Source organism: Urocitellus parryii, chromosome 14 (assembly GCF_045843805.1).
Source record: "Urocitellus parryii isolate mUroPar1 chromosome 14, mUroPar1.hap1, whole genome shotgun sequence".
NCBI lineage: Eukaryota > Metazoa > Chordata > Mammalia > Rodentia > Sciuridae > Urocitellus > Urocitellus parryii.
Genome location: NC_135544.1, coordinates 11,574,591 through 11,718,769, shown reverse-complemented (window position 1 = coordinate 11,718,769; position 144,179 = coordinate 11,574,591). Strand labels below are relative to the sequence as shown.

The 144,179-nt window shown below is 45.8% G+C and overlaps 2 protein-coding genes and 1 pseudogene across 3 annotated transcripts; 2 read left to right on the top strand and 1 right to left on the bottom strand.

Moving 5' to 3' along the window:
• Positions 1–78,128: 78,128 nt before the first annotated feature.
• LOC144250136 (neuronal acetylcholine receptor subunit beta-3) lies at positions 78,129–94,161 on the top strand. The gene is made up of 4 exons (XM_077792607.1): positions 78,129–78,168; positions 88,235–88,344; positions 88,709–89,591; positions 92,987–94,161. The coding sequence occupies exons 1-4, from the start codon at positions 78,142–78,144 to the stop codon at positions 93,119–93,121; spliced, it is 1,155 nt and encodes a 384-aa protein (XP_077648733.1). The 5' UTR covers positions 78,129–78,141; the 3' UTR covers positions 93,122–94,161.
• An 11,734-nt stretch (positions 94,162–105,895) lies between these two features.
• Positions 105,896–115,097, bottom strand: LOC144250158 (neuronal acetylcholine receptor subunit alpha-6-like). 2 transcript variants are annotated; one of them, XM_077792662.1, is made up of 6 exons: positions 115,019–115,097; positions 113,177–113,316; positions 109,467–109,511; positions 108,658–108,767; positions 107,582–108,560; positions 105,896–106,027 (listed from the first exon to the last, which is right to left on the bottom strand). In XM_077792662.1, exons 1-6 carry the CDS (start codon positions 115,095–115,097, stop codon positions 105,896–105,898), a joined length of 1,485 nt encoding a protein of 494 aa, XP_077648788.1. The 2 variants fall into 2 exon arrangements, with proteins under 2 accessions (XP_077648788.1, XP_077648789.1); XM_077792663.1 differs by lacking the exon at positions 109,467–109,511.
• An 8,992-nt stretch (positions 115,098–124,089) lies between these two features.
• On the top strand, positions 124,090–124,872 carry LOC144250239 (ras-related protein Rab-33B pseudogene; annotated as a pseudogene).
• Positions 124,873–144,179: the final 19,307 nt, after the last annotated feature.

Below are 144,179 nucleotides of genomic sequence, written 5' to 3'. Positions count from 1 at the left end.
AATTTGTATATCTGTTTCCTTTTTTATTTCTGGAAAGTTTTCTATAATTATTTCATTCATCAGGTTGCTCATTCCCTTGGTTTGAACCTCTATACCTTCCTCTATCTTGATGACTCTTAAGTTTGTTTTTTTTTTTTTATGTTATCCCATATCTCTTGGATGTTTTTCTCATGATTTTTTACCAGTCTTTCTGAGTTGGCTAGACTCTTTTCAAGATGATGTATTTTGTCTTCATTATCTGACGTTCTGGTTTCTACTTGTTCCACTCTGTTAGTGATACTCTCATTTGAGTTTTTAATTTGGTTTATAGTTTCCTTCATTTCTAGAATTATTGTTTGATTTTTTTACAATCTCTATCTCCTGATAAAGATGCTTATTTGCTTCTTTTATCTGTTTATGTAATTCATTTTCAATGTGTTCTTTCACTGTTTGAATTAGCTGTGTCATATCTTCTTTAAGATTCCATTCCAATTGTATAAGGTATTCCTTGAGTTCTTTATTTGACCATTTTTCTGATGCCTCTATGTCCTCCTGAATATTTAGACTGTCCTGCATTGTTTGAACTCCTTTTCTTCCTTGCTTTTTCATGCTGCTCATGTTACTTTTTGTTCTGTTTGACTGCTGAGTTACTGTTTACTCCTATAAATTTATTTGATGCTTGGGAGGAAAGGCATTATAAGGGAAGGGAAGAAGTCACTAAAGAGAATGAGAGTAAGCAGGTAGAATTCAAGGAAGGGGGAAATAAGGAAATTGAAAAGAAATTAAAAGACAAAAGAAAAAAATAGAAAGTAAAAAAAAGAAATAAAATTAGAAAAAATAATCAAAAAGTTAAAATTAAAAAAAACAATAATAAAATATTTTTAAAAATTAAAAACTAAAAAGAAAAAGAAAATGAAAAGAACTGAAATTAAAAAAAAATTAATAAATGCAGTCTTAGACTTTGATTAACTTCTTTTCCAGTAGGTTGAGCTGTGCCCACCAGGTCAAGCTTCTCCTCTCAGTTTTCGAGAACAAATCACCGTGAAGCAGCTCCTTCTACCAGACTGGGCATGTCTCCAATCCTGAGTGCCTAGGGCATTCTCTTGTGTCTAGTCACTTCCCCAATTTTCCTCAAGCCAGGCCCCGCTCACTAGTGACACTCACCACAATACTGGCTACACGACAGGTCTGCTGCTCCCGGGAGCCCTATTTTCTTGAATGACTGGGCACACTCTCCCTGTTTGCCATTCCCTCAGACTCTAAGTTTGTGGAGCTTGGGGCTAAGAACCCTCAGCGAATTTTGCTTGCCCTCCGGTATCCATGCCCCTGGTAGCTGCTGCAAGAGACCTCAGTTGTCAGCAATGGTGGGAGAGGTAGCTGGGGGTTCCTCGCCGCAGGTCTTGAGCCACTCCTGATTCCCTCAGTCTGACTATGGCGCTCATGGGAGAGCTGGGAGGGGCCCTTAAGGTTTCCCTGCTGTGTGGAGAGGGAAGGCTAGGGGGTTACACACCTGTCGCCACTGGTTTCAATGTAGTTATCTCCTCCACTGCATTCTGGTGACGTCAGTTCTCTGCCATGGTGGTATCCCGTGCAAATGGCGACAGTTCGTTCCCTTTGCCAGGTGACCAATGCAATGGGTGGGTCCTGACTGGCTCCCCCAAGCCCCATCTCAAACTTGTGGCCACTGCCTATAAAAGCTGGGATGGTATTAACCTCTGCAGGTTCAGAAGGGCTGACCAGTTGTTTCAGTGGGATCGTTTAGTGCTGAGTCACAGCAGTTTGCTGCGAGATGCAGGACAATGGGAACTTGAATTCAGCCGATCCGGGCTCGGTGTGTGTTCTGAGAGGCCCAGACTGTTTGCCCCAGATCCACGTCAGCTCAGCATTGCTTAGTGATCCTGAGCAAACATCATTTAGATGGTTTACAACTCCCTATGCCCGCGCAGATGAAGAGGTCAGAGACTTGATCTCTCTGCACCAGCAGCCATGTTGGATCCCCTAAATTTTAAAATTTAACAGTAAAAAAAATTATCAACCTCTAATGATTTTAGTGCATCTTCATACTTTTTTAAGCCTTGTGGTTTTTTGAGTCCAAGTTACTATTGTATATGTTACTGAGATAATTCTGCAACATTGGCAAATGAACTCTTATAATCCCCAAATTTAATTTTAAATATAAATATGTCTCCTCTAACAACATTTTACAGATATCAAAAAGCAAAGGCAATTTTTGTGTGTGTTTTGTTTCCTTTTCCTGAATCTTCCTCAAAAGCACACAAACTGTAAATTACTAGAACAATATCCAAAAGGCAGTACTCTGAATGAACAAAAAGAAGGTATGTAAACAAGAAAACAACAGAAGATAATTTAATTCTTATGAAATTGAAAATCAAATCATAAAATGTAATGAGCCTTGGAAAATAGAAACTCTTGTTATGATGAGTATTATTACTGATATATACAGTGTCTTTATAATTTACTGCTACCTAAATATCCCTACTCTAATGTGTTATGAAACAGGGTATTCTTAGGCATGGGATTATTAGTCCCTGCCAAAAATTATTTGATGGTTTTGACTTAATTTAATAGGTCAGGTTAATCAAAACAAACAAGCTTCTATAGCAACTTAGTCTAATTATACTGTCAAAATTTAGAGATTTTGTAATGATAAACGTGTCAATTTTTCCCTGCAAAGAGTTTAAGGTCCTTGGCTGCCCTCTAGCAATTAAAATGTTGTTAACTTTAGTGAATATGTAAAGAAATAATTGGATTAAATTTTGAGCAAAGCAATTTATTTCCTTACTTAAAGTAAGACTAGTCCTAGTAATTCTTGTAATGATTGCCATAAAGATGATTCATATTTTTATGTGGCTTTATGAATGCATCCTCTAGCATAAGAGAGACTATTCTACTTTAATTCCTACCATTTATCTTTTTGGGTCTCATTTCCCCTTGTAGTAACATTTGTAGAAATGACAAAAAATAAATCATTACTTAAAATATTGAGTTTTAAAAATGGATTTCAAAGTTATTATATAAATGTTTTGTAAGGGATAGTGCTAGATGTATCATAGTTTATGTAACTGTATGTCTAATAGATATAATTGAAAATTTAATGGTTTTATATCAGCTTTTGGAAGTCAAAGGTTCATTTAAATAATAAGCACTTGTAATTTGCTGTGTTTTCAACATAGGATAAGTAACTTTTTTGATCATTCTTCTCTTGTTCTCTGTCTCATCATCCATCCCACATTCATAATGTACTAAATAGTGACAGATATATTACTGTACAATGACTATATCAAGGCAAAACCAGCAATTTAGGATCAAGTCCAAATATCTAGTTGAGAAGTTTTGAATTCAAGGGGTCATATCCAGCGAGCAGAAATAGAGGTTGTATTAAATGACTCAAATAAGTAAATAGTCAACATATTACAGTTCACTGTGATGCTTTAAGCATGTTCTTACAAGGAAAAAAACAATATATGGGGCAGAAAAGAGGCATGGGAGGATAAAAGAAGAGGGAGGCACAATCTGTGGTTTCAGCTTTCAAAGAGGGTGAACTCATGATACACAATAACCAAGTCACTTCAACTATGACTGTGGACATTTGCAGGATCATAATGGCCTGACCAAACAGGGTAGACCTTGTCAAAAATATTAACTTAATAGTTCAGTGACCTCTTTCTTTTTCTTTTCTTTCTTTTCTTTTTTTTTCCTTCTTTTTTTTTTGAGTAGGAGAATATCATAGAATGAAAATGGTATCTAGGGAGAGTAATTTCAGAGAGCCAACTTGTTGAATAATTGAATGAGAGTTGTCCAGCATATGAAAGGTTTATTTCTGACATGGGCAAAAGAAGGGCAGTGGATTTGTTTGCTGAACATTAATGCAAAGAGTAAAGAGCAGAATTAAATGAATCTGTGAGATTTTAAATTTCTTTCTAATGAAGATATGTAGACTTTTGTTTTATGCAGCCAATGGTGGGGCACTTACCACCTCAAACATGATTGGCCAAACCAGATATTTGAAAGTATATTCTTACATTGGACCTAATACTGATACTCTGAAAAATATATTTAGTGACTCTAATTTTAATATGAACAGATATTCAATATAAACATCTGCATATACTGATTAGGATTAAAAATCAACTGGGCTGAGGATATAGCTCAGTGGTAGAGTGCCGGCCTAGCATGCATGAGGCCTTGGGTTCAGTTTTCCATGATGAAAAAAAGAAATTGCAAAACTATCATTTCACAGGTCATCATAGTCACAATGCAGATATAAGAATATTTTATAAGATCTAGGATATTTTATTTAAAATGATTCCTACTGTTGTCCTAGTGCAAACAATGAGAACAGGTCTCAACAGACTGTCTTTTATAAGGCTGGTTTTCATTGATTCTCAGGATGCTATGTCAGGACTTTTATCCTCCTGCAATATCATTTTAAATATGGTGTCCCATCTTGGGAAACAATGTCATTAGGAGATGATATACTTGGGAGCTAACAGATTGCCTTTACAATAGTTACTAGTCTTCATAACATGCAGTCTTTGTTTTCTTTTTTTTATATATTAAAACTGCATAATGAAGCCTTATTATATTTTTACTAGTTCATGTGCCAGAAGGGGAACTTCACTCATGGATGAAAACATAAAGGATTTCTCAGAAAAGGAAACTGACTCATTTGAAGAATTAATTTACCATCCAATTCCTAATTCCTTTGATTCATCAATATTTCCTAAGTTTTAATAGCCGTTTCCCTCCAGAATTCCAAGTCTTATTTTCATATTATTCTCAGTAACGAATATAATGATAGCTAAAGTTACTAAATTAGCTATAAGGGTAACTAACACTTGTTAAGTGTGTCTAGTGCTATTCTGGATTCTTTGTAAGTATGAAGTTATGTAATCATATTACTAGAACTTTGAATGAACTAGTAATATAAGCCATATTTTAAGGAAGCCCAAGGGTTGAATAAAACTAGGCAGTTCAGTTCAGGACCCTGTGCTCATTGCCACAATTCTAGGACAGAAAAATTTCCACCGATTTCCATGGTTTCATATCTGCAAGACTTTATTTAACTGTATGTACAGACAAGCTGAAACAAATGTCTCATAGTAAAAACCTTTGAGGAAAGAGGAAGACATAATAAATACAAAAAAATGAATCACAATTATCTTGGAGTCCAGAGAAATATAGCTAATTAAAATTAATCAGCTAATTAAAATTATCAAAGTCTCACTATGTCTTCATTGTCTTAAAGTTTAACTTATAAAATATTCACTTGGAGTGTATCCGTTGACAGCTTAATGTCTTAGAACAGTAGTTCTTAAACTTTGTGAGCTTCCTTCTGCTTTTAAAAGTTATTCAGCACTCAAATGTTTGCTTATGTGAAGATTATCTATATATATTTATGTTATTAGAAATTAAAATTCAGAAGTCATTAAATATGAAAATAATTTGTTAATTGTTAGTTCATTTAAAAAATAATAATATATTCATTATATGGTTATCAACTAATACTTTTTAAATACAAGTACATTTTCTGGGGCTAAAGGTAAAACTCAGTGTTGGAGCACATACTGTACATGGGTGAGGCTCTGGGTTCAATTAATAGAGTGCATGCTACACAAACTCCACCCAAACTACATTTCCAAGACAAAACTATTCAGTGAGAAGAGTGATATTGTTTTTCATATTTGCAAATATCTCTAACGTTTGGCTGAATAGAAGATAGCTCCATTTTCATATCTGCTTCTACATTTAACCTGTTGCACTACCACAAACCAGGTAGCCTCTGGTGAATGCAAGTATAAACTTGTGTCAAAAATAATGAAAGAAGTAAACAAGACTTTGGTGATATCATGAAATTACCATGGCAATCTTATGGACTCCCTGAAAAGTTTCAGGATGCTCAGTGGTCATAGATCATCCTTTTGAGAAATAATATGTTAGAATGATGGGCTAGGAGAAGCACAGACCTGAGGGTTTCCATTATATCATTACATAAACCCTGGGTTGTCCTATTTTCAGTTGTCCAACCCCGTCCCCTTGCCAAACACAGCTTTGTAGGACACTTCAAAATTTCTAAGGGATTTAAGTGCATTAAGTCCATTTCTATTCAAGAGATAATCAATAACTTTCACATATTCACAAATTAATTTTCTATTTAAAAGCTTTTTATGAAGGTAAAAAGCATAGAAATAAGTAATGACAAATTGAAAGTATTATCAAAGCATTTTGAGGTTCATAGTGAAACCCCTGGATTTTTTATTGTGAAAGAGCAAGGGTCTCCTTCAGGAACTGGCTTTTCCCCATTTGTGTATTTCTCACATTAAGCAATCTGTAATAACCTATATTCACTTGTTTCCTCAAAGAGGATTCTATAAAACCTGGACCTAGGGGCTAGAGCTATGTGCTGTCTCAGTTTCCCAGAAACACCTTGCACTGTTGGCAAGACTCCTTTGCTTGATTGTCTTTGCACAGAGGCTGAATTCTTCCTGCAGGAGCAAAATCATTCATGTGGGGACAGAGAAACAGTCTTTCTTTTATGAATCAGCTGCTTGTGCTGAAGAAGACTGAAAATGAACAAAGATATAATCTAATGTTAGATACTAATAAGTCCTCTAAAAATAGTTAACCAAGGTATGGACAAAGAGAGAGACAGGGCATTTGATAAGGTGGTCAGTGCCATTGCGGAGAACTCAGGTGACATTTGTCACAAGACCTAAAAAGATTGAGGGAGAAGTTCATTTCTGAAGTAAGAGCAATCTGAATGGAAGCCATAGAAAATGTTAATTCTCTGAGGACAGAAGTAACTTGACTTATTTGCAGTTGAGGAAACAGCAGGACAAAGTTTTCTGGAGCCAAATAAATGGTCAAGATTAAGAAACAGGGGGTGCTAATAGTTCCAGGACAGCTCATAAAGTATCATGAGAAGACCATGATAGGTTATCACCCTGCGTTACAAGAGTGCACAAAGCTATTGGGAGGTGGTCAGTAGGAGAGTCTTATTCAAAGGAGCTCATTCCTAATACAATGGGGATGTTGCCTGGAAGCAGGTAGCCCAGTGGGGAAAGATGTACTGGAGGCTTTCCCTAGGATACTTACCATGAGGGAAGAGTGATGTTTCCTAAGCACAGCATATTTAATTTCTTTTAAAAATTCCTGAAAAACACTGTTTTCCTATGCAAGAAGTTTAAATTTGTAAAATTCTTCATTCATATCAAAAAGTGGTGAGAAAAGCTGTGGGACTCAATATGCCATCCTAATATAATCTGGGAATTTAACTGAAGAGTTGAAACAAAACAATCACAGGATTTAGGTTGTCACTAATTCTATGTGACAACTTAGGTAGCAGAGGCTTGATTCTTTGATCTCTATCATGAATTCTATAGTTTGAAAATAAAACCTTTACTCTCAAAGACATTTTCACTTACATGCAATTTGGCCTCTAACAGGGTCTTTCCAGTAGCTTCCATAGCAACTTTCAGGGAGTAGACATGGAATGAAGCCTCTTTTCCATCCCCAGATTCCTTGATATATTTGTTTAACATGGTTTATTGACTACCTCCTATATGAAAGGATTTTGAAATATTTTCCAAACCAATGTATATAAACCTCCAAAATTTGGGAAGCACACTTGGAGGCTGGCCAATAATATATTGTCCTGACAGTATTAAGAGTGGAGTATTTTCTTCTGTTGGGAAAAGTGTAAATAAGGAAAAGGCAAGATAAAGTACATGTGGCAAAATGTGAAAAGTCTGTGACTCCTCCTAGAAATTCCAAATAACTCTCATGGAGAGACAGGAAATAAAGTTCGACCAGAAAGTTTCAGTGGTCTTCCCTCCCCTACTAGGAAGAAAAGTTTGGCATTCATTTTCAAATACACTGACTTCAATAATTCACATGTATAGATGAATTTTCCAACTATTATAATATAGACCTGACTCCCTCATTAATGATATATTAAAATCTTTAAAAGCTGTTGCTCAACAAGATTGGTTCAATAAGATTGGTTAGATCAATTAGGAAAGGCCTTATAAAAATTCTCTTAACAGTCTTATGTAATTCTAAAGTTTGAAAATCATGCAGAATGAAAAGAAAACATCTAAAATGACTATAAAGCGTAAATCGAAGTGGATTGGAACTAATGTAAGAAAGAGTGCATGTTGTGTATACATAGAAAGCAGAATTGGGCTTTACAGGAGGAAATGTGACCAGGCCAGAAACAGGGCAGCAATGAAGTTATATAAGTTGTCAACAGTTTGATAGCACCATGACTTTGAACATGAAACTGTTCCATGATGTGTGCCCTCATGAGAACCCTGAGGTGCCTGTTTCCATGACTCTGTACTCTATGCTTTGCTTTGCTTCACATTCTCTATATTGAAGAAGCTGGAATAGAGCAGCTTTCTATTTCTCAAAAACATTCCATTTCATCTCAATTAGAGGAAGACCTTTCTAACCTGTGGGACATGAGGAGTCACATTGGGTCTGGCCTTGTGATCCTCAGGTGGGGTGTTTGTCATCAAATATAGCAGTTGTCCTTGGCAAGGATCAATACCAAGCATCAGAGAACTCAGTCCATCACAGGTTGAAAGCAGAGCACTGCAGCACCAAGGGAATGAGGTTCTTGACTCAGCTAACCATTGGTGAATTAGGCTAAGGCTTGTTGAATATTTGTTGATACTTGCCCTCAACTAGCTTTGAACTGTGAATAAATATACCTGAGCAGCTATCTCTGACAGAGGGCAAGATGGAAGCACCCAGTAGAGAATATTATGAACAAAATATTCTTTTCCTTGGAAGTGTCTTTCTTACTCTGATTTTTCTACTCCTTCTCATTACCAGGCCCCACCTCCTTTGCCACAGAAATGAACTCACCACCTGGACAGGCCCATCAGGGAACTCAAACTTCCTCAAAGTAACAAAGGATTCATGGTGGAGACATGCTCTATATGGAGACCACCCAAGTCCTGCAGTGGCTGACTGCTGTGAAAGAGAATCTATCTGCATCTGAGATCAAGAACTAAACAAGCCAGATATATGTGCCGCGCTGTGTGGCTTCTGTGAATGGGAAAATGAGGACACAACATGGCTGCATTTTCCTCTCATGGTGGTGCTAGTCACCTACTAGACTGTTGAGAGCCACAGTTTAGTCAGAATGATGCCTGGCATTTTTGCCAGAGGGAATGGTTGAAAGGTGACCCTGCTCTGGGATTAGGGTGGCTCTGGGATTAGGGCAGATTCAGCTGGGATTAGGGCGGATCCTGCTGCCTCACGTGCCTGCTACTTTGGAGTTCCTGCAGGGTTCTGGGAGAATTGTCACATGGAGCCCAGTGGAGGCAGTGTGTTCCTGGGAAGTGTGGGTAGAGTGCTGGTGAGAGTTTGGGAATAAAGGTTTCTGTTTGAACCTACAAGGCTGTGTGGCAGCTTGGTTATTTTGTGTCCAGCCATACTGTGGCACTAGACTGCTGTTAGTAAGGCCAGGCAATCTCTCCATCTCAGCTGCTTCCTTCTTGTCCAATAAATAAAGACCATCCCTGTTCAGGGAATGGAGGGCAGGTTTGGAGTTTTCACTCTGATCCAACCCTTGGGACAGTCTCCATTTCCACAGCCAAGAAGGTGACTGAACATTCTACAGCCAGACTGGATTTCCACACAACCTTGTTCTGACTTTTGTTCTATCACGCACTGATGCACGAGTTAGTTCCATGTCACAAAGTTGGATGACATGTACCATTAAGCATTAATTTTGAAAGACAAAACATGTCAGTTGGGCAAGGGTTTCCTATAATACCATTGGTAGGCCAGATGTTCTCTTACTTGATGGAATACACCCACCGCTTAGAATCTCTCTCCCAATTCCTAAAATTGAGTACCCTCATAAGAAAATATTTCTCCTTTACTTAACTTTTTTAAGCAGACAAAAATATTTCAATTGTTAACTAGTCATAGGAATTCTTTTGGTTTCTCCCTCATAATTATTTTAAATTTCTACAACAAGTGCTTCTGTCAACTCAGTGACAGTGCCATCATTGCTTTTAAACCAGATTACCCTGTAGATGAATGGGCTACACCTTCAAGTTGCAGATGCACAAAGTAGACTGAGGACAAGAAAACTGCAGGTACTGAACCCAAATGTCCTCAGAGTTCAACCGACAGTCACTGCTCATTTGAGATTAAGAGCTGTCCTGCACTGCAGATTCACGCTACACACTCTGCCAGCTCCGTAATGGAGGAGTCAAGGTTTCTAGCACCTACGATGCTGGGCAAACTCTGTACAAGACAGCCAGAGTTGCGTGCTATTGTATGTTACAGGGAGAACAGCACAGATCATCAGACTGAGCAGCACAATTTCATGGGCCTCAGTTTTCTGCACAGAGGTGGTCGACCATCATTCACTCTTAATGTGTCATATGTGAGGAACTAACAAACAGAGGAGACAATCACAGGGATCTTTGGACAATGACAAGAGTTGAACATGCTCATGGAATGGTTTTATTTTGCATTACTACTAGTCCACGTTGGCAATTACATTTTTCACTTTCGGACAGCTTCTCAATGTGTTAGGGATGATGTTCAGATAAAGGTGTACCCTACCTGCTTTTCATTGGCATGAACCTCAGTTATAGGTTTACGACTCTATTTAGCTCAACTGTCTGGTATCAAAGTTCTTCAGGCACATTCCCACAGTGCAAATATCACACCACCCAACACTCACGACTTTTTATGGCTACTCTATTTTCTTCCAGTGACATGATGCTTCTCCCAGGAGGTGGTGATCAACTGTACTTAGAGTTCTGTGGACTTGCACACAGGTCAAGCCTTTATTATCCACTAAAGATATAATTGAATAATTCACATGGACTTTCTTCATTGAATTTAACTGACCTCATCATGTTCTACTCAGGAGTAGGGGCAATTACTATTAGTTTACATACTGAGCCAAGACCTGATATGAGTTTTAGAAAAAAGTATCCACAAACAAATTGGAAAATTTAAATAGGATTAAGTAAAACATTTGTCTACAAGAAAAAAAAATGACTGGATATTAATGAAGCATTTGAAACCGAAAGAAGTGAATAATTTCTGACAGACTAAACCAGAAAGAATGGTCACAATGCTGCATTGTTTTATGCATTGTGAAGACTCTCCTTTTTTTGCAAGAAAGTTTTGAGGTGAAAAGATAGAGTTATAGGAGCTTTAATGCATGCATAGGATTAAACGAGAGACAAGCGTAGGCTGGTAGGTATTGGCTAGAAGAAGTAGTTCTATGTGAATGTGCCCAGGGGTTTCCATTTTGTGCCTGGTGAGTTGCCTCCTCTGTGCTTCCAAGTGGCCATGCCTGAGCTGCTTTCTTAAACAACACTCTTCTGATATGATGTTTGGCCTCATCTTGGGCCCAGAGTTAGGAACATAGCTGACTATGAACTACCTCTGAATCCAAGAAAGATAAATTTTTCCTCCTCTAATTATTATAGTCATCTCTTTCATACAGACAAAAAAGCCACCTAGAAGAGAAATAGGTGTCAACAGGTGAGTTGTTTGCAGTGACTTGCCTGAATATTTGGTTCAGGAACTTGTGGAGACTTTGATAATTGGCATAGATACTTTGAATAGTTTAGAGATGTAAGCTGGAAAAGCTCTGAACATTGTTAGTGAACTCATCATGTGATTCTGGTGGAAGCTTTAAAGAACAAAATGTTGATAGGATTGTTGCTAGGAAACACTGTGCTCATGAGTTTGCACAGGAGGAGGATTCTGCTGGTGCTCATGAGTTTGCACAGGAGGAGGATTCTGCTGGAAAAGGGAGCAGAAGACATTTATGTTACATTCTGGCAAAGATATTGTCTATATGTCCTATCACATTCCTGTGGCTAAATTTGGAGGTGATATACTCAGTACTCTGATGGAGGAAATGTCAAGGAAGCACAGCATTCAAGCAGTGATATGGATGTTTCTAGCAGCTTTTATTCATGTTTACTGGGAGAAGGTGGAGCACAAGGAAGAGTGTAAGCTTGCATTTTGGTCAGAAAAGGGGGAGTAATTCTGGGCCTCCGGAATTGTGGTTGTTAATGCATTACAGACACCAAAGAGATTCTAAAAAATTGCACAGACACAGTAGAGAAGTAGCTTAAGGTCATTTCAGGAATTGGCCAGATTCACAAATCATGTTCACAAGATATGAATATACAAATTCCACTGAGAAGAGAAACTACTAGGAAGTTTGTTATCCGTGCTCACTCAGCCACACAAAACTTGCCCCTTCCATGGTCCTCAGAGGCTTGGCTACTGCTTGAGATGGGGGCAGACACTGGCTTCAAGCATGTGGTGCTGGTTCTGCAGGAATGCAGGATCCTGGAGTTAGATAGTCATAAAGGCTTCCACAAGATTGCAAAGGTCGGCCTGGAAGGTCAAAGTGTAACAAAGTGAGAATTCATGTAAGTAGGCCCTGAGAGGGTCATGTGTGTAGTTGTAGAAGGAAGTTGAAGCTTCAGTAGTGACCCCTGGGACTAAGAGATGCTGGCAATATGGACTATATGTCAGGAGATTTCTGTCTAAGGATACAGTTAGCCTATGTGAGAGGACATGGGTCAGGGCTGCCCAAGTCCTTTGGAGCCCACTGTCCACAACATGTACCCAGATGCTGAGCATGGGGAAAGAGGAGTTGTTAGCCCAACTACATTTAGGTTTTTATCATAGCCAGCTTTACTTTCTGTGTGCCTATTTCTCCATTTGGAATGGAAATACCTACTCTGTGCCACTGTACCTTAGTTATACATGAGTTCATTTTGATTCCTACAAGGTCTAAAAACCAAAAGTCTAATTTGAGTCCCAGAAGAGACTCTGAACTTGCAGTTTGGGGCAATGTTAAAACTATTTAGATTTGGACATCTACTGGAAATATACTGCACACATTTTCCAGGGTGAGATGTTAATAGCTTTGGGGGATCATGGGTGGCATGTAAAATTTTGGAGTTCAGTGTACCTCAAAAGCTGAAGTGAGTCAATGTGGGAATAATCAGAGGTGAAATTATCACATTATGAGTTTGGTGCCATAATCCATGAATAAATCCATTGGGTGGATTCATAATTTGGAAGAAGTGCTGCATTGGTTGGTAAATGGAGAATGTGCGTCTCTGGGAGAAGGAGGTCACTGCGGGCATGTCCTTGGAAATTATATTTTGTCACTTGGTTCTCCTTTCTTTCTGCTTCATAGAAGCCATGAGTTTAGAGGCTTCTTGCAAACTACCCGTCTTCCATGATAGTTTTTCTCACCTCATGACCAGAGCAATATAGCTGGCTTCCCATAGGCTGAGACCTCTGAAACTCAAACTTTCTGCATCAACATGGGTCAGAGCAGAGCAGACAGCCTAACACAGACAAAGAGATCTCTGAGAAATGTTGTCCTCGGCAATAGCAAGTATATACTATCTACAACCATGCAGCAAACTCAATGCAAACTCAATGCAAAGTGGATCAAAGTCCACCCCAAAGAAATGTTAATGGAACCGAGGAAACAGCCCCCAACAGATTTGGAGATAGCCCATCCCAAAGAAGTGATAATGAAGTCCTTCCTGCCCAGATTACTTATTTGGCCCACCTGTGTCCCAACCCTTCCCCCTTACATTCCATCACCAAAACTATAAAAAGGGGAGACAACCGGACTTCCACGGATTCCACCTCTTGGGTCCCCTTCTTCCTCCTGGAGAAGTCTTTTCTGCTGTCCTTTAATAAACTTCTAATTTCTACTCTGACCTTGCTTCGGCGTGCTCTCTGGTGTTATTCTTCAACATTGGGGAAGCAAGGACTCGTCACTGGTCAACAGTGGTAACAATGGCACCATCTCATTGCTCTGGGGCTGGAAATAGGGCTGGGGGCAGCAGGCCCACTCCCTGAAACCGTGGGAAGGATATTGCCAGACCTGCTCCAGCTTCTTGAGGTTTAAGCCGTCACATATCCTGTGGGGTCAGATCCTGAGCCTGGTCTTTGCATGACCACTGCACTCTGTGCACGCCTGTATCCAGTTTCACTTCTGTGGGGACAGCAGCCATATGGGCAGGAGCCAGCCAATGGCCTCCTTTCAGCTTGACCTCTCCTGCTAGAGGCTCAGATGAGGCCACCTTCACAGGGCTCCAGGTTAGGACTCCATTGTCCTTTCTGGGAGACAAATTCAACCCGTAACAGCAGGATGTGTAGGGCACACAGACCCAGCTAGAGTTCAGTGAGGCCCCGTCCTGATCAGGAGACAGGAAGGTCCTGTCCCACAGCCTGGGAGGAAGAAGGCCCAGATGAAGAGGCGCTGGACTGGCAGGCCTGCCCAGGCCTCCCGTCACTCCGCCACTCATTTTCTACTCATGTCCATTTATTTATGAAAATGGTTTCTCCCTCTCCTTTCTTTGGCTTTATCTTGTTCTTTTCCTAATTTTTTGAAGAGGACATCTCAGTCATTAATTTTACCATTTTTCCCCTTGTCAGAAACAGTCACTCTGAAGGTATCAATTTTCTCTCAAGTGCTACTTTAACAGCATCACATTCACTTTCATAAGTAGCATTTTCATTACATTTTTAGTTTCAAATATGTTCTCTTTCCCATTCACATATCTCCATTTGCCCACAAATCATTTGGAAATGAATTTTTATTGAGTTGCAGTCAGAGAACATGATCTGTACTTTATTGATTTTTTTTAGTACTCCTGAGACTTCTTGGGGACTTGGAAGGTGGTCAAGTTTGCAGGTGTCGCTTGTGCTCGGGGCACTCTCCCAAGCCACAAGGGAGGTCCTGCCCATGCCTCCTGGTGCAGCAGGCTCACAACGCTCGGGGTCTTCTGCATCAGAGGCTGTGAGCTTCTTCTGCAAGGAGTCAATGACACCCCTGGTGATTTACTTTACAGGCCATGTGACCTGTTAGGAAGATTCTGCTCTCCAGTGCCCCTTGAGGGCTGCCATAGCCATGGTGAACTAGTTGGTGTGGCTGAGTCCCGCAGAGTATGTGTACTGGGCCTTCAGTCAGCTCCGTGAGTCACCTGGTGGCACGGGGCAGTTGGCCATGATGGGTTCATGGCGTCTTGAGGTGCCATTTGGATCTGCTGTGTCTACCTCAAGGGTACCTAGCATTAGGGGGCCTAGCACTAGGGGGTATTGCTCAGTGCTGCTGCTCTGTCCTCCAGGGCCAGCAGTGCCATTGTGCTAAACCACCCTCTTGGCTCACAGTGGTGTCTGCGCCAGAGGCTGCTCTGTGCGGTGTGGGTGGTTCGTGCTGCAGAACCTGAGCTTTCTGTTTGGTTTTGTCCTGGTGGAGATGCACTCTCCCCCCGCTGCCCGAGTGGCCACATCCCAGGTTCCCCGGTACTCCTGGACGGCACACAGGGCACACCTGCTTTGGGGAGGACTCCCTTGTGTTTTATTCGAGGTGGAGACCAACTGTGTCCACCAGAAGGCCCCATCCCTTTGCATGTGTCTAGGGTGTGGAATCCGGGGTTCACGCCCCCATTCCATTCTCGTGGGCCATGTTGTTGTTTGTTTTCTTTTTCCTTACATTGGTTTAACCAACTTGTCTTTATTTTCCTCCTTTTTGCTTACCATTTGGATGTTGTTTGTAACGATCTTAATCCTTTTAGTTTTCCTTAGTTTTTTTCTCATATTTTAACTTGGCAAATCCTAGGTTGGCACCCACCTCCTGGTCAGATCATGGTGTGAAAGCCACAGCTTGGATCCCCAGACTCCCAGGCATTGGAGCCCATGTCTCTCTCACACCTGGCTGGATCTCCTGCTCTCACTTCTTTTCAGGGTTCCCAGGGACAGGGCTGTGCACCAACCCTGGCTCCTTCCCACTCTCCTCCAGGTCTGCAGCACTCCTGTGGGGAGCAAACTGGTGGTGAATGGCTCTTGCCACTCTTGGTTCAAAATGCCAAAGCCAGCACTGCCCCTTCTCAAACTTGTCACTGGACCTCAGAGGGCAAAAGGCACAGAGCAGATGGGAACCCCTGGAAGACCCCAGGCCCCTGCCACTCTTTCCCCTCTTTCTGTGTTCTTTTCTCATGAGTATTTGCCATGAAAACATTGCCTATTTTTTTCATTATTTTCTTTCACTGAATCACTTTCAAAAGTAAATTCTTAGCCATTCTCCTTGCAGAAATCCCCACCTCTTTTGTTTTTAGGTATCCATCATTGTTCCCTGGTGGAACAATAAAGGATAGGATGGATGGATGGATGGATGGATGAAAGGATGGATGGATGGATGGATGGATGGATGGATGGATGGATGGATAGAAGGATGAATGGATGGATAGATGGATAGAATGATAAATGGATGGATGGATGGATGGATGGATGGATGAATGGATGGAAGGAAGGATATATGGATGGATGGATAGAAGGATAAATGGATGGATGGATAGAAGGATAGATGTGTGGATGAATGGATAAAAGAATGGATGGATGGATGGATGCATGGATAGAAGGATAAATGTGTGGATGAATGGATAATAGAATGGATGGATGGATGGATGGATGGATGGATAGGTTGTTGGATAGATGTATGTATGTATGTATGTATGGATGGATGGATGGATAGGTTGTTGGATAGATATATGTATGTAGTATGTATGTATGTATGTATGTATGGATGGATAGAAGGATAGTTGGATGCATGTATGGATGGGTGAATGGTTTGTGGTTGGATGCATGGGTGGATAAAAGGATAGGTGGATAGATGGATGGATGGATGGATGGATGGATAAATGAATTGATGGATGGATGGATGGATAAATGAATGGATGGATGGATGGATGGATGGATGGATAAATGAATGGATGGATGGATGGATGGATGGACAGATGTATGGATGGATAGGTTGTTGGACAGATGTATGTATGTATGTATGTATGTATGGATAGAAGGATGGTTGGATGTATGTATGGATGGGTGAATGGGTTCATGGTTGGATGCATGGGTGAATAGAAGGATAGATGGATAGATGAATGGATGGATGGATGATGGATGCTTAAAAACGACCTTTTCCAGCAAGTGTGTTATGGGCTTGTTGTGTGTTCCATGACTAGGACAGCACATAGTGAGCACTGTAGCAGGAGTGTGACCTCTAGATAGTACTGGACACTTAAGTCCAAAATTCCAGTCATCCTTCCACTTCCAGCCTGCTCTGACACTATCTCTTTAACTGAGGAACAGGATCCCACCCTGCCCAGAGCTCAGGAGCGGTCACTGCCCTCCTTGCTTTCCTAAGCTTTAATTTCTTTCCTTTCTAGTATTGGCCACTGGCTATCTCCTCAAATCCTGTGCAGTCCCTCAGCCCCTCCATGGACCTACGCCATTATTGCCTCTATTAAAACCACCATGACCCCATCCCTGGCACTCTCTAACTCCATTTCATTTCTTTTATTCTCTAGCAGGGTGTGTGTGTGTGTGTGTGTGTGTGTGTGTGTGTGTGTGTGTTTCATTTAAAATCTTTATGTTGTACTTATTTCTTTATTTCTTCTATCTCCACATTGGAAATTCAGTTGTTTGCTCTGTTGTCACCTAACTGCTAAAAATGATGGATGATGGAAGGATGATGGGTGGATGATGGGTGGATGATGGATGGATGATGGATAGATGATGGGTGGATGATGGGTGGATGATGGATGGATGGTGAATGTATGATGAATGGATTATGGATGGATGACAGATGGATAGATGGATGGGTGGGTATATGATGGGTGGATGATGGGTGGATGGAAGATGGATGAATAGATGGAGGATGGGTGGGTGAATGGATGAATGATGAATAAGTGGATAGATGGATGTGTGAATATGGAGTTTTTCACTATCCAGTGTCTTTTTCTCTGTTAGATCAAACTCTTATGATACATGAAAACCTGTAGCCTCCAGTCCAGCTCTGCTTTCCATAGTCTTTATTTTTAGACTTCTGCCTCATTGTGGAGGCCTCTTGCAGAATGATTTGCTGGGATCCCTATCCCTCCATGGTGTTCTCAGGAAATGTCAGGATTGAGGGAAATGGGAACAGGATCTGCCCTCCTGCCCACCTCAGAAAGCACAGCCTAAGTGAAAGGGCCAGTCCCAAGGTGCCTTCTCTATATCAGAACACAAGTCAGATCTAGGAAAGGAATCTAGGAGAGGGAGGACATTGGTCCTCCCTGGCCATACAGTTGAGGTCACTCTTTTTCCAGGGTAAGGCATGCAAAAGCCATGAGTCATTTGCCTAAGCATAATCTTGTCTCCAGTTGCTGTGGTTGATGGGATTCTTCCAGATCTAGCAAGAGTGTAGCCACTTGCTTATCCTCAGTGTGTCTGAGTCCCTGACCTTCCCTTCTCTGATGCCCTCACACACATTTCAGTGGGTGGTAGAGGAGTCACCAAATGCTGGTGCAGGATGATTTGGCTCAGGAGAGGTGAGAATGCCATTTTCACAGGGTGCTCTCCTGGCCCCCAGATCTCCAGCTCTGGACACCAGCCCTTAGACTCTCTCATCCTTAGGGCACACACTGTGAAAGCCACATGTCCAGGATTCACTCAGTGTCAGTGGCCAGAGACCTTCCAGGGCCTTTTGTGGGGATGTGGTGGGCAGAGCATATACTGAGAACCTCATCCCCAAGGTGGGTTCCTTCAAGGCCCAAGCGATCTCTCTGGGTAGATGGTAAGGGGGGTGGAGAGCTGCTTCCACCAAAAGTCAGATGTGGGCCCGGACCCAAATGACTGCTAGGGGAGGGACCCGCTGGAAGGGGATCACAGGGTGGATTCCTTCTAATGGGAGTAATGTCCTTATCAAACGGACTTCAGAGAGTCAACGAGAAGGAGACTTTGTGTTCTGGAAGAGGGCTCTCCCAGTGTCCAGCCATCCTGGCACCCCAGTAAGACTTCCCGCCCCAGAGCTTCATCACTGTGAGAAACACACTCTGCTGTTCACAGGACAGTCCTGGATGGTGAAGAAGGTCCAATGGACTAAGATGATGATGTTGTTGCCCTCAGAACAGTTCTACCATTGGGCCACCACTGTCCCCAGATAAGAAGGAGGCACCTGTGGGAGCCCAGGCTGGGAGCAGGCTCAGCACTCCTGGCCATTTGACTCAACTCTCAGGTCTTGGTGGAGTCCTCTACATGAGGGGATTAATGAAGCCAGGCCTGCGGGACACTTGTTTTTAAGCAAAGGCCACAATCACCAATTGAAGCAGGGGCAGGGCTCAACAAGTGCCACCTCCCCTTTCTCTCCCTTCCCGGGTGTTCGACTGGGATCTGTCCCAGAGTCGGCGGAAGGCCACATACATGTCCACGAGGCTCCAGGATGGATGTCCAGGTGCACACTGACCCTTCTTCTGTCTCAACAAGTGGCACAGCGTGAACAGCCCCATGCTGCTGTCCGGAAGCCCTGACAGCTGATGGGGTGTGTGGACTCGATGCCAATCACCAGCTCGCTGAGCCTTCCGCTCCTTTGAATCTGCTGGAAGGCAGCCCACTCCGTTCCCCCAGGAGCAGGTGGGAGGAGACAGGCCTGTTTGCTTTCAGGCCAGGCAAGCCTCACATTCAGCTCCCCTAATTAGATGTGAAGGAGAACTGTGATATGACATTTTCCATTTGAACCCCACAGGAGAGATGGTGAGCCTGGAACTTTGATGTGTGGGGATGAAACACACCATAGAAATGCAAATGAGGGAAAGGGAGTGATTTCAGGCTGCCTTTGCCCTGGCAGAGGGGCCTCTGCAGACAACTGCTCCTCCTGCCCCCTCCTCTGTTCCGCCCAGTGCTAATCTCTCTCCCCAGGGAGACTGTTACTACTTTGTGCTTTGTTGTGCTGGGGGAGGACCCTGGCCTTGCAGGAGCAGACCCCTGGGCTCAGGCCTCCACCCAAGCTGGGCATACCCCAGAGTGAGCAGTCCCCTTGACACAGGTGACAAGACTAGATGCTATAGCAACCCCTAAATAGCTAGGGACTCCTGGCAGGTGGGCAAATGGACCTCCATTCTGTCCTCACCCTGTATGTATGTCCTCCTCATGGGTTTGCCACTTCTTCCTGCAGTGGGTGGGACTGACCCCCACACTCTGGGCTCAGCCAGGTGAAAGGCTTTGGCCTTGGTCCTTGTACCTGTGACCCTGGTCATGAGGACGCGTCTGTGGGAACTGCCCGCAGCTCCCCTGCCTCTGCCTGACAGGCAGCCACCCAGGGCTAGGTCCCGGGGTAGGTAGACATGAGAGTGTGGAGCAGGACACGCCAAGGCCAAAAGCCCACAGACTGGGGAGATTGCCACCTGTGCTGGATCTGCTGTGATCACGGGGCTTGGGGGACTGGGCTCCAGGACTTCCATGATCACCCTCGTGGTGGTGTGGGAACCTGAGTGGCTTTGTGTGGCCTCCGTGTCCTGACCTTGGGCTTCTCTTGCCTCCACTAGGGCACATGACGCCTCCATTATAGCACATGACCTCTCTTAACTGCTTGATGCCCACAGACAGGGACAGTGGGAAGGGGCATTCACTACCCAGCTCCGGATCTTGGGAATCTGCACCCCAAGTCTTTTGCCCATGGGGAGGCGGTGGCTGGGGGAGGCAGCCACAGAACAGTCTGGAGCCCAGAGCCATTGCCAAGCTCAGGATAGCGTTGAATACTTTTTAGCAGTATCCACTTGAGCTGAGTGGTGGCTCCCAAGGATGGTGCATCCCCGCCCAGAGACACATGGCCATTCCACCATGAGTTACACACACTTCCAGGCAGCACTTGGCACGGACATAAGGGCCTGTGAACCTCTCAGAGTCCCACTGACAGTGGAATCAGAACACCTCGATGTGAACCCTCAGGACACGGGAGGCAGCAGCCCGTGGCCAAGCAAAGAAACCAACCCGCGTCTCCACAAATGACCAGGCAAAGCCAGGCTGGCCCAGGGCACGTCAGGTGACAGGCTCTACGAAGCCTGAGTCAGGAGACACAGGGCCAGAGTCAGGGCAGCGAGCACTGCCTGGGTGCCTGGAAAGGCCCTGCCAACGATGAGTCCCCAGGTGGACTGTGAGCGAGAGCTGGGAGGGGTGGCTCCCGCATACTCCTGTGTATATGTCACATGTGGACTGGAGTTAAAACAAGAGGCACCCCTCCCCTGCTGGCCTTTCTCTCCTGGCAAGTGTGAGCAGGGGTCTCTGCATCCTAAGACCCAGAGGAGCGCTCTCATCTGAGGAGGGCGAGAGGGGCAGGTACACTGCTGGTCAGGGAGGAGCAGTTACATCCTCATTATTTGCAGGAGCCTCAGGCAGGAAGCTGACCTGTGCCTCCCAAGCAAGCGGAGCAGCTCCTAGAACACTCCCAGAGGCCTGCTGTCTGGGATGGAAGGATGGGTCAGGACTGGCCACTGTGAGCTGAATGCTTCTTTCAGGGGGAGTCAGAGCCCTTGACCTTGGGAGCAGGGCCCAGGAGCACAAGCATCCTCAGGGAGCATGCAGAGTCCTGAGATGGCTGGTGATTGAGGGGCCCTGGAGAGCCATAGCAGTGGAGTTCCCAAGTCACTAAATGTCTCCTCCTTGCAGCCACTTAATCTGAGAAGAGGCTGAACTTGGACCTGGGAGGAAGTCCTCACTGCAGTTACATGAGTTACATGGTGCAGTGCCTGCCGGGCTGTGCTGCAGTCGGGTGATAAGTCACAGTGTCCACAGCAGGGGCAGCGCCAGGACTGAGCGGGGGAGTCTGACTTGAATGGGCACCTCTGGGGACAGAGACATCCGTTACCGCCCGCATGTTTAGAAGGTCCAGGGGACTGGGCTCATAAATTAGCCACAAAGACCAAACTGGGTGCTCCACTTTTAATTTAATCTCCTATTTATCTGCCTTTATGGCAGAACATGGTGCTTTCTCAGGAATATGGCTATTTCTACCATAAAATGTCAGCAGAGGAGTGAAATGTGGCAAGGAGTCAGGACTGCAGGCAGCAGTGATGGAGCACTGGCCTGCCCCCACCCCCGGGTGTCCGCAGACGCCAGTTACCAGGGAAATGCACTTTCTAGAACGTCATCCTGCAGACAGGTAGGATGCAGGGTGTGAGGCTGCTGCACAGGCACATGGTGGGGATTCTTTTTATTTTAAACGACAGATTTAGGAGGTGGGGATGGCGGTCCTGAGGTTTGTTGCTGGACTCTGCTTGTTTGGTGTTTGTGAGAATAGTTAAAGTCCAACAATGTATCTCTTAAACCTGACTTGGACAAACCATCCCCGGGCCTTCTTTCTTTCTTTCTTTCCTCTTTTTCTTTTCTTTCTTTCTTTTTTTGTGGGGGTGCTGGGGATTGAACCCATGGTGTTCTACCCCTGAGCTACACGCAGCCCTTTTGTACTTGTTGAGACAGGTCTCTCTAAGTTGCCAGTCTGGCTCTGAGCTTGGATGCTCCTGCCTGGGCCTCCCAAGGCTCTGGGATTTCGGGGTGCACCCCTGTGCCTGGTGACGGCCACCTCCCTGCACCTCCAGCGGGGATCGCCCTCAGCTCCAGCTGCCTTCCCTGTCTCCCATCCACGGCGGCCTTCGCCAGAGGCCCTGAGCCTCCACAGCCCCTTCTGCAGATGCTCCTCCTCTGGCTGACGCCAGGAGTCTCCCACTGCACTCCTGTTGGGGGGGGGGGACCCCTCCTGTTGGCATTTGTCCTGTGTTGACATGGATGGGTCCTCGCTTGTGCTGCTCCATCCCCACCCTGCCTCTGAGACTGTCCGCGCCCCATTGTCCTGTTCCCACTTGGCAGTGTCCCTGTCCATGGAGTCCCTGAAGCAGGAGTGCTGACAACCTTGAGGGACGCTCTCCTCCTGTTGCCCAGTCCCACCCTCCTGCACACCCTGCCTCCTGTTTGCCTGCTCTGGCCTCCCTGCTCTCCAGTCCCAGGGCCTTTGTCACTAGGAGTTCTGTCCCTGCCTGCTCTCTCTGCCCCAGTGTCCCTCCTAGAAGGTCGGAGGTCTGATTTCCTGGGTCCTCTGGGCAGGATCTCACCCTAGGCATGTTGAAGCTCCTTGGTGCAATACCAGGACCCTGAGATGTGGCCTGGCCTCCCTCGCCAGCCTCCAGGTCCGCCTGCCCTTACCTGCTGATGGGTTATTGCACTGTGCAGAATCCCCAGGGGCCTGTGACTCCAGCCCTCCCTCTCGTGAGACTCCTAGGACATCACTGCATCCCCAGTGGCTGTGTGCACCAAGGGCCTGTGGCCGGTGCTGCAGCTGCTCTGAGGCCTCCCAGCTCCAGCTTCCTGGGCTCCCACAGTGGTGGGAGTGGGTGTTTCCTGTGCCAGCATCAGTCACAGCAGGGCCACGAGGCACCTCGGAGGGACGGAAAAATGGATAAGCGATGGATGAAAGGACAAGTGGAAGGACCCACGGGGAGGCTGCAGGGAAGGCACGAGCTCCTAGGGAGCAAATGGAACTGAATCTGCACAACTGCAAGAGGGGCCTCCTGACCCATTTTGGGAGAGACAACGGGACAGAGGACACCCACGAAGTCATGCAGGAAGAGGAGCCATGGGGCAGGGCTCCAAGGGCAGTGGAACCCAAGCAAGAGGAACCCAACCCTGTGCTGGCAGGTGGACAATGTGCAGCCTGCAGTCCCGCCGGCACCCACACTCCCTCCTGGCTGAGGCAGGAGAGACACTGTGTGGACAGCCACCTGCTCCTCATGCACTGGGCTCCCCATGGCCAGAAAGCCACACCATGGGAAGAGTCCTGGTCAGAGCAGGCAGCAGAGGGCTTGAAACTGACTCCCAGGCCCTGGCTTCCTGTCCCCAGCTTGGTCCACTGCACCAGTGGCTGCCAAGGGACCTCCAGGAGGCCTGCTGGATGGGAGCACCCCAGACACCTCTGTCAGCATCTGGATCTCAGGCCAGGCCCTGGGCAGGAGGTCTGGGACTGCAACGGAGGCCAGCCTCCAACCTGGCTGGCTACACTCCTGTCCGATGGATCAATCAATCTATCAATCGATCCATCATCTCTACCCCTTATCTGTCAGTCTATGACCTATCCATATCTATCATTCCTCTCTATCATGAGTCTTTATCTGTCTATACCATCTGTCACCTCTGTCCTCTACCTGTGTATCATTTATCAGTCTGTCATTGACTACCTGCCACTTCCATCATCCCTCTGTACTTTTATTACCTATCCCTCTATCACCTCTCTCATTCTGTCTTGTCCATCTATCATTCCTCTATCACCTATTTCTACAATCTTACCTGTCTCTCTATCATCCCAGTCACTTCTTTCTGCCAGTTGTCTTTATTGGCCGTCATCGGGTCACTTCCATCCACCAGCCTATCAGTTCTGCCGTCTCTCTACCTGCCATGCTTCTCTCTCATCTGCACCATCTCTGTCTCACTTCCTGTATCATCTCCACCTATCTCAGCCTCTACCGAACCTGTGTCGATACCTATGCGTGTCTATCTCTATGTCTCTCATCTCTGTTGACCATTATGAAACATCCATCATCCACTTATCTATTTATGTGGCTATCTTTCCATTCGTCACTCCATTTTAAAAGAACAATAATATTCTTACTTGTCAAAATGACGCAGGACTATTATGAGAGTCACGTGACTCAGAGCTGATGGAAAAGTAAGGGCTCTGCAGTTCTCAGACCCCAGGAGGAAACACAATCACCATTTGGACGTTCCCCTGACTCTTGGCTGCACAGATTGGAGGCACCTTGGCCGACTGATAGGAACATGTGTGAGCCAGGTCCCCCGGCTCCTGGGACAGAGAGGGCCGTGGCCATCTGGTTTCAGTATGAGAGCTACACATGACCTGATGGGGCAAGAGGTGCAGGAACCCGCAGGAAGGGCACAGCGGGGGGCACTATGGCGCTGAGGGCTCACCCAGCAGCCACGTGGCCCTGGGCCAGCAGCTTGACCCACTGTCTCAGTTCCTCCCTGTGGTGGGTCAGTAACGTGTGCTTCACACTCGTGGGAAGAAAGTAACCCATGTGAGCAGCAGCGAGGCCAGGCAGGAGGTGACGGGCACCATGTGTCAGATGCCATGGGTGGAGGGCGGCTGTGCTGGCAAAACCTGTGAGTTTCAGGCAGGTTTTCTCCTGGGAGGCCTTTGTTTAAGACTGCGCAGAAACAACCTTGCTCTTGCTGACCTACTCTGTGCTCTGTGATGACCCCAAGAGGTAGAAGGGCCACAGCGTAAACCACTCCTCTGAAACACACAACCCAAAGCAGGGTTACCGTCCTTGAGAACGTCAGTTCTGAAGTGACCTGAGCTGGGAGCTCTGCCCTCCCCACCCAGCCTTGTCTCCTCCATCTGGACACCTCGTGGGGTGAGATCTTCCCAACATGTGGGACTTCCTGACAACAATTTGCGTGCGTGATGCATTTGGCTATGGCTTGTGTCCGCAGGTGGCTTGTGCACAGGGCTTGAGCCAATGTCCTCCCTTTACTGCCAATAGCCTTTCACCCTGCAGAGGTCACACTTCACTCATCCGCTCACCGCTGGGGCCCTTGTGGGTCTTTTCCACTGTGTCCTCAGGGCCCTGAGCCTGCTCCTGCAGACAGGCTCGTCCTTCTTGGAGGACAGTGCAGGACAGCGTGGTGGTTCTACTTCACACTGCGGAGCACGCAGACAGTCCTCGCAGTCACTGAGGACGTCCCTCCTGCAAGACCCGCAGCTTCCTCTCTCCATGCTCCCCAGCGCGGGCCATCCTGAGCCATCCTGAGCCATCGGCTCTCCAGCTGTGCCCTGGGTGGATTTCTCTGGAGCCCTCTGACGTCTGGCACCCTCTCCTGGTTCACTGGCTGCCTGCACCTCTTCCTCAAAGAGCATCCGCTCCATCCTTTAAGGTTTAAATAGTGGGATTCGTCTTTTTATAAGGAAGCCCTAAGGGTTCTTGCCGCATCTGGAACACAAGCCTCTCACCACAGAGACAACTTGCAGGTCATTTGCCCCCATTCTCTGGGTCCTTTCACTTTGTAGATGGCATCGTTGAAACACAAGTTTTTAATTCTTATTGAGGCCACTTTATCTGATTTTCCTTTTTTTGCTGTTCTGCAGGTGTCAGGGATACATGAGAAGGCCCTGCCTGAGTCAAGGTCACAAAGACGATTCTGTTCTCTTCCAAGAATGTTAGTGTTCTGGGTTCTCCACTTAGATCTTGATCCATTTGCAGCTAGGGTTTGTGGGGTGGATTTGGGGTTCAATTTTGTTCTTGAGTGTCTCCAGTTGTTTCGGGTCCCTTGGTTGAGAGCATGTCCCCTCCTTGCGGAGCCATGATGCTCCTGGTTGGGAGCAACCTTCCTGCATCCTGACAGAGATCAACGTCACGTCCAGGAGTAACCACTGTGCTGCAACCAGGGGACAGCAGTGCCACCTTGGTCTGCCGCGCTTTCCTGCTGCTGTCACTGTGTCCTTTGTACCGATGGCTCTTCCTCTGCCTGGAGTCCCACCAGCCCACAGCCTCCCCGGTTACTTAAATTTAACTTGGTATTTAATAGTCTCAGTGCTCATTCCCTGTTTTCTGGTCATGGATTCTCCATTTGTATTTATTTAGATTCATTTCTCTGGGAGAGAGAATTTTCTCTTTCCCAGGAAGCGCTGGTGGGAACTCCTGTCTCGGGCCTTCCTGTGGGAAAGGGCCTCTTACCCGAACACTGCTGTCCATGTTGTGCTGCTGTCTTGGCTGTTTTCCTGACTGTGGCTGGGAGATTTCTGGGCTTGCCCCTCCCTGGACACGGCCTCTTCCTGTCCTCCCAGGAGCCCTGAGGCTGTCCCCATCCCTCCCTCCTGTCTTGGTTTGCAGATTCCAGTGCTACTTTTTTTTTTAGGCAGCTGCAGCTGCATGTTTGTTTAGTTCTTGAAAACGCCCACCCCATGTGGCATTTCCTTTCTTTGTCCAAGGTGCTTGACCCCCTGAGACCAGCCAGCACCTGCAGAGCCTGCTGCCTGTGACACAGCTCTTATTTCTAGAAGGGCTTGTTTTCCTTTGTGTCTCCTAATGTTTCTTTTAAATTGTTTTCTCCCATCTGTTCAGGTAGATGAGGCTCCCCCGGGTACCTCTGAGACAGGGGTTTCTGCTGGGTTTGGGGGTCATGCCACCTCTGCAGGGCACCCTGGGAGGCAGGTCTGGGGACAACAGTGGGATGGGAGACCTTGGCCTGGGCTGGCTTCTTTTCCTCCCAGGATCTCACAGTTGGTGGCAGAACAGGACACTTGAAGAGCACTCTGGACCCACTCTGGTGAGTGCTAATGGTTTAATGCCCCGACCCTGAGGTGGCCCAGGAGGGGCCAACGGCCAGCCTGGGTGGGCACCTGAGGTCAGCCCCAGCCCAGAAAGGCAGGTGGCTCAAAGGGAGCTGTGGGCTCGGGCAGGAAGCACAGGGCACCTTATGTGTATCAAGTGCCCCTTCTACCATCTGTGTTCCACTGACAGCTAGAGGCTCAGTTTAGTAAATCCTACTTTTGTTTTTCAAAATTGTGCATTTAGAAGTCCATTTGTATTCATCCCTGTTCACTGAGGATGTCTTTGCTGACAGCGCAGATGGTCCCTGACTTACCACTGATTCACTTCACTGTGTTTGAAAGTGGCACACATTTAGGGGACGTTACTCTGAGTCTAGATTAGTGAAATGCACATGAGACTGGGCTGTAGCAGTGACCTTAGCTCCCAGGCAGCAGGGTGACCACAAGGGAAGTGCAATGTTCCATAGTGAACTCTGTTGACCTGCAAGGGTACTCAGCAGGTCAGGGGTATTCAGTGGGTCCCCCGACTCACAATGTCTCCCATGTACAATGCGTTTTGGGGATGTGACCCCACCCTAAGCCAGGAGCATCTATGTCTGCCTTCACGGGCAGGATCCAATTATTCAGAGAGAGCAGAGACCATAGAACATCCACCTACACAAGAATGAGCCTTCAGCAGGGCCGTGCACCGTCTTCTTCAGGGAACAGCTTGGCCAAGGAAGAGGCTCAGCCCAGATTCTCACAGGTCCTTACCCCCCACCCCCAGTCTAGCTGCCCTGCCTCAGGTAGTGACTAGGTCCTGGAGAGGAGTGTAGTGGAACTGTGTCCATGTGTTTCTCAGGTGGAGGACATGACTGAGCACTGTCCCAAAGAGAATCTATTTAGCTATTTAGCAGCCCCTGAATAGTTTCCCAGGCCCATCCCCACATTGTCCCCAAAACCAACCCAACCACCATCTTCCCCAGTATCAACCCCATTACCATCCTTCCAGCACCACCTCACCACCATCTTCCCCAGGACCACCCAGCCACCATCTTCCCCAGGACCACCCAGCCATCTTCCCCAGGACCACCCAGCCACCATCTTCCCCAGGACCACCCAACCATTTTCTCCTGGCTTGTCTCTATCATCATCTTCCCCAGAACCACCCAACAATCTTTCACAAGTCCATTCTCCCTATCATATTCCCTAGGACAATCCCCAAACCTTCTACCCCAAGACTATCCCACCCCCTTGTTTCCTGGGACTATTGTACCACCATCTTCCTCAAGGGTTTACCTCACTGCCTTTCCAAGACCCATCCCAGCTTCCCCATATCTCTCTTTACCATCTTCCCCAGGAACCATCCCTTGCCCTCCTCCTGTATCCATTCCCTATCATCTTCCCCAGAATCACCCAGCCACCATCTTCCCCAGGACCACCCAACCACTGTCTTCCCCAGGACCATCCAACCACTGTCTTCCCCAGGACCACCCAGCCACCATCTTACCCAGGACCACCCAGCCACCATCTTCCCCAGGACCACCCAACCACTGTCTTCCCCAGGACCACCCAGCCACCATCTTTCCCAGGACCACCCAGCCACTGTCTTCCCCAGGACCACCCAGCCACCGTCTTCCCCAGGACCACCCAACCACTGTCTTCCCCAGGACCACCCAGCCACCATCTTCCCCAGGACCACCCAGCCACCATCTTCCCCAGGACCACCCAGCCACCATCTTCCCCAGGACCACCCAACCACTGTCTTCCCCAGGACCACCCAGCCACGGTCTTCCCCAGGACCACCCAACCACTGTCTTCTTCAGGACCACCCAGCACCGTCTTCCCCAGGACCACCCAGCCATCATCTTCCCCAGAACCACCCAGCCACCATCTTCCCCAGGATCACCCAGCCAACATCTTCCCCAAGACCCATCCCAGATATTCCCCAGATCTCTCTTTACCATCTTCCCCAGGAACCATCCCTTGCCCTCCTCCTGCATCCATTCCCTATAATCTTCCCCAGGACCACCCAGCCACCATCTTCCCCAGGACCACCCAGCACCATCTTCCCCAGGACCACCCAACCACTGTCTTCCCCAGGACCACCCAGCACCATATTCCCCAGGACCACCCAACCACTGTCTTCCCCAGGACCACCCAGCACCATCTTCCCCAGAACCACCCAGCCACCATCTTCCCCAAGACCCATCCCAGATCTTCCCCAGAGCTCTCTTTACCATCTTCCCCAGGAACCATCCCTTGCCCTCCTCCTGCATCTATTCCCTACTGTCTTCCCCAGCACCAACCAATCACCTTCTTCCCCAGCATCAACCTCATCATCATCTTTTCATCCCCATGCTCCCAAGGACCACCTGCCCTCTCCTCAGGGCCATCCCTCTCTGTTCATTCTCTCCATCTACATAACTGTGGCCCCAGAAGTTCCAACTCACTTAGACATCTGCTCCTTTCCATGTTCTTGTGACCTCTACCTCTACACTCATGCTTCTGTCTGCCTGGAATCCTTTCTGTGCCCAAAGCCTCCTCCTCACTCCTCCTGTAGAAGCACCGGTTTCACCTTCTGTCTGGAGTTTTCTAGAGCTCCTGAATGCCCCAGCCCTGTACCTGGGACTCCGATCCCAGTGCACACACACCCACAAGGAACAGCTTTGGTATAATGTTTGAAGGGACCTGCTGTGGCACAGCTGACAGTTGTTCAAGAAAGTCCAGTCTGCTTTTTCCTGAGCACTCAGCCTGACCCCATGTCCCAGTGTGACACCTGACCACATCCCACTGAACACATGGTGCTTGCCCTGACCCATGAAACACCCGACATGCCCCTTCTTGGTCTTCTCCTCCCTTATCAAGCACAGAGCACCCTGAGAAGCCAGAGGATAAAAGAAGAGGGCCATGGCCTCCTGCCTGCATTGGGAGGACACTCTGGGCCAGAACTGGGTTAGAGGTGACATGGTACTGTGGCCACAACTAGATACGTGCTGGCTGAGAAAGAAATTGCTGTCTTGCTTTTGCAAGTAATTAAAAATTGTGGGCCCACTTCTCTCTTCCTAGAATGCCCCGATTGTTACATGTATTGAGATGGGGGGCAAGCATCAGAAATCTCAAGTCTGTGCCCAGGGCATGGCATTCAGTTGTGAGTGCAGGAAATGGGCTCATGCTAGAGAGCAAAGACCCAGGAGGAGCAGTCAGGTTGGGCAAGGCCCAAGAGAGCTCTGCCTGGTGGGGACAGGCCAAGGCTGGGACTTGCCATAAGTGCAGCAACCGCCCCTGTCACTTATGGCAAGGATTTATAGGAAAGAGACGAGCACAGGCAATAATTAAATAGTCAGCAAATGAAAATTAAACAGAATAGAGAGAATCCAAAAATTTGGGTTGGGGAAGTACTCATGGAGGTCAAGCAGCAGGAAACAAGATTGAAAAGGCATTGGGCTTCAAATCCCATTAAGACTTCTCAATTAAACGACAGAATTTAACCAGGCAGCAAGGAAGAGATTAAGGATGCTGTCTATTTACCAAACTCTCTCACCCCTGCACCCTTAACCTTGAGAACCTGCCATTAAATGACAGAGAGAGAGGAATGGGGGCAGAGAAAGTAACAGCTAATGGAGATTTATAAGTGACATCTAAGGAAAACACATTCAATATGGTCACTGGCTAATGGAAATGATCTGCTTTGCTCCCACTAAGTCTAGCAAGTTCTATTTCTAGACAAGCCTCACACATGGCCACAAAGGGCATTTCTTGATATATCAGCAAAGAATCAATGGGACACCTGGTCCTGTACCTGTGGGAAAAGGCAGGAAAACTGAGTGACCCCGAGGGGGCAATGCTTCCTGTGCCCAGGGTAGATGTGGTCATGGGTGGGGGTGGACAATGGGAACCCCCCAGAAGGTGAGCAGAGCCATGGAGCTCAGTGGACACGGGGCCTCTCTTCCCAGGGAGCACCCTGGAGCCACTTCCCAGCATGGGAGGAGCTGGCACCCTCCTCGGTCATTGCCGTGGACAGGGCCCACTGTGTGCAGATTCCCTCACCCAGCCTTTGTGTTATGCTTGGCACATGTAGTGCACAGCAAGGGAGAGGCTGGTACGTGTCTTCTTGCTTTCCAGATCCTAGACCAAGAGGAGCCATATTTTGACCTGGAGGAGAGGGCTGAGCTGTTTCTAGGACACCTGGGCTGTGAGCTGGTGCAGTCACTTCAGAGGACCTGGTTTGTCATACCCAGTAGGAGGGGGAGAGTTTGTGCATAATAAGAGAGATAAGTGGATCTCTGGTGACCACAAAGTCAAACTAGGACAGTGATGTCCACCAAACTCCATTTGTTCCTCCTCCTGGGCACACAGTGGCACTGCATGTCCAGATGCCTGTGAAATTAGAGTGGCCACCCGACTGAGTTGCAGTCAGAGGGACAGTTCTGGCCCAGAGAGCCCTTCCAAGTCAACACACCACCACTTTTCCTACCTGGCTACAGGTGATTTTTGTACTAAACATGGTGGAGTGGCCATCACCCAGGAGCCCTGAGGAGCTCCCTGTGGAAGCTGCGTGAGTTCAAGACTCTAATTTAGTAGATCTCTTTATCTCCCCAAGCTACTGGTACCCAGAGCTCTGCTGTTACCAGAGCAGCCTACTCTGATCACCAGGTCTTCCCAATGGGCTGATAGTCCTGGAGGATTTGTCTCCATCTCATCTTATAACTGTTGTCAACAGGTTTTCATGCTTAGTTTTTCTATTTTTTTATTTCATTGACCCTTCTACCATGATGACTATGGCTTTGGAAGTTGGTCATAAAAGAAATGGAGAATCTATTTGACTTTTTCCTCCCCCCAGTAAATTCTTGAAATATACAACAGATATGTCAATCTGGAATGCCATCTACAAATGAGCAGGAGATTAATGTTAGTTAAGGAAAGGCATGCAGAGTCCAAAGAATAAGCATCTAAATCTCCAGCACAAGTGTGCCCTATAAACTGGAGCTGACCAGGGTCTGTGGATGAGCCCGTCCCTAGGTGGTGACACCCAACCACAGGGCAGGCACCATCATGGGTTCCTGAGGTGAGGTGAGGAGAGTCCGAGGCCCCCTGTGGAAGTTCCAGGCAGAGAGGACATTTTGCCTTAGTGAAGCCCTGCAGGAGCCAGATCTCACCAAGGAGAACACTCGTGGGAGATGCAGACGGCTCCAGGGGTGAGCTGTGGCCACACGCATCCAGGCAGAGGGCTCCCAGGCAAAGCGTGAGATGGAGAGATGAAAGTTGTGCTCAGGGTGGAGGAGAGAGGGTCAACGTGGATGTCAGGACCAGTGAAAGTCCTGTGTGCTGGGGACACCAGGTGTCCAGGGAACACTTGACTAATGAGCCAATGAAGCCAATCCTTAGGCCCCATTCACCTTCCCTCTGCTTTTTAGAAACCACTACAAATTAGAGCGTGGGTCCCTCCCTTTGTGAACATTGCCCTCCTGGGCCGGGTGTAGGTGTTGAGCCACATCACACCTGTGTGGGAAAACACCTGTGGGGTGTGGTGGGCACTGACCTGGGAGGAGACGCTGGCATCAGAACCTCAGCATGCTGGGAAGTGATTCTTAAATGCCCAGCTTCACTCAGCGGGTCCTGAACGATGCTGAGGTTGGAGCCGAGCTTGGGCAGGGATGTGGGCTCTGAGCCCCTGGGGGTTGGACGTGATCAGCACTGACCATCCCGCTCCTTTAAGCCCCGAGTGTGGGGGCACCTCCTGGCCCCGGGTCCCCTGACCCTCAGCAAGGTGGCACTTCAAAAGCAGGCATGCAGGAGTCTGACACTCCCCTCTTGCTCTCAGGATTTGGCGAGGTGAGTCGGTGAGAGGAGGTGAGTCCTGGCTAGCTCTGATCTAGGGTGCAGCAGGAGAGCTCGCTAGGGCACCCCCCTCCGCTGGGTGTGTTTCCACCTGGATTCAGCTGGAGACGTGAGGTCAGGCACACGGGGCTGCAGTCTAACTCTGGCAGTACGAGGATGCAGTTTGTGGAGGTCCCATGAGCCACCCCAGGGAGGAGTGGGTTCTTGATTCCTCTCAATGATCCTCACAGATGTTAGTCTTTCTGCCAGGCTTGACTGAAGCTGCAGCTTTGATGGTAGTGTGCGCGCGTGTGTGTGTGTGTGTGTGTGTGTGTGTGTGTGTACCATTCCACAGCTCCACAGAGCAACAGGACAAGTAGAAGCCAAGCGTGGCAGTCCTAGTTTCAGACGGATCAGAGTGAGCACACTCTGTGTCCCATGGAAGGAATTAAATGTCCTAGTTAGGACACCAGTAGAAGTGAACAATCAGGGAGGGATGGTCAGAATCCAGAGAAACACCTATTGGCACTGAGGTGTCCTCTGGACTCCTCAGCCTCAATTTGGTGCAGTGTGGAACCCAGGAGTGGCCACCTGAGACAGGCACAGAAGGCTCCAGAACTCTCCAGCTTTGGCTAAAAGACAAGGTGCCTATGACAGCTCAGAGGGAGTGCAGAATGGCCCACTTTACTTTTCCTTTTTCTCTGATCTTCCATATTCCATCCCCTGAACAATCCCTGACAATAGTTCAGCAGCCTCAGAGCGAGCCCATAGCAGCCACAGCCTCAGGAGGGAGACCCCCACAAGAGGGTCTGGGATCTCACCAGTGTGGGGAAGCCCCTTCACTCTGCTTCTTCCCATGCCCTCCTCCAGCTTGGCTCCATACACAGCTGCAGTTGCAAATTGTGTGCAGAGGGGCAGCTGGCCAGGGAGCCAGAGGGAATGGAAAAGCTCCAAGGTGCTTGTGGAGAGGGAGGCTGCACCAGAGCCCCGGAATCATGCCTGGGATGTGTGCAAGTGCACCTCATCCCAGACAGTCTCTGCGACATTGAGAACTTATCTACACAGTAGCCTGCCCACCTTCCAGACACAGACTTGCCCCTGGGTACAGCAAGCATGATGAATCAATTGGCCCTGCGAGGTTTAACACATGTCCTGATTCCCCAGCCACAACCAAGTCTTGTTGGAAATGCAGGCCTGAAGTCCGCTGGCTTACTGCTAACTGAAACAAAGACATCAACACTTTGTAGGATTTCAGCAAGACCCCCCCACCATATCATAAAGAAATATGGAAAACACCCAGGATAGAATCCAAATATGCAAAGACCCAAGGAATCCCAATCTGCAGAGGAATAACCACCAAGGGCAACACTGCATGAAGCAGATGAACCTCTAACAAAGATGGTGGAGCAGCTCCTGTAAATATGCTCCAACAAGGAAAGGCAAACATTCTAAAACAAACGGGGAGGGGGGAACCTCCGGAAAGAACTGGAAGCTATAAAGCAGAACCAGGTACTAACTTTGTTAAAAATATAACAATCAAAGTTAAATAGTGACTAAATAGGCTTAATGGCAGACTGGGATTGACAGAAAAATAATACAAATTATCCAACGTGAACAACATAGAGGAATAAGATTTTTAAAAAATGAAATATGCAACCTAACACATCAAAATAAAACTGATGAGGTGTAGAGACAAGAAAGAGTCTTGATGGCATCAAGAAAAATTGCCTGTGTTACTTGTAGTGACACAATTTTATTAAGTGCAGACTTCTCATTGTACCCTGTGGAAGCCAGCAAGAAGTGAAATGACATTTTAAAACTGATGAAAGAAGAAAGGATCACACAAAATTTAAATACAGTGAAAATCCCTTCAAGAATAAGGTGAAGTTTTGCTCTGCTCAAATGAAGGAAAGCTGAGAATCCACTCTCAGGTCTGCTGTGAAACTGTTCATAAAGGAAGTAATTCTGACAGAAAGGAAATAATGCCTGCAGGAATCATGGAGAAAATCAGGAAGGAGGAAGGATCACTGGGAACGGTAGATAATCGAAAAAATGCAATAGACTACTGTCCCATTGAATTCTTTAAATTATTCTTGACAATTGAAAGCAAAATTATCCCATTGCCTGATGGGCTTTCAATGGATGTAGATGCAATGATAAGACGCCTACGACTTGGAGTAGTGAGAGGGGAGGCTTCATCTCTGCACTGTGTGTTGATCTAACATCAGATAAATCAGACCACAACAGAGAGAATCACCAGAGACAAAGAACATGACAATTGAATTCCGACTCACCAGGAAGACCCAGCATCCTAGACGTGAATGCACCCAGCAACAGCACTTAGAGAAGCTGAGGCAAAGGCCACACAGTCAGAATGAGAAACAAGCCCCTGTGCACTTTGGTCAAAGGCTTTAATACCCCTCCCAGGAGTGGACAGAAGAAGTAGACAGAGAGCAGATTTCTCTGGGATGGAAAACACATCAGCCATGGGGTCCCTTGTCTTGAGAGCAACACCACTACCAGAACTGGGATGCACACACTTTCCAAGGGCACATGGTACCAAAGAAGCCATATCCTATGTCAGAGGTCAAAGGGCCGAAATCTCACCACGTATGTGCATAATGGAGTTAGATAAGAAAAAAATAACAGAAAATCAAGAAGAAATTCACCAAAGGATTGACAAGTAAACCATATACCATTGGATGGATCAAGGGTCACAAAGCAAGACTCAAGAGAGATTACTGAGAAATTAGAATGTAGCCTATGACAATTTGTGGGAAGCAGCTAAAGCCTTTCTTAGAGTAAAATTAACAGCATTAACATCTTACCTCGAAGAGAATAAAGATATAAGCCAATCTCTAACTTCTGCCTTCAAATCCAGACTGAGGAAAAGGAGAGAAATAATAGATGGCAGAAATTAATAAAGTTGAAAACACAAAAATAGGAAAAATGTATACAAAACAGAAAAAAAGAAAGAAGACCAGGGATGATCAGGACTGAAACAGGAGCCAACGCTACAGACCTCACCAACGTGAAAAAACCCATGGGCGGACCTGCAAATGCCCTCACACAGCGGTGACAATCAGGTGAATACACCACTTCCTGGGAAGTCACAAGCCCCCAGCACAGACAACCCACAGGGACAGAAGACCACAAACCATGCTGTGGTGGATGAGGCCATTGCCTTCCCATCCACTGCTTTAGGAGGCCAGTGTCCTGGTGGAACAGCTTTAGGGACAGATTCTCTGACCTGTGTGTGTGTGTGTGTGTGTGTGTGTGTGTGAGAGAGAGAGAGAGTATGAGTGTGAAAGTGAGTGTGAGTGTGTGTGAGTTGTTTGTGTATGTGTGTGTGAGTGTGAGAGTGAGTGTGTTGTGAGAGTGTGAGTGTGTGTGAATGTGAGTGTGAATGTGAGAGTGTGAGAGTATGAAAGTGAGTGTGACAGTGTATGTGGTTCTCTCACTGGGAGTTTTACACAGTCATTTTGGGTGCTCTTCTCCTTCAGGAGATGTAATCAACTGATTTCCCTCATTAAACTGGTGACCTCATACAATCAGCTGACTGATGTTTCAGCCCCCCAAGCCTTTGCCCCCCTCGTCAGCCCACTGTATTGGGGTGCACACACTCCCACGGGTGCTGGGTGTGTGGGCTGCCCCGTGGCTTACTGCCCATCGAGGGTCTCCTTCTGGGCATTTAGTGTTTTGCTTTGCTCCCCTGTCCTTGTCTGAGCTGGGGTCGGAGATGCAGGCCTCCTCCTGGGGGTGAGGAGGTGTCCCCTACTCCACGGGAGGCTGCAATTCTCTCCCTTCCGTTAATTTACTTATTTGTGGTACTGAGGGTGGCACCCGGGGCCTTGCACTTCCCAGGCAAGTCCTCTGCCCCTGAGCTGCTCCCAGCCCCCACTCAGAAGAGAAGCTGGGACCCATGGACGGCAGTGGCCACAGCCAGGATGCCTCAAGGGCAGCCCAGAGTCACGGCTCTCTCCACATACACATGCACAGACACAGACACACACACATACACACAGACATAAAGACACACAGACATGCACACATAGATGCACACACAGACACACTATGCACAGAAACACATAAAGACACACATACATAAAGACACACAGACACACACATACCCATTGCAGCTTCTATGGGACACACACAGGGGGCTCCCCTGCCACAGCCTGCCCCTGCATGGGAGCCAAGTGTGCTGACTCCCCTGCAGGGACGGTGAGAGAGGAACTGCATCCCACCTGGTGTCCCCAGGGATGAATCAGTGATGGAAGTTGGAGCTGGCAGGCACTGCACACTCCCTGCTGTCAGCAAGGCTCAGTGGACAGTCGGCTTCTGCCCTACTGGCTCCCACAGGAGGCTGTGGGTGGGCCCTCTGCTCCTCCCTGCATGGTGTCCAGGGGTCCATCTGGGCACAGCAGAGGGGGCAGGTACACCTGAGGGAGACAGGTGGGTGGACGGCAGAGAGCGCCACCCTGCACAGTAGCAGCACAGCGGGTGCCCCGCCCTGGCTGAGAGCTGGGCAGGGCCCAACAGGAGCTGTACAGTGCATACCCTCCCAGCCATTCTGGGCACAGGCTGCTCTCCTGGGTATGGCTGGCAGGTGACTTCCCAGGCCTTGGCTGGACTCTCCACCCTCACAGCAGCTCTGGTCACAGAAGAGAGTCTCTGACTGATGGGCGGAGGGGAAGCACTCTTCCTTCAGGGCACCTGCTCTCCGTGTCGAGTCTGGGAAGGTGGCTTCCCCCAGATCCCATGGGCTTCCTGGCATGTGTCTTCTGAGGCTCTGCACCAGTGCACGACCTGAGCACCCTGCGCTGGTCAACCACATCAGGAGGATGGCTGTGACCCTCTGCATCCTGCAGAAGGCCTGTTTCTTGGGATGTGTCCCGAGGCTTGTCATGGGCCAAGGTTGAGGCCAACACCAGCGGCCTGTGTGAAAGGGTCCAAGGCTGAGCCCACAGACTTTTTGCTGGGCATCTCTCCAAGGTGCTGAAGTGTGAAGGTGCAGGTGAAGAGAGACTCCGGGACAGGGCAGGCAGAGAGCTGGCAGAGGGCCACAGTGGGGTCCCCTGGGCCAGGGCAGGAGCTTGGTGGCTTTTCCCCCTGGTGGGTGAATTTACAGTGGAGATGGGCATCTGCAGGCAGGACAGAGAACACGAGACAGAAACCAGAGGCCTGTGGGGAAGGCCGGGCCTTCCTGACTCCACATACCCAAGGCGGCCATTCGCCGTGCCCACCAGAGCCACTGCCCAGCAGTGGTCCTGGTGGCCCATGGACTCTGCAAACGAGAGGCAGAGACACATTGGGATAAGTAGGTCGATGTCTTCAGAAGTCCAGGGCTGGTTGGAGCACTCCACACTTGTCTGTCTGCCTCCCTGGAGCCCACCTGTGGCCACTGAGTGGATGGCTCTGGAGGAGCCCCAAAGCACAAGGATTTGGGCACCTGTGTGAAGTTCTTGTCATAAAAGCTGGGGGCTTCCATTCCATCAAAGTTCCAGAAGAGGGGACCATGGCTGGTGGAAGACAGGGCCTCAAAGGAGACACAGGAGAGATGGGCAGGGCCACAGCTGTGGGCATCCTGATCCAGACTGCCAGATCTGGAGCTTTCTGAACATGAATGTGATGTCACTCGTGAAAAATTCCACACCATGAAAACTCATATCCTACCCCAAATTATCAATGTGTGTAAAATGGCCACCAGGCTTCGTGCACCAGGTACACCTGTGCGTGGTCAGTCTCGGGGGCCTTGTCCTCTAGCACCTTGCTGTGCATATGCACAGGTTCCAAAATCTGAAAACACCTCAGACCCGCCACACTCCTGGCCCTGAGCATTTTTCATAAAGGACACTCCACCCCATTAAACAGCGACTACTCTAGACCCGGGAATGAGGCAAGGGCTGGTGGAGCTCAGCAAGGAGCCTCTTGGAGATGAAGGAGAAGGTAGAAGCTGGTAGCTCTGCTCCCAAGAGACTTTGATGTCCAAACGCACGTCGTCTGTGCAGCTCCCTTTGAAATGGCAACTCCGATTGCTCATTTTCAAATCAACTCTATAATTACTGATGCTACACAACATCTCCCAAATAATTAGGGAGCAGTCTGGGAATCACCGGTTATGAGATGTGACCAGAGTTCCATGAGGCTCTGAATCTGCGTGGAGTTATAAATAATGTTAAAGGCCCAGGAGCTTCAATTAAAAGATGTTTACTTGTGTAAAATGAAAAACGAGGTGGGGGGAGTATTTCTCGAACCAGAAACTGGGACAAACACCGGGGTACCTAAACCCACCTTCAATTGCGTCCTCACCTCCTTTGAAAGTTTCAAGCACAGAGGCCTCTTCTCCCTGCACCCAGCCCAGGGCTGTGTCACCTGGGCCAGACCCAGGTCAGAGGGTTTTGAGCTTTGTCTGGCTGGTCCTCGCCTGGAGGGCCTTCTGCTCCCTCTTTTCCTAATGATGCCTGGTGCCCTCTGGGCCAGGACAGGACTGGACTAAACTGTGCAGTAAGCTGAGAATCATCCCTCCCCTGTCTCCTAGGACTGAGCAGGGTACAGCTAGGAATGGCACCTCCTGGAGTTGCAGGAAGCCACAGTGTGGTACTTCCAGGGGAGTCGTGGCTCATGATGTGTTAAACATTCCCTCCAAGGAAACGGCCATGCCGCTGCCTCTGGTCACTCCAGACACTAAGAGGCTCTGATGGGGAGGAGGTTTTGGGGGCAGACCATGCACCTTTGGGCACTGGGCTCAGGCCTCTGTGGAGGGGTCAATTTTGAGTGGAGTCAGGACAGGACAAGGCACTTTGGCAAGTGGCAGGACCATGCCTACTGCTCTGCCACTTGGACGTGAGAAGCTGCAGGTCGGAGTGGCCACAGCAGACCAGAGGGCAGCTGCATAACCCTAGGAGTGCCGCAGCTCAGAACCCCAGCATTGCAGAGCAGAGCCTGGGCCTCTCTTCTTTGAGGGCCACTCCCAGGTCCTCCTGGGCCCAGGTACAGATTGAAGCACCACGTCAGTCAGTGGCCTGTGGCTGCTGTAGCAAGTGACCACAGATTTTGTGGCTTGGAAACCACCCAAGTTCATTGTCTTCACAGTTCTTGAGGTGAAATGGGCACACCAGGCCTCACCGGGGCAAGGTGTGGGCAGGCGGCTCCTTCTGGAGGTGCTGGGGGGTGTCCTGGCGGATCTCACTCTGGGGTCACCTATGCTCCATGGCCCATGGTCCTCCTCCCTCCAAGACTTGTGTCCATGGCCACATTCCCATCTTCTCTGTTTCCTGTCTCCTCTTCCCCTCATAAGAACCCTGGAGCAGTGACTTTGGGACCGGCCACTCACCTGGTGGCAGGGGTTGGGTCAGGCCACTTCCATCCCAGGAGAAGCAGTGGGCTGTTCTGTGGCCTGCTCACAGTGCTCATGGGCCCCCGGGAGGCCCCAGGACCTCAGAGTCGGTCTGTATTTCAGAGGTGGTGCTGAGGGTCTGGGGGATCCACTGCGGAGGGGAGGTCAGGATTAGATTGATTTCCTTGCTGACCTCCAATCAAAGAGCCCCAGGGAAGAGGCTGGGTCAGGCACACCCCTCAGGATGCCACTGCAGCGACCCCGGGGACTTATGAACAACCAGCAGAGGCCGGGCTGTGAGCTTCCAGAGGTGGAGGAGGCAGATGGACCCTCAGCGGCCACGCAGGGGGATGGCAGGAGGAGCTGCCCCCTCCCAGGCCTGTGTGTTTTGTTGGACTTTCATCTCTGAAGCTCTTCACAGGACAGAGCACTCCTACCTTCCCGGGAGGCTCCCGTCTTCTCTAAAGGCTGCTCGTGCTCTCTCTGGATGGAATGATGATGGATAATGGGCTGGGAAAGCTGCCGCGGACACCGAGCAGTGAAGAAGTGGATGTCACAATCAGAAGCACCGGCAATTCAGACAGAAACACGCCCACTTAATACGTCAGGCCCACTTTTTTTTTTTTAATTGTTGGTTGTTCAAAACATTACATAGTTCTTGATATATCATATTTCACATTTTGATTCAAGCGGGTTATGAACTCCCATTTTACCCCGTATACAGCTTGTAGAATCACATCAGTTACACTTCCATTGATTTACATATTGACATACTCATGTCTGTTGTATTCTGCTGCCTTTCCTATCCTCTACTATCCCCCCTCCCCTCCCCTCCCCTCTTCTCTCTCTACCCCCTCTACTGTAATTCATTCCTCCCCCTTGTATTATTTTTCCCTTTCCCCTCACTTCCTCTTGTATGTAAATTTGTATAACCCTGAGGGTCTCCTTCCATTTCCATGCAATTTCCCTTCTCTCTCCCTTTCCCTCCCACCTCTCATCCCTGTTTAATGTTAATCTTCTTCTCATGCTCTTCGTCCCTACTCTGTTCTTAGTTACTCTCCTTATATCAAAGAAGACATTTGGCATTTGTTTTTTAGGGCTTGGCTAGCTTCGCTTAGCATAATCTGCTCTAATGCCATCCATTTCCCACCAAATTCTATGTTCGATTCTCAGCACCACATAGAAATAAATAAACGTCAGGCCCACTTAATACGTCAACGCGTCTCCGTGGCGCGCGGGCGGGCGCTGCTACTCCAGCGGCTCAGTGCGCTGCTACTCCAGTGGCTTGGCCTGCTGCTGGCAGTTGGCTGGCCTCTGGCCTGCCCCCTGACGGCACGGCCTGGAAACCAGAGAGCTCAGCTCTGCCTATTTTGCTCTGTAGTTATTTTCTTCCCTGGTTTAAGAAATAACTCTGAGTAAAAATCACAAGTTACATAAGGTATCGCAGTTGAGGACCACAGAGACTCAGGCTGGAAAGAAATGTGACTACTCCTCAGTCCTGGTCACTTGTTCTCCAGGAGGGAACTGAGGCCCCAAAGAGGGACTAAGCCCTCCATCACCTAATCTGCTCCTGGGTTTTGACCCAGTGGTTTGCAGGTTCTGCTGCTGCTTGGAGTTATTTAGGGAAATTTAAACATCCTGCTGCTCAGGCCACCTCCAAGGTCTCTCAGCCCAGAGCCTCCCAGGTGGGACCGGGTGTCAGCATTTTTCGGGTTTTCATAGGATGTTGCTGAGCAACTGAGGTGCTGACCCGTTTGGGCCCAGCCTCACCTCCGCACTTGTGGCTCCCGGGGTGCCTGGGCTGGGGCTCCGGCCAGGCACCAGCTGTCTTTCTGTTTGGGATTGGACCTGGCACCCTGTTTGTCCCCAGAGGTGTCTCTGCACTGCGCCTCACCCATCGAGCACCACATGGCTCCTTGTGTTTCTCCTGCTTCTGGGCGATGGAGCGCAGTTATAAATAGCCACAGAGCTGGGAGGGCAGGTCTCCGAGGCTGTCAGGACCAGGCTTGTCAAAGGCCTCCTGTTGACAGCCGCATGCATTCTGCTGCTCACCTGGGGCAAGGTGTGGGCAGGCGGCTCCTCCTGGAGGTGCTGGGGGTGTCCCGGCCCGTTTTCAACAGGCCCCAGAGCTGGGCCCCAAGGCAGGGGCTCCCTCCTTGGCCTGGGAAGCCTTGGATTCCTGGGGCCCCAGGCCAGTCCTCCTCAATGTCCCACTTGCTTCCTGGCCCTGTGAGCTGTGTCTGTCCCCTCTCTCCTGGGCTGGGGGGCTATGCAGTTCGGTTGTGAGCCTCTCCTATGTGTGCATGAGGTGGCTTTGGTGAGCAGGTGCTGATACTGAGGAGGCTTTCTCTGGACCTCAGCTCTGGAGGCTCAGGGGAAGCAGGAGGAGGCAGGAGTCGTCTCTCCCCACCATAGCCAATGGCAGCCATACACCTGCTCGTCAGGCCACCGTCACTGCCCTGGAGTCTGTGGACAGGCACCGGGAGTCGGGTCCAGATGTCACTTGTTTATGGTCTGATGCTGAACAATGGACTGAGCCCTGGGGACCTCAGTTTCCTCAGGTGCAAAGTGGGATTAAGAAGGGCACCACTCTCTGACCCTCGGGCGGCTGGCGTGAGAACCGTGAGTAGAATCTCTGACACTATTTGGAAGAGAGAATGTGGTGTGTGTGCTAAGAGGAAAAATGGGGGGGCTGGGGATGTGGCTAAAGCGGTAGCGCTAGCCTGGCATGTGTGCGGCCCGGGTTCGATCCTCAGCACCACATACAAACAAAGAGGTTGTGTCCACTGAGAACTAAAAAATAAATAAATATTAAAAAATTTATCTCTCTCTCTCCCTCTCTCTCTTTAAAAAAAAAATGGGGGCTGGGGGACTCAGCAGTGGAGTGGGTGCCAGGTGGGCGCCAGGTGGGCACAAAGCCTGCGGTCACCCAGCCTTGCAGTCAACGCATCAGCGAGTCGATGGTGATCCACTCAGGAACCTTGCAGTGCTGCCCCCCTCCACGCCCTCCCCATGTGGCTGTGCTGCCTGTTCTGCTGCCTCCCAGGGGTTACACCACACCACCCCGTCAAACTGCTAACCCTGCCTGGCAGAGGGAGGGCCTGTGCCATCTCTGCCCGCATGGAGTCCTGGGAGTCAATGGGACCAGGGCTTCTGTGGACAGGCCGCCGGGCAGCAGTTGTATTCAGTGTGTTGGAACCGGTGGATTGCGGAGGCTGGTTCTCTGGAAACCCAACTCTAGGTTAGAACTCTCCGATCAGAGCAATACAAGTGGAAACTGGGAAACTGGGTCTCCACGCTGCTGGACATGTTGCCTCATACCTACCAGGGAGAGGGACAATGACACTGCTTCTGAATATCACGTGCCCTCAGGTGTTAGGGTGGCATCTCCTCCTCGAGTTCAGGCCGCTGGATTTGTGTTAAAGTTGGCCACAGATTCGTTGTGGGCCCAGACAAGGCCACCAACTCACAGAGCCTCAGAGTCCGCACCGAGGAGGAGGAACACCCCTCTCTGTAAGTCACAGGGATGTGCCGAGGCCACTGGTGGAGGGAGTCCCCGCAGCCATGCAGAACCCTGGCGGAAGAGGATGTGAGCCGTCAGGTCTGGAGGAAAGATGGCGTTATTTAAATGTCAACAGAGAGACACGCGTATTCCCACACAGCGACCTGGGTCCTACCTAGAAGAGGGCGCCTGGCCTCGGGGAGGCTGGCCCTGTGTGAGGAGCTGGTCCAGGTGTGGGGGACAGGGCCAACCGCTCTCACCTGGAAGCCAGGGAAGGAGGAAGCACGGGGGTCTGGTGTGGCAGAGGGGCCCAGGGCATTGTTCTCCCTGTGGTGGGGCAGGAGACCAGGCCTGGCCAGGAGACCACCACCGAGTGGAAAATCCTGGGGGTGCAGGCAGAGGCACGGCGAGCGGGGGCCAGGGTCCCCAAGGGCGGGAGTCCTTTCCGGACCAGGAGTCTGGCCTGCTGCTGCTCTCCCTGGGAGCCTTGGTGGGGTCCCTGACCAGGCGCCTTTTCCTCAGTGCTGGCCACGGGGTGACTCACCGGCCTCAGCACAGCAGCTCTTCCCCTGCACCCCACACAGCAACACTGAGATCCTCCCATCTGATTTCTGAGTAAAAAGTTATTCCAGGAAGAAAGCGCTAGACATGCTGCAGCTCAGGAGAGACTCTGGCATCCAGCAAATCAGAAAATGCATATACAGCCTTCGGGGCATAGACAGTCCCAGCGAAAGCGTCTCAGGGCAGGTGAACGCAGGGGCACCCAGAGCATGGGTCAAGGCGGGGTTGATGAGGGGTTCCGGCTGGTTGGCGGGCACCTGGTAAAGCGTGTGCTCCACAGGGTGAGACTGCCATGGAAGTGGGTGTCCATGGGAGGGGAAGGATTCGGAGGATGCCAGCTCCTGCCCGAGCCTGATGGGCTGCCATGTGTGGTGCAGAGCAGGTCGATTTCGAATGGCCACAGGGACTACAGGGCAGATGGGCGGAGGTTGCAGGCAACAGATGGACATCCAGAAATAGGACAAATTATCAGAGCATACCTAACATTTGTTGAGCCAGACCGTGGTGCCAGGCACTGGGTTACATAATGTGCAGCGCAAGTCCCTGTCTTTAGGAAGCCTCCGGAGGCAGATGTTGCTGTTGTTGCAGGCACAGGGGCTCAGAAAACTTCTGCAACTCATCTAAGGTCCCACAAGTGGTGAGTTCAGAATCCAAATCAGGCCTGGTTTGGCCAATGCACCTTCCTGGCAACTGCTGCTGACCTGTGCGCCTCTGAGGGACATCTTAGGCAAAGAGCTGGGGACAGACAGATGAAGTATTCGACCCCTGCCCCGCATGGTGCATTGGTCCGAATGACCTTCAGATTTTATGCTCCACCCTGACATGACACACATTAGGGGAAGAATCAGTGATGCAGATACCCTACCCGTGAACAGATTGATTAGAATAGAGGGAGCCTGATTTTGGAACCAGTGTGTTGTGTTAGGAGGGGGCTGGCCGGTAGCTGCCAGGTGTGGCTGCCTTCCTACAGGATGAGAGGATACACCTGAAACTTGATCTGGACCACATGGGGCCTGGTAGTGGTGTGGAGCAGAGCCGAGAGCCCCGCCTCACGGTGCTCCCTGAGCCCCGCCCCACTGTGCTCCCAGAGCCCCGCCCCACCACACTCTTTGTCCCGAGTATTCGTCCACTCTACAGACAGCGTCTGCGTCCCCGCATGGGCAGAGATCTCCGCTGGGCGTGGGGAGGCCAGGGTGTAGCCATGCTCCTGCACCTGGACAGCTCACAGCATCAGGTGGAATCAATATCAAAGAAATAATTATGTCAATTAATCATGACTTATGCACAGAAATACAAGCTCATAAAGCAGAAGTTTGGTTCAGTGAGGGATGTCGGAATCACTTCGGAGAGCCCCAGGGAGGGCCTTCCATGGCGAGGACCCTAGGGATGACACCCAGACGATGGCAGAGGGGGCGTGGGGGCTGGAGGTCTGAAGCTGTTGCAGGCCTGGGTGGGTGTGTGAGGGTTCTGGGAGAGGAGACTGGCTCCTGGGCACTGAGGAGAGGGGATGGAGGGTGTCAATGGTGACAAGGGAGGAGGGTGATATCCTGGCATAATATGGATAAACGCTGGCATTTTTCAAAGAAAAGCAAGGAGACAGAGAGAGGGAGTCCCTGCATGTGGGCACTGTGTGCATGAACACAGACCAGATCTGCGTCTGGAGCTGGGCTGGACTGCAGTGAGGGGGCTGCAGGGAGACCAGGAGGCAGGCAGTCCTCTAACCCAGGCAGCAGAGCCAGGTCAGAAGCGTGACCTTGGAGTCTCTGCAGACCCAGGGCCAGTCTGGTCCTCGCTGAGACCTAGACCTGCCTGGTGCCCCGTGCTCTTGCTCCACCCTGCAGCCCAGCTCAGCACCCCACGCCCTGCAGGAAGGAGCTGCTGGGACGCACTGGTCACCTCTGCTCGGAGCAAACACACCACCGTGCTCTCAGAGCATTGGCCAGAGTGGTGTGTGACCTCGGCTAACTGCAAGGGAGGCTGGGCAGCCCATCCCACCACACTGGGGAGCCCATGCGTACTTCCGCCTGTGGGAGACGGTGGGAGAGAGATGGTGACAATCCCACACCCACAAAGAAGTAGAAGGAGGCTGCATGTGAGAGCCAAGGACAGGGAGGGAGCTCTCAGAGGTGGCTTCCTCAGCCTGGGTGCTAATGTTTGGACTTGGCGCAGAATCAGGAGGCACTCACACTTTGTAGATTCAAACAGCAATTCTTTATTCCCGAAATCACACCGGCCTCCAACAAACACGTTCTGGTGAAATCTCCAATATGCTGCCGCCCCCAAATCCTACTCCACGAGGCTTTTTCCAAATCCCATTTGAATCTCACAAGAACTCAACGGGAACAACCTCCAACTTCCCTAAAACCCCTATTGTCTTAAACTGGGAACGCCTTAAACTCAAGGAGCTGGAAACTTCCTCAAACCTGATCAGCTCTAAACCCGGATCCGCCTTGGTCTTTGAGCAAGGTCACCTTACTAAAGCATACATGCAATGTCCCATCGAATGTCCTCTAAGCAGCATGGGGTACGCTGGCAAGGAGATTTTGATGCGTCATTCCTACTTGGCAATGGCCCTCAGCACCTGGGAAGTGGCCAGGTGGTGGTGCTCACTGAATGGCCCTAGGGTCAGGCTGGGTGAGGACAGGGGCCATTACATCACCAGAGTTCCAGGGTCAGCTCACATTTCTTTGAGAAGCCCCAGGGAAAATGTTCAGGTGGACACATGGGTCTGAGGTCCAGGGGGAACCTCAGGGAGGATCCAGGCCCCATGTGACGCTCCTGGTCCTGGTGCTTGGCCGCTCCCGGCAGCCTCTCTGACCACTGCAGTCTCCCTCCTCAGCCTGCCCATCCTCTGGGCTGACTTGCACCTTTCATTCTTAAAGCGTAGCCTCTGGCTTCCTGTCCTTCCTGGTCTCCCCTCCTCCTTTCTGTCCTCTTGTTCTGTCCACAGTTTCACAGGACCCAGCAGGACTCAGAACTCCTGTGACCCTGGGCTGGCAGGTTTGGTGCTGATGTGCCTCAGTCGGCCCAGAGGGGCCCCTGGTCTGCAGAGCTTAGAGCTAAACAGGGAGGACAAAGAGCACAAAGCACTCTGGACGCAGCCCACATGTGGCCACACGTTTGGCCACGGTCCCGCCTACATACCTCAGGGTGATGCAGGAGGAGCAGCCGCCCTGTGGGGGCAGCCTCATGCTGAGGACGTCCCGTGCCAAGCTGTTTAACACCCCGTAGAGTGTCTTTATCACTGTCACTTCCCGTCTTTGGAGTCATCAGGCCACACCTAGAGAAGTCAATGGTGATCGTCTCCGACTCTTGTTGTTACAGGGTAATCCGTCCCTCGGTGCCTTCTAGGGACACCAGTGGGATATGACGCTACTCGGGATCTCGTCTGCAGGGGCGCCCTGCCCAGCATGCCTCGTGTGGACCATCGAAGGAGCAGGGCAGCCTGGGCTCCATGGGGGCGACTCAGGGCCTCTCAGCGTCGGAGACATTGATGGGCTGTCTCCTCAGGAGGACGTGCATTTGCAGGTGGCCGTGCTAGCAGCTTTGTTGCAGTGACAAAGTCCCCAGATAATCCACTTACAGGAGGAAGGCTTTATTTTGGCTCTTGGTCTCAGTTGTCTCAGTCCTGTGTCACCACCCATTGCTTTCAGCCTATGGTGGAGCAGGACTTCAGGGTGGGAGGGGGCGTGCCACCAGGAAGCAAAGAGGAGAAGGGGCTGGTGTCACCGCACTCCCTCAGGGACACTCCTGCAGGACCCACTTCCTCCCACAAGACCCCACATCCCAAAGGCTCCAGCACATCCTGATAGCACCTCAGGTGGGGACCAACCCTTCAAAACGAGGGTCTTCAGGTCATTCAAGGCCCAAACCCTGATGCTACCTAAAGTTATTTTTCTTTTTTAAAGTAATTGAAAAAACTATTTTTTGATGTTGTGTAATTGCTTATTTTGGGATGGAAAAAGAGAGGCATGAAACCCAGAAGCTATGTAGACTTTAAGCGTGTGTCCTGCAGGCACATCCAGAGGAGGCCTCAGTGGTCACTACTGGCTTCTTCTTTTCCCAATGTTTTGCTTGCCATTCTGAGCTCTCGCAGTGCCCCCTGCTGTTGACGCTCATGCAGGGTCCTGGGTTAGGAACTTGTCCCTGGGAGCTAAAGCAGTACACACTTCTGGGTGTTTTCTCAGGGTCATTGCTCCTGCTTGGGGGCAGCGATCACACCCAACCCAGCAAAGGGTTAACATCTGGGGAAATCGTGGAGTATGCAGCGGGAACCTGAGGCAGATCTGCTGGGCAACTGTGCACGGCTGCGGGAGTGACTCTATCTCTGGGTTACTTTTAATCCCCATTATTAAAAATCAGAAATAGTTTGCTAACCTTGGCCTGAGTGGAGCAGACTTGGAACCTTTGCTCCTGTTTCCTGAGTCAGGACCTTCCTGTCACCCCAGCCCACATTTGCTACAGGGACATCCCCACGGAGGTGTTTCCTGGCTGCCCCTTATCCTTGTTTTGCTGCATACCTAGAGTTAGGAGGCGGGGTCCCTGTCCCCCATAGCCTCCTATGGCCCATGGTTGCACCCCACCCCCTCAAAAGAGCCAGGAGCTCTCCCTGTTTTGGCCACCTCAGCCCAGGCTCTGGGGACCCTCACCCCAGTGTTCTCCGGGCAGGCAGACAGCCTGGCTCTTCTGGCTTTAGGTTCAGCATCCTTGGACGGAGGGATGGACCACCAAACCCCACCTGCTGTAACTGTGGAGACTCTCCAAGTCTAAATCAGGGACAGCACAGGCCAACAGCAGCAAGGGGCTTCCACAGCCATCGAAGCACAAGGGAGAAGACCAGCCTCAGGGCCTGGCTCCCCCGGGCACAGCAGGCCGGGGAGTCAGGGAGCAGGCAGGCTGGACAGTGGCCTCCCTGAAGCGGTGGACGTGGGAACCTGATGTGTCTGTGATTATTTATTCAGCTCTGACACCACATTAAGCAGCCTCCCAGGGGGAGCACAATTGGATTCCTGTGAATTAAGGCACACAGTGATGAAACCACAGCGGCAGCAATTTAATTTAAAATGACAGCGTTGCTTCCGAAGGAAACAACAAACAGACTTACTGAGAGAAGCCGGGAACCTCGCCTCCAGACAAGGCAGCCTCAGCACACACCTCCTGTGTCACACAGGGGAGTAGAGGGCTCGTGCTGCGTCATGCGAGGCTCCAGGGTCCACTGTCCACCGCTGAGGCCAGCACCCCGGGCTCTGCAAGTCCAGGCCTATCTGGGCCCCACACAATGTCCCTCAGGCCCTCTGCTGTGTCCAGAGGTTGGCTTTGCCCATCTTGTGGGATTTCACTGGACAGAGGGTAAGAGGTGGCCCAGCCCCTGGCCAACCCCTGGCTCATAGTAGATGTCTGTGTGTTGCACCCAGGGGCTTTGCCGACTACGCCCGGTGGTTTACTCATGCGTGGGGTTTAGGACCCACATGTGCATCAAGGGGAAGGATGTACAACAGGGCCATTGTAGGCATTTCCAGTCCTTGACCTGAGATCTGGAGGTGGGCAACTGAGTGGCCTGCCCCTCACAGCCCGGTGACCTGACCCTCCTGCCCCACTTCCTGTGTAGCTCCCTTCCCTGACCCTCCGGCCAGGCCACACAGGCATCCTGGTCCTGACCCCACCCACATTTCCCCCGTGCACTGATTTACGACCTGCTGCCACATTCTGAAAGGTCGTATTTTTTATTTTGTCATTTAATACAGGAACTCTATCTGCAGACAGAGATTAAACTTTGAGAACAGTTGGAGAAGAAATGTATCTATGTACAAGGGGCGATTTCTGGTGGGTTGGGATCAGTGGCTTTTGAGGGCTTGGGGAGAGAAGATGTGAAGGCAGAGACTGGCCTCAGCTCTGTTTTGAAGAGCGCTAAGACCTGCTTGTGCTTTGAGGGACTCAGTGTGGAGACAGGTAAGGCTTGCTCAAGTCACAGGGCAAAGCCCAAGGGCGCAGGAAACACATGTCCAGGCAGGGGCGTAGCTGGCTGTGGCAGAAACTGGGATCAAGGCCAAGAGCACAAACTAATGGAACCAACCCCCGGAGCCCCCACTCTTGGCCAGAAGCTGTGCTAGGGTTTGGGGGATAGAGAATAGAGAAATAAAAGACATCACTCAAGCTGAATGGAGACTGATCTTGGGTGAGCCATCTCTAGGGGACCGTCAGACGGTTATTACAGCCGCTTAGCAGGAAGCCGAGTGCCATCTTTTCACTGTAGAGGCCAGGGATCAACTCTAAACGATCCCTAAAGCCCAGGAAGATTAGATGATTGACTCAATCACTGAGTATTGATTTAGTGCTGCAGTAATTAAGGTGAGTGAGATTAACTGAAGGTTGCTGTGGTGAGGAAAGAGGCCTTGCTGAACAGGAGGACTCCTAATGAAGAGGACAGAGTAGGGTGCTGGGGTTCCTACAGGCACACAGGGCGGGCAGTGCAGGCCCTTGGCCTCTCCAGGCAGCTGAGCACGTGTGAATGCCCCCAGAGAGCCCAGCGCTGCCACTGCCCACAGCCTCACAAAGGCCTGCCGTGGGCTTCTGGGACACACACTGACCTCCTCTAGGATATGGAGGCTGTTTGGGGTGGCCTCAGGCCACATGGCTGATCTGATCACCTGTGTTGACACTGCTGTAGGCCTTGACCAGGGCCCTAGGCCTGTGCCCAAACCTCATGAGACTTGGCTCAGGAGCAGCCATGCATCAGGCCCAACTTGAAGCGCTGGCCGCAGAATAAATTATTTGTAGAGGAGAGAGCCAGGGACACATGCTTCCCATTTCATCCCTGCAAATTCCCAGGCAGGGTGGAAGTGTGCCTGGATTCTGATAAATAAAAGAAGGGAGAGGAGGGACAGGTGGGAGAAGTATTCATGGGTGACTTGAGGGGTGGACAGAGGGGTGGACAGAGGGATGGACAGAGGGTGGGTAGAAGATGGATGAGTGGGTAGATGGAGAATGGATGGATGGGGGAATGGGTCCTGATCGATGAGTGGATGAGGACAGATGGATTGATCTGTGGGTGGATGAATGGGTGGGTAGATGGAAAGATTGATTAGTGGATGAATGAGTGTGTGGGTGGGAGAATGGAGGGAGGGAAGAACAGGTGAGTGGGTGGAGGCAGGGAGGGGTCAGCAGCTGCCTGAAGAGATGGATGGATGGATCAATTGATGGATGAGTAGATGAATGGATGGATGGATGGGTAGGTGAATGAGTAGATGGGTGGACAAATGGATGAGTAGATGGATGAGTGTGTGGGTGGGTGGAAGTATGGCTGGATGAATGGGTGTAGGGTGGGTGGGTGGAGGTATGGGTGGTTGGGTGGATGGATGGATGAGTGTGTGGGTGAGTGGATGAGTAGATGGGTGGATGAATGGATGGATGGATGGATGAATGTGCGGGTGGGTGGAGGGATGGATGGATGGATGGATGGGTGAGTGTGTGGGTGGGTGGAAGTATGGATGGATGGATGGGTGTAGGGTGGGTGGAAGTATGGATGGATGGATGGGTGTAGGGTGGGTGGGTGGAGGTATGGATGGATGGGTGGGTGGATGGATGAGTGTGTGGGTGAGTGAATGAGTAGATGGGTGGATGAATGGATGGATGGATGGATGGATGAGTGTGTGGGTGGGTAGAGGTATGGATGGATGGATGGATGGATGGATGGATGGATGGATGGATGGGAGTAAGGACGAAGGTAAGAATAGTTGGTAGCTGGAGGCAGGGAAGGTACACTGGCTGGCTGGATCAATGGCCCAATGGATGGATGAACAGATGGATAGATAGGCTGGAGATGGGTGGACTAGAGGAGCCGAAGGCCACACTTGTTACTCTCCAGTAGTGGCAGTGAGAAGGAATAAACCCAAGAGCAGAGCACAGAGCGGAGGGGTTGTGGAGGCGTCACCGGATCTTAGATGTGGAAGAGGCTTCAAGGGCGTGTTGGTTCTCACTTTCCATTTTACAAGTTAGAAATAAATGTTCCCTCTCACTTAGATCAAACTGCATGTGAATTCTATGCCAGAGTGGATTTCAGAGCAGAGCAGAGCAGAGCAACTGGCTGTCCACCACAGCAGCGCCAGCATGACCCCATGGCTGGAGACCCACCCATCTCCCAGAAGACCCAGTTCCAGGGATGTTTGCCTGGGGGCTTTCTTTACCTGTCTGTGTGATCCTAACAAGCACTGTGTCCCCTGATGCAATGCCTGCAGCTTTGCAACAGTGACCATGATCGACGCCCCTGCCAAGCTGACCTGTCCCTCACAACATGCCCCTTGTGTAACCACATGGGCTGCATTGCTGAGTCCACCCCATTTTTCAAATACTCCAGGATCATGGAGAGGACAGAAAATCATGGCATAGGGTAAACAGGGGGTGGGGACACTCAATCCCTCAGGAACTTCTTTCCCACTGACCCCAGCTCATTCCCTGCTCAGCCCTACGTGAGCCAACCTGATGGCATTTACTTTTCAGTCATTTGAAGAAGGACAGTCCCCTGGAGACAGGAGGGGCACAGCTTCAGGGCTCTGGCAGAGGGCCTGAGTGCAGAGGCGGTGGAACCACGCCCTCCCTCCCCCCATTGCCGTCCCCTCCTGCCTCTTGCTCTGTCTCTGTTTCCTGAGTGAGCTCATTCTCCAGCAGCCCCAGGGACCCCTTGGCAGCACAGCAAACAGACCTCGGGCAGAATTCCACGGCATTGTAAAAAGGATCATAAACAGCACAGATCGTGTGACCCACAGTCTCTGCTCAGCGAGTGTGTGCATGTGTGTGCCTGAGGGCAACATGGTGTGCAAGTGTCCCAGCACGTGAGGGCTCACACGGGCCACGCAGCCTTACAGTCCACCCTGCTGCAGACCATGAAGCGCAGCATCGGGGCTGTTTCTGCAGGTGGCCGCAGCCGGGGGAACGGGTGCAGTGTGTGCGCGGTGAGCACAGAACCACTCTCTTCTGCCACTTGGTGCCTTTCTCCCTGGTGTCACCCTCAGGCCACCTTCCCATTCAAAAACCTGGCCTGCAGAGCTGCCACTGTGGAGCCATCAAACTAGGGTCAAGGGTCAGCCTCAGGACAAGCCTCTGCCCCAGAGACCTCCAGGTACCCTCAGTCTCTGCCCCCAGCAGAGACTGTGTCCCCCAGCTGTCCTGTGTCCCCCAGATGCATAATGACTGGGATTTGCTATAAAACGGCTCCTCAGGAAGGCTAGGGAAGGGGCAGCGCATCTCACTTTAATACCCGAGGCCATGCCATGAGGAATGAGAGACTTTGGGGAACAGGAAACATTTTCCCTGAGACAAACTAACAAATGACAGCATCCTCCTGGCGTTCCAAGGATCGTGTACTCAGGGAGGGGATGGCTGGTCTGGATTCAAAGCCCAGCTCCTTGGCTCGGGTGGCTCTCCTGGGCTGGAAATCCTCACTGGTTCCTCAGACTCAGCTGGAGAAAACACTAATGTATGCTCTGCCACGGTTAAATATGTGGTGTCCCCAGAAGCTCACATGTGCAAACTGGAGGAAGAGACAAGCCTTCCCTGGTTATGAGTGTCTTAACCTAATTAGTGCATCAGTCCCCTGATGTGATTCTCTGGGTGTCAGTGGGGTGTGGCTGGAGGAAGTGGGTTCCTGAGGGCGTGCGTGCCTTTGGGGATTACAGTTTGTCATTGGTGACAGAGCTCTCTCTCTGCTTCCTGGGTGCCAAGTCCTGAGCTGCTTTCCTCCTCCACAATCTTCTGCCTGATGTTCTACCTCACCTTGGACCTGCAGCAATGAAATTGGCCAACCACGAACTGAGACCTCTGAAACTGTGAGACAACTTTTCTCCTCTAAAATTGCTCTTGTCAGGGCTTTTGGTTACAGCAATGCAAAAGCTGACTCAAAAAGCCTCTTGAAAAGAGGGCTTGAAAGCAGGGCTTTCCCTCAACCCACTTAAACCAGTGCATGTAAGTGACTCTCTAAGGGCTGTTGGGGCAGGAAGACTGACAGAGGAGGTTGCCAGGGAGCCAGGGAGTCATCTGAAGCCCCAGCACTGAGGTGTGGACATCACACTGGTCCCCACTGGCCCACCAAGGTGCCCCCAGGGAGCAGAGAGGCAAGCAGTGGTGTTGAAGGACTTTAGGTGGCTGATAGTGGGCATCTTCCCTGGGAAATAACAGCATCTTCTCTGCACAGCTCTGTGATAGTCCCTGAACCTGGATCACCACCCTGGAATTCTCATGAGTGGGACTCCAGTTCCAGGGTGTTTTGAGTACACGGAGAAGCCAGGCACTGTGCTAGTCGAGATCTAAGATGCCAGAATGAAATATGCCTCACAGAGAGTTAGGGAAGTCAGCATATTCCCAAAATCAAACCAGAGAAGGATGAACTTACTGAATGTTGGAGAGATAAGGCTGGGCCAGAGGCTTATAACTTTGACCAAGAAAATATCGAGGACTTAATATACAGGGCTTGATAAATCCAGCCTCTGTCAGAACTGCTCTGTCTTAGAACACCGGGTTAATAGGAAGAGATGACAAGGGCTAGACTTGGTGTTTTTTGGAACTCTCTGGTCTCCCGCTGTGGCAGGCACGTCAGCACCCTGGAGAGCTCCACAGACACCTCCCACTTGATTTAGCAGGTCCTGCCACCCAGAAATACAATACAGACATTCTCAATATTCCAGAGAGAACAGGGGGTTCCAGGACTTAGCTACATAACAGAAACTCCCAGCAGGAATGAATCCTTGAAACCAACAGGGAAACGAGCATTTCCAGACAGTGCCTCAAACTTGAGAACGAGATCTGAATATTGAGGATGGGAGGCCCAGCTGGATGTACTGCAAAATCTCCATCATGAAGCCCTTGCAACAGATGCCTGATTCACTGGGCAGTGGTCCTCCCCCTTCACGGGTCACTTGCTAACAAACCAATGGCCCCAGACCCAATCCCAACCCTATGTGTGCCTGCTTGTGTGTGCCTGCATGTGTGTGCCTGCATGCACGTTTGTGTATGGAGATGTGTGTCCGTGATTTGCAGCTCATTTTTAGACCCTTCCTTTCTTGGCTCTTTCTCTGGCTGGGAATTTCAAATGACTTGTGTTTGAGAAAACCTATATGGTGGAACATGTGGATTTTGTAGGGTGAGAACAAATAATGAATACTGATATATTTGGTTTATTATTTTGACAGTTTCAAATTCCCATAGCATCCTTAAAGCCAAATCTTGCAAAAGTGTTTCTTCTATTGTACTGGCCGGAATGAACACAAGCCTGAGAAGCGCTTTTGCCTTGTACATTCTGTATTCCTCTGCTCAGGCTCTTGGGCCACCAAGAGCTGTCTTGAGCCATTCTGTGCCTGGCTGTCCTTAGTACCTGGAGGTTATTTGGGGTGTACGGGATGGAGCCTCTGAACACTGAAGAGGGGTTTGTTCTCCCATAACGTTGTGATGAGCTGGATTTTCTCATCATTTGAGCAGGTATGAGAATAATATTGAACAATTAATATTTTGTGAAAGCCCAGGTGATGAATGGATCCTGGTTGTTGTGCTACCCTGGCACTAGGCAGCCCTTGATGGGTGCTGTGGTCATTTTCACCCTTATCAAGGGGTGGTAGAGAAAGTCTGGGATCTTTACGAGGGGCTTCATGAACTGCCGTGTGCATGGGCTTCTGTACATGTGTCAGTGAGAAGGAAGGACAAAGGATGACATTGTGGCTGTAAATCATGGCTGGGAGAGAGTGATAGGGACAGAGAATCATCATGTGCACACACAGGAGGAAAATGGAGGAAATCTGTCCACCAGTTGATAAAAATGTGTCACAAGGCAAGAAGTTGCCAAATCACTCAGTGTCTCAGGTCTCAGAACTGCCTGACGGATTACTGGTTGGAAAATTTAGGTCAGGCAGGGCTCCGTTCATCACCCACAGCCACAGCAACGAAGGGGCAGAACCAAACACGGATCCCTCCTGGATGGGACAGTGTCCCTTGATCCCACCTGACCCCACACTGCCTCGGCAGGCACACCCAGGGGCAGTGCCTGCTGCCTTTTCAGCTGGCCACCATTTTGCCCATGAAGTCTGATGCTGTAACTCCCAGAGTCCCCTGGGCATCTGTGTTGGTCAGCTGTCCATCGCTGTAAAAAAAAAGACCAGAGAGAAAATACTTAGGGGGAAAGGTTTACCTGGGCTCGGATTTCAGATTTCAGAGGTTCTGGTCATGGTGGGCTGTGCCCATTGCTTCTGGGCTGTGGCTCGGCAGACAGCCGTGGCAGGGAGGGTGTGTTGGAGCAGAGCTGCTCCCCTCATGGTGGCCAGCAAGCCAAAGAGAAGGGAAAGGGGCTGGGAAAAATGTCCCCTTCCAGGGCACACCCCCAGGCTCTGCTTCCCTAATGAGGTCCTAAACCTCCACTGCCCCCGAAGCACCAGCAGCTGGGGACCACACCTGCACATGGGGGCCTGGGGGGGACATTCCAGGTCCTCAATGGCCTCTGACTGAGTGAGGACTGGACAAGCAGCCTGCGAGAACCACAGAGGCCATGAGTGTCATCCCCCCGAGGCTGAGGGTCAGAGAGGTGAACTACAGCAGTGTGGAGCCCCTGGGTCAGCTGCTGGCCAGCCAAGTGTGCCCGCCACTGACATCTCCTTGCCTCAAAAGGTGGCTGTGAGTCTCAGTTGGAATATTGAGAAGAACAGGCCACACTTGTCCTCCCCACTCATTTATTAAAACATGGTCCCTCTGTTCCAGGCATTGGCCTCAGCTTCATGCATACAGTCCCCAGCACCCAGCCACCTCCTCCAATGGTATGACATTGACATTGACATGCAAAATATACAGCATGTCAGAGGCTGGTAAAATTACAGATAAAAATAAAGCTGAGGCATGGTGCTGCCCTCTCCAAGGTCGAGGCTGGATTGCGGCTTTAAACAGGACCATCAGGGAAGGTCTGACTGAGGAGGTGAAATTGAGTAGAGACCTGAGGAGATGAGGAGTGCAGTTGCCAGCCCTCTGATCAAAGTCGTTGGGTATGATGGTCCATTTTAAACCCCTGCACTGCTCGTCAAATTTTATCCTTGCAGAAACATTTCAGGAAGTTTCCAAGAACTTTTCCTCCAAAGGAGAACACAGTAGCCACTCTGTGTTAAAAGCAGTGAGGAATGAGCAGATCGGGCTGTAAACCCTGCAATTTATTATGCACCAGCTCAGGTGGGGACATAAATACGCCCTGTTGCCTGCACACAGACGAAGCTCTGTGCACCAAAGTGTAGCGTGCGGAAGCCCGGGTCTCAGGAAGAAAGTCAAGGTGTCCGCAAGGTGCCTAGGAGCTGTGTGATCACAGCAGTCACTTAGAATGCCAGAGTCTCAGGCTCTCAGCCTCAGAACCTCTTCAGCTATGTTCCGCCTGCAGAGCAGCTACGGGCAAAGGAAGAGGACAGGCTCATACTCTGAAATCAGGCCCCCGAGGGGGTCCCGCTGGGCACAGGAGGCTCTGGGCTGGGAAAGCTCTGGTCTCTGCACTTCAGTAGCATGTGAGAGGATCCCAGCAATGGAGTGAGTGATGCCAAGAGGGACTTCCGGCTTGGACAGTGGTGGGTAACTCCACTGGAAGCCTCCTGCATGCCAACAGGAGGGGCTGGACTTCACGTCTGCCTTCCCAGAGTCCCATGAAGCCTTAAGAAGAGGACAGGAGAGCCTCATAGCACAAGGCCAGTGAGCAGAAGTGGAGGACCCTCTGGTCTCCAAGGTGTGCTATGTCCCAGGAGCTCTAGAGACTGGACCATAAGGGCTGCAGGTGACCTGTCACTTGAACCCTTGTGAAATTGGTACCCCTCAGGGAACAGTGAGCTAGGAGAGAAAATCCCACCCACCTCCAACCTCAGGGAACCAGGAAGTTGTCCTCCCAGGTCCTGGGAATAAAATGGCAGGAGCCATGGAGAATGGGAAGCCTTTGGCCAAGTCGGGGTCACCGCCGGGCACACTGTGGGCAAACACAGATCCCCCAGGGACTCAGTCCTCCCCAGCCGCCCCCTGTGACCTCCACAGGTTCTAAGAAACCCAAGGAATCCTGGAAGTAGTGAAGTCAAATAAAACACAGCAAGGGGGAGAGGAGCCAGCAAACAACCAGCAGACAGAAGCAGCCCAGGCCTGGACCCTGCCTGTGAAGGGACACGGCCCATGTTCCTGTCTGTGGAAGCCGCTGCCTGTGTAGAACAGGAAGGAGGTGACTCCAGCAGAAGACGGGCGGCCCTCACTCAGCAGACCAGACCTCGCTGTCAATGGGTGCCTTGAGTGGAAGTCGTCAATGAGGATTGGGGCCAGCAAGAGTGGACGAGAGGTCCCAGTTAATGGTCCACAGTATGCAGTGTGACTCAGACATGGGAAATAGGAAGAGAAGATTCAGAGGAGCAGGGGAGTGACATGAAGAGTCGCTGTGGTGACTTCTAGGAGAGCATGGAGGAGGGGAGGAGGGAGAGTGGAGACAGAACACAGGCAGGATGGCCGAGGAGGGCGTCTTGGAGCTCAGGACCCCCAGGAGTTACCAGACATGGAGGCCATGAATCCCAATCAAGATAAATAAAAACAAGTATCAAGGTGCCACAGGGAAGAGCCCTAAAATTCAAGGGAAGAGAAGATTGTAAACGCATCCAGATTACTTAGGAGAAAATGTCTCACAGCAGCAGAGTGTGAACATGGCGAGAATGGAAACCAGAGGAAAGTGGTTCTGTCTTCAAAGAGACACACACGGTGACTCCAACTGTGGCGCATCCTTCAGATCAGAGGGTCACACCTGGCAGGACTTACTTCCTGAGAAAGCTGCACCCCCCCCCAGATATAGCTACCTGTTCCAGGAGGGAGGGGAACCACAGTACAGAGACATCCTGGGCTGGCCAGTGACCCTCAGCAAAGCGTTGTCCACACAAAATAGCAAGGAACATTTAGTTCCAGAGCTCAGACATCTACAATGCTCTTAATTAATCACCACACAGGTGTTAAGAATGAAAGGACAATTCCAGGCAGCTGTGTCAGGTCAAGAGCAGGTGGTGGGGACAGCCTTGGGCCAGGCACAGGGCTTTGAAGGTGAGGGATACCAGCCCCTTCCCTGGAGGACCCGGCCACAGATGGCTGCAGGGGTGCAGCCCTCGCAGCCTCTGTGCGCATGACCCCAGCCCTCATCCAGCCCCAGTCTGCTCTCCAGCGCACCCAGGGACCGCCCTCCTGGCTTCCCGCCTGCACACCTCCACATCCCACCACAGTCTCCTAATATCACCTGCAGCAAGGACTGCCACCTTCAAGGCCAACCCCCAGCTCCTCTGTCTGGCCTGTCGGTGGCTCTTCTATTCCCACATCCTCTTTCCAACCCCAACTTCAGCTTGTAGGGTTGGTCCCCAGCTGAGCGCCCCTCCCTACCTGTGCCTGAGCACACACAAGCACACGCATGCCCACACCTGCACACTCCACATCCACATGCACACACGTGCTGCTGCTGTCCAGTGTCCTCCGTCACGACCTCTCCCTGCCACCCAGACCTTACGGGATGTTCATGTTGCCCCATGAAGCTGGGTCCTCCGGGAAGCCTCCCTGCCCACCTTTCCCCTCTGCCTGTCTGGTTTGCTATGGACTGAAGAACTATGTTCCCAAGTCCCTGTGTCAAACCCTTTTTCTGGCTTCAAGAGATGTACTTGGCCGATTTGGCCCGTCACCCGCATTAGGAGTTCTCATGAAGACATCCTGGGTGGTCCTCTCAGTGACCACACATAATTGAGAAATTGACTTTTTTTGTAACTTGCAGAGGAAAGGAACTCGCATTCCAGGAGGATTTTTAAATATATAGAAACAACTTTGGAAGCATGTTCCATTCCCTTACAGTAGAATGGCGGGTGGGGTATGTACCTAGTAGGTATTTGAAGCCCAGGTTCTGTGGTGATTTTCAAGTTCGGAGTTGGGTTGTTCTGCTCTCATTAATGAAGTTCCCCAGCCCCGGGCTCTGCAGTGGCTGCTGTGCCCCATTAGGACAGATGCACCTGCTCCTGACTAAGGCATGGTCTGCCAGCCTCCTTCACTCAGGCAAGTCGATTAATGTGGCAGTGATGATTAAGACCACAGTGGCTCCAGTCACTGTCCCCTGCTCCCAGAGCGAAGCAAGCTGGGGAAGGAGGCGGGGAGGGAGTGACATTCGACTGTCCCTGTAACTCAGGGGACTAGGTAGCCAGTCCCTCCAGAACCCCAATTCACATTCTATATCACAATCTACCCTTTTCCAAGTAAGCCCCCATCTGGGGTGGAAAAGTAAGGTCCAAATCATTTCTCCTGCGCACAGGGGCTGGGATCCTCATCAGAGTACATGGATGGTGGCCCAGAAATTGTTATGGCTGTGTCCTGCGTCCAGGTGCTTCATGGAAAATTCCTTCTGCAGAGTGAAGACTCCGGAGCAGCCCTCCTCCTGTCTGGAGACACCGGCTCCCGGGGCAGGCACCAGGCACCAAGTGCACATTCCAGGCTGGGGCTCTGGAGAGGCCTCTCTGTGCTCAGCGATCTGCCTAGTCCCTCGGGTCTCCTCAGGGAGTCCAGGGGTGATGGTGGAACTGAAGTCCTCTCTGGCCACAAACTCCACTGCTGCCAGCCTGGCTGGCTCTGTGGCCTCTCCCTGTTACCTCCATGGCCTCTCCCTGCTGCCTCCTGTAGCACGCCCCTCCCTCCCCGTGGCCATGGCTTGAAGACCCCACCACTCCTCCCCCAAGCCCCCCAGCCCTGCACCTGGGCACCTGCTAGTGAACATCCAGACCCAGCTGGTGCCCCCAGAGCCCCCAGGAGAGCTGGCCTCTTAGCATGGGTGGCCTCCAGGATGCCCACACTGAGGGGCTATGGTCCACAGCTCTGCCTCCAGGGCCCTCTTCCTTCACCCTTTCTGATCAGCTTGCAGGTCCCTTTCCAGAAAGCTGTCAATACTCACATCCATGAGACTGGCCACCGCCTTGGGGCCTCCTGTCTCATACTCTGGAGGCTGAAGTATATGGTCAGGCCAGCAGGGTGGCCCCGGCAAGGCCCCGTCCTGGCTTTCAGAGGGTACCTTTCTTCTGTGTCCCACAGGAAGGGGAGGGAGCGAGCTGCTGGAGTCTTTTCCTAGGAAGGCTGATCTCGCCACATGGGCCCCACCCCCATGGCCTCGGCTAACCCCCATCTCCTCCAGAAGCCTATCTCCTAGGAGCTCAACATGGGGGGCCAGGGCTCCTGCAAAGGACATGAAAGGACACAGATGAAAGTCTGCAGCACCCTGGGCACCCGGTGGCCCCTGGGGACAGATGCCACCCTCCCAGGACTTTCCTGTTCTGACTCTGCAGCCCTGTCCTGCTGACATAGCTCACAGCCCTCCCCTCTGCCTCTGTTGTCTACTGTAACCTTAGCCACAGATGGTGGCATCCGAGGGCCCACCACTCATGCTGAGGTCTGTAGTGAGCAGCAACATCTTGAGCTGTGACAGGGAAGGGGCCACATAGTCCATTCATGTCCCCACTTGGACCTGGTGACTCTCACATCCAAGTGAGGACAACCCAGGCTGGCTGTTGTAGGCAGCCTGTGTGACTCCAGCCTGAGCCCTGTGCCCTTCTCCTGGGGAGGAGCCCTTTGCCCCTGTCATCAGGGTGCCTGAGCACGCCCCGTGGTGGCCACAGCACAGGGTGCACAGAGCAGCCCTGCACCACCATCAGCCCCAGTGACACCAGCATCCTTGGCGAGAAACCTAAACACCCAGTAGGGAAGTTCCTGTGACTGAAGGGCATCCTGGCCTGGGCTGGGGGCACAATCCAGCTGCCTGCCCATGCCCTCTTGGAGGACACACTGTCCCTCATGGCAACTCCTGTCAGGACACAGAAACTCAAGTTCACAGATGCAAAGACCAGGGCTGGGGTGGCTGCTGGGGCCTGGTCTGTCCACATCCAGCAGGGCCACTGCACTGCGTGCTGTGAGGGGACTCACTGTGGCTGAAGCACACATCTGTGTGTCTGCAATGGAAGAGGTCTTCACTCCAGCCCTGCTTGATCCCCTCACTGGAACCCCTAATGCACCTGCGGCTCCCTCTCTCCTGGACACGTGGGCTTTCCTATGAGGGCTTCCATTCATTTAAAATCTAGGAAGTGGTTCAGGGAGGGGGGGTTGGCTTTTCAAGCCTGAGAGCCTTTCACTGCAGCCCAGTGACCAGGAGCAATGGCAGGAGGGCCACCAAGGCCTCAGGTAGAGCCCATGGATGCTGCCTGAAGCTCTGCTCTGGTGCCAGCTCACGCGCCCTCCCCTCCTGCCTTTCTGGGGGTGGGAGGCATTTTAGGCTGGCTTTCTACCCCTGTCCTTCTGTGACCTTGGTGGGGAGGTGGCTTCTGAATGACATGCTCCCTGGGAGGACATGCCACCTTCAGTCTGAGATAGGGGCTTCAGTTGTCCTGTGAGAGAAGAAGAATGCAGAGGGTTCATCTGACTCAGTGTCTTTGAAACTCGGAGCCCAGCAGCAACATCCACTCTGAATAATGCAGGGCTTCTAATTAATGCTGTTAATCTCGGAAATTCATGTGGCACCTTCCCAAGGAGACTGCTCAGTGTCCCACCTGGGGCTCAGATGGCCCGAATCTGCATTCTGGCTCTGCTATGCCCTGGTTGCATGACCAGCTAGCCACTTGAACTGTCAGATTCCAGCATCCCTGGCTGGCACTGCCTGGTACTGATGAGGTAAAGGTCACCGGGAAACTCTGGTCCTCCCAGGTGTCCAGGGAGCCCTGGTCTGGCCTGCCGTCTTACAGCTCCTTCCTGGGTGGCTCGGAGCCCATAGAGCAAGGGTGTGTGGTGGCCTCAGCCTGGCCCCTCCTGCACTCGTCTGTTCCCAGTTAGGAGAGACCACGGGCATTGAGAAAGGAGCTGGGTCCCCAGTGTCCCCTTCCAGTGCCTCATCCCAATAAGCAGGTGGGGTGGAGAGGGGACAAGGTTCCCACGGCCTGTCCCACTCCATCACTGTCTGGGTCTGAGCCATGTGTCCAGTGGCCCCACTCTTCCCTCTCCTTGCTGAGCTGGTCTGTCTGGGAGACTCGGGTGGCGTGCCTGGGGCCTTCAAGCCCTCTTCCCCAACGTGCAGTGTCCTCCCTCATACTCAGAGCTCAGAAGCTGGTCCAGCTGGTGTCTGCCACCAGGTCAGGGCAGCCCAGGTCAGGCACCTACTGAATCCCCCCTGAACCCCTCAGCTTGCAATGCCCCCACCCCCTGGCCCTGGGTGGCTGCCGACCACTGCCTACTGCCCTCCTGCACAGCCAACCCTCCCCTGCACCCTCTCTCTGTGTCTTCTAAACACCCTCCTCTCTGCCCAGGGGCAGCACTTATAAAATGGGGGAGGAGTCCAGCCTCTCAGGCCTGGGAGGGGCCAGGATTCCTGCCACTGTGGTGGGAATCAGGGGACTCTCAGGACAGCTGGTCTCCCAGGGAGCATGGGGCTGGAGATGGTGGTGTCTGAAGAATTCAGGGACCAAGGCTGGTCTACTTGGCAGTGAAGTCAGAAGTGGCTCCCAGGACAGTAGCAAGGAGGAGGGGTCACTCCAGGGTGGTGAGGGGCAGTTATGGGAGACACGAGGTTTCCCTCTTACCCAAGAAGGGTCCCCGGCTCCCTTCCCAGGACTGCAGGTGGCAGGTTCTCCAGGCAGATGGACTTAGGGGAGGGCCATTTTGAAACCTTGTGAAGAGAGGGGACGACCCGTGGGGGGAGCCACCCTGCACGCTCCTGGCAGTTGCAGAAGAGGGGACGTGGGAGGGCCAGAGAGGCACCTACGTGGTCACTCATTTTCTGTGACTCTGAGCTGCCACGTCACTTTTCTTTTCCTCAGTCCTTGTGCAGGGGGACTCATGTCCTGGCCAACTAGGAAGACGAAAGACTTGCCTTCTCCAGGGCTTGATGGCCACACAGCTCGCTACCTGTCCCCCTCTGTCCCTGGACAAGCTAGCTCGGCCTCTGGCTCTGAGGTTCTCTGTCCAGTGGAGGGTGGTGTGGACAGGAGGTCCCAGGGCTTCCTCCAGTCCTGACATCCCAGGACCCTCCCACTGGCCTTTCTGCCGTCCGTGTTCAGGGGAGCGCTGGACCTCCCCAACATGAACTACAGGAGGCTGGGCCCACCTCAGCCTCCTCCTCAGCAAAATGGACTGTGGTCTCTTGCCACCATGTGCAGGTGGCTCTGTGACAGGCCACCCCTCCCACCACAGCTGTCCCCTCTCCTCCTGACCACTGGAGCAGGGTTCCTGGGAAGGAGGGGAGCCTGGATGCAGCTACCCTGACCAACCCCTTCACTGTCACCTCTGTCCTGAAGGGGCCCGGGATCTCCCCCTCTGTACTATTGTACCCCTGTGACTCCTGTGACCCTAGGAATAGAACCCAATGCAGTGGCCTGGCCCCTCTGAAGCACTGGCCATGAGGCTGGGAAGGAACCCAGGTGCTGGGCCCCAGCGGTGGCTTTGGGCCCTCAGGGCCTGTGTCGAGGTGGAGGCTCCAGCCGCCAGGAGCCCCTACCTGAGTGGACTCCCACGCGTCGGCTTCCCTGTGTCCCTGGGTGTGCTGGCTCTTGTCTCCCCACAGATGCTGGTGAGGGGCATGATCCCCCTGTGGCTCTTCCTGCTGCAGCTGGAGCAACCATCAGCCAACAGGTCCTCACTGGACAGAGTCCAGCATCAGCTTCTGGACTAGGGACACTGCCACTCCTGCTGCTGTAAGCCCAGGGCCTGTCAGTCCTTAGAAGCAGCCACAGCCGGGGGACTGTTGGCCTAGCTGCTGCTGGCCAGAGGCAGGAGCACTCTGCAGGTCGAGATGGTGCTCGGTGACTTAGTGACTCTTGTGTTTTGCTTTTTAAAATTGAAGTCTGAAGGAGTGAGAGTTTGATGTTTTTCTGTGATTATTTTTTATTTAATTATTTCTTTGGATCATAAAGTGAAAGTATTTAAATTCATATTTTAGGAGATAAAAGAAGCTTAACATCTTTCATCCACTTTCAGCATTTTTGCTATTTTTTTTAAAACAAAACATTGTGTTCTGGCATCCTGAAGGGTGCAATTTCATGAGTCAGGAGAATAAATAACAGATAAAAATAAACCTAGTTCTCAACAAAGGAGAGGTGAGTTCCCCAGGATGGAGACGTCAGGCACAGATGCGACCCACAGCCTCAGCACAGCCCCACAGAGCTGGAGGGGCTATCCCGGACCCTCAGGGACACCCGGCGCCTGCCACCAGCCAGGGACCTGCAGCCCTGTGCCATCTTCACCTGACAGCCTCAGGAGCTCAGCTTGTGTGTGAGGGTCTTCCTTTGGAAGTTCAGGCACCCAGGGCCCCAGAGCCCCAGTCATGGAGATGACATAGCGAAGCCAGTGATCTTGATGATGACAACTTCTTGATTGTCACCATGGATGTGTCAAGCAGGTGATCAGCACTTTGCATGCATTACCTGATCCCATTCTCCTCCCCCGGCTTTATGGAGTTATGATTGACAAAAATTATATACACTTAGGCTGCACACGGGGTGTTGGGGTGCATGTATACGTCATGGAGTGAACTGCACCATCAAGCTAATTAGCATATCCATCACCTCACTCTCGGTCTTTTCCCTTGTTTATGAGAACACCCAACGACCTACTCCCTTGGCAACTTTGGGGTGCACGATGCAGGTGAACTGCAGTCCCCACCCATGCGTTGGAGCCCAGAACTTACTCATGTGCTTAACAGAAGCTTCACGCCCTCTGATCCACACCTCCCATGCTTTTGAGGTTAGCTTGCCTCTCTGATAGAGAAAAGTGACACCTCTGCTGTGTGTCACTGGGACAGCCAAGGAGGTGCTCACAAACCTTCCTCAGGAGCGAAGGTGCAGTCAGCGGCAGCAGTCACCCTGGGAGCACCGGGTCACACCCTCTGCAGGTGTCCTGGAAAGATCCCTTGAACATGAGCAGCCTGAATGTCAGGAGACAGCCCAGGAGGCAGCTCTGGGGGCCACCTGACAGGGACACAGGGAGGTCACAGTAACTCTAGTCCCCCAGGAGCCCCAGAAGCACATGTTGTCCTTCCCACATCCAAGTCCAAGGCATCTGTATTCAAAATTAGGACAAGCTCACAACCTTCCGGACTTCCACAGGCAGGACTCTTATTTAACGCTGAGCAGTGATCAGGAGAGGGCACTTCTAGGGTCCAGATTAGTGGAGCAATTGCTGATGGTGGCTGGCAACTCTCCAGGCTGCACCCCTGCCCAGTGCCATCCTCAGGCATCCACATCCCAAGTCAGTTCTGCTGAGACCAGAGGCTTCACTTTCCCCCTGTGGGAGATGGAAGAGCTGCGTCTCCTCCTGACGCAGCTGTGGAAAGTCATAGGGAAACAGAGAAGGGTGGGGTCAAACCCATGCGTCCCTCAGAACGTACCTCAGGCCACATCGGAGGCCATCAGACTCAGATTGAGCTCAAGCCAAACAGGTAAGCCCTGACACAGGTAAGCCCTGACACAGGTAAGCCATGGCACAGGTAAGCCATGGCACAGGTAAGCCCTGGCACAGGTAAGTCCTGGTACAGGTAAGTCCTGGTACAGGTAAGCCATGGCACAGGTAAGCCCTGGCACAGGTAAGTCCTGGTACAGGTAAGCTGTGGCATAGGTAAGCCATAGCACAGGTAAGCTCTGGAAGAGGTAAGCCGTGGCACAGGTAAACCCTGATACAGGTAAGCTGTGGTACAGGTAAGCTGGGGCAAAGGTTAAGCCATGGAACAGGTAAGCCCTGGAAGAGGTAAGCCCTGGCACAGGTAAGCTTCAGCACAGGTAAGCCCTGGTACAGGTAAGCCCCACTGTTGTCCGCAGAGGAAGGGAGGAAGTTGGACCAAATGCTCAGCCCTGATGTCAGACCTGGGGTGGGAGTAGTTGGGAAGCCACATGGCTGGGTGTCAGCTGGGGCTGAATTTGGCCTGGAGGGGGCCCCTCCTCTCTGAGGAAAGCCCACCACCCTGCAGACCCCATGGCCAGGTGGGGCAGTTGCTGTTTGGGGTGGGGGTGCCTGAAGGAGGCACCCCCACAGAGCTTCAGCCTTCCTGATGGCCAACCACGGCCCTGGTGCCCGGGGCTGCAGAACCTGATCTATGTGCCAAGCTCTGAGCAGGCCTGTCCCTCTCAATGGTGTCCACAGCCTCTTCATTACCCATGGGGCCTGTGAGGCCAGCAAGCAGAGAGGCTGTGTGTGGCTCCCGGGCCTGCGGTTCCTCCACACCGGGCCACTCTTCCCCTCCTTTTCCTCTCCCCTCCCTTCTCCCCCACTGACCCAGCTCCTGGTCCAGCCTCCTCCTGTCCCATCTCCTCCCCTGCCCTCACCTCTCTGTCCCTCCCCTGCCCCTCACCCAGCCCCCAGCCCCTGTCTCCTCCCTCCCTGGCCCTCCCTCACCTTCTCTCCTGTCCACTTGGGCTGTGACCACTGCAGGGGGCCTGGAGCCCTGGGCCCAGTGTCAGCTGCACCCCCCCCTTTTGTCTCTGTTGGAAACAGGACCATCACTCCCTTCCACACCCAGAGCTGGCCAGTGAGCACGGGCATCACCTGTGGAACTCACGGCAAGGCCACAGGATGGTCACAGAGCAGGGACCAAGCCATCATCCTCATCCTGCCTTGGCCACCAACCCATCCATCTGCCACACACCAGGACCCCTGAAGCATGGGGCAGTGGGCCAGGCGCCTTGGCACCACATGCAGGCAGAACCATCCCATTCTCATCCTCTGGTCAGGGACGGGGAACTCCCAGAAGCCGTGTTCACCAGCCCTGGCAGAGACGGGGCAGCTGAGCAGATGCAGAGTGTCAAGTAACAGCAGGTCACTCAGAGCCCTGGGGGCCAGGACCCTCGCTGCATCGCCCCCGACAGGCCTGGGCTCTTCCTCCTCTGCCATGGCTGCTCCCCCAGCCAGCTGCCCTGCCCTGCCCTGCACATCAGTGTCCGCTTCCTCCAGACTGTGCCAGGCCACGAGAGCACCTGCCAGAGCGGCTTCCCAGGGAATCAGGATGGTGTCGTTAGCAGCCACAGGGCTCCCTCCAGACTCCAGGATGGACAGTGCCCGCCACCAGCCAGCCAAACACAGGCCAGAACAAGCAGAGCTCTGGGCAGCTTGTTTTCCACCTATTAACACTAATCTGTTTTTCTTCTGCATTTCCAAATTCCTCCCTTCAGGTCCCAGTCACAGCATGCACAGCCAGATGAGATTGGCTTAGTCCCGGCTTTGCCGCTTATGAACAGTGTGACCCTGGGACGCGCTGACAACTCTCCTGACCATGACTGCTTCATTTGTGAAATGGAGAATATGCTCACTTCTCAAGTCAGACGCAGACAGGAGAGGCTCACATTAGATGGTCTCAGGGATGTGTTCTGTGGGAACTAGTTAGGAATTGCTTTCAGTTGTCAATAACAGGCTCTCATAAAATGATGTCTTAAACAATACAGAGGTTTATTTAATATTATTTAAGGAGAAATCCAACTTGCTAACTGGTACAATGGCCCAAAGTCAAGGTCTTTAGCTTTCTGGGTCTTTCCTTCCTTGCCCACAAATGGCTGCTGTTGCTCCAGGGTTCACACCCATTTGCCCAACAGCATGACAGAAGAAACATTGGCATTAATATCAGGAAATCAAATCTTTCAAGAGCTCAGAAGAAATATATGGACATCTCGTAGGACAGAATTATGTTGCTTGCCACCCCTACCTGTAAGGGTGCATTCTTTGTTAGATACATTATTTCCCCTGAAGAAAAAACCAAGATTCTTTCGCCTATAAACAAAGGAAAATGGGTAACAGGGGCTCAGAGGATTAAGTGCATGATGGTCTGGGTGGGCCCGGGAGTGGAGGCCTTTCATAACCAAGTAACCAGGAAGATGCTGGGCAAATCCAAGGGAGCAGGGTCTTTGGTCCTGCGTCTGCTCTTGTGAACTTGCAGTGTTCACCCAGGAGGCTCCATGTGCAGGGCAAGGCCTTGCTGTCCAAGCTGACCCTTGGCTGGAGCACCTTCTAAATGGGGTCTTGCTGTGTTGCCCAGGCTGGCCTTGAACTCCAAGCTGGAAGGATCCTCCCGCCTCAGCTTCCTGAGTAAGTGGGTGTTAAGGTGGAGATGTGAGGTGACCCAAAGCTCCTGTGTGGGGCAGGGCACGAAGGCTCAGAGGTGAAGGGACTGGCTACTACAAGAGCCTTCACCAATCAGTGCTTTGCTCGCTGCTGGGGATTAACTGGGTGGTGACGTGGCTGGGTGGCCTGGAGGAGCTGGTCATGGGCAGCGGCTTAGGGTCTTATTTTCTGAGCTGACCTTAGTCTCTCTCTGCTTTCCCATTGCCGCGTCCTGAGCGGCCTTCCTTAGCCACGCCCTTCCACATGATGCTGGGCCTCACCTAGGGTCCAGACAATGGGGTAGGCAGTGGTGGGTTGGGACCTCTGAATCCCTGAGATCCAAATAAACCTTTTCTTCTTGAAATCCTTCTTGTCAGGCCTTTTGTTCACAGTGGTGACAAACTGGCTGAAACACTGGGGCTGCAGGCAGGCACCACCACGCCTGGACGGAGCGCTTTCTAAGGACAGCCCACTCCTCTCCTGCAGGGGGGCAGCTGGGAAAGCTTGCTGAGCACCACCCTCAGTGTGATTTGGGGTGAGGGGTCTCTCTGCACCTGTTTCTGCCCCAAAAGAGCCTTATCAAGAGCAGGGTAAGGTCCCCTGTGCCGGCCTGAAAGCCCTGCCTAGCAGGTTGGAGCTTAAACGACGCCCAGGAGATGTGGGGCCATTAGGTGAGGTTTGCCACCACCAGCCGTGGTTCCCCCCTTACCACCTCTAAGCCCATCCCCAGCATCTGGAGCTGAGCCAGGGGCCATGTGGTTGGGTCACAAAGACCTGCGGGCTCCAGGGGCAGAGCTTTGCAGGCCCTTCCACAGCCAAGCACGGCCTCCACGCTGCCTGTCCTTCTCCAGCCATTGGAGCCCCAGGAGGACCATCCTGCAGCATCAGGAAAGTCACAGAAGAAACCAGGCCAGGCCCACTGTGCTTGCCAGAGACCAAGTGAGCAATGTCTGTCCGCCCTTGGTCTTCTGACAGGCTCAGTGGGGACAAATGGAGGCACGATGCCAGCTATGCCAAGCTGCCCAGGGGAGGACAGTGTTAAGCTCCCCATGGATAGAGCCCAAGTTGTGCCCAGGGCCAGCGCCTGGGAAAGGAGGCCGAGTGTCCAGAGAGGGCCTTGTCTACAAAGTATCCAGCGGTGTCCCACAACCTGATGCTGTGACAGATGAGCCTCCGCAGACACGGGAGAGTATGGGACGAACCTTCTTCCAGGAGAAGCAGCTAGGTGAACAGGCATGTCGGGCAGCTCCGCAGAGGCCAGGGGCGTGCCCGCATCCTGGCGGCCTGAGGCCATCCTGCCACCAGCTCCAGGCTGGGTGGTCACAGTGGTGACAAACTGGCGGAAACACTGGGGCTGCTTGTTCTGTCCATCTGCTGCACACTGAGGGCCTCCCTCCTCCTGGGCTTTGTGCCTGAACAGATGGGTGGTCCCCATCCTCAGGTGTCACCTGTAGGAGTGGCTCCTGAGGATGAGATGACCAAGAGGGGTCCCAGGGGCCAGGAGGGCCTGGAGCCTGACCCTGAAACACCCTGTTGTGACCAAGACTGTCACCCTCTCTGCAGGCAGGACCTCCCTGATGACGCTATGCTCACCCCCAGTGGTGTGAAGCCACCCTGAGAGAGGGTCCTCACACCAGTGTGAGAGCAGCTGGCTCCTGGGGCAGGCATGAGCCCCCGCCTGTGTCCCCACCCCGTCCTTGGTGGCTCCCAGAACTGCCAGCTCAGTAGAGGTGAGGGGACCTGGGAGCAGCTGTGAGGCCCCTCCCCTGATGCCAGGCCTGGCCACAGCTTTGCCACCAAGGGTCTCCGCTGGGAGGGCGGAGACAGAGTACACGTAGCTGGACGGCGACTCCTGGGCTTTCCTGAGTGCAGCCAGTGGGCGCAGGGTGCACGGGAGCAGGCCGTCCATCGTGATGTGGAGCAGCTGCTGGCTCTGGCAGGCCTGGGCCCACATGGGCCAGGGTAAGTCCTGTCTCTGCAGTGGACTTGAGCAAGGTCCAACCTCGGCCTTCCTGAGTGCAGCGTGGACGGGTTTCAGGTGAACGCAGCGAGGCAAGAGGCGGCCCGAGCTGGAGCAGGCTGTCCTCCCAGGCAGCTCTGTCAGCCGCCATGACAGTTCCAGAGTACCCCTGCCTGGAAAGGAGACTGCCAAGGACAGAGCCAGACACTGGCCAGGAGCCACCTTCCACCAGCGGCCTGGGGGGGGGGGATGACCTGAGCAAAGGTTTTGTGCAGACCCCAGACTTCAAAGCATGTTGGGCAAGCATCCTCAGTTTAGTCCTGCCAGCATGACAAGGAGCCGTCCTGGCAGACACACATTTACTCTGAAAGCTGACCAACTTGGACGTGCCAGCGTGCTGGGACAGATGGAAGATGCTTGGTTGAAAATTCAGGCCGTTGACTTTACAGGTGGCCACTGCTGTCCAGGGGAGGAAGTCTGGCCTCCAGTCAGAGCCCTCTCCCAGAAGGCAGCCAGGGAGCCCTGAGTGCCCACTCGCAGCTGCTGCCTCCCTTGGTGCCAGCAGAGCTGGGGGCAAGGGACAGGTGGGCTCCCTGCTCCAGGTACAGCCTTATCAAGCCTTATGAGCACAGCAGGGAAATGGATTCCCAGGTCCCCTCAGCTGCCCATCAGCCCTGCTGAAGCTCAGATGCAGCCTCCAAGGAGGCCCAGACCTCGCCCCTGCCTCAGGCTGGTGCAAGGCCCCGACCGCCCTTCAGGAGCTCTCCCGGCTGCTGGTTCAGGTTGGCGAGGCTGTTGGGAAAACAACTCCCTTGTAAGCCAGGCCTCTGCCGATGGCCAGGTCCACTGCTGACGGGGGACTAAGGCCCTCAGAGCCCCCCCTGTGGCTCTGTTGGCAGGAGCTGGCTCAAGACAGCTGTGGAGAGGGCCTCGCTCATGGAGCTTGGTGCGCAGGCTTCCGGGGGAGCCTTGGGTCATAGGCGCCTGACTCCGTGGGGCAGCTGGCCTGCCACTAGGAGAAGTCCAAGGGGCTGAGGAGCAGGACGAGCCTCTCCTCCCACCTCCCCCAGTCACCTAAGCTGAGCTCTTCCCAGATGCAGCCTCAGCCTCCAGGAGACCCTCCCTGCCCAAAGGCCTGGTCTCCCTCCCCTGTCCTGTCCCATGTGCCCAGCCCCTACCTCTGTCCACTAAGGGTGACTGTCAGGTCTCCCGAGATGCATGGCTGCCTGAGCATGGGAAACCCGTCATCTTTGACACTTCAGCCCCATCTTGGGCCATAAACCCATTGAAGGGTCAACTGGCCAGTGTCCCACCATGGACCTCCCCATCCCTATAGCCAGGAGGGAATGCGGACACCTGGACAAGAGTGTGTGTGACACATGTGGGGACCTTGGACAACCAGATGGATTGCTCTGGGGTTGTGTGCCCTGGTCACTGGCTTCCCTGGTCTGAACCTTCATGGAAACACCCAGAGCCAAGGGCAGCTCCTGGGGTGGCCATGTAGCCTTGACTGCTGTCCCCACTGCCCACTTGCTCTCTCCAGTCCATGGCCAGCAAGGCCAAAGGTGGGGCAGAGGGGACAGTGAGCCATGCAGGCCTGCTCTGTCAGCACCTGACCCTTGCCTTCCCCGCCAACCTCTTCCCTCTGAGAGGCAGGTTCTGTCCATCCCTGCCCAGGTCCACCCTTTGCTGGGTAAATGAGAACCCTGGCCACCTGGCCCGGTCCTTGCTCTTCTCTGGGCTGTGGGTTCTCCTCACACTACAACGTGGTCTTTTTTTGGGGGTTTAACCACTGACCATGTCCCCAGCCCTTTTTATTTTTTATTGAGACAGAGTCCCACTGATTGCTCAGGACCTCAATGAGTTGCCTCTCCTTCCCCTGTCCTGTCTGGCCTTGAACTTGCCACCCCCTGCTCAGCCCCTTCAGCTGCGGGTGTTTGTTTTTGGGTCAGCTCTGAGACACCTCCCGGCCTGGAACCATGGTGGGGACTGACTATAAAATGTGGCAGTGGCCACCTGCCCCATAGGCTGGAGGTGGAAAGGCCCTCATGGTCCAGGGCACTGCTGACCCCAGTCTGAGGGGCCACCTCTGTGGCCTGGCTCCATGCTGAGCCACAGGAAGACCTGGATGGGACCAGTTAGCCTGTGTCTCATTTCCTGAGAGAAAGAAAGAGGGGCACATCAAGTTGAGTCCGTCCTCTTTAACAATCTTCCCTATAAACCCCACCTAATGGCTTCCATTTGTGTCCTAATTGGCCACATGTGATTCATAGGCCATTCCTACCTGTAAGGGATGCTGGGAGATGAACATTTTAAGTGGCACCGTGCAACTCTGATTAAATTCAGCATCTGTTACCAAGGGAAAAGGGAGATGGCTGTTGAGCAGAGAACTAGAGTGTCCCCTGAAGTTCACGTGTTGGAAAATTAATTCCCAATGTGGCAGTGTGTTAGGAGACGGAGGCTAACAGGGGGCATTTGGGTTATGGGGCACCTTCAAGCATGAATTAATGCCATTATCAAGGGAGTAAATTCCTTACAAAAGAACAAGTTTGGTCCCATCTTGTTCCCTCTCTTTCTCTCTCATTGTGTTTCCATTCTTGGATGATGCAGCCTGAAGAATCTTGCCATATGGTAGCCCTTTGATCTTCAGCTTTCCAGCTTTCAGAACCATTAACCTAAAAATTTCTGTCCATTATAAATGACCCAGTCTCTGGAAGTCTGTTATAGCAATACAAAAAGACTAAGATGAGTGTTTTTCAAAAGATATTCTCTACCTTCAAGCAAGTGGACTCCCTGCTGCAGGGTAAAGCTCAGATAAGGAAGACAGCTGTGTCCTCTCTGCTTCTCTCTTTTCCTGAGCAATTCAATTCTAGCCCTGACTCCCCAAATACCACCCGGCAAAACTGAAGCCAAGAAGCTAACTGCATTGTTCAAGTTTTTGTTCACTCAATAACAATTTTCTCAGCAACTACTATGTGCCCAGCAATTGTTCTAGGAGCTGGGAAAAGAGTGGTGTGGAAAAGAAGTCCCTAACATTCTGCAGCTGATATTACGCATTGTGACAGATAAAATCCACGTAAACGAGCAGCAGAATTATGTGCTCTAATGGAAGATAAAATGCCAACAGGGGAGAAAATGGAGAAGGATTATTGGACAGCATAACCTGGAGGGACCTCTCAAAGGAGATGATTTGAGCAAAGACTAGACAAAGTGAAAGAAGGACACGAGGCTCTCTAGGGAAGAGCCTTCCCAGAGCCCAGGCATCCAGGCTTGTTCTGAAAAGAGGACATAGGTCTGGGGGACTAGGGAGCAGGGATGAGGGCGAGTGGGAGAAGATAGGGAGTACCTAGGCAGGGCCACAGCATCTGGGAGACCACGGTAAGGTAAACAGGGACATGGACAATAGGCCTCAGTGAACTTCCCTTACCTACAACTGTTCCCCTCCCCGCCCTCCTGCCCTGCCCTAAATGATCCTGCCACCAAAATTCCTATGACCTGGCCCTGCCCGCCAAAAGGGTTCTCCAAAAGTAACTACTTCCTCCATGACCTGGCTCTGCTAAGGCCTTATAAGACCCAGACCCTCCAGGTAGCCTGCTGCCATTTTCTCCCGAAAATGTGCCCCTCTGGTCCATTGAGGTCTGCCTCCATTTTCTTTATTTTCTTTTATTTTTTTTGTAGTTGTAGATGGACATCATGCCTCTTTTATTTCTTTATTTTTGTGTGTGTGGTGCTGAGGATCAAACCCAGTGCCTCACACTTGCTAGGCAAGTGCTTTGCCACTGGGCTACAGCTCAGTCCCTCCTTTTTCTTTTTGTATTTTCTTTCGTGTGCTTTCAGTAGGGACTTGCGATATTTCTCCTGCGTTTGATGAGAAACTATTTACCAGAGAATGAACATAATCCTCTTCTGTTTTTCAAAAGCTCACTCTAGCTGCTGTAAAAAATGAACTATAAAAAGAGAGAGAACACAGAAACAATTAGGAAACAGCCCAGAAGATTTGTGAGTAGGGTGGTGCCACTGAAGATGACAGGAACTAATAAGAGTTGGAATCTATTTTGGAGGACATTAAAACTGAATGTGGGGAAGAAGAAAGCAAGAGGTGCCAGGGGTCATGTCAAGAATTTCTGTCTGAGCAAGTGAACACCTCTTCCCTCAGAAAGCTTCTGGGAATTTCCATTCCTCCCCTCCCCTTACAAGTTCCAGGAAGACTTTAGGGCTTTCAGTGATTGATGTGCTGGCAGCTGCCCAGCTGTGCTGCTCCTTAGTGCAGCCCTGGTTACTACGAACAGTCCAAGTATGGAAGTTTGAGGAGGGTTAACTTTTTAAATAAATAAGCATACCTCCCCTGTTTTCATTTTAATATGCAGCCTGTGGAGCAATCTTTGGCTGCACCTAGAACTGTTACTGTCTTAGCAACGTGCTTGTGGAAGACTCGTGCACCTAGGGAATGTGTGCTCTTTTGCTTTTCATCCAACTGACAATCTGGATTTTTCTTGGGTATATCTTTTGGGGAACTGGGGCATGTCTTAAATGCTATCCTCACCCATCATATGTGTCTCTCACTGGGAAAAAGTGATTTTCTTTGGTAAAGCATATGGTACAGAATGAGTTGCTTTAGGATATTAACAAGTGTTGAATAGACAACGAGGCTATATTTACAAAACAACAACCAGATACAGCCTTGTTTTTCAATTTGGTGGAACAGCATTGAAAAGAAACCAAACTCATCTCTAGACTGCATTCCCAAGACATCCCTTTACTTGAGAGTTCCAATCTGAAATCAGATGTTTCTTAGGCTCTCACATAGTTGGGGGCTGAGAAAAGCATGAGAACCTGGTTGCTAATCAAGGAGGGATTTCATAATGGAGGACTTCCTGAGGAAAAAAGCAAGAAAACAAGGAAAGACCCGAGGCAAGGTGTCCAATGAAAATGTGCAAGTGCATGGAAAAAGGCCCTAATGGTCTTGCTTCACTGGTTCATTGATTCTATGTATATCAAATGAGCACCTGCTGGGGGCCAGGCACTGTTCTAGATGCTGGGTAAATGAATATGTGGAACCTGTGCCAGTCTTCATGGAGCTCCAGAGGAAGACCCTGACAACATACATAAACATATGATGACATACACATGTACATCTACAACATACACACAGTGACAACATACATACAGTAGATTTTGTTTAGGGATATGAAAGAAAAAAAAAACAAGCTGTCCACCCTATTAGGGGAAAATCTGTTAGCGAGAACAGCTCTGGGTAAAGTAAAAGTTCTGGTTTCAGTTGTGTGTATTTGGAGGGAGGTGGGGGTGGACACAGGGAAATGAGTTTAGTGTTTGAAGCGGCCTCTGTGGAATCAGGCTGCTTAGAAACAGGTGAAGGTTCAGGTTAGGCCAGCCGTCCTGCCCTTGAGGTTAATTCCGTTTCCCTCATGATTCTTCCAGCCGCTGCAGAATTCAGTTCAATAGCCGAAAATGAAGATGCCCTCCTCAGACATTTATTCCAAGGTTATCAGAAATGGGTTCGCCCCGTCTTAAATTCTAATGACACCATAAAAGTATACTTTGGATTGAAAATATCTCAGCTTGTAGACGTGGTGAGTAATCCTTGGCACTAAGCTAAACAAACAAACAAAAAAATGCATTCCTTATAACCTGTTTTTTTGAGTCTAAGACTCTTTTCTTTCCCTTGTCTGACATTTCAACTTTAAAAATAATTTATGAAGAAAAGAAAATCTGCCCCCACGGAGCCAGTGAAATGACCCGAAGAAAGAATGTGAAGTCGTCATAGAGTGAATTTTCACTGTGACACTATTACTGTGGGACTTTAAGGCTGAGGGGTGGACGTGGTTGCTAGCTCAGGCCTTGCTCCTAGCAGCGTGGGAAGCTGGTCACAAAGGAAGGCAAAACCCAAGGATGATTTGGTGTGACCACAGCTCCTCTTTTTGTGCTCTGGGATGGCAGGGTGCTTGTACCTGCAGGGAGACAGGGCAGTGGTGACTCTACATGGAACAAGGACCATTTCTCTCCCTGGGAAACCCCTCACCTTTCCCTCCACTCTCTGCTCATTTCCCTGTTGAACTCATACTTCTGCCATGATTATGTTCTAGAAAAATCAATGAGCTTAAACCCCAAATGCAGCAAAATCATCCTGATCTGGTTCCCAAAGACTCAAAATAATCCTCCCATGTGGCACAAGTTCCCCCCTCCCCTACCTCACCCACTACAGCTGGCCTCATTCCTTCTAGAAAATCATGCAGAGTTCATGTTCAGTTGAGCTAATATCTCCTTCTATTTTGTACCATTAAAATGCCTTCTGTATGTGCAATTTTATGTAAGCATTGCCACAATAAACTGCTAATTGTTTTAATAATTATTTTTCATCTCAAGCAAAATATGCCTAATATGTTAGGATCCCATGTCATTTAACTGTTCTTAAGTTGAGACTCATGAATACCCTCAAGGTAAGACTCAGGGAGTTCTTTCTTCCTCTTTTTAAATTATTTTTTTGTTCTTTTTTTTTTTAGTTTTATAGTTTTATACATAATAGTGGGATTCATTATGGCATATTCATACATGTACATGATATAATTTGGTTACTCATAGAAAGTTCTTTCTAATGAAAAGACAAACATATAAATTTCCTTCCATTTAAATTCACAGAATCTTTTTAATTGTCCTTTTTTTAGGATGAAAAGAATCAACTGATGACAACAAACGTGTGGCTTAAACAGGTAAATCCAATTCGAGGAGTGTGTCTGCCAATCCAGTCACTGAAATTCTTTTCTATTTAGACAACCTTCCATCTGAAAAATATTTATTTTAAAAAGCATATTGAGTTCCTCAGGGAGAGATTTGGGAATGGTTGAGATAGGTCTATTCTCTTTATTTTCTTCTGTGAGCATTGGTGAGTGGCCCTGCATCTCCTAGGAAGGCGTCTTTCTCTGGTGTGGCTTCTGGAAGCAAAACTGTTCCATGGGGTTTGGGCAGGTGGGAGAGTGACTGTGACAGTGAGACTCGGACCTTGGTCCCTGGAGAAAAAGAAAAAGAGACACCAAGATGCAACTTTCCCCCAATCAGGGTAACTGCTACTGGATGAGAAAAGAAGTGGGGTTAAATTCACCTGTCTTCTCTGGTCCTCCATGGGAAGAATGTACTTCTAATCCCTTATTGTTCCCTAGAAAGAACTGACCACGAAATGAGGAAATAATAGAAGGCTGCCCATCATAAATTTCTGAAAAAGTGAAGCCCAAAATAAAATACCCAATATATGTTTTCCCAGTAAAACTGAAGATGTATTTTGAGTAGTTTTCCATTTTCTTCTTGAGTGATTATTCGACCATCACCTGTTTCCTAAAACCAGAGAATTCTGTTCAGAGGCGTTTGTTCTGGAACTGTCAGAATTACCTTTCAAAACCCAATCTTGCATGTTATGTGAAAGGAGAAGATATTGACATTTGTTTGATAATAGCTGATAACTTTAGTTTAATTGCTTATTTTTTTTATTTTTGTTTTGTTCACAAATATTTTTTAATGAACATCCAGATGTTGCCTAATCCATCCAGAGGTTTTAAATATTCCACATGGGGATATCTTAAATATCTGACTTAATTGTAACATACATAAGTAATACTTTTCATTTGCTTATATTGAAATAAATTAGTTACCTATTCAAGATTTGTAGATATTGTTCAGTTCTTCCTGCTAATGGATTATAAGGAAAAATGTATAAAGGAAACTGAAGAGAAGATTACCTAAGTTTTATTTTTCCCACTCCCAAAACATTAATCAGACTTAGAGAATTAATATGCTTGTTACCACTTTCTCTTCCTCATTCCTTAATTGATACATACATGAGCAAATTATGAAATGAATCTGCATAGTATTTTATTTGCAAATAAAAATAAATATCCATAAGAAAATACTAAGCTGGGAATGTATATGTATAAATACAATTTAAACAAACATATCTTGTTATATACCTATCTTATTTCTCTGTGAATTATCTCACTTTTGCAGTTTAGAAGCTGCAGAATTTAGAATTATTTGGAGTCGATAAAGACCAATAAGAAGTTCTATATTTGAGCTTGCAGGAGAGAGAGAAAACCGACACTTTTAAAATATAGTGTACATTTTAAAGTGTAAAGGCTTAGGAAGTTAACAGAAAAAGAAGGCATTTGACCTCAGCTTACATGTGATTTTTATACCTTGTTTTTTTTCTTAAGGCTATGAGGGTAAAGAAAGATGAAGGATAAAAAATGGCATAGAACACTGGCCATAGAGCTCAGTAGCAAAGTACTCGCCTAACATATGAGAGGCCCTGGGGTTCAATCCCCTGTATCACAAATAATAATAACAATAAAACAAAATTTATGCTTAAACAAACTGCTATCATTGGTGTTTTTTGCAGATTTCCATTCTGGCGCAGCTAATAATAATAACTAAGATTTACTGAGTGATTAAGTTCTCAAGCACCATGCTGAGTGTGTCATGGGAATGATCTCATTTGATTCCCTACTTTCTACTTTCTAGTTTTATTACTCTCCCTACTCTCTATTATTTTCCTACTGAGCATTAGGAACTTGAAGAGACTTGTCCCAGGTCACACATTGCTCAGTGAAGTCTGGCTTTTATAAAGGACTCATTTCCTTATCTTAGACTGAATGGAACAGACAGAGGTGTCCTGTCTTCCTCTCAGTGCCGTTCCTGTCTTCTCCTTTCTTAATCCTGGTCTTCAAGACTTTTGATCCTTCAACCTCCAGGACATCTGTCTAAGGGAGCTGGTATAGAAGGATATTTAGGAGAAAATATTCATTCCATCTTCCATTTGTTCAACAGTATTTAAGAGTATATCTTATAATCTCCACTAAGTACTAGGCACTTTGCTAACTAACTCCCAAGACAAATGCTGCCTTCAAGGAGAAAAAAAAAACATTAGTATGCAAAAAATATTTAATTAATAATGATAATGACATCTATAATATGATAAATACCAAAAAAGAAGTACATATAAGGTTTTTTTGTATGTACTTGTTGCAATACAAGTACATATAATGTATATGTCTGTGGCAATACAAAAATGACAGTGAGACAGGGAGAAAGCCAAGGAAAATTCCAAGAGGAAAAGATACTTAATTTGGGTCTTTCAGGACAAACAGAAGTTCTGCAAACCTAAAAGGTAGAGAAGTTATGAACCCCACATAGTATGCCCAGTAACAGGACTTTCCAAAACTACTACACCCAAGCCAACCTACTGGAAACTCTTTGCATTGATCCCAGAGTACCTCAGTCAAAATGAAGACGTAAGGGCTCAGTTTCTCCTCTTTCCTCATTTCCTTCCCACATACTGACCAATGCTTGCTTGCTTTCTTTTCGGTAATGGGATTGAGCCCAGGGACGCTTAACCACTGAGGCACGTCCTCAGTCTCCTCCCCCTTTTTTATATTTTATGGAGAGACAGGGTCTCTCTGAGTTGCTTAAGGCCTTGCTAAATTGGTGAGGCTGGCTTTGAACTCATGATCCTTCTGCCTCAGGCTCCTGAGCCACTGGGATTACAGGCATGTGCCACTGTGCCTGGCCTGACCAATGCTTTCTAATTCATAGCCACAGAGAATAAAATTCTACATATGTGAAACAAAGCATGTTCCATTGTAGCATACAAAACTGGCATGCTTGGAGCTTTTTTGTTTGTTTGTTTGTTTGTTTCTGTACCTAATCCTCTCATCTGATTCTCTGTTTTCATAATTCTTCTATGGTATATATTTAAACATTCCTTTTCTATCCTCTCAGCCAAAGGTGTTTATAAAGCACAAATATAGTGACATCCAGAGAAAGCCTATTTTTATTTTATTGATTTTATTTTGCAAACTTGTTTGTCTTGCTTCTTTGTACTTCCAGAGAGTAACCAAAACCCTATAAACCATAAATATATTATTAATATTGACTACATGAGAAAGGTCTTAGTGCCCTAGCACCCTCAGATTCTATACCACCATGTTCAAGGTTAGGAAAACAGCACTGTAAGCATCTTAAAGGAAATGGAAGAAATCACCTTTTGTTTTAGTCAGCTTCTTCACTGCTGTGACTAAAGAACCCAACCAAAACAATTGGAGAGTAGGAAAAGTTTATTCGGAGGCTTACAGTTTCAAAGGTCTCAATCCATTCCTTGGGGCTCAAGGTGAGGTAGGACATCATGGCGGAAGAGTGTGGCAGAGGAAAACAGCTCACTTGGTGATCAGGAAACAGGGAGAAACTCCACTCTCCAGATACGAATATATATCCCATTACCCTGTCCCCAAGTCCCACCTCCTCCAGCCACACCCTACCACTCCAGTTACCACTCAGTTAATCCCTACCAGGGGATTAATTCACTGATTGGGTTAAAACTCTTACAACCCAATCATTTCTCCTCTGAGCCTTCTTGCATTGTCTCACCTATGAGCTTTTGGGGGACACCTCACATCTAAACCATAACACCTTTTTTTCTAGTGACACAAGGGTAGAACTCTTTGACCTCCATGTTATCATGAATAATCACTATGACAGTGAATGTCAGTGAGCTTTCACTTAGAGCCTACTATGAGCTGAGCGGTATGTGCTATACTTGAATACAAGTAGCAGCACAGTAGGTGCATTCACATCAACATCACCACAAATATGAGGAATGCATCCTACTACAACCCTACGTAACAGTCACTATGTTCCAGAACTGGCGGCCAAATTGAGCTGGGACAGCACTGTAGTCCTCGGGTTCCAGTTACTGTGACATCATTGTAAAGAATTTGAGTGAAACACAAAGTCATAAGCAAAAGTTTACAAGAGAAAGTGAGAAGCGAAGGTAATGTACAGCATAGGAACTGCACACCCCCTTGAAGAAAGGAGTGTATGGTGCTCACAGGCTGGAGTTTTTAAGGAAACTGAGTCCTTTGTTCCAGCCTCGATTTCCCTGTCCCCCCTTATTTAGCTTATTACCCTTTGGATAGCTCCCAGCAAGCTTTCTTTGTGAGGGTCTCAATATTCTGGTAGACAGGATGGTTGTGGCATAGTTTACATAATAAGGGAAGGTTCCAGTAACTTGGTTGCAAGAGATAATGATGACATTTTCTGAAAAAAAAAAAAAATAGTGGCCCCTGAGGGGTTATAATTAGCTGTAGCTGGTGTGTGGGGAATGTTTCCATATACCAGAAACCACTTCTCAGATGCTCATCTGTTTCAGTTAAGGTCACCAGGATTTTAAGTAATAATTCCCTCCAGGGTTTATAATTCTCTACAGTTTGCGGAAGACTAGACATTCAGATCTCATTCCCAAATGCTTGCCCAGTTACATAAGATTCCCCACTGTTTCAGTTTTATGATTCCTGGATTTTTCTTGGTGCATAGGCCTGATATCTATCCTTCATCATCCTTTCCCTCTACCCACTTATTCGTGGCCAACTAATCTACCTAACAACCAGGTGATAAGAATCTTTCAGCATCATTATAATCTATGGGACCACTGTCACATATATAGTCTGTCATTGACCAAAATGTGGTATGTGACCCATGACTTAATTTGCTTATTTTTACCTTTTAGTCTTAGTATTACAGGAAGAATCATTTGAGGAATTTATTTACAGTAAAAACATCTTATGATTTCAACTTAAATAAAAATTGGTTTTGCATTGTGGTAATAGGCATTTATGAGTGATATTCTAGGTAATATATGTCAAAAAAGACAATTTTAAGAGAATATGGACTTGATATGAGTTTGAAATTGCACTTTTCCAAGTTAAGAAACCTAGACTTGGAATATTTTTCCTTTTTTAAAAAAATTTCTTAGTCATGGATTAACTTTTGATATTTTGCTCTGATACAGCCTGTCTTCTTTGCTTCCTGCAAAACGGCAGCTCTCAAACCAGGAACGTCTGCAACATGGAGCTGATGTTTGTGAAGGGCTTTGAGAGTCTTAGTTAGAACATGCTATACAAACATGGGATATTATTTCTAATCTTTTAGTATAAAAAGAGAGGGACAGGAGGTTAATCTCCAGTTGCAGTCAGGGCTTTAGAGAAATGACCAGAAATATCCCACAGCTCCTAAGAGCACAAGATAGAGGATTTGGATTTTGAATCCTCAGCTGGCTGCTGGCTACAGCACTCCCTGTAATGTGTACTGTTTTCCACCCACAATCATCCTCGGGTTTGGGACCCAGCCCATGGTAAGTGCTCAATCTGGTAGAAACTGGTTGCCTCCCACCCCCATGGGCATCTCAGGAATGAACTCAGTGCTGGTTATGAAAGGTCACCAAGGTTGTGAGGAATATCTCCCTCAACCCTGCACTACAGCATAAAGGGTAAAGATTAGTGATTTGTCTAAATTGTATAAATAGCAAAGGTTAATCCAGATGTGCAACTCAGAGTTTTAAATTCTAATTCAGTGTGCTTCCTGTTTTAAGTATACCAAAGTAAGTAGCATTAACCAAAGTCCCACCTAGCCCCCTTTTCTATATGGTTAGGAATGCAGCCTGATCGCACTATAGATCTCTTCATATCCCCAAGGATTCATACACATCATTCATTCATTCATTCATTCATTCCTCTATATCAGCTTTCACATAGGCTATTCCACCTACAGCCAATCTTCTGCCTGCCCCACACCACCACCTAGTGCTCTGCTTCTCACCTTTCATATCTCAGTTGAAATGTCACCTCATCAGAATTACTTGCCCTATCTACTCCTTTGTTCTGTACCATGCGCCCAATCCATCTGCTCCATAACAACAAGGGTATTATGTATTAGTTTGCTTTTTTATTTTCTGAATCAGACCCTGGCCAGGAGTACATTACAGCAGGTACAAGCACAGTGCTCAGTGCTGGGGAAGCTTTGCATATTTGTTAAATAAATGAATTCCTCAAAACCGTGAGTCCCATCCACATTATCCCTGGCCACAGCTGCTAATCCTACTGTTGGAAGTCAGGTAAGCAAGATGAATCTTTCTGGCTTAGAAATCTCTCCCCCTGAGGTCTGCCCCAGTTCCCTTAGAACAATTTGTAGAATTGGTATTTGTTTGCTGCAGTTTGCAACAAAGCAGAAACCTTAGAATTTTTGCCATTCTCTCTCCTGCTTTTCAGGGAAGAGCTGGGTGTAGGTAAAAATCCATGTGTCTGTAGAAGGAAGCAAAGTGGATCTGAGAACAAGACAATTTCATTTCCAGCAATCTTTATGCCCCAAACAGAGGACTGTAGGTTGGTCTCATTAGCTGTGTTCAGTCATGTTATTTTTTTTAAAGATGGGCCTAGAGTATAAAAGCACAGCTCTGGCCAAACTCCCCAAGCTTAGCTGTCTCTGGTGTTCTTGGCTGTGTGCTGCAGCTTGATAACCACTCAGCTTCTTCCTAGGATCAACTGAGAACCTCTTACTTGCAAGAGAAAGGGAACCTAATCCAAATTAGCATCAGCATATAGAAAGTTTACTGGCTCTTCCACTTCCATTCTGTTCACCCAATGCTGCTGAGTTGAGAGTGGGACAAGGTGGTTCCCTACAATGAAAGGGGTCTTCTTACCAGAGTGACAAATGACTGGGAGGTGGCAAACATAGCACGTGTCCATTGTGAGGAAATCTTTGCAAATGAAATATTTGATAAAGAGCTTTTATCCAGAACGTATAAAGAAGACTAAAAATGCAGTAATAAGAAAATAAACAACCCAAGTAAAAAAATATGCAAAAGATTTGACCTTAAATAAGATACATGAACAGTAAATAAGGAAATTGCATTTTAAAAGCTACTAAGAGGGCTGGGGATGTGGCTCAGCGGTAGAACACTAGCCTCATACATGAGAGGCACTGGATTCAATCCTCAGCATCACATAAAAATAAATAAGTAAAATAAAGGTAAAATAAATAAATAAATAAAAACTACTAAGAGACACCATTCACATCTATTTAAATATGGAGAAACTTAACAATGTGATGATAGCAAGTGCTGGAGAAGATGAAAACAACTGGAACTTCCATACACGGCTAGTGGGAATGAAAAATAACTCCTCCATTCTGGAAAGCTGGCTGTATGGTGTAAAATTAAACAGATAGTTACTCTATCGTTAAGTAGATAGTTACTCTATTGTTACAGAACTGGGGACTTCTGAGAAACTGAGGCAGCATGAAGATCCCCCCCTTCAAACACTAATTCTTTTTTTGGGGGGGTGGGGAGGTTACTGAAGAGTGAACTCAGGGGCACTGAGCCACTGAGCCACATCCCCAGCCCTATTTCGTATTTTAGTTAGAGACATTGAATTGCTTATCGCCTGACTTTTGAACTCGCAACCCTCCTGCCTTAGCCTCCTGAGCCGCTGGGATTATAGGCATGCACCATCAAAACCTAATTCTTGAGATCAAGTCAGAAAGATTTCAGACACGTCACTCAGAGTCACAGGAATGGGTTTATTGAAGCGATAGGAAAATGGAAAGGGGTCCCTCTTAAGGGAGAGTGTGGGTCCTCTCAGAGAGGAGAGAGCCAGTGTGTCTCTCCTGCACTCCAGTTTTATTGGGGATCCCAGAGAAGTTTTCCAGAGATCCCACCTAGGTCCACCTCCAGACTTTTGACTGACAGCAAGATGACATCAGACTTTCGAGTACCCACTGCCGTCACAACTTTAGGTCACTTTGTCCCGTGCTGACCACTTCTAATTGAATTCTAACCATATATTCTTCTGATTTTATGGTTAGAAGGAATTATCCTTATCTTCCTGAGTTTTGAAATCTGGTCTATGAAAAGGGTCACAAAATCTTCCTGCCTCACTGTAACTTGGGTTCCTTATATCAATATTATTTTGGGCCTGCATTTCTCCTGCAGGTAACAGGTAGTTTGCTGAGGAATGTGACATAGGCTGTTCACTGAGGCCAATCAGGGCAACCGGTAAATTGTTTCTTAGTAAAAAAGCATATGGGGGTCAGCCCAGTGGGCCCTTTTTATAGAATTATTTCCGTAACCTTGTGTTCTCACCATTCTCACCTGTCTGTCCCCTAACACTATGACCCAGCCATCCTATCTTATTGACCCAAGAGAAATAAGAATTTATTTAACCCCCCAAATGTATTAAACATTAACAATGGCTTTATTTACAATCATCAAAACCTTGAAAGAATCCAAATATCCTATTGGTGAAGGGATAAAGTGTGGTACATTCATACAATGCAATACTGCTCACTCATAAAAATGAAGAAACCACTGCCAAGACGGCATAGAGGACTCCAAATGCACTGCTAAATAGAGGTCAGGATCGACAAGCTGCATGATTTCATTTGTAGGACATGTTGGAAAAGGTAAAATTATAGAGACAGGAAAATCAACAACTGCCAGGTAAATAGAGAATCCTTAGAGCACCAAGTGCACATGGTAAATGCTTTAAATTGTCAACCTATGTAAGAATGATAAAAGTATTTTTTTTCTTATGCTTTAGATTTTAGCTTTTAAAAGGCTTCTGTCTTAGATCAAATTTTGTTTAAGATAGTGTTTCATCTGGAATTTACAGTTCCGTCACTTTACAGGCATCATGCATATTTCAGTATTTTACCTCCTAGTGGAGTCATCCATCTGCCAGCTCTTGACTTTTTAATGGCAAAGTTGGCATCAAAGGGCTCCAGGAAGCATCCACGCTGGGAACTCCCTTCTAACTCTTGGAAATGTCAGTTAACATTATTCTACATGGTTACTCAACTATCCTCATGAGAGACAATGGAATGGAAGACTTTAATTTTCAGGTCAGATTTCATAAGAGTCTGGATCCAAAATTTTAACATAAAAGTTCACTTCTGCAGTAACTGGGTCATCCATATATCATCCTCATTTGTGCCCTTCCCCTTTTCTTCCTCCACCTCCTCCTTCTTCTTTGTATAACAAAATAATTTGTATTTCAGCACAAAAATACTCCAGGCATAACTACATTAGAAGGCACAATGAAGTACCAAAATGCTTGCAACTTCTAAAAAGGATGTTTTCATTTACAGACGTAAGACAGGCAAATATTTTTTTTACACATCAGAAGAAATCCAAGTTTAGAATTTATGGGGATATCAAAATAAAAACTAGAGTATTCAGTATTTATAAGAGACATGCAAAAAATACTTAACATACAACATATTCTTGACTTTCATAATGCAGTCAATTAATAGTTAAGTTTTTTTGATCTGGTTCCAACAGCCCTATAAAACATGCTAAATAATTTCTTCTGTATGAAGAGAAAAATGTAAGCATATGGAGGATAACAATATTAGGCATATAAATTTAAACCATAATTAGGAGTTGCAAAATAAACTCAGATTTAACCATGCTAGGAATTGAACACAGAGTACATGTTGTGCTCTACCAATGAGCTACACCCATCCCTCTGGATATTTCATATTAAAATAATATGTGGATGTTAATCCAAGACTCTTGAGTGATGTTCACTTATGATCGAGAGATGACAATCTCACTGGATCAGCCCTCCCAAAATAAACTGAATTATATCTATCATTGCTTTTCTTTTGTTTGTTTCTTAAGAGAAAATAGGCTGAAAAGATACTTTAGGAATCAGTGGCATTTGTTGTTAAACCTCTTCATTGTGAGGCAAATCTGGTGATTTTGAAATCAACAAGGAGACAAGATGTGGGCCTAGATGAGATCAGTTGTATTCCAGATTTCCAGGCAGGGTTATAAGGTCTAACCTGGTGAATTTCCCATTCTTAACAAAATAATGGATTGGCAAATTAACAGAAACTTAAATATCCTAATGTCTAACATGAATTTTCAGAATAAAATTACAATAAACTCATTTCCTACAGGAATGGACAGACCACAAATTATGCTGGAATCCTGATGAATATGGTGGAATTCATTCAATCAAAGTTCCATCAGAATCTCTCTGGCTTCCTGATATAGTTCTCTTTGAAAAGTAAGTATTACAGAAGAAGGTCACATTGGATATATTAACACTGGTATAGAAAAGTCTGGGGCAAAAACATAAGCAACAAATGCAAAAGAGAAGAAGAAAAAGAGAAGCCTGGGGCAGAATAATCAAGAGAAATTCACGGGCTTCACAAAATAATTGTTTCTTTTTAAAACAGTGTTTAACATTGTAGTAAGAAAGTAATAAAAGCAAAGTAGTACTGTGTTGGAGGGGAAAAAACTCAAACTCAAAGGTGTTCAACTAACTTAAAAACTAATTAACTAGTAGGAATATAATAATGGTAACTAATAAACAAACTAAAGAACTAATAAGTGCTCAACTAACTAACGTGAACCTACTTTTATGACAGTGCGGATGGACGTTTTGAAGGCTCCCTCATGACCAAGGTCATAGTAAAATCGAATGGAACCGTCATTTGGACCCCTCCCGCCAGTTATAAAAGTTCATGCACCATGGATGTTACATTTTTCCCATTTGACCAGCAGAATTGTTCAATGAAGTTTGGATCCTGGACTTATGATGGTACCATGGTTGACCTTATTTTGATAAATGAAAATGTTGACAGAAAAGACTTCTTTGATAATGGAGAATGGGAAATACTAAATGCAAGAGGAATGAAGGGAAACAGAAGAGATGGTTTATATTCCTATCCATTCATTACTTATTCTTTCGTCCTGAGACGCCTGCCTTTATTTTACACTCTCTTTCTGATAATCCCCTGCCTGGGTCTGTCTTTTCTAACAGTTCTTGTGTTCTATTTACCTTCCGATGAAGGTGAAAAACTTTCATTATCAACATCTGTTTTGGTTTTTCTGACAGTTTTTCTTTTAGTAATTGAAGAAATAATTCCATCTTCTTCAAAAGTCATTCCACTCATTGGAGAATACCTTTTGTTCATTATGATTTTCGTTACCCTGTCCATTATTGTTACTGTTTTTGTAATTAATGTTCACCACAGATCTTCTTCGACTTACCATCCCATGGCCCCTTGGGTGAAGAGGCTATTTCTGCAAAAACTTCCTAAATTACTTTGCATGAAGGACCATGTGGATCGCTACTCTTTCCCAGATAAAGATGAGAGTAAACCAGTAGTAAAAGGTAAAGCCCTGGAAAAAAAGAAACAGAAGCAGCTTAGCAATGGAGAAAAAGTTGTGGTTGCTTTTCTGGAAAAAGCTGCAGAGTCTATTAGATACATTTCAAGACATGTAAAGAAAGAACATTTTATCAGCCAGGTGAGTAAACTGTAGTTACAATAATGCTGCCGTTGATGGGGCTGGGGTTGTGGCTCAGTGGAAGAGTGCTCACCTAGTATGCATAAGGCACTGGGTTTGATCCTCAGCATCACATATATATAGAATAAAGATATTGTGTCAACCTAAAACTAAAAAATGACCATTTTTTTTTAAAAAACAATGCTGCCATTGAGTTGTGCAAAAGGCTACTATTTCAACTTTTATTTGCAACACAATGCTGTCACTGCTTAAAATGTGATGTTATTATTTATCATCCTTCCATGCACAAATTTTAAAACAAATTCTGACATACAATAGGGATCTTAGTAGACTAAGCATGATTCCTTATAATTCCTCAATTCTATTTTAAATAATTAAATCATGATTTTTCAATTGGATATCCTGGTGTCTGGTCATTTCTCTCTCATTTTTCATGAGATGTTAGATGTTTTCATATATATTATTTAAGGGGGGGGGAAGCCAGAAAGAATAAAATTTAAAATTAACATAAAATTTAGTAATTAGCTATTTTGTTGAGGAAAGAGTATCTTGTTATTTAGTTCACAGATTTAAAAGAAAAAATATAAAACAATGTGGTGGCAAATATTCTAGTCCCAGCTACTCAAGAGGCTGAGGCAGGGTGACTACTTGAGCCCAGGAGTAGGAGACCAGTCTGGGTGACACAGTGAGACTCTACCTCAAAAAAAAAAAAAGTAGATTTCAAACTCAAAATCATGCTAGACTCAGATCCTACACCCATGCTGTATGACTCAACTTCAAACAGGTAAACAGATTACTCAATTGTAGCTTCTGTTTTCTAAAACCTACCTTAAAGAGTATGATGAAGAATAAATGAAAGAAAGTGTAAATTATGCAATGTGTGCCCAGCATATGTGCTTAAACAAGTCCCATCTTTATACCAATTTATAGGGTTCAATTATTGTATTCTAAAATTGGTGAAAATTAATGCCAAGAGCCTGGCCCCATAAATAAGCTTACAGAACTTTTTTTTTGGAAATATTCTTCTATATTTTATCTTGCCTACACAGACCTTTCCTTCACTGCTTGTCACATTTTTCATCTACTTGAAAACTTTTTTTAAATGATGGAAAAATTACTGCTGCTACAAAACAAGCATTTTTGTCTATTAAGTAGGAGTTTTGTGTGCCTTTTCTTTATATCATTAAAAAATACTATTGCAAAGATTTAAATAGTTTTTTAAATAGTGATTACTATTGGGAATTTGGAAAATTCAGAATAATGCAGACAAGAGGAGTAAAATTTTAATACAGAGCTTGGAGTTGGGTAGATTCTTTGTCTTAAAATTCAAAGAATGAGATTCACGGATAGCAACAGGCAAAAGCAAAGTAAAAGAATGTATTAAAGCTAAGAGAAGCTAAGTTCCTGTGACTGGAAGGGGACCCCAGAGGGTTGCTAGTGAATGGCTACTGTCCAGGGATTTATATGGATCTAGAGGTTTAAGGAAGTCAGCTCCTGGCCCAATCCTAGATAAGGCACTCAGTGTCCACAAGGTATTCATGCAGGCTTCAGTCTGATCAAAGTATTGATCAGGCATTTTCCTTCTTTGAAGAGGCTGTGCACTCCAGGTCACGTTGGTACTGATTTAAGAATAGCCTTTTGCAAGTTTCTGAGCAAAAACCTGCAGCTGTTTGTGCTCTGCTGCACAGAAAGTTGCCCAGGGGCCCATTTCCCTGTTTGCCTAGCTTTATCTTTTCCTCCTGACTTCAAAGTCATTAATGATCCCAGCACTTTTAAAAGGTTGACATTTTAAATATTATAATGTATCTTCTTTGAGTGCATTTTCCCCAAGGTCTTGTTTCTTAACCTCTGTAAGCTCGGAATACATTTCAGTTCAATGCCAGTAGCTTCCTGCAGTAGCAATCTGTGTTCTGGCTCCCCTCTTACATGGCAGGCCGGCTTCCTGTTCTATTCCATTTTTACAGAATCCCATATACACTTGCTCCTCAACTAACAATGGGGTTGCATTCCAATAAACTCATCATAAGTTGAAAATATCATAAATCGTAAATGCATTGAATCTAACTAACCTATCAGACGTCAGAGCTCTGGTTGGTTGTCCCCCTACGCCAAACTGCCAACCTGACTGTGGAGCTGACTAGGGGCTGCAGCTGATGTTAGCCTGTAAGGAATAATAATAAAGGAGACACAGACAGGGTGCAGAGGCAGGGAAGGTGGCAGAGTAGCTCCTCATCCAAGTGGCCACGTTTATTTATATCAATAGGTTACATTAGGTCATTAGTACTATAACCTCATTATTGTTTAGAGTATCAGTAAGATTGCTTATTCTGCAGTTACATTTCACAGTTAACATATGTGAGCTCTCAATAAGGTCCATTGTCTGAAGTTATTGTTAGGCAGGCAGCTCCAGGAGCAGAGAGCTTGGTGAAACATTGTAGTTATCAAGCAAGCAAGTCCTTTACTCCCAGGAGCTATGTGCCTGCAATCAAGGTCAAGGCTTGATGAGGCTCTGAGGCAGAGGCATCTCAGGGCATTGCTATACAGTTAGACATTGCACATATATTAGCTATATTATTAGATCCTAAGAGAGATTACCGGGCATTGTAAGGGTGGGAAACAGGGTGCATGTTACCCCTGGGAGTTTTCTCACCGGGGAATGCTTCCCTGTAAATTTTCACCATCAGAATCCCTACATTAGCCAGAACCAAGATTGAGGATGGCACTGCATATCCTTAGCCCCAGGAAAGATGCAAATTCGAAATCTGAAGTACAATTTTTACTAAATGAGTATCTTTGTAGCATCATTGTAAGTTGAGAATTTGCTGTTGAACCATGGTAAATCAGGGACCAGTAGAAAGGGAACATTTATTTCCCCTTAAAATATGGGAACCCACTCTTCCCTTTCAGACTTACTATTCTTGCTGCTTGATCCTGCTCTGACCTCTCTCAGTTAAGCCTAGTGTTTATTCCACCCCAATTTCCCTTTCTAGCTACATAAGGTCTTCATTTCCTCTCTCCCTTAAGAATGCCTGTCTTCCCCTGGTCATTTCTCTGTGGCAGTGTCTGTCATTCTGGACCTGTGGCAGCAGATATATTAGCTTTTCATTTGTGGAAAAAGTAATGTTTATAAATACATAAATAATTCTATTGTTTTTATTTTACTTTTTAAATATTGATGAGAGTATTTCTGTATATTCAGCTTACAAGCTGTTTTCTTTGGGCACAATTAGTAAAATCACTGGATAGAATTTGAGCCTATTATCATGTGCAATGTGTTAGGTGAATTTGAAAACTTAAGTGCTACAAATCTGAATATTACTCTTTTTAAATTACTTAAAGAATTCAGAATAGTTGCCCAGCATCTTGAATGAGAGGTATCTTTTTCTCTTTTGCAGGTAGTACAAGATTGGAAATTTGTAGCTCAAGTTCTGGACCGAATCTTCCTATGGCTCTTTCTAATAGTGTCAGTTACAGGCTTGGTTCTTATTTTCACACCTGCTTTGAAGATGTGGCTACATAGCTACCATTAGGAACAAGTCTCCAGAACCATTTAGAAGACATACCATAAAGACAAAAATCACACTTTAGAACTGACACGTGGCTAGTATGTGCATAGAATCCACATGCACTTGCTTATCCTAAGAGCCGCGGTTGTATAGTCTTCACAGATATTAAGCATCATTGATGGGAGAAACCTGAGTAAATGTGGGTTTGCCCAAGTTAATTGGTGACCACTGAAGTGAGTTGGTTTTACAGAATTCAAAAAGGCCTCCAAGTCATGCCATTTGTGAGGGCAATTCCTGGAGCTCCTGCATCTATTCATCTTCCTGTGGTCTGGTCTGAGTTGCAAACTGGGCCTTGAGGTGCTTCTCTAGAAATGTGGATGAATAAATCTCAACAATGGTTTGGGAAATTATTCTGGTCCAACCACACCTGGTACAGCGCACTTATTATTACACAGATTCTAAGATGCGACTGGTCAACTAATGTTCCTCATAATGTGGCTTTCATTGAAAGATTACCTTGATTGAATAATGTAGACCTCTAAGGCAGGTATTATTTGTGGTTTATTCATAGCCTTATAAAGCTTTTCCTAAAGGTGAAAGTAGAAGCCTGCTGTCCATTGTGACTTGCTTTAAAATCATATCAAAATAATTTACAATAGAAACAAAGTCATTTACTACCAGAAGTGTATCCATTAATACTCATTTATCATTTCCTAGGAAAGTAAAGTTCTGAATATTCTCTGATAATGGTTTTTGGTGTCTCCTCATTTAAAGGAATCTATTCCACCAGAGTCCTCTGTGTTTCCCAGTCTGTTTCCATGTGTGTCCCTGTCCCGAGGCTGTGCTTTATCCCCTACCTCCGCCACTTCTCTTAAAACTCCGAGGAAATGTCTATTCAGATTGGTTTTTGCCATCGCTGCCATCAAATCCTTCTGAACTTTAGCTTAAAGCAATTTTCTCATTACCTAGTTGTAAATCCGAATTCCACCAAGCATGGTGCCTCATGCCTATAATCCCAAGTTTTTTAATGTGACAACCTTTCTGAGTCCTTATATTTCTGAAATTGTAACTTCTGCATGGAATTCTAGTTCAAAATTATTTTCCTTTAGAACTTTGAAGACATTATTTTGTACTAGTCCATATAAACAATGAGAGACATAGTGAGGTAGACTTTTTTCTTTACCATGTGTTCCTATTTTTTCCTTCCTAAAACTTTTATTTTTTTTTCTTTATCTGTGGACTTTGGAAAAGTCTCCTGTATAGAGTTAAATACAGGACTCTCTCTCCCTCCTTCTCTCTCTCTCTCTCTCTTTCTCTCTCTGGCATGGCACTTGATGGCTGATATTTTTCTTCAAATCATGCAAATTTTCTTATCTTATTTCTTATTTTCTGTCTTCCATCTGCTCTCTCTTTTCTTTTTGAGATTTCTAATAGAGAGATCTTGGTATTCCTTGATCTGTCCTCCATGCCTATTAGCTTATTAACTTTTCCCTCATACTTTTTAATTCTGTAACTCTTTACATTGTCAGATTGAGATGACAGCCAACAAATTTGAGCTTCAAGTCATGGTCTATTCTACTCAGCCCATTACCTGAGATGGGGTTCTTGTATGCTTCTTTGTGGATCAATCATGTATTTGATTTTTAAGAACTCTGATTCTTTCTGGATGTCATACTCTGTAGAATATTTGGGGAACTACTAATTATAATTACTGAGAAGTCTTTTGTTATGTGCATACATTTTTCCTCCGGGGTTAATTCTTCTGTTGACTTTTGATACTTTCTGTGTTCATTTTACTCTAATATTTGATGATTTTTAATAGTGAAAACTGTAATTATAGGAAATCTGGCTTCTATAATAGTATGGGGAAGCTTTTCTTTTCTTTCTGTGTCCAACCAGCCAGTTTTCTAGGGTTTGTGAGTGACTTATCTTCTGCCTTGGGGGTTAACCTTTCCTTGATAGTAGCCGTAATTAATCTTGGCCACTGCCCTGATTCTTCTAATCCAGTGCCCACTCTGCTTTCTCATGTGTCAGAATGACCACATTAGTGGGGATGGACAAAACACATTACGAAAATACAGAAGTGTTGTAGCTGTCCCTTGGTCTTTCCCTGCCTTACTAATTCCATTTCATTTTCAAGATTCTTCTTCCTATAATCTTAGCATTATTTGGGGGCATTTGCTAAAAAAATTCTTTGGCAGCTCCCTCTTTGCTTTATGGAGCACAAAATCCACGGCTTTATTAGATTTTACCATAAATCTCACCTCATCTGCCCTATACATTTCAGACATTCCCTGACTGTCTGGTCTATGAAGGTATCTTAGCCCACTTTCCATGTCCTCTTTTGAACCTTATAACAGTCATTTTATTTATGTTTCTTATGAAATAGTAATAGAATTTGAAGGACAAAAACACAAACAAAACCAAAGCAAAGCATGAAAACCCTCACACATCTCAACAGCCACACGTCTTGCACTGGATTTCTTTTCTAGATTCTAATTCCTATTAATGTAGGACAGAAGAAGCTGGATATCTGGAGAATTTTCAGGAAGCCCTTTTATTGACTGCAGGATCCAGAGGGCCTATTGCCTAAAAATTTCTCTGGACCTTGAATCTGGAATTCCATTCTTGGGACTTTGAACCCAGTGGGAGAAGGGATTTGAAGGTTTACATGACAATGCTTTTTGTCCCATTTTTTTAGATTAGTCAGAGGTTTTACAAGTTTTACCACAAAAGAAGAAGTAACATCATCATGTCTGCAGCCAAACTTAGCTTTTGCAAGACAGAGCAATTTAGTCCTCCTTAAAAAAAAAAAAAAAAAAAAAAAAATAGAAATTCCTAACCCACATTGCATTTTTTTCCAGAAAATTTTGCAGATATTCTGTTAATGAGAACAATTATGGTGAAGGTCTCTGGAGAAGCTTAATTAAGATTCTTTGGTGGAGGAGGGGATGCCACTACATTACAGACTTGTCCAGTTAAAAATGGCAACCAAAAACCACCAAAGATGCATTGTACCCTGAGAATTGTGGAACTGACTGCTTTAAGAACTCTGAATCATTTTAACTGTGCAGACTGATGGATGCTGGACACAGATGGTGACTGAAAAATGACTGTTGGGAACAGACTTTCTAATTTATTGTGGGGGCGGAGAGAAATCTGGGCACAGCTTATAATTCATGATCCACAAATGTTGGTAGACTTGGCAGGAGGGTGTGTCCATTTTAGTGGAGTTTTTTTGTATCTTGCTATTTAGTCTCCTGAACATTTGCAGTATTCTCCTAAATGTTTTTGGTTCTGGTCAGATCTCCATTCTGTTCATACTAAACTTGTTTTCACAGCAGATCTTTTCTTCCCCATGCCCTTGCTCTTTCCTCCTGGGAATTGTTCCTTTAATTACCCTCCCTCTCTTGTATGGCTCCCTTTTCTAGACCTACGAAATGCTCAGATATGCTTTATTCTTAGAACAAATATATATATAGTAAACAGAAATAACAGAATTTTAAAAAATAGCCTGGACTTTTCAAGAGATTCATGCCATTCGAACCATCCTCAAAAGCAATTATAGAATTTAAAAAAAGAACTCACATTTATATGTCTTTGAAGGTTATATTTTAAACACAGTATTTAGCATGAACAATGTATTATGTTTTCAATTTATACCAAATTTTGTACCGTATTTTTGTGTACTACATACAAACATTGAACACTGGGCTCTTCATATGATCCACATATTCATTACTCTTCTGCATGTTTTGCTGGATTTTTTTAAAGAGGAGGAAACATAGTAAACAAAAATCAGGGCTTTAGGACTCTTAGGTTCTAGGCCAGTCATGAGCTATCTGTGTGAGCCATGGGGCTTCAGACTAGTTATTTGTCCAATATGAGTTTCAGTTTCTTGGTCAGTAATAAAAGGTTATGCCCTATGACCTGTGAAGCACTTCTCTGCTCTAAAAGTCTGTACTTTGGAGATTTATACTGAAGCTTTCACCATTTTAAACCACACACACTCTTCTAATTGCAACTTTGTTCCTTTGGGATAAAATAAGCTGCTTTATGGCTACATTAGGACAGGATTTGCAGGAATGCATTTTGTTGAAAAGCAAGAATTCTGTCCTTACAGCCTTGATGGGTTTGTGCATTCAAAGGACAAGTAATTATTGTCCCTTTTATTTAAAATATTATTGGGTGTAGCTCAATGGTGATGCACTTATCTGGCATATGGGAGGCCTTGGATTCATTCCCTAGCACCAGACACACACACAGACACACAGACACACACACACACACACACACACACAAATCCATTTATCAATATCAAATCAATCAACAATTTTTAAAAAGTTATTGCCTTTAATTCATTAGTTTGCTAAGTAAAATACACTATTCAATTAGATAAATGTGTTTAGGTATGGATTCAGCAGTAAATTGACAAATAGCAGCATGAAACACTTTCCACAGCAACCCTCTTTCTTATTACAGATGCAGAGATCAAACATTTAGATGTATGCATGCAGCTTAAGCCCCATTACAGCTGGGGGGGAAGATGATTATGGTCTCAAACATGGAAAAGGATAAATATTTATATATTATAATAGCCCTAGGAGAGTAAATATAAAAGATAACATTAAGGGAAACAAGGGAGAGAATTGAACAACAGCAGATGAGGTAGAGAGGGATGATGGGTGGGGAGGGGAGGGGGGATAGTAGGGGATAGGAAAGGCAGCAGAATACAACATTTACTAATAGGGCATTATGTAAAAATGTGAGTGTGTAACCGATGTGATTCTGCAATTTGTATTTGGGGTAAAAATGGGAGTTCATAATCCAATTGAGTCAAATGTATGAAAGATGATATATCATGAGCTTTGTAATGTTTTGAACAACCAATAAAAAAGGTAACATTAAAGCATAGAAATTTTAATTTCAAATATTTATTTTTTTTTATTGTTGGTCGTTCAAAACATTACATAGTTCTTAATACATCATATTTCACAGTTTGATTCAAGTGGGTTATGAACTCCCAATTTTACCCCGTATACAGATTGCTGTATCACATCAGTTACCCTTCCATTGATTGACCAATTGCCTTTCTAGTGTCTGATGTATTCTGCTGTCTGTCCTATTCTCTACTATCCCCCCTCCCCTCCCCTCCCCTCCCCTTTTCTCTCTCTACCCCTTCTACTGTAAATCATTTCTTCGATTTGTATTATCTTGTCTTACCCCTCCTTTCCTCTCCTTGCTATAAATATTTGATCGCATGGAAATGGAAGGCGATCAAATATTTATAGCAAGGAAAATCTATGGGCAAAATTTGCCAACTGATCCCAAGTAGATGCTTCTATATTAATCTCTACCACACATGTGAGCATGCAGGACACACATGTATAGGCACACACAGGGACACATGAGAGCTTCCTAAATTCTCATCCTTCAGATCACTGTTCACCTCACCCCACCCCACCTCCTTGTGAAGCCTTTACAAAACACATGGCCCACACTGAGTGTTTCTGGAAGCTTGTGAACTTTTCAGTCTATACTGTATGGTTAGAACATGATGATTCTTTAGTATTTATGAAGTGAACCTTTATTTCCTTAGCTATGCCAGCATGTCCTCCATTATATCACTAACATGTCATTAGATTTAAGATGAGCACATAATCAAGGCTTAATTAATATTTGTTAATTAAAACAGTACCAGAATCTTTGAATTGGATTGTCTAAAATGGAGACAAATTTGTGCTCTTGTTCAGCCCCTCCCAACATTTCTAGCTCTGTGTGTATATACTTTAGTATGCACTTTAGAAAAACATTTTCTTATATTAAAAAAATATTTCAACTAGGTGCAGTGGTACATACTATAATCTCAGCAACTAGGAGGGTGAAGCAAGAGGATCTAAATTTGAGGACAGTCTCTTCAACTCAGCAAGACCCTGTCTTAAAATAAAACATGAACAGGGCTGGGGATATAGCAGGGTGGGGAAACACCCCTGGGTTTAGTCCCTAATACTGCAAAAAAAAAAGAAAGAAAAAAATTAAAATAACAATATAGTTAATAAAATCAATAATTCTAAATTTAAGTTTCCCTGTCTAAAAAAAAAATCTTGATTTTAAAGTTAACTGGTCTAAAATAGGATTCAAGTGCTGGGGAATGATATTGGCCAAATCATATCATTAAATTGTGTGCATATATGAGTATGTAACAACAAATTCCATCATTGTATACAACTCTAATGCACAAATAAAAAATATGGAAAGAATAAAATAAGATTCAAGTCAGAACAACATTGTCCTGCCTCTTAACTCTATTTTGATCACTTATTTGGTACTGGCTTGTTAAAAAGAGTGGATCTCAAGAATGTCTTGATTTGGGGATTTCTCTACTTGCTTGCGTCTGATGTCATTTAGCTTGTTCCTCTGTCTCCTGTCTTTCCTGTAATCTGAAAGAGACACTTGTAACTCAAACTATAATTCCAAACTATAATTCTAGTTCAATAATTTTTGCAAGAATACATCAGAGATGATAATGTGGAGTTTGTATTGTACCTTATTCTATCTGGTTATTGCATACATTAGTGATAAGATTAATTACTGGATTAAAGAAATGATAGTCTGGTCTTTCTGCTATAAAATTTTGTACACAGCCTGTGGTCATGGCACATAGCTACATTATAAAGACTCTTACCTATTTCTCATTCACTTTAAAGATGGTGTCTAATGAGCCACAATGGAACACTATGATTTCCCAAGAGTCATTATTTCAATTCTATGCTGGGTTGGATCTTTTTTAAAAATATTTTTTAGTTGTAGATGGACACAATACCTTTATTTATTTATCTTTATGTGGTGCTGAGGATCGAACCCAGGGCTTTACACATGCTAGGCAAGCGCTCTCCCACTGTGCCACAATCCCAGCCCCTGGGTTGGATCTTTTGATTGTGTTAAAATTCTTTCTCTGAAGCACTTCCTATTATGTGTTAAAACAAATTCATTCATTTATCAGCCAGGATGACTATGGCTTCTGTTTAACCCGGCATGTATTTCTTCTTTGTATTAAGACTTTCTTTTCAGTTTGTCAATAATAAGGTAATTATGAAAACAAAAGTAATATAACATGTTTGACTCATGGACACAATCTTAGCTTTGGGAAATCTAGAAAAGAGCAGCAATCTATCCACGGATGTAGATTTCTATAGCTCTGGGCAGGTTTAACCATTGGCGGGCAGTCAGAACAGCCTGTCGTAGAACTAGACTTGCCCACCAGAATGTACAAGGATGGCCTGAGCCCTGGCAACCAGAGGAGTTCCAGTGAGGCCAGAGGTTGCAGAATTCAAGGGAAAATAATAGAAGGATTAACAATTGCTCAGAAAACCTTCTAAAATCAGCCTCATGAAAAAAGTGCTGTAATCATATCTGATTTATAGATGAAGGTCCTCTTCATCTGTAAAATTCTACCCTCAGGGTGACAAAAAGGAGTGGGGAGGGATCCATCCTTTTTTACTCTAGCAGGACAGATAATCCTGCCACCAGAAAGTGCCCAGTGAAGGTGTGGTAGTTGAATGTGGGACTTTAAGCCAGGTGCATTGTTTCACAGGGGAGTCTTGGGGTTATTTCAAAGGAAAATTCTACATTGGCTTATCCATACAATACAGGGTGATTTTTATTGTTAGCCCCCAGGCAGGGGGCCCTGAGTGACAATAGCATCCCTACTCATTGCAATAGCCAAAAATGCCCTTTTAGACATTTCCAAACACCATCTAGAAAGTGTATATGTACGTGTAGTCTGTTGTAACAAAAATATCATACACTAGATGACTTATAAACAACAGAAATTTATTTCTCATAGATTTGGAAGTCCAAGATCAAGTGACTATCAGCTCTGGTATTTGATCAGGGTCCAGTCACTTTCTGATTCGTAGATGGTCATCTTCTCCCTGCATTCTCACATAGTGGGGGTAAAAAAGCTCTCCCGAGTCTCTTTTATAAGGGCAGTAATCCATTCATGACCTAATTTCCTCCTTAAGGTCCCACCTCCTAATACCACATTATTGGAAGTTACAATTTTAACACAAGTGTGAGGACAGAAACAATCTATAGCAGCTGAGTACTACAGAAGCATTGAGATAGTAATTCCAAAGTCAAAGAGGGAAGAAATGGGTATGTATCACATGTAGTATCCATTACTATTGCTTTGTCCTCTCATGACACACAAGAGGTGCACCTTAAACCCTGGAGAAGGTTGGGCCTGTTGAGGACATCCCAAATAGATGTTCTCTGGTCCCTTGGGGCTGGAAAGGGAAGACATGAGCCCTCTCAATTGAGTTCTTATTTTCTTCTGTTCCATCTCATGAGCAATGGTTTAAAAGTCAGGAGATTATGTTCTACTGTTGAATTTGTTGCTCTTTAGCTATGTGATCATGAGCAAGCCAACTTACCTCTTGAGAGTAAAGAATTAAAAAAGAGTTGGGTTCACACCTGTAATCCCAGCAACTCAGGAGCCTGAGGCAGAAGGATTTCGAGTTCAAAGCCAGCCTCAGCAGATAAGTGAGGTGCCAAACAGCTCAGTGAGACTCTGTCTCTAAGTAAAATATAAAAAAGGACTGGGGATGTGGCTCAGTGGTTAAGCATCCATGGGTTCATTCTCTGGTACAAAAAAAAGAGAATTGGGCTAAATATCTGCAAGTTGTGTTACATGTCTAAAGGTCATTGATTCTATAGTTTAAGTACATAGACACTTCCTGATGTGTGTGCATTGGTATGTGAACACACTCATTCACAGATGTATACACATCAATGTTGATGTTGAAATCATAAAAGAATTTTATTTTTTTAAATTTTAAGTTGAAATTAGACACAATACCTTTATTTTATTTATTTATTTTATGTGGTGCTGAGGGCTGGACTCAGTGCCTCAAATGCGCTAGGCTAGTGCTCTACCACTGAGCCACAACCTCAGCCCCATAAAAGAATTTTAAATTAATTATAAAAGGCAAAAATTTCAACTAACAAAAATATCTTTAATGTTTTACCCTTTCACATCCCTTTACAAATTTTCAATCTAATATTTCAATAATTCTTCTAAACAAATGCCTTAACTGCCCTTTTCTCACATATTATTTCATTTCTTTTTAAAATGTGTTCCTGGTTTGTTTATTCTGGGAGTTCCAAGAAACTTCTGACCTGGGCTGGAAAACCCAGGTATATTCAAGCATTAGAGTGTTCAGGTATTAAGAAGTCAGGATGGAGTTTTCTTGCTCATGGCTGAAAGCAAATTCTTCCCACTTTCCTACAATGCAATTCTTAAAATTCTTTTTTTTTCTTTTTTTGCGGTGCTGGGGATTGAACCCAGGGCCTTGTACTTGCAAGGTAAGCACTCTACCAACTGAGCTATATCCCCAGCCCAAAATTCTTGTCTTTATATCTGATAGGGAATTAATCTACTGACTATATAAAAACACCCGTATAATTTAACAACAACAATTAAAAAGAAACCCCAAACAATCCAATTAAAAAATAGATAAAGGACTTGAGTAGACATTTTTTCAAAGCATATATACAGAAATAAGCACATGAAATAGCAAATAAGCACATGAAAAGATGCTCAGCATCACTAATCATTAGTGAAATGCAAATAAAAACCACAATGAGATGTCACCCCATTTCCATCAGGATGGCTACTGTAAAAAATAAATTTAAAATTAAGAAAAAGTATTGGGCTTGGGATGTGGCTCAAGTGGTAGTGCGCTCGCCTGGCATGCGTGAGGCACTGGCTTCGATCCTCAGCACCACACAAAAATAAAATGAAGATATTGTGTCCATCTAAAACTAAAAAATAAATATTAAAAAAAGTATTGGCAAAAGATACACAGAAATTGAAAACCTGTGAACTGTTGGAGGAAATATAAAATGGTGCAGCTATGGTAAAAATTAGTATGATGTTTCCTCAAAAAGTTGAAAATAGAATAACCATGTAATCTAGTAATTTCACTTTGGAGTTTGTACCACAAAGAATTGAAAACAGGGACTTGAAGAGATATTTCTAAGCCCATGTACATAGCAACATTATTCACAATAGCCAAAAGGTAGACGCAATTCAAGCATCCACCGATGGATTCATAAAGTGTGGTATGTGCATTTAACAAAATATGATTCATCCTGAAAAAGACATCCTGTCACATGCCACACCATAAATGGGTCAACCTTCAAGATGGTATGCTAATGGATAAGCCTGTCACAAACAGATAAATAATCCATGTTTCCACTTAAAGGAATTACCTAGAGTAGTGAAATCCATAGAAATGAAAAGTAGATGGTGGTTGCCAATAACTGGGGGCAAAACAATAACAACAGGGAGTTATTGTTTGATAGATACAGAGTTTGGATTTACAAGACACAGTGTCCTAGAGACAGATGGTGGTGATAGTTGCAAAACAGTGGGTATAAATTTAATACCACTGGACTATATTCTTAAAATTAGTTAAAATGGTAAATTATGTTGTGAGAGTTTTACTACAATTTAAAAGTTTTTAGTAAAATTAAATGGTGATTTGACTTAATGGTAAAAAAATAAAGTACTGAATAACCAACTCTGTGGAGATAGTGGTCAGTAAGATTTATAGGAGGCCATTGGTTTGTACTGAGCTTCTGCTTAAGGTCCAACAGGTCAAACCAAAATGGAGTCACTTGTGCTAAAGTTCCACATGGCCGAACTGAAACTGAAGTGCTTACTTGACATTTCATGAAATCAGGAGACTGAGAAATAATAATCGAATCCCCAAACAGGCCAGTGTTAGCCCTCACAATAGGGAAGCCCCTTCGCTTTACCCTTTACAAGAAAAATAACTTTGAAATGATCAATCTGCTTTTTTTCCTTCTCTATTTCTGATTTCCTCAGTCTTTTTCTATCTATGAAATTAGCCTCCTCTGCTTGGCTAATTAATTCTATTCTATTCTATTTTGTGAAATGAGGTGTTATCTGATTCTAGAATTTCAAACAAAAACCAATTAAGATATTTAAATATTTAAACTGAAATGGTTGTAATTTTTTCTTTTGACTACAGGAAGACAAAATATAGGTATAAGCGCACAGATGGAGGGAGTAAAAATAATTTAAAATAGAATAATTCCTATTCAAAACCTCTGCCTGGCATACTACATGGTACCTCTAATAGAAAACAGACAAGGAAGAATTCACAGAGTGGTAGTAAAATCATTCTACTTTTAGAATCTGTTGGGTATCAACCCAACAGAGAGTATGCTGTCACAAAAATGATACCTCAAGACTGTGTAATATCATGAATGAAATGTTGATAATATTATTTGAGGAAGTGACATTAAAAGGTAAAATTGAAATATAGAATCATCTATGCATATGGACAAAGAATAGAAGGGGAAAAGCCAAATGGCATTCGTTCCTCTGTTAGAGTAGATGTATTATTTTCTGCTTTAAAACAGATCTTTAAAATTGCTATAATAATATTTATACAAGAAGTAATTCAAGTGGAATAAAACAGAATTTTCAAGGTTCTGCCTGTAAGAAAAGTAATTGCTCCAAAAAGTATAAGATTATAATTTCTTACAGAAGAAATAACTTTATTTTCAACCTCTGCACAATGGAAAAATGGAAAGTGTTGATAAGACTAGAAAAACACCATTTTTATTTGACACACAACAGGAGTTGTTCCAGGTTTTTCCAGTCAACCACATCCGGTCCCCCTGTTTTGATTGCTCTGGTGATATTCGCCAATATCTGATCCTGCAGAGCTTTGTATAGCTGACTTTTCTGAAATAGCTGTAAGGTCTTGGGGGAAAGGAGCCTCTTTTTTTTTTTTTTTTTTTTTTTTACCCTGGCAATGCCTATCTCAGAGTTGAACAGGTCAACACTGCTGTGGCTTGGATCTGGTACGTCCTTCAAAGGCTCATGTTAAAGACTAGGTCCTCAGCATTATTTGGAGATTATGGAATTTTAGGTGGTGGGGCTCAGAGGGAGAAAGTTAGGTCACTGGAGGCATACCCCTGAAGAAGATTTGGGAACCTCAGCCCTTCTCTTTGCTTTGCAGATTCCATGAGGTAAGCAGGCCTCCTCCACAAGATGCTTCCACCATGATGTAGTGTCTCATAGGCCCAGAGGCAACAGGGCCAGGTGACCATGTACTAAAACCTCTGAAACCATGAGCCAAAATAAATTTTTCCTCCATTTAAGCTGATTATCTCAGGTACTTTGTCACATAACAGAAAGCTTACTAAACCAAATGTTAATTAAACAGAGTCTGCTAAGATAAACTCTTATCTATTGCCTTTAACCAATTTGTGTGTCAAATAATGCTGAAGCGTGTGAACTATATTACATGGACATGCATAAGAAAGCAAGGATGCGAGAGTTCACAAGTGTTGCAAATGTCAACAAGGTCAAAGGATCAGCATTTCACATCTCATGTGTCATTACACTAATCAACAGCATAAACTGAGGAGATACAACAGAATCTCTTTTCAGTGTGGCTTTATGTTTACTACATGGTTTGACCACATGTCATTCATGTCCCTGGAAAACCAATGTGTATAGACAAGAGAAGCTGACCTGACACTGTTAGTTTATGGGCGCTGCCAGTTGTGTGCTTTAGTGTGTAATAAAACATCTTAATGTACTCCCCTGTGCTACATTTCAACCCCTAAATTTGCAATATACTCCTCTTTTTTCCAGGTAGTCTTCAGTTTCAATAGATGGGGGACTTGGCCTTTCCTGTGGTAAGGAATACAGAACAAATATAGAGTCTGTGAGTTTCTAAGAGAAAAGACATGTTAAGATTTTCCTGTGTTCACAAATAGCGGCTGTAGAAATAGTCCCGCGGTTCCAAACACACAGACAATTATAAATATCCAAAGAAATATTCTGTCTACCACCATGGCCACATATTTCCAGTCATCTTCTACCTGAAATACAAACAAAAAGTCAAAGCTATTTTTAAAAATAAAAATCATAAGGAAGCATCTTCTGTTTCATAAGTTTTTTTTTTTTTTTGTACTGGGGATTGAACTAGCTCAGAGGCACTCAACCACTGAGCCAGTTCCCCAGCCCCATTTTGTATTTTTTTATTTAGAGATAGGGTCTCACCAATAGCACCTCGCCATTGCTGAGGCTGGCTTTGAACTCATGATCCTCCTGCTTCAGCCTCCAAAGCTGCTGGGATTACAGGCGTATGCCATCATGCCCGGCTCCATACGTTTTCTTTTTCAAAGATTTCCCCAGTACTTTTAAAAACAAATGTTGGTGGCATTTTTGTTAACCCATGCCTTCTAAGTAGTACCTATAAGAAATTTTGTTTTGAGGGCTGGGGTTGTGGCTCAGTGGTCTAGTGCCCCCGAGTTCAATCCCTGGTTACCACCTCTCACCCCCCAAAAAAATGAAAGAAATTTTGTTTTGTCTGAAGAGGGTGGATGTGTCTCCATGGGTACCTCGTGGAGCTGGCTAGAGAGTATGCAGAAGACCTGATGAGCCAGGAATCCCTAGGTCACAAAAGATTTTTCCCGACTACAAGAAACACTCCCAAGAAGCAGCTGCTAGATAGCTCAACTGTTGTCATTGGCACCACCGACCCCATGGCAAGCCTGGGGAGTGGGTGTGAAGCATGCAGTGGGGGGAGTGGAAGCCCTGAGGTACTGTTGAGGACCCTCTGAGCAGGAAGAGCAGCTTTTCAAACTGCAAAGTCTCTGCAGCTGTGTCTTGAGAGCCCTTCCTGGTGGCAATTAAGTCAACAGGAATGCTCTCTCTCCTAGATTTTACAAAGTGCCACCCCGAAGGTGAGTTTTTCCAGACTTTTTACCCTAGATAGCAGGCATTCCTAGTATCTGCCCCTGCACCCACGGGGTGCACATTAGCTCTCACAATATCCTTTCACTAGAGATATGGATGCCAGCATCTGTCATGTAAAATAAACCCAGATGCCTGCACAAGTTTTCAGCTGCCCTGAGCTCGTCATCCTTCTGGAGCGGAAAACTGGCATGATTTCCTTGAGCTCTCTCCTTGGAGAATGAGGGAAGGCTGTGTGCTTCTATAGTTAGACTCTGGGCACCAGAAGCAGAATATGTGGATACTAAAAATATCCCCAAGGCTCATTCAATCCATCGCAAGTAGAACAAGCGGGATTGGAGTTGCTGAACACTGGAGCTCACACACCTTCTCCCACCACTTGGAGGCTGCAAAGCTCTGCGGTCAGTTCTTCCCCTCTGGAGGCAGCTTTTCCCTTTCCACACTTCAATTTGTCACCATTTCTTGTGCAAGGGTTCTTGGTTTAGCTAACCAAGGTTGCCCTGGACATGCATTTTAACCAGTTTGAGATTTGAGGTTTACCTCAGTTGGTGGAGATTTGCTCTGACCCCTAGGTCAGTCCACCAGTAACTGCATAATAACAAAGCTGCCCGACTCTCTTACAAACACAACTCACACTGAGGATCTAAGTCTTTAAATGAGAGGAGATGTGCATTTACCTCCTTTGTTTCATTGTGGCTCTTCATATTTTCTGCTATGAATTGCACACTATCAATCACATCTTCAACTTCAGGAGAGTGCTCCAAATTCTCTGTTGCCCATTGTGAAGGCTGATGACTTAATCTTCTCTTGCTGGTGGCTGCCCCACTTGACTTATGACAGTGGCAGCATTCCTTCAGAAGTTTAGGTTCTCTGCTATTAGCAAACCTGACCTTGACAGGCTTACCTGAAAGACCTTCGGGATTTTGCTTGGAACTTTTTTCCTTCATCTTGTCCAGAGGCCGCCTCATCATCAAGATCTGTGGAAACAGCTGGAGGAAAATTGTCTTCACCCATCTGGGCATGGTGTGTGTTGTAGGGGTGCGATAGTGTATGTTTAACACAAACACGGTCACCACAATGGATAGTGTGACAAAGATCATGGTGAACAGCAGATACTCACCCACCAGAGGGATCACAAGAGAGGTGGACGGGATGGTTTCTGTAATGACCAGCAAAAACACAGTCAGGGAAAGCAGAACCGAGATGCAAAGTGTCACTTTTTCACCACAGTCTGAAGGAAGGTAAAAGACCAACACGGTCAGAAATGAAATAAAGAGACAGGGGATGATCAGATTAATGGTGTAAAACATTGGCAATCTCTGAATGTAGAAGGAATAGGTTATGTCTGTGTATATCTCTTTGCAACAGTTGTATTTTATGTCATGCTTGTAGCCAGAGGCATCAACAATTTCCCATTCACTGTTTTCCCAAAAGTCATTCATGTCTACTTTAGAGCCAACGATTAGAAGATCAATTTCAGCTTTATCGTAGGTCCAGGAACCAAACTTCAGGGAACAATTTTGATGATCAAAAGGGAAGAAGGTGATATCCATAGGACAGGAACTCTTAAAAATAGCTGGTGGGGTCCAGGTGATCATGCCGTCGTATTTAAGAAGGGCTTTTGTCTTGCCTTCGATTTGGAAATCAACAACAGCACTGTAAAATAAATCAGACACATCAATACGACTCCCTGTGGATTGGCATGTGCCAAAAGTAACTTGGAAAAGAGACCATGACTGTCAGACACCCATACTTGTTATAGAGAACAATGTCAGGCTTCCAAATCTTATCCGCTGGAACACGAAGAGTCTCAATGCCATCATATTCCATTGGATCCCAGCGCAATTTATAATCATTCCAGATCTGAAATGAATAAAAATAATTTAAAAAATTTTAAATAACTATCTTCCAATGCTAACCTTATGTTGGATCAACAGATTTTTTTTAAAAAAAATAAATTATTATTTGAAGAGTGCAGAGTTTCTAGCGAAAGTTGGGAAATTATATACATGGGGAACAGGGGGCTAAATAGTTGAGTTGATTTTGGGGACAATATTTAACTAGGTAATTTTCTATTCATTGTTAGTTAGCTGGTTGAGGTTATAGGCTGGACATCCATGTCCCATGAACTATAGTCAAACTTTAGTAGTAACCCATTTCTAATATGAAAACTGTGGGTGATGATGAGTTTGTTTCCAAATCTGTGTAAAGTTATCAAGTTTTTTTAAGTGAGGAGACAATATAACTGATAGAGTCAGCTGGTAGGGATCTCAGCTACTGACCTCCCCAGGCCTGGGGCAGCAGAGATCAAGGAGTGAGCAAGCATCAGAATATGAAGCCCAAGTTAAAAATAGGAGATTAGAAAGCAGAAAACAGAAAGTCTCTATGTCAGGGAGACATTTGTCACTAGGTTTCTGCACCTGTGAAAGCCTACATCAAGTCAGCTGAAGGAAATGTCTGTCATAAGATGCGCATGGAAAGAGGTCATGCCAGGGGGTTCTATCCATCTGATATTATTGAGTGGACATGTGAGGACCACAGTTCAAAGAGAGGGAAACATACGTGACGTAGCCACAAATTGGTTTCCATGATCTGGTTTACTTCATCCTGGGAAAAAGAAAACATATTTTTAGCTTCACATGTACTTGCTAATAGAGCTAGATCTTATAGCAAGAATCACAACTAAAGAGAGATGAATCTGAGTGATTCTTGCTAATGAAGGAAAGCAAGAAGACTAAAAAAGCAATATTTAAAAAAACATTTATTGGGCTGGGATTGTGGCTTAGCCCTAGAGTGCTCGCCTAGCACGTGCAAGGCCCTGGGTTTGATCCTCAGCACCAAATAAAAATAAGTAAAATAAAGGTATTGTGTCCAATTACAACTAAAAAATAAATATCAAAAACAAACAACAACAACAACAACATTTATTTAGCATGCAGCCAGAAATGCAATATTTCCACAACTGGTCCCAACGCTGTGGTCTTTAAAGGAAATGCGGCTTTAATCGGTCTATGCTGATTTAGGTCTCACCTTCTGTCTGAAGTCTTTCTGCTCACCATAACCCATAAAGTTTTCTGACTCCATTAAAGGAAAAAAAGAAGAAGAGGAGAGAGAGTCTTGGAAAATAGGGAGAGAAAGCATTGCAGAGGATACAGATACCCAAACCCAGGTCCTTGCTTTCACCTCAGCATCTACCAAAAAATCAGCCTCAGCTCACCATGGAGTTTCCGAGCTGGAATCTGCTACCCACCTACTACATATTCCTTTTCCCTACCCAAGCCACCCCTTCAATCACTCATGAAACAAATTTTTATTGAGTAACTATTATGTGCTATGTAAATACTGGGAATAGAGAAGTAACATGGGAAAATGTCCTGATTCCATGTGTCTTAGCTGGGAGTTGGGGAAATATAAAATTTACACACACACACACACACATATATATATATATATATATATATATATATATATATATATATGATGGCCAAAGAAGCCTTCCCTGAGGAAGTAATGTCTAAGCAGATTCTTAAATGAGGCTATTTGGAGAGAAAGCATTCCAGGTCAATATCCTCAGTATAATGAGTTTCTAAGTGGCTACCAACTCTCAGTGTGAAAGTTACCAAAGATTCATCTGGAATCACGGGTAATTTTATATCACAGTAGTCCAAGGACTGTTGACAGTGGCCAGCAGTTGATTCCCAAGACTTGCTCAGCCAACCCAGCTTCCCAAGGCACCTAAGAACCCTCTAGACTAAATGAACTCCACTGAGGCTCAGGGCGCTGCACTGAGGCTCAGACACCCTTCTGCCCTGGTTCCCCGGGCCACTCTGCACTCTGCAGTTTTCTCCTCTTTTATTTCATGCTCTCTACTGCCTTTCCTAGAGAGGCAAGTTTCCTCCTTCAAATGGGTTGTCAAGCCATGATAAGTCCAAAGGTTTAAAAAGATCAGCAAAAACAGTTACATTCATGGTTTCCTATTGATCCCAGAAAACACAGAACTAGCCAGGCGGTGGCCAGCATTGTTTCACAGTGACCCAAGCCTAAAGTCAATGCATTCTGATAATCTAGGGGTCACTTTGCAATCTGCAGAGGTGAGCAGGAGTCATGTCAATAAATCCATGAGATGTCAGTCAAGAAAAGACAAGCTCTGCAGTCTCCGTTTCAGGAAGTTCTTAGAGGTAACTGGCATAAACTTCAACCATCTTTCAAAGCCTGCTTCCTCTCTGAACTAGTGTTCTACCCTGTGTCCTGGGAGCTAAAATCAGTTGATAATACCCTTCTAGCAGTAGCCCTTTCTCCCCTGCTACACTTCCTCAGTATGGAGCTGGTGTGTGGAGGTAAGGACACCCTCCGAGGTGTCAACCGATTTAGATCAGAAGCCCGCCTGGAAAGCCATAGTCTCCATCCAGTTCCAGTCTCCACCAATGAACATGTACCCTGTAATCAGACAGCCCCCCTGGAGGAGACCAGAGACCCAGGATACCACCTCACATCCTTGGGACCATCATCCATTTCTTTCTGAAGAAAATGAATTAAGTGACGCTCCAGCTGTATTGCAAGTTTTGAGTCACAGTTTCCAATATACTGGGTCCACAGCAATAGACTCAGAGACATGGATCCACAAGGCCAAGCTGGCTACTAATTTTACCAGGGGTTGAAGTTTGCCATTTCAGATCTGCCAAGCCATAAGGAACACTGGCTATGGATCTCTGTGAGGCAGGACAGTAGACATTCTCCTGCCCTGAAAGATAGAAGACTTTGCGATCAAGGACAGGTTGCATGGCAACAAATGTACTTTCACATAGAGCTCTCTGCATCTTGAAGGTCTAGTTGGGGGCTCATGTGACTCAGCCATGCAGTACCCCTGGGTATTAATCCTAGAGATATGAAGATTCGTGTTCATGCAAAAACCTTTACACAAATGTTCATAGCAGATTTATTCATAATAAACCAAAGAACTAGAATCAGCCCAAATGTTCTTCAACAAGCAAATGGTTAAATGAACTCTGGTACATCAGTACCATGGGACACTACTCAGTGAGGAACACACCGTTGATACACTCAACACTTAGACAACGCTAAGCAAAAGAGCCAAGGCTGCAAGTCAACATATTCTATGTATATGTAATATTTTTTAAAAAATATTTATCTTTTAGTTTTAGATGGACACAATGTCTTTATTTTATTTTTATGTGTTACTGAGAATCAAACCCAGCACCTCATGCATGGTAGACGAGCACTCCCTACTGAGCCACAACCCAGGTCTATGTAATGTTCTTGTAATGACACTGATTTAGAAATGGAGGAGAGATTAGTCAGTGAAAATGGGCAAATCATAAGGAATTTCTCTATTATTTCTTATAACTGGGTTTATTCAAATTATTTCAAACAGTAAAATTTCAGTTTAAAAAAGCTATTTTCCCAACTTTCTCTGGCAACAAGAGGGGATGAAGACAGAAAGCAGAAGTTGTGGGGAGGACTTCTAAGAAAGCTCCCTGAAGAGGTCACAAATGTCTGGTATGTGCCTCTTTAACCCTTTTCTCCCTTCCTCCTGCTTCTTGCCCAAAATATGAATGTGATAAGAGGAAAGACAGCAGTTATCTTGGAACATGAAGCAACACTAAGGGAAGAAGTCACATGCAAAAGACAGTGAAATAAAAAGATAGAAGGAACCTTGGTCACTGTTGCCATATTTGGCTTATGCTCTTATCATCAAAGCCCATGTAAGTGACATCCCCTGGAGTTGTGCAGTGCATAACCTGGGCAACTGAACACACAATTGCTCACATCATGAAGCCACCTGGTGCTAAACTCCTAGACTGCAAAATTTCAGATTTCCATTACATAAGGAAAAAAGATCATCTTGTATTTAAGCAGTGCCTAAAAAAACAACAAAAACCTTTGATACTAGTAGCCAAACTCTGCTTTCAGTGTTACCTCCCACCATCTTCAGAACAATACCCTGAAAGGACTCATTAACCAGGGATTTGAAGCAATGCTGTCCAGTGAGTGGGCCACCCAGACTCTAGATGCAGCTCAGTTCTGTATTTACAACAACCCAGTCCATGGTAAGTACAGCTCTTCTAAGTCTCCTTCACCTTCCCTCCATTTCTTTGTTTCATAAACTGGTCTCAAAAGCAGTTCCAGAAAATCACCATCTAAGGTGAACCAGTAGAGCATTACTGCAGAAAGTGTCCCCTCCAATGTGGGGACTTCTCTGACATCGGAGTCGGAGCCTCCAGAGGAACACGCGGCAAACGCCTGACACTCACCACGTTGGCCAGCTGTGTGATGGCCACTTCAAAATACACGGTGACAGGATCGGAAACGTTTTCCACGGGCCGGATGAACCGGTTATAATTAGAAAACAGTTTGTGGAAGAGTCTCTCCTCAGATGCACATCCTGCACAGCCTGCGTGGCCAGAGAGGGAAGAGTTAGGGACTCAGAGCCGGTGCTGGCACGAGGGAGGTGCCAGGGGCGTTTCGGTCACCAGGTCCCTCCAGGAGTGCATTGTGCCCACCAACCAGCGCCCCATCACCGTCACCAGCTCCACCTGCACACTCTGGCACGGTGCCCACTGAACCTCGCCCTTTAGCCTCCACTGCTTCCCTTGAGGATGGAGACAATATTAATTATGCCTACATCCCAGAACTAGGGCAACATCAAAGAAAATAATGCTGGGAAGAACACTTTTAAAGTCCAATGCACCACAAACCCTGAAGGATAGACAGACAGGAGGCTTGGCCTTTCTGTTTATGTTGCTGAACTTCTAGTCCTACCAGTGGAGCTAGAAGCTTTCCGGCAAGGGAGGGAAAGCCCTGCCCTGCCCTTTCGGATCTAAAATACTGACATCTGTGTCTACAGCCAACAAGATGTTGAGGTGGGGACACTCCACCAAGCAGACTGACATAGGCAATTCATTAAGGTCTTCACAAGCCATCTCCTTCTGAAAACCAAATTTGAAATTCAATAATTTGGGAGATTTTAAGAACACAAGTTTTGTAAAGCAAATCTAGTTAAAATGTTTTAAGAATAATTTAAAATTAGGTTTTTTGATAGCATTTTCAGTCATTAAATTCAAGACAATAGTGACACGTGTCTCTGTACTTTTCCAAGATAAGTTAAAGCATCAAAGGTAAGTCGATGCTATCACTTGACATAATTTATTCCATTAAAACCTCATTTAAATACATTTCTCCTTACAGAATCCAAATTGGACATCTGAAATTTCACAAGTTTTCTGAAGATATTTGTACCTTGAAAGAATAAATAAAATAAAACTGAAAGGGTTGGAAAAGTTCATCAGGCAAAAACAGACAGCTGACTAACTATGATTACATTACCACAAGAGAAGAGGGGCATGGAAAATGCATTGGAAACCCTGAAACACTGAGAGTTTTAACAGGAGAGGGAAATTTCAAATGTCACTTTTACTATAGTAACTAACAATGATAAAAATATTTCTTTGTAAGACAACAATGAAAAAAAATCCTCCTCGTTACCTATTTTCTCTCCTTTGACACATTTTAAGTAAACCCTCCATCAGTGTTGAAGAGCAAGTCCCTGCAAACCCAACAGCACCTGGAAATGTGATTTTGCTCAGCTCAGCAGCCGTTCTAAGTTTTTACTTTGAAAATGAATGATTTTACTCTTAGGATAATATTTCAGCATAATCAAGTGACCTATTTTCCAAAATGAAAATAAGTACCTACAAAATGGAAAGGTTCATAGATTGAGTAATATCATCAGCTAACAAATAAATCACCATTTTGAAAAACATATTAAATATACCTACAATTCCATGAGTAGAATACATCCACAGCAGAGAAAGATAGAAGACTGTATGGTTCTTATTATATTTTAATTAGAAAAATAAAATAAAATGATTTACAGCGTTGTGCTCCCCACCCCACCTCTCAAAAATTTCCTCTGTCAAGTTAAACTGAACTCATCAATACCAGATTAATCAGCAGTTATAAAAGCGTTGCTTCCTATACAGACACTTTATATATTTACCTAGAATCGTTCATATCTGCTTATTCAAGCACAATGAGAAAAAGAGTAAATACACGAAGCTAAAAGGTTATAGGAGATAAGCAGAAATAAAACCTACCTTTAAAGGAAGGTATGAATATACACAACCAGAGACACAAACCCAAGTGAAGGAACCCCTGACCCTTGCTGCTCAGCATGATTAAAACACATTAGAATTCCTTTTTCTAGTCAAAAGATTGTGGAAGACGAAGAGCTACCAGACAGCTGCACCCATCAAACCTTTAAATCATCAGAAGCTTACTGCCATCACGTGTGTCTTCTGTGAAATAAAAACATTCACAAAATGTAACTCGGCTGTTCCAGCATCAGAGGCTGTGGCAGACATGAAGGGCAAATAAGGAAGACGCCATGTGATGTCAGATGAACAGCCCCATTTCCTGTCACCCCAGGTCTCTTTTCGTGCAAGAAAGGTGAAGAGAGGCAGTGAGGGAATGCTAGGCAGGATGGAAAACACTGCAGGGGCTTAGAGAACTCCTGCAATCTTAACCACAATCCTTAGGGGATAAACACATTTACTGGACTCTGAGTACAGATGAAATGCATGCTAGGTCCCAAAGAGCATATTTGGATTCACTGAGTTCTATGGTAAATTAAGGCTTAATCTCGTTAGAACACTTTCTAAAAATATGAATTCCCAGTCCTGTCTTAGTAAGTGCAACTTAGATTTGTTTTCTGATTTCAGTGCTTCAAGTGCCTTGTCTTTCTGACTATAGTCACTACCATCCAGGTCTAGAGATTAGATGATGGAGAATGAAAGGAACAGGCCAGGCTCAGTGGTGTAAACCTGTAATCCCAGTGATTTGGGAGGCTGAGAGAGGAAGCATACAAGTTTGAGGCCAGTCTCAGTAATTTAGTGAGACGAGTCTCAAAATAAAAAACTTTAAAAAATTAAAAGGGATGGGGATGTAACTCAGCTGTAAAGCACCCCTGAGTTCAATCCTCAGTACCAAAAGGAAAAAAAAAAAAGTAATGGATGCCCTCTGAATATTTTCATGTTTATTTAAACATCTTGGTCATCCATTGGTTTTCTTAAAAATTTTCCTGTTGTTCAGTCTCATGTCAATAGAATTCTGATGAATTGAGCCTTCGGATCAGATTTCAATGTTAGTTAAAGAGCAATCAGAACCCGAGATGATCTCTCAGGGCCTTCCCAACTAAATATTCTACCACATCATTAAAAATACTGCAGGCTTTATACATACACAGAACTCAGATTAACAACTTCCCTCAAAATTCTATTGACTGCACATCTCTTGAGGGAACAAAAGAGGAACTGATACTTAATTTAGTTCTAGACTTAGACCACACACTGCGCCAGGAGCTTCAGATATGTCATCCAAGATGTTACTCATTTCTTCTCTTTAGCAAGATGGATTTTTGTCCTTTGCTAAAGTATCACGTGAAGTTTGCAAAAAACCTAAAGTGATAAAAAAGAAAAAATCCTCCACCTATAATCCCAGTGAATTGGGAAGTTGAGGCAGGAGGATCCTAAGTTTTGATTCAGATTTTAATCGGTTTGTTTTTCATATTTTCTACTAAATATACATTGCAATCTCAAGAGAATGATCCTTTTGTTACAGGACTGGGGCCTTCTGGGAAAATGAGACAGGTCAAAGAACCACCTTCAAACCCTGATTCTTGTAACCAAGTCAGAAAGATTTCAGACATGTCACTCAGAGTGACAGGCAATGAGTTTATTGAAGAGATAGGAAAAGGGGAAGGGGGCACTCTCAAGGTAGAGAGGGTTCTCTCAGAGAAGAGAGGGACAGCTTGCCTATCCTGTACTCTAATTTTATTGGTGACTCCAGAGAATCCTGCCCAAGTCCACCTCTTGGCTTTTGACTGACAGCAGGAGGACATCAAACTTTCAAGTACCCACTGCCATGACAACTTTAGGTCACTTTGGCTCATTCTAACCAGTTCTAATTGGATTCTTAACTATAGATTTACAGATTTGATAAATTCTTACATATTTTATGGCTAGGAGGAATTACCCTTATCTATCTGAGTTTTGGGATCTGGTCTATGAAAAGGGTCACAAAAGTTTTCCCCTTCAGGTAACTTTGGTTTCTCTTATCCATGTTATTTTGGGGCTCCTGTTCTCCTGCAGATAGAAGGTACTTTGCTGAGGAATGGGGCATATCCTGTCTACGTAAGCCAGGCAGGGCTGCAGGTAAATTGCTTCTCGGAAAAGAAAGCATGTGTGGGCCCATGTAAAGTGGGTCCATTTTATAGAATTATTCCCTTAACCTCTTGTTCCCACCATCTCATCTGTTTGTCCCCTATCAAGTTCAAAGGACATGAAACATCCCGTATCAAACAGACCTTCTGTGTAACTCATCTCCTGTCAGCTTACAGAACCACTCTACAGGAGGAATCCTTTGGAATACACCAAAATTTAGCACCAGCTTTCTTCCAGGGCAGCTAATTCTGTCCCTCTGTATCAAGTGCCTGGAGCAAGTGGTGGAGAGCTGAAAAAAAGACAGCAATGAATGATGGGATCAGGGAAATAAAATGCTAATACCTTCAGGATACTTCCCCTCCTCCCCACCTGTTGGCAAGGTTACCTCCTCCAGGGAATTGTTCCTCCCTGAAAAGAGTAGTTAATGAATGCCCCAGGGCTGCTCCTGAACCCCTTTTCTTCCGGTGTCCCTGGGCTGCTTTGTTCCTTCTCACTTTCAGATCTGATAAGAGGAGGAGGGTACAGGAGAAGAAAGGAAATCTGAAATATATAAAAGGGGCAGGACATCCCACTCCCTGGGGCACCAACTTGGACCCTTCTTCTGCCTCTGCAGAGGTGGCTCTGTCTGTCTGTCTCTCTGTTCTATCCTTTAAATAAAACTGTTTGCACTTGCCTGGGTATTTCTCTGCTGTTTAGTCTTCAACAGCAGGGGAACAGGACTTGAACCTGGTCCTCAACACTGGTATCACAGGAGGAACTTTTGCAAGGGGGTGGGGTGTGGGTGGGGTGGGGGAGGTGGGCATAAAGGATGGAACTCAGGGTCTCACACATGCAGGGCAGATGCTCTACCATGGAGTTATACTTCCAGCCCAAGGAAGGACTTTTTAAATGGAAGTCACAGATAAGCTTCAGTAGAATTGAAAAATACAAGAGGAAGAGTATGGCTGGGCTTGGGGGTCAGGGGGGTTAGTCAGAGCTGGATATGGATTCTAGTTCTTATTTTCACCTGGAGTTAAATTGTAAGAAGGATATATAAATACATATAAAGAAAATAGTTCTCCATTCAAAGAAAACATTTAGACTATGCCCCCATCATCAGAAAAACGCTAGAGTTTTGTGACTAAATTATGAATTTATGTTCTGCTTCAAACTCTTTTTGAAAATTGCAGAAGTGAAAGTTAAAGATATATAGGGGGGAAATATAAGCTTTTGGAGAAAAAGTAACTCAAGAAATAAAAGAATTAGCTGGAATTGGTGGCACATGCCTATAAACCCAGCAACTAAGGAGTCCAAGAAAGGAGGATCACCAGATAAAGGCTAGATCCTGCCTCAAAATTAAAAGAAGAAGGTGGAGGAGGAGGACAAGGAGGAAGAGAAGGAGGAGGAGGATCAAAGAGGGGAAAGAGGATGAGGAGGGGGAAGAGGAGGGGAAGGAGGAGAAGAGGAGGAGGAGGTGGTGGAGGAGGAGGAGGAGGAGGAGGAGGAGAAAACTGCAGCCATGTAGTTTAGTGGTAGAAGGTCCCTGGGTTCAATCCCCAGTACCACCAAAACAAAACAAAGCAAAGGAAACAAAAGAATCAAAGATTCTGTATTCTTTCCAGATGTTGCTGGATAATATTTCATATTCATATTCTAGGAATTAGTTTCTGTTCAGCCATATTGTTGAACCAAAAATTTAGAGTGCTTTGTTTTAGTGAAGTAGAAAGGAGAAAGGGAGGTGAGTGAGGAACCTGTGGCCCTGGGCAGGTAAGAGCTGATTAACACAAAAAGAGCTTTGCTTTCTTTCTCCCTTTACCTCCCACTGTTCTCTTATCCAGTTCTAAAAGGAAATAGGGAGAAGTAGCAGGAATTTGAATAAGTTAAATCAGATGAAAACTCTTCCTTATGTAAATAGAATTTTGCAGGTAATTTCTGAGACATCACAGATCCAGGGAAGGCCAAGCCTGGGTAGCAGTTAACCATAGCTGATTTCCCAGTCTTCCCCAATCTCTGTCCTCAGTTACTGTACACCACTGCCTTTGGAATAATACATTCTGAAGAGCTAATGTGTTAAGGAATTTGATAAGCTTCAGAGAGTAATTGTTGGTTTTCTCCCATTTTTTAATTGATAGACTTTAGCTTCAATTTGGAGGTTTACTGAGGGGGAAAACTTTTTATAATATAAAGTTTTTATAATATAAAACTTTTATAATATAAATTTTAATGTGACACTTTTATTATAAAAATTGTTTTGAGCTTTTCCGCTCCTGTTTGCTAAATTAAATATGTTGCCCATTCTGCTCCAAAACTAAAGGAGACTTTTTGATATGGTTATACAAAATTGAGTATGTTCTTATTTAAAGTTTGAGGTTTTTTTTTTTTTTTGGTGTAAAAACTGCATGAATGAACATTTTTCCGACCTTTCTACAACTGTCAGTTCTTTTTAAACTCAAAACAGGAAAACTCTTTAGTTGTCCATGAAGAAATGTAAAGGAAATAGATCTTTAAACATGTATTATTTATGAATCTACTGCAGCAAAAACATCATCAATAATTATGACCTCATATGCTTTTTAAAAATATCTACTGTCATTAACCTTCACATGTTCAGTCATCTCCAGTCACTAGTAGTTCACGTCCACCACACCTGACATTTCTAAGTCACCCCCGAAAAACATAACAGCAATAGGTTAAGTATTCAAATTAATTTTATACTACAAAGAAACTTTTAATAAATTGCTAATCATAACAGAGGCTCAAGTTATTCCTACAAGGCTCATCAATTGTCTGCCTAAATTTTAAGAAAAAGGAAGAGCCTGAGAATGTGGGGTGGGGTAAAGCAAGGAAAGGGAGTTAACGCCATGTTGTGTTGACATTGAATAAGAATTCTAGCTACTGCTAAGCCCTCCTGTGTGCCAGTCACTTTACACTAAGTCCTTTACATTTTTCTCTTCTAATCCTCCCAGCATCCCCAAGAACCAAGACTGTTTGTAAACCTCAAGGAGGTTTAGCAACATGCTTCAAGGCTCATTATAGCTGACAAATGGCTAAGTTAGAATTCCAGTCTAGGTCTGTCTGAATCTAAAGCTAATACTTTCATCTTAAAGCTACTCTGAAGTGCTTTTAGATCCATGAATACTTTACAAATGTAATATATTTTTAGAGTTGTTTTTGAAATGGGTCATGCTTAGCATTGTCACCAGGACAAGTGTCTGATGATAGGGGGCACAGAGATGTGAGCATTGGGAACATAACAAGGTTAAGGGAATAATTTTATAAAATGGGCCCACTTTGCTCACCCCCACATACATTTTTTTCCAAGAAGTCATTTATCTGCAGCCCTGCCAGGCCTTAGTGAACAGATATGTCAGATTCCTCAGCAAACTACTTGTTATCTGCAGGAGAAGTGGAGGCTGAAATAATGTCAATAACAGTGACCCAAGTTGCCCTGAAGGGGGAAACTCTGTAAACCTTTTCATAAACCAGATCCTAAAATTCAGGGAGATAAGGATAAGTCCTCCTAATCACAAAATCTATAGGAATTTGTGGTTAAGAATACAATTCGAATCAGTTTCAGCATGGGCCAGAGTGACCTAGAGTTGTCATGGCAGTGGGTACTTGAAAGTCTGATGTCATATTGCTGTCAGTCAAAAGTCAAGAGGTGGACCTGGGCAGGACTCTGGAAACACCTCTGGGATCCCCAGTGAAACCCAACTGCCCCTCTCTTCTCTGAGAGGATCCACCCTCTCCCTTGAGACTGTCCTCTCTTCCCTTTTCCTACCCTTTTTTAAAAAACCTCATGCCTGTTACTCTGAGTGAAATGTCTAAAAATCTTTCTGACTCCATCTCAGGAGTTGGGATTGAAAGTGGGAGGGTCTTCACACTGCCTCAGTTTCCCCAAAGCCTCCAGCCCTGAAACATTATCAGTTCCCCTCCTACGTTGCAGGAGTTTGATCTCCTCCCTGTGTTTAATTCTTTACATCGCCCTGGTAGTTCTAACAGAGTGAAGGATGATATCAGGCAAGTTCCCAACTCTGGGAGAGTGGGTGGTTACAGCGGAAGTCTTTGGGTGTGTTACCAGTGGCTGTGCCATGAATGGAACTAGAGTACATATGGGTGAAGGGCATGGTGGTCCACATTATTCCAACCAAAATGATCCCCACACAAACTTTTAGGAGTTCTATAATATCCCTCAGTCTTTTCGCTTCCCTCTATTATCCCAGGGTCCTTTAATGTAGAAGGAAATGTCTTTAAACCATGTAAGCGAATGCAATGAATTTGTGAGTGCAAGTGAAAAAGCACAACCAGGAGACAAAAGAGTGGAAGATGATTTACTACCTGAAGCAGGTAAGGAGAGCACTGGGGTTACTTGAAAACTAATGCTGTCCTGGAACAAAGAAAGCATGGGGATTGGGTTTGGGAGCCTGTACATAGTCATATAGGGAAACACATGTGGGGGTAAACATTTCTGAGCATACACAGTTCAAGGTCAGAGATCAATGTTCAAAAAGGAAAGATGGCAGATCTCAATGCTTCTGGGCATGCTCAGAAATAAACCCATGTTACTGTATATTGTTTAAAAGGATGAGTCAGAGTAACTAGGTGACCTGCCTGGCTCCTCCTAAGTTGCTCCAAATCGTTTTATCTGAAACAAATAAAAGAACAACTTTAAAAGTACAGTAAGTCTTTTAAAGGGTGTCAACTTCCTCCCCCATAAGTTTATGGGGTTGCCCAGTGTTGACAAAGCCATACTACCTATGGGAGCTCCAGGGGAGAATCCTTCTTTGCCTCTTCCACCTTCTGGTGGTTCTTTGATTTCTGGCAGCACAATTCCAATATTGACATTGCTATAGGCTTTCTCTGTGTCTGTGGAGTGTTTTTTTTTTTTTTTTTTGTGGGTCTGGGAATTGAAACCATGGTGTTATACATGCTAGGCAAGTGCTCTACCTCTGAACTACATCTCCAGCCCTCCCTTGTTTCTTAAAATGAAGCTACAGCCTACCAGGTAATCTCAGATTATTTCATCTCTAGGGGTTTTCAACTGAATATGTCTGCAAAAATTCTTTTTCCAAATAAGGCAACATTCACAGGACTTAGGACATGAACATAGTAGGGTGCCACCTTTCAACCTACTATATCATGTCACAGGATTATGCTCAGGCATTAATTGGAAAAAATACATGTGTGCTATGGTTTCAATTTGAGGTATCCCCTGAAAGCTCATGTATGAGACAATGAAAAAAAGTTTAGAGGAGAAATGATTGGGTTAGGAGAGTCTTAACCCAATCAGTGAGTTAACCTCCGGATGGGATTAACCGAGAGTTAACTGTGAGTGGGTAGGTTGTGGCTGGAGCAGCTGGGTCATTGAAGGTGTACCTCTGGGATACAGATATTTGGTATCTGGCAAGTGGAGTCTCTCTCTCTGCCTCCTGATCATCATGCGAGTTACTTCCATCCACCACACTCCTCTACTATGATGTCCTACCTCACTCCACACCATAAGAAATGGAGCCAGCTGTCTATGAACTGAGACCGCTGAAATTGTGAGACCCCAAATAAACTTTTCCTTCACTATATTATTCTGGTCAAGACTTTTAGTCACATCAGGAAAAAGCTGGCTAAAACAATGTGATAGTAACTACTGAGATACCTAGAGGCAATGCACATTAATTTTCTTCTATAAGATCTCAGCATGTTTATATGTGAAAACAGAGAGTTTGGCCTTAGCAACACTCCTAAAGTGCAAGAAGTAAAATCAATAATCAATAAATGGGATGAATTCAAACTAAAAAGCTTTTTATTCAGCAAAAGAAACAACCAATAATGTGAAGAGAGAGCCTACAGAATGAAAAAAAATTTTCACCACACACACCTCATATAGAGCACAAATGTATACAGAACTCCAAAAACTTAACACCAAAAAGACAAATCAATAATGGGCTAAGGAATCAACAAACATATGAAAAAATGTTCATACTCTTTACTAATTAGATATATGCAAATCAAAACTACTCTAAGATTTCATCTTACTCTAGTCAGAATGGCAATTATAAAAAATATAAGTAATAATAAGTGTTGGCAAGGATGTGGGGAAAAAGGTACACTCATACATTGCTGGTGGGACTGCAAATTGGTGCAACCACTCTGGAAAGCAGCATGGAGATTCCTCAGAAAACTTGAATAGAACTACCATTTGATCCAGTTATGCCACTCTTCAGTGTATGCCCAAAAGACTTAAAATTAGCATACTAGAGTGAAACAGCTACATCATTTATAGCAGCTCAATTCACAATAGCTAAACTGTGGAAGCAACCTAGATGCCCTTCAACAGATGAATGGATAAATGGTATATATACACAAAGGAATATTACTCAGCCTTAAAGAATAAAAAATTATGATATTTGCAAGCAAATGGACTGAACTAGAGAATATCATGCTAGTTGAAATAAGTGAATCCCAAAAATTCAAAGGTCAAATGTTTTCTCTGATAAACGGATGCTGATCTATAGTGTGTGGGTTGGTAATAGGGAAGAATGAAGAAACTTTGTGCAGTGGGGAGTGAGGGGAACGGTGGGGCTGTGGAGATGGGAAGGATGAAATGTCTGTATTGATATACGAATGGTAAGCAAAAGTAATAGCAAATACTTAGGCAACATATGTACTGTCTAATAACAAGAATCCCTACTTTGTGGGATGAAAGAAACTATAAGAGTTTGGTCAATAATATTCTACATATTTAATATGTACATTAAAATAAGCAAATGTTAAATAACTGATATAGAACACTTAGTAATTGAAGAAAAAAATTTAATGAGAAGAAAAGAAATTGAAAAGACAAGGGGGCGGCGGCGGCACCAGGAACGTTGCGCAGTCTGGGTAGAGCGCTGGGCGAGCTCCTGGCGGTGGCGTAATTCCTCCCCCTCTCTGTGTCTCCTCTCCTCTGCCTCAGTTGGGGGCGGGTCGGGAGAATGGCTTCGGAGATGGAGTCGTCGCTCCTGGCAAGCTTCTCCTCCAGCTGCACGGTGTCCGGGGGCTCGGGGTGCCTGCCTCCGGCCCGCTCCCGCATCTTCAAGATCATCGTGATCGGCGACTCCAAAGTGGGCAAGACATGCCTGACCTACCGCTTCTGCGCTGGCCGCTTCCCTGACCGCACCGAGGCCACTATCGGGGTGGATTTCCGAGAGCAAGCGGTGGAGATTGATGGGGCGCGCATCAAGATCCAGTTGTGGGACACGGCAGGACAAGAGCGGTTCAGGAAGAGCATGGTACAGCACTACTACAGAAATGTGCACGCTGTCGTCTTAGTGTATGACATGACCAACATGGCTAGTTTTCACAGCCTGCCGTCTTGGATCTAGGAATGCAAACAGCATTTGCTGGCAAATGATATACCACGGATTCTCGTTGGAAATAAATGTGACTTGAGAAGTGCCATTCAGGTACCCACAGACTTGGCACAGAAATTTGCTGACACACACAGTATGCCTTTGTTTGAAACCTCTGCTAAAAACCCCAATGATAATGACCATGTGGAAGCTATATTTATGACCTTGGCTCATAAATTTAAGAGCCACCAACCATTAATGCTTAGTCAACCCCCTGATAACGGAATTATCCTGAAACCTGAAGCAAAGCCTGCAGTGACATGCTGGTGCTAAATAACAGCTTTATTGCACTATCTCATTTTGACTAAAAATGCTTTTGAAGAATGACAGTGATAAGTCTTAAGATTTAATCTCAAATATAATGGATCATCCTGACACCTCACTGTTATCAGTGTCATGCTTACTTTTGTATTGTGTATCCACTTAGTCAAGTTTGTCACTGTGACAACACAAGGGAAAAGTTGGTTTTGAAGTGAGACTGACAATGAAGCAAGGCTAGGAGGAATACCAGCTCTTCCCATGGAGAGCCCCATGAAGGAGGCCTCCAGGGAGCGATGCTGGAAGTGCTAGTCAGGAACCCTTCCATCCCACACTCCTGGGACTGAAAAAGAAAATCTGTTCAGGATACACCTCCTGATGTTAAAGTCCGGTGTGAGGGCAGATGCTGTGACTTCACAAGGTGCTTTATACTTCATTTTATCATCTTTTAACAGCAAAAAACGAATTGAAAGCATCTGAGGAGTTGTAACTTTTGGGGTGGGGTTTTGGTGACAGGGGTTCCTGGTATTTCTTGCTCCCCGTCACCCTGAGCAACTTCATGACTAAGTGCTGGGTGAACTCAGATTGCGTTTGGATTGTAGCTCCCAGGGCATTGCTCTGATTGATTTGAGTCTGTGTGTATTTCTGTAATAGTATTGTATTATCAATTTTTTAAATGTTTGAAACTTATGGTCACAATAAACAGTTCCTCCTCATTGTGAAAAAATAAGTTAGATATCGTCTGTTCCCTCGGTGATGGAAAGAATATTTCAAATTTTTTTGCCCTAAGTGTTTTAATTTTGAATTTAAGACTTTGCACATAGAAAAGAGCACGTTTGACTATGAAGCTCTTTACGTAAATGGAATATAAGCCATGGACTGAACTGCAGTGTGCACATAAACTGATTCTGACACTTTGCTGCCCTTGAGAATTTTAGATGAAAGTAAGCCAAAAAGATGATTGTACTTAAAATATTTGCAGAATGTGGAAAACCAATTAAACATGTCCTCTAATCTAGTTTAGGATTTTCTGTTTAATCATTAGTGTGATCCTAACTGGATAATTTAGTTACCAAAAAAAAAAAATCATTCTATAAATAAACTAAATGAAAGTAGTGATTATAATAAATATTCAGCTTTAAGTATTAGGGCTCAAATTGGCTTTATTTGTATTCAAGATTAATCCATTTTTCTTAATCTGTTGCTTTTCAGAACATTTCCTAAAGTGGAGGAAGAAAATTTATAGACTTTCCAAGCACATTTGTGTTTTTTCAGTACTGTTATTATGATTTTAAAAAGAAGTAATTTAACTTTCTTTTTTGTAAGAAGTTAGTACTAAGTGTCCTTTATACTTCTGTGAAAGGACTTATTTTTTCACTTTAATAATTTATTAATTTTAAAATATTTGTATCATTTGCAACAACTTACATTTTAATTTTTGGTATGTTATCAGTTGAATGGGGATAAAGCTATTAGATATTCCAAAATACTTATAAAACATCTTATTGACTGTTGAAATCACTTCCAAAATGGTGACTATCTAATAACTAATTATAAATTTTTTAAGCACAAATCACACATTTTGTAAGTCTGAATTTATTTTAACTCTCACTTTTAATTGATATATCAGGTATGTTTTAGAAAAATCTTTGAGAACACCAAAGGAAACTACCCCAGAATCTAAAGTAGTTTGTTGTTAACAATGCTTTAATGAAAGTATATTGCTAATAACATATTTCCTCAAGAAATCTAAAGTTGAATAATTTTATTGTAGAAAAGTATGTTACATTTATCCATGAAGTTCAATAAATCATCTTTGTTATGAAAAAAAAAAAAGAAAAGACAAGGGAAAATAAGGAAAGAAATATCAAAAACAGGACAAAGGGAAGCTGCATACAAAATAAGATCCTTCTCCCTCTCCTAGCAGTAATTAATTGTACATGAACTGTATTTGAGAGGTAAAAATCAAAGACTGATAAACTGATTGTTAAAAGTAACACAATTTTATGCTGTTTACAAGCTTTAAGACATATTGATATATAAGGCTAAAAAGTCAAATGAGAGAATATAAATACAGCCAATCCTAGCATGGAAAAATATGTGGAATGCCATTAATATTTGACAAAGTAGACTTCAAGACTAAAATCATTAAAAGCAAGAAAAGCAAGTAATAACAACAAAATGTTCAATTCACCACAAAACAATATTGGATAGATAAAGGAAAAGAAGGAAAATTCACAATCATAGTAGAAAATTCTAAAATGCTAATATCTCATTATGGATATTTTAAATGTTTTTTAAACTCAACAGAAGAGGGCTGGGGTTGTGGCTCAGTGGTACAATACTTGCCTAGCATATGTGAGGAACTGGGTTTGATTCCCAGCACCACATATAAATGAAAAAAGTCCATTGACAACTACTGAGATTAAAGTGAGGAACCCGGAGAAGAGTGAGCAAGAAAAGAAAATGGTGACCAGGCAGAGGTACACATGACAGTTTATTTGTAAGGACTGACAAATAAATACACATCTCTCCATAGATGGAGAGAGGCAAAACAGTCTTGGGGTTAGGGACTTTTATGTGGTAGACTTAGGGATTAGAGCCAGGTGGGTGCAAATGTGGGCAGTTAAAGGTAGGGTTGGTATGAGGGAGTGGTGAGCTTTTCTCAAAAATACCCTTGGGCAGGAAAGTGAATTGTTTTTAAAATGGCGGCTGTCATTTAAGATGGCTGTCCAGATGCTAAGCAAGGATCTTACAACTACATTAAACAGAACAGAATTACACACTACCCGTTTTCTGTTGCAGTTTACTGATTTGTATCTTTTGGGAGAATTATCTGTTTATATCCTTTGTCAAGCATCTAATTTCTTTTTATGGTCTCCACGCATTCCATTTCATTCTTCCTCCAATGTGTAACAAAAAGCAGTTTGTTTAGAATTAACTCACTTCAAGACAATTAACACAAGCCAATTAAGACCATCACACCCTCTTTGCTACAGTAATTTATTTAACACAAACTTAAAACCAATGACTACCTGTCAGCCTCTTGTGAGAGGGATAATTGATTCATGGTACAGTAGTCGCCCTTATGCATAGTTTCATTTTCTGTGGTTTTAGTTACCTACAATCAAACATGGAGTAAAAATAATTTCAAAAAATTTTATAATTTGTGTTTTAAATTATATGCTAGTTTGAGTATCATGATAAAATTGAATACATTTTCACTCTATACTGCTCAGGAAGTGAATCCCTTCACATAGTGTTTCCCTGTATATGCTCTATATGCCTACCCATTAATCACTTAGTAGGTGTGTGAATTATTAGATGGACTGTCATGGTATTTCTTGTGTTTCATTAACTTTTATTTTAGTTAATAATGACTTCAATGTGTAAGAGTAGTGACACTGGCAATTTGGATGTGCCAATGAGAAGTGAAAAAGTGAATGTTCTCAACTTAATAGAAGAAAAAAAATAATTTTATACTTAGGTCACAAAGACATAAAATAAAATCTAATAAAAGGAATAAGAGTGGCTGTATTCTAATAAATCTTTATTTATAAAAACAGACAATGAACCAGATTTCCCCTCTCTTAGTTTTAACTGATTGAAAAATAACATGACAATGTATATTTCACATAAATATCTGATGATATGAACACATTTAAGGACCCTTGTGACTCTTGAATGAGTACAAGTCAGTGCACTGTTAAATCTTAAACATGATCAACATTAAAATTAATCTTTCTCTGGATACAAATGTGTGCATTTCTTATCCTTTATGATTTTTGCTCTCTTGATTTAAGATAGTCCCTACAAAGAGACATAAAGTTTTATGCCTTTTCCTAAGAAAATTTAGAAGATTTATTTTACTTTTGTGTCTATGTCCTTAATCCCTCTGGAATTTATTGTTTTGAATAGCGTAATGTAGGGATCTATTTTTTATAACATTTAAAATTTTTCTAGAGACATTTATTGAATAATTTATTTCCCCACTGATTTGAAGTGCCACTTCTATCATAGTATTGAGTATTGAACTATGATTCTTTTTCTTCCTTTTATTAAGATCTCTTAATTCCTTCAGTAAATTTAATATTTTCTCTATAAGGAATAAAAGCCTAATATATTTTTGTTAAGTTAATTTCAAGATACTTTGTCAGTTTTTTAGCTTCCGTGAATGGAATCTTTTTTCCTCCCTTGCTACAGTTTTGAATTAGTTCCTCCAAGAATATGCAAAGCTATCAGGTTTTAGTTATGGATTATATATCAAATCATGTTATAGCTCTAATGTTTTGCCAGTTGATTCTTTTAAAGTTTCAAAGTAGATGAATATGTTGTCTGCAATAAATGTAAAAACATTTTCACCTGCATTTTAATTTTCTTATTTGTTGAGATTTTAAGGTTATACCAGCCTGTCAAATGAGTTGAGTAGTAATATATCTTGTTATGTTTTCTGGAACAACTGTAAAAGAATGGAAATTATCTAATCCTCAGTTCTTTCATATTACTACACAGAATTCATCTGTAAATTATGATTGGTACATTTTAAGTGATAAATCTTTGACTGCTTATTGAATTCATCCTGAAAACATGTTGCAAGAAGACTAAAAACATTATATGAATTATTAATAAAAGAGCCTTATATTCTTATACAGTAGATCTTTCTGCTTATACCCATATTTCCATTCTTGCTATGGTTTTTGCTATTTTTGTTTCTGCCTCTGTCCTTTTTGTTTTCCTTGACCATGCATCCTAAGAATTTATTTATTAGTCTTTAAAAAATGTTTCTATTGATATTCTCTTTTTATGTCTATTTGCACACTTTTTACTTTTATTCTTTATAATTTTCTTCTTTGGGTTCATTTCAACATACTTTTAAATAAAAATATTTTTATATAACACTTCCATTTATTTAAATAAATTACTTAATACAATATATTTTCTTCTAGGTATTTTATGTTTCCAGTCTATAAATTTCATCATGTATTACATCCTTTGTCTACTTTTAAATATTTGTTGATTTTCATTTTTAATTTATTTTTTAACTCTTTAGTTATATAAATTGAGGTTTTAAATATTTTCTTTTAAATGAGATTGTATCTTTTGCATGGATGATTTCTAATTATATTTCATTCAACATCTCTAATGTTTAGTCTACATGCCACAATAATTTTCAATTTGGGACATTTGTTTTTTTAATATGTGCCCAAGTTTTTCAAATGTTCCATGTTTTTGTGAAAATATGGATTCTGTGCCTTTCAATTTAGTGGACAATGAACTGATGTGATATATTCACCAATAATGCTGAGTACCCACTCCTTCCTAATTTTTTTATTTAATTAAATTAACTAATTACCTCATTTATTTATTTATTTATTTATAATTTGGCTATACTGAAGATTGAACCCAGGTGCAATTTACTACTGAGTTAAACCCCCAATCTTTTTTATTTTATTTTCATTTTTTTGATGCAGGGTTTTGCCAATTGATAAGGCTGGCTTGAAACTGGCAAAACTCTTCCTTAGTTTCCTGCTTACTACCTGGCTGGGAGAGTCCCTTACACTCTGTCATAACTATGTCACTTGCTTGGGCTAATGAAATGTGAGTGGAAGAAAAAAAAGAGAGAGTTCCTAGTTCTCTGGCTATCTTCCCTGGCTCCTGTGATGCCTGGGGCTTCACTTAGAGAATGGTACAGCCTTTCTCAGCCTGATTCCTTGAATATTGACTATGTAGAGAAGAGCTCTCCTGCTGAGATACTGGCTCATGTAATAGGAAAGAAAAACAACCTTATTTTTAAGCCCTGAGATTTGGGGGTTATTTGCTTGTGTAATGTATCATGAATAAGCTTGGGCAGATTTATGTTGTTACAGCAAATAACCCTCAAATTGCAATGACTATACTACAGTAGCTTTCCTTTGGCTTGTATAATGTGGCTAGTGGCTAGTAAGATATGATATGGCTTCAGATATTCACCTAGGAATTATGATGAACGTGCTGTCCTTCTGAGACATGCTTGGTGCTATGTCAGAAGGAAAATAGCTGGGGGCAGACACAATGGCTCAAAAAGCTTGTGCCACAAGAAGTATATGCCATTTCAACTTATACTGCTTTTGCCAAAGAATACACCATACAGCTAAGTTAGGTGTCAACTGAATAGAAAAATTGCATTTTCATTAGGATGGGCCTAATAGATAAGAACTGGTAAAAAAAAGTCAGCAGATGCATTTACAATAATCATTTCTAACACATGCAACACAAGCTAGTCTCTCTTATCCAATATAGAAAAATGAATTACATTCTTGCAGTTTGATTATAGGCCAACTGTATTTTCTTGTGGTTGTATTCACCAGAACCTGTTCATTTTAAAGATTATGGAATTCATACTTCTTTCATATCTTCTTAATGAATTATAATGTTTATAATCGGGAAATATTTGGAGGAAATATCATTTTTTCCCTTTTTAAAATTTCTCAACTTAAATTTTATTTCCTCTTATAATATTACTGCAGAAGCTTAGTTTTTTATACTTTTCAACAGTCTATGTTTAAAAAAAAATAAAGGCAAGTTTCTGAAGCTAGACTGTCTTGGTTCAAAACCTGATTCTGCTAGTTACTACTTGTGTAAGTTCAAGCAAGGTAATTAACCACTGTGTTCCTCAATTACTTATTGGTGAGATTAAAATAATAAGTCTTCTTGGCATTATTTTCAGAGTTGGAATTGTATCTGGCATGTAGCAAACACTGGATGAGTATTTACATGGTTTATGATTATTTATTTGTCCAATGTATTTTGTAAAAAAGTAAAAAATGGCAGGATTTGGTTTCCTTTTTATTACAGTCTGAGATTTTAGTTGCTGAGTATTGTCTAATCATGGTTATTGCAATCATTAACAATTTGGGACTCACATCTTTTTTCCCCTCGTCTTTTTTTTTTCCTTTTATTCCGTTCTTTTCTAGTTTAAAGTTGTTTTATTTCATTCTTGAAAGTATTTTAATACTATGCACATGCTTAATCAATATTTTTCTAATTAAATTTAATCAATATCTCTATACTTCACCTCTCATTTCTACCTCACCTCTAATATTTATACAATTATACTCTTTGCTCTCATTGTAAGAAGGAATACATTTTACAAATGAGCAATCCTTTATTAACTCTATAATGTTTATTAATGTATTTTCTTTTTCTGGGGGACATGATACCTTTATTTTATTTATTTTTATGTGGTGCTGAGGTTTGAACCCAGTGCCTCACATATGCTAACAGGTGCTCTACCACTGAGCCACAACCCCAGCCCCTCTTAATCTATTTTCTTGCTATCACTTCTCACATATCACTTTATCCACTTGGAATTTTTCTTTGTACTGAAATATTTTTTCTTCAGATGTTTCTAATGAAAACCTCTTAATGACACCTCCATTCCCACAAGCTACCACTTTCCTCCATCTCAGGTTCATCTCTATTCAATCTATTAGGCCTTCCTCACAGTTTCTTTTGACTTAAATTTTTCTTTTCTTTTTTTTTTTTTTTTTTGGTTCCAGGGATTGAACCAGGGGTGCTTAACCACCAGCCCTTTTAATGTATTTTTTTTAATATGCGACAGAATAAAAGTTTTTAGGGCCTAAGTTTTTAGGGCCTTGCTGAATTGCTGAGGCTGGCCTTGAACTTGTGATCCTCCTGCCTTACGAGTATATGCCACCACTCCTGACTCCTCTGCTATTTTTAGCATGAACATGTATTTAATTAAAACTTTTTACCATCATTAAAAAGTTTTATAAGAGGGGGAAAATGCTTTGGGTTTCCTGATTCATTTTTAAGTCATAATTATATCTAACACTGTTTTATGAGTATTTACTGACAAATGATGAATGGATTTGAAGACTACAGAATGGTGACTGTAAACATCATTTACAAATGTACTATAATTTATGAGCTAATGATCTGATTTCAGAATTTTCAGTACTGTGCTTTCTGAATGTTAATAGTAGCTTCAGATTAGAAGCATAAAACATGTAAATTTGACTTTTTAGAAATTAACTAAGTCCTTGAAATGACCTTAATCAAATATTTTTCCATTTCTTCTTAGTAAATATTTTAATATTTATTTATTTTCCTAATCATGATAAGTTTAAGAAGATGTGAAACTATTTAAGAATAAAAGAAACATTGACTAGGATAAGTTCTAATGCCAATGGAATAGACATGTATATAAAACATTTACCATCTATTCTTCTTACTTTTTTGTCATTCAGCCAAACTGCATCATAGCTAGAAATATCTGTCTCAAATGCAGATCATATTGTACAAATGTGTTCGTTGGGGCCTGTGGACACTCTGAATTTATCTCACATGACTCACGATAATCAACATCATGGTCCCAACAGTTTTCTAGCTGATGTTTAAACAATTGACATGAATGCTTCTCCTGAGTTTGTCCACAAGCTCCTTGTGTTCATCCTTAGCTAATGCTATTAAGAATTCCAGGCAAGACTGTGCCAACATTTCTGATGGTCCAAATCTTAAAAATTGTTTAAAGATTCATTTCAAGGGGCTAAGGTTGTGGCTCAGTGGTAAAGCGTTTGCCTAGCACATGTGAGGACCTGGGTTTGATCCTCAGCACCACATAAAAATAAATAAATAAAATAAAGGTATTATGTCCCTCTACAACCAAAAAATTAGTATAAAAAAAAGATTCATTTCAAGATGATGACTAGGATTTTCTCAACTCTTTATAAATTCTCTGGTTTTTAAATTTCAAGCAGATTTTGCTTGCTTCTTTGACATGTCTCTCCATCTAATAACATTATGTAATTATGTTTTCTGTATTTCTCTCTCACACAAACCACCTTTTCATATGCTTATCAGGAGCCTTGACAATCTCAACAATATCTGTTTCAGTCTCTGCCATTAGACTAGCAGAGAATTTCTTTCTTTCTTTTTCTTCTTCTTCTTTTTTTTTTTTTTTTTTTGGTACTGGGGACTGAACCCAGGAATGATCTACCACTGAACTACATCCACAGCCTGTTTTATTTTCATTTTGAGACAAAGTCTTGTTAAGCTGCATAGGGCCTCACTAAATTGCTAAACTGGCCTCAAACTTGTGATAGCTCCAACCTCTGCCTCCCCAGTTACTGGGATTACAGGTATGTGTCACTCTACCCCTCAAGAATTTTACTTTTTAATAAATATTAAAATATTTATGAAGAAAAATGAATTGGATTGTTGGATTGTTCTTACTTGTATAATACTCTCTATATATTCAACTACTAGATCAAATATTACTGGCTGGCAATTCTTTCTTTTGATTTTTAAGTATTCAAAACTGGATTTTTCGAACTTAAGATACTTTTATAGATCTATGTACAGATTTGTTTATTTTATGTCAAGATAGCAGTGATAATGATATCAACAATGATAAAAGTAGTAGCAATGCAGGAAGGCATTCTTACAGTTATTTGAAAATACCAAGTCTTTTAAACACCTTGAAATCTCCTTAGAAGTTGTACATAGTAGTGACTATTATCCCCTCATTTTATATGTGGAAAATAGTAAAGTACACAGGGATTCAGTAATTTGCCAGAGGTCACACATTGAGGGGCAACTGCAGAACTGGGATTTGAACTGCGGCAGTCTGGCTCTCCACACCGTGCTGTCAGCTATCAGGAAACAAGTCATAAATGAACAGTCTTCTATTTGTCCTGTGAACCTCTTCAAGTTTAGTAGAAAGTAAAAGACATCTCTTCTAGTCCCGCCGCCCTGCAGCCAACATGGCTGCGCTCAGGAGCCGGGAGGAGGCCGCTGCTGAGCCGCCCATCGCCCCGAGCCCCAACCTGCCTGGCACCGGCCCATGGCCCCCGCCGCCTCGCGGCTCCGGCGCGCTAAGGCAGCCGCCCGGGCGCTCGCCTGCCTTGGGGAGCCCGGGCGCTGTCCGGCGGGGCGGGGCGGCGCGGCCCGCCACCATGGAGCCCCAGCGCCCGGAGCTGCTCGCCCAGTGTCAGCAGAGCCTGGCCCAGGCCGTGACGGAGGTGGAAGACGTGCTCGGACTGCTTGAGGCCGCGGGAGCGCTGAGCCCTGGCGAGTGGCGGCAGCTGGACGAGGAGGCGGGAGGCGCCGAGGCGGAGCTGCTGCTCAAGCTGCTCCTGGCCAAGGAGCAGGACCACTTCCAGGACCTGCGCGCCGCGCTGGAGAAGACGCAGCCTCACCTGCTGCCCATTCTCTACCTGAACAGCGTCGTTGGGCGCCGCAGCCCGCCGAGGGCGCCAGCTCCACCTACAGTGTCCTGTCCATCGTGCCCTGGGACTCAGAGAGCAGCAGCTCCCTCAGCAGTGTGGGCACCACGGGGAAGGTGCCGTCCCCGCCGCCCCTCTTCACTGACCGGCAGGCGAATGAGAAGGTGGAGAAGCTGTCCATTCAGCTGCGGCTGATGACCCGCGAGAGGAATGAGCTGCGCAAATGCCTGCCTTTGCGACCCACCGGACGACCTTTGATAAGAGGCCCTACCACAGACTGAATCCTGACTAGGAGAGGCTGAAGAGCCAGTGTGTACGGGCCATGTCGGACCTGCAGAGTCTCCAGAACCAGCACACCAATGCCTTGAAGAGGTGCGAGGAGGTGGCCAAGGAGACCGACTTCTACCACACACTCCACAGCCGGCTCCTGAGTGACCAGACTCAGCTGAAGGATGATGTGGACATGCTGGGGCGGGAGAGCCAGCAGCTGCTGCAGCAGTCCTGGGAAGATATGAAGCGGCTCCATGAGGAGGACCAGAAGGAGATCGGAGACCTCCGGGCGCAGCAGCAGCAGCAGCTGAAGCACAACGGGTCATCAGAGATCCTCAACAAGCTGTAGGACGCGGCCATGGACAAGCTGGAGGGGGTCAAGAAGGACTACGAGGCCCTTCGGAAGCGGTACAGCGAGAAGGTCGCCATTCACAACTCAGACCTGAGCCGCCTGGAGCAGCTGGGTGAGGAGAACCAGCGCCTGCTGAAGCAGACGGAGATGCTGACCCAGCAGAGGGACAGGGCCATCCAGCTGCAGCACCAGTGCGCCCTGTCCCTGAGGAGGTTCGAGGCCGTTCACCATGAGCTGAACAAGGCCACAAGGCCACGGCCCCACAACAAGGACCTGCAGTGGGAGACGGAGCTGCTCCAGTCAGAGCTGATGGAGCTGAGGACCACGCAGGTCAAAACCGCAAAGGAGTCCGAGAAGTACAAGGAGGAGCGGGATGCGGTGTACAGCGAGTATAAGCTCATCATGAGCGAGCGTGACCAGGTCATCTCTGAGCTGGACAAGCTGAAGACTGAGGTGGAGCTGGCTGAGTCCAAGCTCAAGAGCAGCACATCTGAGAAGAAGGCGGCCAGCGAGGAGATGGAGGCGCTGCAGCAGATCAAAGACACAGTGACAATGGATGCTGGGAGGGCCCACAAGGAGGTGGAGATCCTTGGAACGCAGTGCAAGGCTCTGTGCCAGGAGCTGAAGGAAGCCCTGCAGGAGGCCGATGTGGCCAAGTGATGCCGGGACTGGGCCTTCCAGGAGCGGGACAAGATTGCAGCAGAGCGCGACAGCATCCAGACACTGTGTGACAACCTGCAGCAAAGTCGAGTTTGAAAGGGAGACTGTTGACTTGAAGGCACTTGGGTTTGACATGGCAGAAGGTGTGTATGAGCTTTAATGGAGAAAATACCACAGAAGAAAGAAAATATGAATTGCTAACCAATAAAATATTTCCAAAACAATATTCTCACTATGGAAATAAGTATTTGGGCATATATTTATCAACGTAATGATGTTCCAGACTTAACTATTTTTTTTTACTCCTGTGCTATTACCATCCATTTCAATGACTGCTTTCAACCTGTGATGGGCTGAGTTCTCTGCTGCTTGGTACTGACCCTGAATACTGATCCTCCCCCCAAGGACAACTGCTATATTTGATGACAAATACGCCACCTGAGGATCACAAAGCCAGACCCAATGTGACTACTCATGTCCCACATGTTAGAAAGGTGTTCCTCCAATTGAGATTAAATTTAATCTTTTTGAGAAATAGAAAGCTGCTCTACTCCAGCTTCTTCAATATAGAGAATGTGAAGCAAAGCAAAGCATAGTGTACAGAGTCATGGAAACGGGCACCTCAGGGTTCTCATGAGGACACACACACATCATGGAACAGTTTTATGATCAACGTCATGGTGCTATCAAACTCTTGACAACTTACATAACTTCATTGCTGCCCTGTTTCTGGCCTGCTCACATTTCCTCCTGTAAAGCCCAATTCTGTTTTTCTATGTAAACACAATCTGCAGTCATTGTTACATCAGTTCCAATCCATTGTTATTTACTCTTTATAGTAATTTTAGATATTTTTTACTCTGCAGGATTTTCAAACTTTAGAAATACTCTTAAGAGAATTCCATATGGGAATTCTTTCCTAATTGATCTAGTCAATCTTGTTGAACTAATCTTGTTGAGCAAACAGCTTTTAAAGATTTTTAACACATCATTAATGAGGGAGACAGGTCTATATTATAATAGTTGAAAGATTAATCTATACATGTGAAATATTGAATTGTATTTGCAAATGAATGCCAAACTTTTCTTCCTAGTGGGGGAGGGAAGACCACTGAAACTGCCTGGACAAACTTTATTTCCTGTCTCTCCATGAGAGTTATTTGGAATGTCTAGGAGGAGTCACAGACTTTTCACATTTTGCCACATGTACTTTATCTTGCCTCTTTCCCTAATTACACTTTTCCCAACAGTTTGAGAAGAGTATGTGTGTCTCATACCCCTGTACACTTAATGCTTTACTCTGCTGTGAATTCTCCAGGACATCACATTCTCTCCCATAACCCTGGAAAATTACTACATTCAGGAAACTAACTTTGACACAATACTTTCCTCCAGTCTATAGCCCAATTTGTTAGGTGTCCTGTTGTCATCCTCCATGCTTGATTTAAGTCCAGACGCCCACAGTTCATACACTTATCACATCTCTTTAGATTCCTTTATAGTTTTAGAAAATTTTCAAGTTTGCCTACTTCTGAAATTTAGAGGCAAAGGCAAAGACTGTGACATTTCTGTGTCTGTGTGTATGCTTCATTGGTAATTATGCCTTCAGCTATTATGTCAAAAGCCAATATTTGCAAAGCACATTTTACCTCAAAAGTAACATTGGGAAAAAAAATAGAAAGCAGAAATCAAATCCCAAATATGTGGCACCATGCCTACAATATAGAAATAGCTGTCGACGTGTCTGCCATGCTTACCAAATTGAATCAGTCTAAGAACTTGGCAGCCAGGAGGTGACTAGAACATGACAGCCTTCGAAAAAGGGGTCGTATCCATGGGCTCTTCACTGGCAGCCTGGGAGGTTGGTGGTGCAGAGGCCTTCTGTGCCAGGGTGGAGGCCGGTGAGTGGACCTTCACTGGCAGCATGGTAACCATGGGGGCATTGGGAAGAGAGGCTCTTTGCTGTCCAGCAGGGTTCCTAGATGCAGGCTGAGGGGTGGATGGTGGGACAATGGAATGGGACAGATTGGGGTTGGGGGACCAGGGAGGACTGGTCCCTTTGCTTGCTGCCTGTGCTGCCTACTGCCATGGACACTGCAGTGTGGGCCAGAGCTGTCACTGGACACAAAAGATTTGAAAATGACCACAATGGAAGGGGTGGTAGTGTCCATGGCCTTGTCTTCAGGCAGCACAGCGGGATTCTGGGAAAGGTGAGCCGATGACTTGGCAATGAGGGTTGGAGGGGCGGAGTGTTGGCCCTGGGTATTGGGGTTGTGGGTGGAAGGGACAGGAGTGGGTCTTAGGAAGGAATGAGGAGAAAAAGGAAGAGGGGCAGCAGGAGGACCAGCCAAAGGAAAGGGAACATTAGGAGGAGGAGGAGGAAGAGGAGGAGGAGGAGGAGGAGGAGGAGGAGGAGGAGGAAAAGGAGATGGAGGAGGAGGAGGAGGAAAAGGAGGAGGTGGAGGAGGAGGGGAAGGAGGGAGAGGATGAGAAGAAGAAAGAAGAGGTTGAAAAGGGAGAGGGGGAGGGGGAGGAGAAGAAGTAAGAGTAGCAGGAAAAGGATAAGGGGGGAAGGAGAAGAAGGGGAGAAGGGGAAGGGGGAAGAGGGCGAGAGGGAGGAAGAAGAAACTGAGGAGGAGGAGGACAAAAAGGAGGAGGAGGGGGAGAAAAAGGAGGAGGAGGGGGAGGAGGAGGAAGAGGGGGGGGAGGAGGAAGAGGGGAGGAGGAGGAAGGGGGGGAGGAGGAGGAGGAGGGGGGGAGGAGGAGGATAAAGAGGAGGAGGAGGGGGGGAGGAGGGGGAGGAGGAGGAGGAGGGGGAGGAGGAGGGGGAGGAGGAGGGGGAGGAGGGGCAGGAGGAGGAAGGGGGGGAAGAGGAGGAGGAGGGGAGGAGGACGATAAAGAGGAGGAGGAGGGGGAGGAGGAGGGGGAGGAGGAGGAGGAGGGGGAGGAGGAGGAGGAGAGGGAGGAGGAGGAGGAGAGGGAGGTGGAGGAGGAGAGGGAATAGGGAGAGGGTAAGGAGGGAGAGGAGGAGGATCAATACACATGGGGTTGGGGATTCTGTTCTGGAAGAGGTAGGATTGGAGGGGAAAGGGACCTGGGTATGAGGTGTGGGGAGGTGGGAACTGAGAGGTATCACAGGTCTTGACAGTTGTGTTGTTGGGTGACACACATTAGGGGTAACTCCGACATGGAAACTGGGGCTGAAGGGAGAAGGAGGTTTACTGGGAAGAGGCAGAGGAATGGAGGTTGGGATTTCCCCCTCATCTTTATTAGCTAAGGGGGAAGGTGGAGGGATGGATAGGTTCAGGGGCCCAGCAGGCTGGACTTCCATTGGGATGGGGGAGGGGTCAGTGGGTGGGGGGAGGGGGCCTGCATTCCAGGTAGGGCCTGCAGGTGGGGAGGATGAATGGACAGTGGTGGTGCAGTCCTCCAGAGCCTCTCTTCCACCCTGGGCGACCTCTGCCTCAGGCTCCACATGGTTACTTCTGGCACTCTGAACCCTCCTCAGGGTGCCTTCTGTACATAAAAGTGGCCGCTTTGCAGGTGGGGGCAGCCCATCCTGATGCCAGGCAATCAGTGATGGCAGGGCCACTGGCATGAGCTGTTTTCTTTTTATTTGGCCTCCTGGAAGCAGCAGTTAGTGAGGGCCAACTCTGGGATAGAACACAGGTCGGCTTCAGGCCCTGCTCTCCCTGGATGGATGCTTGGGAGGCTGGAGAGGTGGGCGGATCCAGTTCACAGGATCCAGTTCACCTACAAACTCCTGGGCCCACTTGTCCAGTGTTAAGCAGCCCTCAGCTTTAAGCAGGACAAGCACTCCTTGAGCAGGGCAGTGGGAGCTACAGTTGACAGGGCTCCCGTATGTCAAGTTCTTAGGAGACACCTGGGCCCTCTCTGGAATACTGGTTCTCTCTGTAGGCCAAGAACTGGGCTCCAGGGCACTGAGGTCTCCCTGAGTGTCCACCTCCCCCTCCCCCTCCCCCTCCCCCCCCCTCCCTCCCCCTCCCCCACCCCCTCCTCCTCCCCCACCCCCTCCCCCACCCCCTCCTCCACCTCCACCTCCACCTCCACCACCCCCTCCTCCTCCCCCACCCCCTCCCCCACCCCCACCTCCACCTCCACCTCCACCTCCACCTCCACCTCCACCTCCTCCTCCTCCTCCACCTCCACCTCCTCCACCTCCTCCTCCTCCTCCTCCTCCAGCTTCTCCTCCTCCCCCTCCAGCTTCTCCTCCTCCCCCTCCTCCTCCTCCTCCTCCTGGTGGATCTTGCCTCCTTCAAGCTGTTCCTGGGCCCTGAGCTCAGCTTCCTTAGTCGAATCAATAGGGCATCGAGCAGCTGTCATGGGCCCCTCAGCTTGGTGGATGAGCTGAGGAACTGAAGGCAGGAGGAGTGGTCTGCGCCCAGGAGTGGGGATCCTTACTGCTGTTTAGGGTCTGAACATCCACGAGTTCTTCCAGGATAGCACTGTTTTTTTGCGGAAGGACCCCCAGGACACGGGCAGCAGGATCCCCCGACAGAGGAGCGGGCCTCTGTCCCTGCCAGCAGCAGGAGGCCCCTGAGGTCGGGGATCCTGGAAGAAACTCCTGCTGGCAGGGCTGAGGGGAGAGGCAGGTGCAGTGGGGTGGTCCCTGTGAGGAGAGGGAGCCTCAAGGGCAAGGCGGAGGGGAGTCTGATGGCCCAAGAGAGCCCTGTAGCGTGGCCTGCAACCGCATTTGGTCAAAAGACTGCCCATTGAGGGCATCTTTGGCTTGTCACTAGGCAGAAGTCCACACTAGTCCAATGCTAGTCAGCACAGAGCAGCTTGGCTGAGAAGCCAGATCCTCCTTCGACCAAAGGCTGAATTGGAGTTTAGCCTTTGTGACGTGTGGCTGGAACACTTGATGCAGAAAGGACTTGAGCCAAGACAGTTGGTCAAAGGAAGGCTCCAGGGTGAAGAGACCCCCCACTCCCAATTGGTCTGAGCTCAGGCTTCTCCCGACTCTGTGCTGCTTCTTCTCCCACACCCACCATTTGGGTTACTTAGGCAGTCCTTCTACTTGGCTCCAAAAATATCTCCACAGTTCTACTGGACATGACTGTAGCCATCCAGAGTCAAACCACCATCAGTTGCCCCCAGATAGCTCTAGTCAATTTTTCCTCTATACTTTCTACCATACTATCAATTTAGAGAACCATTACAGTGGTCCCTGGAACTGTCCCACAGGATCCTTGAGCCAGTAATGGTGCCTGACTCTGGTATTATTTCAGGTAAAATATGTATATTTTGTTTGGGAGGAGTTCCCTCTCATCCTGACCAAAGCACATACACATCCTTCTCTCTATACCACATTGAAAGTGTGCACTGTTCTTCCTGTTGCCTAGCGTTGCATTTTCCAGAGATCTCAGTCCATGTTTGGCTGACTGCATTGCTCTGGGGCTAAGGTGATGCAGAACATTTCATGTCTCAGAGGTGTCAGTTCATAGGCAGCCAGCTCCATGGCCCTGGGCCAGAGGTGAAGCAGAACAGTAGGATACAAGGACAGTTTGAAAGGCAGCTGCTCACCTCATGGCAGCCACAAAGCAGAGAGTAAGAAGGAACACCTGGGTTTTAGTATTGATTTGGTCCCATCTCTTCTTTCTATGTACCAATTTCTCCCTTTTGGAATGGGAGAGGCACCCCTTCCAAACTCATTCTATTAGGCCAATATTACCCTGTTTCCAAAACCAGGCAAAGACACAACAAAGAAAGAAAATTTTAGATCAATATCTCTAATGAATACAGATGCAAAATTCTCTATGAAATTCTGGGAAATCAAATACAAAAACATCAAAAAGATCCTGTATCATGATCAAGTGGGATTAGTCCCAGTTATGCATGGTTGGTTCAACATATGGAAATCAATAAATGTAATTCATCACATCAATAGACTCAAAGATAAGAATCTTATGAAAAAGCATTTGTCAAAATACAGCACTCCTTGATGTTCAAAACACTAGAAAAACTAGGGATAAGAGGAACATGTCAACGTCCTAAAGGCTATCTATATTAAGCCTGAAACCAACACCATTCTAAATGGAGTAATATTGAAGGCATTCCCTTTTAAAACTGAAACAAGTTGGGGATGCCCTCTTTTACCACTTCTATTCAATGTTGTCTTTGAAATACTCGCCAGAGCAATTAGACAGACAAAATAAATTAAAGAGATACATGTAAAGACGAACTTAAATTAGCACTATTTGCTGACAGTATAATTCTATACCTAGAAGACCCAAAACGCTCCACCAGAGTACTTCTAGAACTAATACAAAAATTCAAAAAAGAGGCAGGTATAAAATCAACACCCAGAAATCAAAGGCATTTCTGTGTATCAGTGATGAATCCTCTGAGAAGGAAATGAGGAAAACTACCCCATTTACAGTAACCTCAAAAAAAAAAGATACTTGATAATCAACTTAATGAAAGAGGTGAAACATCTGTACAATGAAAACTACAGAACCCTAAAGAAAGAAATCAAAGAATACCTTAGAAGATGGAAAGATCTACCTTGCTCTTGGATAGGCAGGATTAATATTATCAAAATGAGCATACTTCCAAATACACTATACATATTTAATGCAATTCTGATCAAAATCCCAATGGCATTTCTCATAGAAATAGTAAAAGCAATCATGAAATTGATCTGGAAAAATAAGAGACTCAGAATAGATAAAGGAATTCTTAGCAGGAAGAGTGAAGCAGGTGGCATCACTATACCAGACCTTAAACTATTCTACAGAGCAATAGTAACAAAAACAGCATGGTATTGGCACCAAAACAGACTGGTAGACAAATGGTACAGAATATAGGACACAGAGACCAATGCATAAATTATAATTATATTAGACAAAGGCACCAAAAATATGCATTGGAGAAAAGATAGCCTCTTCAACCAATGGTGTTGGGAAAACTGAAAATCCATAGGCAACAAAACGAAATTAAACCCCTATCTCTCACCATGCACAAAACTCAACTCAAAATGGATCAAGGATTAGGAATACAACCAGAGACAATGCTTCTATTAGAAGAAAATTAGGCTCTCATCTCCATCATGTGGGATTAGGCCCCAACTTCCTTAATAAGAGTCCTATAGCGCAAGAATTAAAGTCAAGAATCAATAAACGGAATGGACTCAAACTAAAAAGTTTCTTCTCAGCAAAAGAGACAATCTGTGAGGTGAATTGAGAGCCTACATCCTGGGAGCAAATTTTTACCCCTCACACATAGAGATAGATAGAGCATTAATCTCTGGGGTATATAAAGAACTCAAAAAACTAAGTACCAAAAAGAACCCTACAAAAATTCCAATCAGAAAATGGGCCAAGGACATGAACAGACACTTCTCAGAAGAGGATAATCCATCAGTCACCAAATATATGAAATAATTTTCACCATCTCTAGCAAATCAAAACTACTCTGAGATACCATCTCAGTTCAGTCAGAATGGCAGCTATTATGAAGACAAACAACAATAAGTTTTGTGAGGATGTGGGGGAAAAGGCACACTCATACACTGCTTGTGGGACTTCAAATTGGTGCATCCAATATGGAAAGCAGTATGGAGATTCCTAGGAAATCGGGGAATGGAACCACCATTTGACCCAGCTATCCCTCTCAGTCTATACCCAAAGACTTAAAAACAGCATACTCCAGAGACACAGCCACATCAATGTTTATAGCAGCACAATTCACAATAGCTAAACTGTGGAGCCAACCTAGATGCCCTTCAATGGATAATGGATGAAAAACAAATGTGGCAAACATACACAATGGAGTTTTACTCAGCAATAAAGGAGAATAAATTCATGGTATTTGCAGTTCAATGGATAGCATTGGAGAAGACAATGCTAAGTGAAGTTAGCCAATCCCCCAAAACCAAATGCCAAATA

Excerpts from the sequence above, each read along its gene's own strand:
- LOC144250136 (XM_077792607.1), top strand. The coding sequence starts at position 78,142 with ATGACAACAAACGTGTGGCTTAAACAG. Across the intron at positions 78,169-88,234 it reads CAAACGTGTGGCTTAAACAG|GAATGGACAGACCACAAATT; the intron begins GTAAATCCAATT and ends CATTTCCTACAG. Across the intron at positions 88,345-88,708 it reads GATATAGTTCTCTTTGAAAA|TGCGGATGGACGTTTTGAAG; the intron begins GTAAGTATTACA and ends CTTTTATGACAG.
- LOC144250158 (XM_077792662.1), bottom strand. The coding sequence starts at position 115,097 with ATGCTGAGCAGCAAGGGTCAGGGGTTCCTTCACTTGGGTTTGTGTCTC. Across the intron at positions 108,561-108,657 it reads GACATTGTTCTCTATAACAA|TGCTGTTGTTGATTTCCAAA; the intron begins GTATGGGTGTCT and ends TTTATTTTACAG. Across the intron at positions 106,028-107,581 it reads GCCACAATGAAACAAAGGAG|GTAGAAGATGACTGGAAATA; the intron begins GTAAATGCACAT and ends TTTGTATTTCAG.